Source organism: Watersipora subatra, chromosome 10 (genome assembly GCF_963576615.1).
Source record: "Watersipora subatra chromosome 10, tzWatSuba1.1, whole genome shotgun sequence".
In the NCBI taxonomy this organism is placed as follows: Eukaryota; Metazoa; Bryozoa; class Gymnolaemata; order Cheilostomatida; family Watersiporidae; genus Watersipora; species Watersipora subatra.
Genome location: NC_088717.1, coordinates 36,113,492 through 36,228,422, shown reverse-complemented (window position 1 = coordinate 36,228,422; position 114,931 = coordinate 36,113,492). Strand labels below are relative to the sequence as shown.

Sequence of the window (114,931 nt, the reverse complement as noted above, 5' to 3'; positions counted from 1 at the left end):
ATGAATGCCACAAGAGCAGGGTGGACATTGTACATACTGAGACACTCAAGTATCCAACTATGGCGAATTGAGTCATAGGCCTTTTTGTAGTCAATCCAAGCCATGGCAAGATTGGTATGCCTTCTCCTGCTGTCTTGACAGACCGTCCGATACACCAGTAACTGATGTTTGGCTCCTTGGGTGTTGCACCCAATTCCTTTTTGAACATTGGTCATATAGTGACTCATGTGCTCTTCCAGTTTGTCTGCAACTATTCCTGAGAGCAGTTTCCAGGTGGTGGGCAAGCACGTTATTGGTCGATAGCTTTTGGGAATCGGCCCCTGCTTTGGATCTTTTATCAGAAGTACAGTTCGTCCTTTGGTCAGCCATTCCGGATGGTTGCCTTCTTCTATTAGGCATTCCATTTGCTTAGCCATTCTAGTGTAAAGGATTGAATCATGTCATGGCCAGGTGCTGCCCAGTTCTTCATACGCTGCACTCTGCACTTGATGTCCACTTCGCTGATGGTGAGTCCTTGCTGAGCCACAGTGTTTTAGTGGCTCTCTTTAAGCCTTTTTAGCCAATTTGCAGTGGTGTTATGAGTAGTCTCTTTCTCCCAGATGTCCTTCCAGAACTTTGAGGTGCTGGATCGGGGAGGATCTGACATTGGCCTCCGCAGTTCACCTTTGAGCTGAGAATACACTTTAGATGGATTATTGATGAACAGTTGGTTCATTCTCTTGTTATCCTGCTCTTTGGTGTACCGCTTCAGTCATGCCGAGATTGCTGCTGTTTGGCAGATTCTAGAGCTTCTATTGTGGCTTCGGCTCTAAAGTAGATTAAGGCATTAGTCTCACTGATCGATTTAGTTGAGATCGACTTCAGTGCCAAGTTAATGTCTTCTAACGTCTTCGAGTATGGTCTTGCTAACTCTCCGTAGTGGTACCCTGCTTCCATAATCATTAGCAGCTGGCATATCGTTGATGATATTTTCCGCAAGCTCTTTCACCCTTGGGTCAAAGTCAAAGTGCATGTCTTCTTCAACTTGTGAGTCAACACAAGATTGTGTATGTGTGACGGTGTGTGTTGATATGCACTCCTTGTTGGTCGAGGTTACTTGGGTGTACTGTTCCTTAATTTCATCTACCTCAAGTTCTGATATGAGGTGCCGCTTGATTATGTTACTTCTCTGAGCTACAAGTTGCTTAGCGGTTAGTAGCAATTCAGGGCGCATGTTTATCCACAGTTGACGCATCCTTCCCATATAGCCCCAATTTTGAGGTTCACTCATAAAGTAGCACTGCATGAGGTCCGTGTTATCAGTCCGAGTCCATTTCATCCGTTTTGAACGAGTAGCCCATTTTTCACTGCCTGGTCCTGATTCAGCTACAAGCAGCGCGGACCTTGTTTGACCAGGCGGCGTCCGAGCCGGCATGGCTTTGGTTATTGCACTCATCATAGAGGTTGTAGACATTATACAAGCAAGGGTCTTGTCTAAGGACCACCAGAAGGGTGCAGTTGTTGGGGTTTGAACCTAGGACCTAATGATCACTGTCCCGATACCTTACCAACTGCGCTATCTGTCCTTATATATATATATATATACATATATATACATATACATATACATATACATGTATATACAGTATATATATACATGTATATATATACAGACATTTATATACATGTTATATATATATATATAAATATATATATAGGAAACCTAATGGCCAATACAGAGTCGCTAATCATGGCAGCCCAGGAGCAAGTGCTCCCAACAAGGCAACTCCAAACGAAAATCTATCACACTAGAGACGATCCTAGATGCAGACTGTGCAAAGATGCACCTGAGACCATCCAACACATCATCAGTGGATGCAAGCAGCTAGCAGGAAACGCATACACTGAGCGGCATAATCATGTCGCAGGTGTTGTGTATAGAAGTCTATGTGATGAGTATGGCCTTAATAAACCACAACACTGGTGGGAAGCTCCTGGTAGGGTCAATGAAAATGACCGCGCTAAGATCCTCTGGGACTTCTACATCCAAACTGACAAGCATGTCTTAGCAAACCAACCAGATATAGTGGTGGTAGACAAGGAAAACAAAAGGGCTACTATAATAGATATAGCAGTACCCAATGACTACAATATAGCCAGCAAAGAAAAAGAAAAGGTAGAGAAATATCTCCCTCTTGGAGAAGAGATTGAAAAATGCTGGAATGTAAGAACAACTGTAATCCCAGTAGTTATTGGGGCACTGGGCGCAATAACACCAGCGCATAAAATGTGGTGCATAACAATCAACTCAGGTGAGTTGCAGAAAAGTGCGCTATTGGGATTATATATAGTGTATATTATATTAGGTGTATATAGTTAAGGGTGTATAATGCTGTAACAAAGGCTGAGTGAGTTTTAAGAAATGAGAATTATTCCTTAAGATTTTAGTCTGTAAATAAGAGGGTATACTGAAATTCAGTACTTATCCCATGTCAAAATATAGAGTTAAAAGTATACATCTTTAGAAATTCTTTTGTAATATCTATGTGATTCAATAAACCCAATTCACTTCGATTATGTGTGAGTCACTCTAAGTGGATGAGTCTATTGTCTAGAGGATAACTCCACATTGATCAACCATGAAACTAATAATCAAAAGCAGTCGCTATAACTGCTAGAATCACAAGACATGCCCACAACTCTATTTAATAAACATACACCTGCAAACTACTTTCTGTAGTGCTTGTATCTACTTAACTGGTGAAAGATATCGTCAAGACATCAAAGATTATTTTATACTTTACCCTTCTGTGTAGTTCTGTTGCTGCTGCTGCCGATAGTCCTTCAATAAACTCTGTACACCAGTTTAGTAAAAATTCTCTTTGATTTTGTCAGTGATGAGCGTGAGTACTTAACCGAAAATGGGCTAGTCAGCGTACGCCCCCTCCATTGTGATAAGGGCAGCAAAACTTCTAGTTAGTTAATTTATTGATATATCACACTTGATTTGCTTGCAATTGTTGTAGCTGGACTAATCAATAATTTCACTCAATTCTATATCGGCTAGTGAAAGACGGCTCTGGCCTCATATAGCATTGCTTTCTTTTCTTCTAGTTTCTAAGAATCACTTGAACTTGAATGGAGTGCTCTGACTGCTATTGTTGACATTAACAATGAGCTCCTAAACAGAATAAATTAGAGTACTATGTAAAGCGAGGTGAACTTTGAAAGAAAACAACATAAGACAGTCCAGTTTGATCCAATCATCATAAGAAATTTGTTTTGCATATTTGACACGTCCATAAAATTAATCTTTTAAAATATTTTCATGTCTTATTTCCGTCTTAAGGTTTTTGAAAGGTGGTTAAACAAACTTTCTACTTGACAGAGAATTTCTATTAATGACGCTTAGATCAGCTTTTTTGATTCTTGAGGTTCTAGACAAACCAGAGTTAAGTACATGTACAAGCAAATATTATGAATGGAGCGTTTGATGTTCTGCGCTATGTGCTAGAACTAGCTTAGCATAGAATATCAGTTTTGGTGCATGTTTAACTATTACATGAACACTTTAGTACACATATAGCTATTAATTTTACTCATGCTGCCTGCTGAGTACTGTTTCAGCTAATGAAGCTTCGTCAGCGCAGTTTAGAGCCAGCAAGGGAAATAACTCCCATTGCCAATAAAAGTTGAATTCCTGCTATCAAACGATTTGGTTGTGTCATAATCTTTAAGAAGATCAATGCGTGGCACAAAAGTGCTTTAGCTATTATTTTTCTACAGTTCTGAAAAAATCTTTACCTACAAACATAGCCATGAAGGGATATACTTGCACGTCACAATAATTCCACAGACTTTTTGCATATATTGAAAGTTTGGCAATAATTGAGTGGTTTTCCTTCATGACAAAAACATTGTCTTTTTAATTTTGACAAAAGAACACCTCTGTTCACCTAAAATGCAATGTAGAAAGCGCAGGTGATTGAAATAATTTTTTACACAATTTAGCATATAAAATGTTTTAATGTAGATGAATTAGTATGGATACTAAAAGGTATAGATGTGAAATTTTTTGTGCAACGGCTATATAAAAAGTGCATAAAATACAGAAACAAAGTTATACTTAACTAGAACATGAAGAGGTATGCAGCTATATAAGATAAAGCACTTGCAATGCATACATGTAAATACAGAAAGGTGTTCATATATAAAACATGTTTTCAGCTTTAGTGTTTGTGTAATCTTAATATGAAAATGTTGCTGATAATGATGGTCGACAAGAGCATCAAAATTGCAGCTCCAAAAAAACCAAACCACGCTGTCAAAACAAAACCACGCTGTCAAAACCAAACCACGCTGTCAAAACCAAACCACGCTGTCAAAACAAAAACCACGCTGTCAAAACAAAACCACGCTGTCAAAACAAAAACCTCCTCTAAACGGCAAGTTTGCCTTAAATGTCTAATAGATCAAAAGTGAAATTTATAATTCGATTTAGTAGAATAAAAGAAACACATATATATATATATATATATATATATATATATATATATATATAGCCATTTAAAATTTTATCCATCATTCATACATACATATGCTTTTATTGTTATACGTAAAAGCTGTCCACTTTTGCAAAAGTAGCTTTCATCAGAAACTTTCAAGTAAACTTTCTAAATACCTTAGCGTAACATCAAGAACTTGCCGTAGAGTTTTGTCAGTCTGTGTTCTACAACAAAATTACCTTAACTTGTTTATCAACTAACAATGATAACAAAGTAACTGAAACTACAAAATTAGATGATGCTTTATCCAGCAGCAACTGTGTCTGTTGGTAATTTACCTAGCTTTACCTCAGTTATAAATGAATACATTAGCTAAGCAATGTTTTAGTATTTGTAACTCAGTATTCAGCAACTTTATTTTTCAGCTTAATATATTGTTGTGGAAGTCAGCGCTGACTATTCATTTGCAAGTGGGTTCGGCGTACAAGTTGTTTTACACCGAATAAGTAATAGCTTTTATGTACAACTGTATTTGTTGCAAGCAAGATGACTGGTGAATGAGGATGGCTCTTTATTTACACAAGCTCTATGAGCATGAAAAATTAGAACAACTAGATACATTCACTACAATCAAGCGTAATGCTGAAATGAGTTACAAATAATAAACACTCGAACAGTTACACTTGTAGATGTAAAAATGTAAAGATATATATGTATATACAAAGCTGCACAAAGTTAGGTTAATGTTACCACTATGCTCTTAATGCAGATTAGGAACGTAATTCTCAGTCCTTAGGTTCTGTCGTTCATAGTCTATATCACTTGCTCTGTGCTCTTTGTTCTCTCACCAGAGTATCTTCTCTTGTTGCATATCCTCACCCCTCCTGCTTAACACTGGAGCACCTTTGCTTATATAGCAAGGCTGGGTGTTAATCCATGGACTTTCTGCCGAAGCTGGCTTTTGGCCTAATCTGAGAATAGTTGAACACTTATGACAATTAGAAAAAGCTCAGCTCATTAAATCCATCACAATATAATCAATAAACCTGCACAGTAATTCCATTATATGCTAATAGGTGTCGAAGTTGAAACAAACATAAAAATCGTTTTGTAAGAAGCTAATGTTACCTCAGTATAGAGCAGACAACTCTTCGTGTAAGCTCAGTCATATCAGAGTTGTTTTCCAATGTTTGTAAAAACGTATTTATGAGGATCGCTGATCGTGCTGGAGTAAAACATAAAGAATGAAAATGGTCTCCACAATGTCCGCTAGCGTTGATGACTTTAAAAATTGAGATTGTCGTACATTCAAGGTTAAATAACGTTTTGCTCTCTGTCGAACATTTATATTCTAAGGTAATTATTTTTACAGATTTTTTTTATTTAGGTAGAACCGCTTTGCTCTTATGCTTTTGACAATTGGTATTTTTTTATTTCAAACTTGTCTCCAAAAGGAATTGTTGCGCATCCGGCACGCCTGCTTGGAAATGGTACTTCACACGCGGACTCACCTTCTCCTTATGGCATCATTTCAAAGTTGGTTAGGTAATCATTCTGCTTACAATTAAATTGCTCTTACTTTAGGCCCTTACTTCAGGCTGCTTTCGTATCTATTAGGATACGAACATTTGGATATGTACCTATTTGCATCATGGAAACTAAAACAATAATTTGAAAAAAATCTGGCAATAATTGACTGTCTATTTTAGATCACTTTGATTGTAACAGACGTTTAGTCACGTATATTTTTTGTTGATAATCTATTAGCGTAATAAGGCCACTAAAACTGTTATGCTGTTGTCATCTTGTAACATGCATCTTACATCTTCTTCATAGAACGTACTAGAGCCGGTTGCGGCAAGCGGCACGCCTCATATGTTGAGCAGTTGTTAACACTAGATAATATTGTAACTTATCGCCATATTAGCAATTAATTGTTTATTGTTGATGTGATGTACAGCTTTTAAATTCACGAACAGTCTTTGGTAAAAAGCTGTTGTGATAAACAGACGTTCTTGCATATATAGTAGGAGGATCGCCTCTTCCAGCAGCTCGTGTGACAGTCGTACTAACTCGGTCCTGCATTAATTCATCATAGGTGGTAATTAATGAGTTGTGATTCTGGTCAGAGGAGAGGAGTCGCATTAGCAGATTTTGTCTACTTGAAGTAAATTCTACTCGACAAGGATAGACATCTCCCAACTCAAGAGCGAGTTCACACAAACTTGATGAGTCAATAAACAGACTTGTGGGTGAGCCGATAAACAGACTCGAGAGTGAGCCGATAAACAGACTCGCGGGTGAGCCGATAAACAGACTCGATGGGGAGCCGATAAACAGACTCGATGGTGAGCCGATAAACAGACTCGATGGTGAGCCGATAAACAGACTCGATGGTGAGCCGATAAACAGACTCGATGGTGAGCCGATAAACAGACTCGATGGTGAGCCGATAAACAGACTCGATGGTGAGCCGATAAACAGACTCGATGGTGAGCCGATAAACAGACTCGATGGTGAGCCGATAAACAGACTCGATGGTGAGCCAATAAACAGACTCGATGGTGAGCCGATAAAGACTCGTGGGTGAGCTGATGAACAGACTCGATGGTGTCTTTTCTCAACTATTACACCCTAGCAAGCCAAGCGCAATAATTCTTGATGTTCGGTCAATAGCACTTATAGTGAATGCAGCTATGATACGCTGGCTAATATCACAATGCTAAAGTCAGAAACAGTGACAAGAATGTTATACCTATTTGCTTTTCAAACTCAAGCAGAGCTTGTTTGTAAAGAACGCAGTATCTTTATTGATGTTATATCTCTCAGTACCAAGCAGTAACACACCAACAATGATCAAACCGGCAGGTTATATAGCAATCCCAAGAAAAATCCACAATTGATTGGCTGCACAGTAATCAGGTCAACCAATTCCACAATAACATATTTCGAATACAAAAACGATAACATTTGTCACTAACTAATCACGCAATTCGAGTATTAATAATTTTTTTAGTGTTTGTATAGTAACATGCAAATCTTAGAACAATATGGTAATAAATGGTTAACATAAAAAAATTGCTAGTATCACATATACATACACTCTACATTGAACAAGTGTTAAGCGTGCGCCTTATAAATGACTATTCAAATTTGTCTGAATTGCGATGAACGTAATATAGATCCGTTGAGTTAGCAATTTGAAGCTGCCGGATTATAGGCTTAGAAAAGACGTCATCAACTCTTACGCATTCTGACGTCTACAAATACGGGTACACACTGATTGACAGCTCATTCGCTTTTACAAGCATGAAGTGGGGTCCAAGACCATTCGCCCATCGGTAGATCCTATCGGGGACGACAGTGACCCTCTCGGGCTACTGGACTCACCAGTCAAAATCGATTTTTGAGTGCCAGTAGTCTCACCAACCACCTCAGCCCTTTTCAGGGCTATCATTTCCGTTTTAAGGGTTTTGTTCTGCGGCGACAATGGTGGAAACTCGGTGTCGTACTTGTCGTCCACTTTTTTTATTACATACTGACCTTCCGTTTTTCACATAGTGTTTGCATATTTAAAGTATCTAAAGCTTTGGTGATGCTATCTCTTTCTTTCAGTTTGCATATAAAACGTAGTGCGTTGTTTTGCACCATTTCAAGTTCATGTTGTAGTAGCTTAGTAGAAGGGTCCCACACAGTAGAGGTATACTCAATATGTGGCCTGCAAAGACTAGTATATGCTAAGAGTTTGGCCTTTTCAGGAGCTTCATATAGCACACGCTTAATCATGCCGAACTGCTGTCTCGCCCTTCTGGCTTTGGAGTCTATATGTTTGTCAAACTTCAGATTAGATTATAGGATAACACCTAGGTATTTGGTTTCTTCAACTATTTCTAATTGTTCAGTGTCTAGGAAGTATTCAGCTGAGGGAGAGTTATTTTTGTCATTAAAAACCATGACAGAGCACTTAGATACATTAAATAGCATTTTCCATTTTTTAGCCCATGATTCCAGGGCATTAATGTTTACCTGAAATCGTTGTTTATCAGCATGGCAGTTTACGGGTTGGTACATTGTTGTATATCAAGGTGTCATCTGCAAATAAACTAATATTACAGTCAACTTGCTGGGCAAGTCATTAATATAAACTAAAAACAGTGTGGGACCTAGCACTGATCCCTGTGGAACTCCAGATGTCACAGCTAGTTCATCGGATTTATGTCCATCAACCACCACCCTTTGTTTTCTGGCCATTAGGAAGTCATGTATCCACATAAGAATTTTATCATCTATGTCAGATATACTGGATAACTTGTTCATCAAGTGTTGGTGAGGTACTTTGTCGAAGGCCTTTGCAAAGTCTAATACTACGGCATGAGTGGTGTCTCCCTGGTCGGTGCTGCGTGCAATATCATGATAAGTACTACACAGCTGAGTTTCACAAGAAAGGCCTTGCCTAAAACCATGTTGTCTACTGTGCAGTACTTTATCAAGTTTATCATTGAGGTGATGTAGAATAATGTGCTCCATGAGCTTACAAGGGATGCTTGTCAGTGAAATTGGCCGGTAGTTGTTTATTTGGTTGTATGCCCCACGCTTGTGGAGTGGTGCTACATGAGCTAATTTCCATTTGGTTGGTAACTTGGATGTTTTATATGATTCGTGATATGTGAGACATTTGGCAGTCATTATTGGATCAATTGTAAGGTCTTCCTTTCTCAGTCCATCTGGACCTGGTGATTTTCCATTTTTTAAGCTATATAATAATTTCAATACGCCCTCATAAGTAATGGAGATGTTATCGTTATCACATTCTGTACGTTGATTAATCGGGGTAAGTTGATCTTCAATACAAAATTGTTTATGAAAGAAACTATTGAGCAGGTTTGCACATGTAACTGGCTCTTCAGTAATGGTGTCATCATTGTCAATAAGCTTCATAGCTGGTTTGGTGGAGCTTTGCATCCATTTCAAGTGACGATAAAAAGGCTTACTATTTCCCGATTCCAGAGGTTTACATATTTTATTGTACAAGTAACTTCGTTTAATTTCTCGAAGTTTATGTTTACCAAGCCTCCGTTCTTCTTTGTAACGCTTGAGATAGAATGGTTCCACTTTCCAGCAGTTAGCTGTCTGTCGTTGTCTCACTGTATCTAGTCAGCGTGTCTTCTGAGAAACAGAAAATTGTTGGTAAGCTAGTTTTAAAAAGGTTGCGCTAGCATTACTTATCATCAAAAAATTATAGTACGACAGCTTTTAGAAGTTTCCAGTAATATTGTATTTTCTGCCTTTTTATGCATTTAAATGAGATTTCAACCATATTTGACAATCTAGCAATCGTAGGCCTACATATATATTTTTTCGAAGATTTTGGTTACTATGAATAACAACCATAGACATGTAAATTTTTGAAAATTAATTTGCAAATTGATATATTCAAGCAGAGAAGCTTTCCTAGATAACTGTAGATATTCTGTTTTTATTATTACTAACACAACGAAGACGAACACTCGAGTTGTTTTATCTGCATCGTCATCATCCTTATTTCTCCTAATGATCAATTGAAATCCTGTTAAAAAGGGTTTTTGTGTTAACATCACATATGAGCTGTTAACGGTTGGATAAGTTTTTGCTCCAGATTTTACCTGTAAAGTAATTTAATATAATGAACTATAAAAACTTATGGACTGTTTTTAGAGCATTATGATTGGTGGTATGATAAATTTGAATTCAGTTAATCATGCTTGATCAGTTAGAGTGTTCACCGTTTCAGTTGTACATTTCAATTCTGTCCTAGACACAGACTTTAAGCCAGAGAATGTATCTATAACTTAACAAAATCACAATAGGTAATACATTGGTTATTTTTAAGGTACAACAACAATAAATTGATGATGATAATATAAACGAGGACCAATAAACAAGCACTTACTTTTAGAGCTCTGGTGAATATCATGACTCTTAAAATACAAGCGATCTGGATAAAACATAACTTGCAGTTAATGGCCGAGTATGAAATCACAGCTCCAAATGTAAAGCAACAGTCAATAAAGAAAACCCAACTCTTCATTGACATCAACATGGCGTACTCAGCACACACACGCACACACACACATATAACACACACATTTAACACACGCATTTAACACACGCATTTAACACACGCATTTAACACACGCATTTAGCACACGCATTTAACACACATACATGTAGATGGCCTTGCTCATTTTTCAATATCTAAAGATTCTGAAGAATGGTTTTTCCTTTTATTTGAGACGAAAAATTAAACAACAGTTTGTATAACGCATTAATAACCGAAGGAGTGGGTTTACCAGGCACAGCTTACTAAAATGAGTGCTCAATTGAAAGATTTTTTATATATATGTGTTGATGATAACATTTAAAACATATTTTATCTTACGAAAAGAAATACTCTTAGAGCTTTTACAGTTACGATATTGTTTTTTGTAGCTTCTGTGGACAGTTTAAGGCAAGATGACTATCACAGACATAGAGAAAAACATGCTCATTGAGAGTGTTGCTACAGGAGAAGAGGGTGTCATAGCTTCTTCCGTGTTTGCTATTGAGAGTTTGCTAAAAGAAGTCATCTCTTTGATAGCCGCACATCCCGAAGTTTTAAAGGTATTATGGTCTAAAACTAATGCACAGACATGTGAATCCTTTGAAAGTCACAAACCCTCATGACTAACAGTTTAGTAGTGGTTTTTAATTTTGTAATGAATTTTGTCACAAGTGAATATTTTATCGCTATGTTAGATTACCCCGTATGAAACTACATGTACTATGTTTGCTACGCGACTATGGAAACTTAATTTATTTTTGGCTTATTTTAGCCATACTTCATCAAAATAGCTGACATTATAATAAACCTGTGTCTATGTACCTATGCGTCTATGTAAAGAGTTTATTCATGGTTGACCTTGTAACAAATGTATGCAGCAGATTTACACAGGTAACCACTTTTTGTTGACATGGAAAAAATCTACTGGATGTGTTTTTTCTTTGTGACAAGGCTGGGTGGTTGAAATGACAATATTCAGATAAATCTGTTCTTTGGACAATCAGATTTCTCATCTATATTTTAATTTGAGTTTTTAAGGGTATAGATACTTTTCCACGAGCTAGGAATTGTGATTTTCCAACTATTTTCGTCAAATCATCGCATGTATCTTGTAATTTATCAGGAACTATTTACTACATCTTTGTCAGTTCTTACGTTACTTTTGTAATATCTCTACATAAATGATGGTCTACAAACAATAATCACTTTCTGTTCTTTGTTTCTACGAAGCAAGTTGCTAGTTCTTCAAAACCACTGCACCCGTACTACATATTGCTTGTTAATGCTATGACAATGTTTATTTGTGCAACATTTTGTGTCGCAACTAGCAAACAGTTGATGGCCATTTGGGTGCGGAGACAGCCTAACTGCTGTAACTGCATTGACACTTATTCTCAGTACAACAGACTATTTATGTTTATTAGAAGATAGGCGGACCAATAAAAGCGGTTGAGAATGACAGCGAGTCAAATGTGTTCAATGTGGCTGTGTCTGTGGAAACTTCTGGAACCTTGGATAATCACGATCTCTCTGTGAATGATTCGCTTGATACATATGCTGATGCCACTCGAGAGGAGGATTCTCCGACGGTAGAAGATGCTGAGGAGTCATTGTCTACATACACCAAACAGGAGTTGTGTCCCTCTGATGGCCAAAATCAACCTGGTCAAGGAACTCACCAGGTAGGCGTATCTTTCTGTGAGCGTTAATGGCGTGACATTTATGTTTATTTTATTGATCGAAGTGAGCCATAATAGGTTAAGGCTAGGCTGATTCTTGCTGATGATCCTCCTATTAACAAAAGCTATGATAGGCTTGAAACCTGACATTCGGCCATTGGCTTTAACAACGTATAGCGGAGATGGGTAAGTGCTGTTGTGGAAAATCTATCAGAGATAGGATAAGCGCTGTTATGTAACATATAACACGTAACTGAGGCAGGTTGCTGTAGTCAGATTAAAAGATTCCTTGAGCAATTGTTGCAGTCTGTGAACCTTCCCATATGTAGCTCTGTTGTTAATTATTATTTTCATATCATCTCTTTCTTGGTTTTTATTGTGGTAATTTTGAACTGGTCAGACATCGCACACTCTCATCGTCTTGCACGAGTTTGAGATTTTTAAGAATTATTTACTTCCTCTCCATTTTAAACAGCTGCTTCATGCAGCTGCTATTTTATACTATTTTTATTTTATTTTTATTTTATACTATTTTATGCTATTTTATTTTATATTCTCTTTTATTCCTCGGGAAATGGAAGCCAAACAAAAGATTTTTATCCATCATAAACTGAGCTGTGAAGATCTTCACGTGAAGCAAATTTCCCAAGCAAATCAGACATAATCGAACCTGGTAACGTTAGAGTCCAACTGTAAACAGCAAATCATACAGAGGAAGAGCGGGATGCAGCTTCTTTGTGTTTCATTTTGTGTCTACAATTTCACAATAACCAATAGGGGACCCTGAAAAACATACATTCTCTCATGGTTTTCATTGAGTAGCTGTAATTATTCTTATTCAATTTCTTTTTTACGTTAAAGTTTTGGCAAATCAGGTCAAAGATTCTCCGTTTTGTGAAATATTTTTAAATGTGTCATGTGAGTATTTTGCAAGTTTCTTTCATAAAAAAGGTTTTTAACATAGGTATATATGATTAGAAATCATAAACTAGCCCTTGCTCATTCTTATATCATTTTCCATGCCGCATAAAATAAATTTTGCCCTAATTTACAAACCATTTTGGTGACTATCATGGCAAACTATTTTATTATGGAAACAAATTAAGGCCTCGACAAGTCTAAAGACGGAGAAAACTCCAGCAATTTAGGCTCATAATTTTTGTGATTTAGCATTTGGAGAAGGGCAAAGCTATTCAGCAGGTTTATTCTATAGTGTATCATTTTGTGTAGTCTCCATCTGTAATAGCACAGATTATGTTTGTAACTTTAGGCAACTAAGAAAATGTTCATGTGAAAGTATTTAAAAATATTCTAGGTCATAGAGTGACTCAATAAGTTATAACTGTTAGTTTGATGAGTCTGAAGATCTCTGAAGGCAGAAGGTAAAAGAAGTCAACAATTTCCTTCAAGCAATGCCATTCGGGTCTTGCTTCTGCCAGGTTGTTTGACTTAAAGGAGTATATTTGGGAGACAGTTTTGTATAGTGAAGGCATTATTTGAATGCTTATTTGTATGGCTAATTCAACCACTAAGAACCAGGCTGTCGATGTATGGAGCACAGGCTTTAGTTTATACATGTATTCGTAATTTCATTTGGGAGACATTATATGACACCTGCGCAGTCTTCAGAGATCATGTGCATAAACATGGTGGATTTGCATTTGAGGTAGAGAGCACAACTCCATTTTGAGAATATAGAAAATAGAAACTGTTGATGGATAGTTCAAACAAGAATAACATTGGCGTTTGAAACCCGTCTCTCATGAGTATTTAGTAATAAAGGGGTTTTCAAATTGTTTTTGTAGACAGAGAAAATGACACTGGATGATGACTGCCTTGAATTTACTACTGTGACAACGTCAGACGGGGAGACCGTTCAGGTTCATATCAAGTCTATTGGCAACAAACTCAAAGCAGCTCCTGCCCGATCAGAGAAAACATCCACAGCTTCGGTAAACTTTGCCTTTTCATGCTTTGTAGCGCAGGCCATATGGCATTTCAACTGCTGTACAAATCCAGTCATTTAGAATCATGTCATGCAAAATTTAAATTCAGTTATTCACAAAAACCTTTCTTTCTGTATCCAACATTTTTGCTTAGAAGTTGAATGGCAATAGCAACAGCAACGTTGCTATTTACTTAGCTAAGTTGAACTATTAACTGAGAAAGATTTTTCAATTTCAAGATAATTAAATCTCAGCTTTGCGAGATTTAGGTTTGTCCACTTCATGCGTAAGCTTTGTCCAACCTCGAAACTTCTGTGTATATAATGAAGCGTTGCAGCTTCTTACCATTTTATGACAGACTGCTTTGATTTGTTAAAAAAGACCATTGCAGATGGGGATGTTAAAGCCTTGTTGAGGAGATGTTGTCGATTTTGCATATACTTAATTCGCGCATATGCATGTACATCAATTACGTACTTCCTCCTAAGAAATCAAAGTCTGAAGTTTCTGACTTGATACATTAAAAGCAGATATGTCAGACATCTTACCTTATTCTATTTACATCCTTCATATTATATTGTATTACATTGTGTAATTGTATTGTATACCACATTCAATTTATGTTGTATTTTACTGTTTCATATGACCTTTAATTGAATGTAATACTAATAATAAAATGTTTACAATGTTTTTATATTGCTTTTAAAGTAGCCCTAGAAGCTGTGTACTTATTTCTTGTTTGTAGCATCCTTTTCTTGCAATGAGATGTCTTTCTATTTACTTCCTGTTTGTAGCGCCCGTGTCCTCACTGTGAGATGTCATTCTATTTACTTTCTGTTTGTAGCGCCCGTGTCCTCATCGTGAGATGTCATTCTATGTATTTCCTGTTTGTACCACTCATGATCTCACTGTGAGATGTCATTCTATTACTTCCTGTTTGTAGTGCCCGTGTCTTCATTGTGAGATGGCATTCTGTTTACTTGCTGTTTGTAGCGCCTGTGTCCTCACTGTGAGATGTCATTATATGTACTTCCTGTTTGTAGCACCAGTGTCCTCATTGTGAGATGTCATTATATGTATTTCTTGTTTGTAGCACCCATGTCCTCACTGTGAGATGTCATTTATGAGAATGTTCGAGCTGCAGAGACACATCACCGTCCGACACACGAATGAGAAACTGTTCGAGTGTGGAGAGTGCGGGAAACGATTCGCACTCAAACTCTATCTTAAGAACCACATCAGAAGTAGACATCAGCCTGACAGTGAAAAACCCTATGGCTGTCGTCACTGTGGATACCGGGTTGGTCTTCTGTATTCCTTCATTTTCACTTGTTGATGCTCATTTTGTATATGTTAGAATATAAGTGCTTCTCATTACCGTCAACAACATTTAACACTCGCAAGGTATTGATGACACGTTCAAGATTCAGTTGTGCAATTGTTTGTTGTTCAATGTGAGAAACTTTTTTACCCAAATAGTTTTTTACATTAAGTTTTGCATTTCTCAATTCTTTTACTTTTAATCAAATAGCCTGCAGCATTTCAACGCAAATTCCTACACTACTTTCAAGACAAGCCATGAACACGTTCATTGGGGACAATCGTCTTTCATGCACGGCGAGTCTTATTCTTGAGTTTCATATCAAATCACCGTTTAAGAGGCTGGTTCTCAGGAACATTTAGGGTGTGTCTATCGTAACCGATATAAACTTTTAATTACTGATCATTGAATGTTTTACATATAATTTAGTTTTGTACATTGTTGTTTTCCCCTGTTTTTTGTTGTTTTTTACCTTTTCATTTACGGTATCTGTTTTAAAGAGCTATCAATGGTTTTTGTGGTCTATAACGAATTGAAACAATTAAAGTGTTTCCTTATAGAAAATTTGTTCCAACGCCTGGATCCAATTTCGGAACATGAACGTTTTACTGCTCGTGCTATATTTTGGGAGTTTAAACAAATCCTTGTTCTTTGTCTCTTCTATCTAGATTGCTATTTTACACTGAATCCAGCAATTATGCTTTTTGCACATAGAAGTTAATTGAAGTCTTCTATTTTGCTGTTCATGTATTCTATCGCTAACATAACATATCATTTTTGCTCTTTCAAAGTGCTTCTTACTTTGGTTATTATGTTCTATGATATCAAGGATTGCAATGTCTGTCATTTTAATGGGAATTTTTTGAAAATAACAAAGTATTTAATCTTCTGCGGGGTAAGTTAATCTTCAAAGTTCTCTCTCCTTTTGGGGAATTAATTTTAAAAGATTGGTCATTATGTTTGCACTCACTATTTTGGTCATAACTCAGAAACCATCATGATCTTTATAAGCTATACATAAAATGATCTGTAACAAAGTCTCAAGGTAAGGGCATCAATAGTGACTTGATTACATCAATGTAGATAAACTTTTTGTAGAAAAAAGTTTTTCAAAAAAATTGCCAATGCTTTGCGTTCACCATTTTTGTCATAACTCAATAGCCATCTATTTAATGTTTATGAATTAGTAATAAAATTATAGCAAAAAGTTATTTACCGAATGATATTAATAATGATTAGATTACATTTAAATATTGCATTTTTAGATTACATTAGATGTTTATTTTGTACTAGATAACATTCTCAATATGTTTTTTTTATGTTGAATCCATTTACATACTTTTAAAGCCTTGTGTATTACTAGGGGTAAATAGGTAAGTTAATGTGGCACCTCTTGACGATCTTCTATTGAGCTCAATTCTGTAACTATTGGCTTATTTTGTGTTTGTCATATTTTGCTCTGCCACTGACCTATTTCAATGCCATGCTTTCAGTGCATCCTGCAAAGTATGCTAAACAGACACATGGAGCGACACATAAATGATAAAAATTTCAAGTGCGAAGTCTGTGGCCAGTATTTTCATACAGTGAAACACTTGGAGCTTCACATGTACAAGCATCAAGGTGAGCAGACAATTTCTACTTTTGCGGTATCTGTGTAGTTGGACAGACAACTTCTGCTTTGGCATTGTCTATCTTATCAGACAGACAACTTAGGCTTTTATCATATTTCTTTAGGCAGGTGGATAGACAACTACTAGTTTGACAATGTCTATTCGAGGAAGCATCCAATTTTACTTTAATAGTACCTAGCGAGATGAGCAAACAATTTCCATTTTCACATGATTGGGAGACGACTTTTACGTTGATAGTCTTTTCAGTGTTCAAACCATCAACAACCCTCTTGAAGTATAATGTACACCAACAAGTAATAAGTATATATATATATATATATATATATATATATATATATATATGTAATATATATATATGCAGCACACTCTCAGGATACGATGTTGATCAGCTTCAGGGTTGGCTTCGTATGGTGAAAAAATTGTATGTAGGAGTATAGAAACCATAGTAATTACATAATGCAAACTTCCCCCGGCGAAAATCAGCAAAGTTTCATATATTTACTGTACATATTAAAAATTAGTAACAAAATAGTATGTTAACTTTAGTAACAATAGTTACCTACAGTAACTTTATTTTATTTAATGAATTTATTGGTTATGATATGCATTAAAAACTAACGTTGCATTGTGCTATGAACAATACTACATACCGCAGAAAGTTCTTACCTTCAAAACAGACGTATGTATAATAAGAACTTTGAATTCATTTAAAATAAGTTTAGCTTACTAAACACAGACATAGAGCTAAGTTTTAGTATGTATTTTCATCTATTTTACTAAATTTCAACTTTTTACCAGTAAAATTTTATCACTTATCAGCTTGTCTTCACTTTCACTATAACTTTTAGTGAACTTTTTTAAAACATTTTTCAACCCAATTCGGCACTAAAACCGGAACGACGCTGCTTTCGTAATAAATCGATTTTTGTTACCCGGTTAAGAGAAGCTGTCTGACCACTAGATCTTCTGTGTAAAGGGATTGCAAATCCAACATTGTTACTGGTCTTAAAGGGAAAATATTACTGTTTTACGCCTGAAAATTGCTAAACTGAGAGAACTTGGTGATAATAGCAATTCTTTTAGGCGTTCGGAAAATATTTTCAGCGAACATTATTTTGGTGTCTTTATTATTTTGACCTACGTGATAAGCGCATCGACTGCCAAATTTGAACTCTGGCGAAAATTTTGTTGAATTCGTATGGTGAAATAAGCTTCGAGTGGTGAGGTGAAATAAAAGGTCATCATGTTCCACTTCTTAAGGTGAAAAAATCGTATATCAGGGTAATCGTATCATGTGGGTGCCCTGTACTTGTAGCTATTAAGCCTACTGTTCTGTTGCACATAACTAACTCAAAATTACTACGCGTATTTAGTTTAGGTCCAAATATTATTAGAGATAAAATTCTTTTTGGCATAGCTGCCTTTATACAGGGGTACATGCTTAGTTTTTTTTTATTAAATCATGAGCATCCATGATCCTTAGGCAAGGCTTATGAGTACCTGTGATCCTTAGGTAAGGCTTATGAGTACCTGTGATCCTTAGGTAAGGCTTATGAGTACCTGTGATCCGTAGGTAAGGCTTATAAGTACATGTGATCCTTAGGTAAGGTTTATGAGTACATGTGATCCTTAGGTAAGGCTTATGAGTACCTGTGATCCTTAGGTAAGGCTTATGAGTACCTGTGATCCTTGGGTAAGGCTTACGAGTACCTGTGGTCCTTAGACAAGACTTACGAGTACCTGTGATCCTTAGACAAAGCTAAACTAGAAATATTTTGCTTCTAATGATTCATAGGTGGTTTAGGCTTAACTTTGCCTTTACTGTGATGATTTTCGCTTGCTCATCAGCATTGTCGTGTTTGTGTTTGTAGAGAAAAACTTGGAGTGCGTCTACTGCAACTACAAAACTGCCAATCCCTATAAGCTAAGCAGTCACACCAAAATTCATACTAGTAATGAAGTATTTAACTGTGACCAGTGCTCATTCAAGGTGAGTGCGATTCACACTAGTAATGAAGTATTTAACTGTGACCAGTGCTCATTCAAGGTGAGTGTGATTCACACTAGTAATGAAGTATTTAACTGTGACCAGTGATCATTCAAGGTGAGTGTGATTCACACTAGTAATCAAGTATTTAACTGTGATCAGTGATCATTCAAGGTGAGTGTGATTCACACTAGTAATCAAGTATTTAACTGTGACCAGTGCTCATTCAAGGTGAGTGCGATTCACACTAGTCATGAAGTATTTAACTGTGACCAGTGCTTATTCAAGGTGAGTGTGATTCACACTAGTAATCAAGTATTTAACTGTGATCAGTGCTCATTCAAAGCGAGTGTGATTCACACTAGTAATGAAGTATTTAACTGTGACCAGTGCTCATTCAAGGTGAGTGTAATTCACACTAGTAATGAAGTATTTAACTGTGACCAGTGCTCATTCAAGGTGAGTGCGATTCACACTAGTAATGAAGTATTTAACTGTGACCAGTGCTTATTCAAGGTGAGTGTGATTCACACTAGTAATCAAGTATTTAACTGTGATCAGTGCCCATTCAAGGTGAGTGTGATTCACACTAGTAATTAAGTATTTAACTGTGACCAGTGCTCATTCAAGGTGAGTGCGATTCACACTAGTAATCAAGTATTTAACTGTGACCAGTGCTCATTCAAGGTGAGTGTGCTGGTTGTTTCTCACATGTCTTTTAGTTCAGTCCATGTTAACTTCCATGTTTTTCGCTGTTTATTAATACTGAAGCCATGGCCCGAGGTAATTTGTGGAGTTGTTTCTCCTCCGATCTTATGCCAGAGTAATTTCAGCTGTGTAGTTTCACTTAGTTTTTTACACTTCCAAATATATCATATACTTAATAAATATCATATATATAATAAATTGCATACAGAGTACCATCGCAATGAAACAGTCTTCCAATAGACTTACGCAAAACCTCTGCATTCACTAGTTTTAGAGTTAATGTTTAAAGCCATTTATTAAGCCTAGATTAATTTAGACTAGACTTTCATTTATTTTTTTAACTTAATAATTATTATAATTGTATCTTCATTTTTCTTACTGTTATATTTCTACTAATTGATGAAATAAAATACACACATACACACACTTCCAGCTGCGTAGTTTCACTTTGTTTGTTTTGCACTTTGGCCTACGGCTTACGCAGGATTATGAGATTTTAATTGCTCTGAGCATAACACAATTTTAGTGAAATTTCACTTGATGAGGTTTGAAACCTGGAAGCAGTTGAGAACTTATGCATGTTGTCTTATCTCTACATGTAGGAATACTAGACAGCATTCATTGAGCAATTCAGTGTTGATTGTTCCGTTTCTTTCCGTTATCGAACTGAAAGCTAAAGGGTTTGAATCATGTTAAAAGCAATATTTTTTCCTCAGCCCGTAAGCGTGACTTCACACGAACAATGAACTTGGCTGTAATTATAGTAAAGATTTGTTAGTTAAATGAGTGTATTGAGGTTGTAATGCGGTTCGGATCTCAACACAAGCAATTATTGTTTACCTATTGTAGGCTTTCGAAAATTGACATCTTGTGTATAATTTTAAATTATTTATGAAATAACCATTTTGAAAAGTAAAAATGGACGTAATGGCTATATTCTGAAAAGGCCCAAATACATAATAATAAATGCATTTTTTATAAACTGAAATCAAATTTTGTTGTATTTTGCCGTTAGATACTCATAACTAAAGGACAATATAATTAGGGCATGTCAATGAATGGAACAGATATCTGATATCAGAGTTTTGTTGCAACTTTGGTCGCTCGCTGTAGTAATCTGGATAAAGACATCCATAAAGTATCTACTTTCAGATGTAGATGTCTGACTTGTAAGTGCTCTGCGAGTATTCCGTGTGCCGGTGAATATTAATGACACTATTTAGGACATTGAACATGCGAATCATCATTACCGCTCAAGAGGTTTTCTGCAGACAAAGGTGAAGACAGAGTTAAATAAGCACAAGCTAAACAGCCACTGTGAGATGGAGTACACCTGCGACACCTGCCAGCTTAGCTTCAAGCGCATCACAAATCTCAAGAGACACATGTATGTGCATCAGAATAAGAATCTCGTCTGCAACTATGAAGGTTGCAATTGGAGGTGAGTGTTTTTATATAAATTCGGAAGACAGTGATACCACTCAATTGGTGATTATCACTGATTACGGAAAACAGTGATATTCCTTGGTTTCAATCGGGCTTGGACCTCCGTCCATATACGAGCGCAAAATTAGAACCCGTTGAGATGTTCTTCTGCGGGAAGTTTCGTATTCGGAACTTTTGAGTGTGCGGAACAATTCAGTTGTTTTGAACACTTCCTATAATGGTTTGATGGAGGTCGCTGCTGTTGAACACTTCCTATAATGGTTTGATGGAGGTCGCTGCTGTTGAACACTTCCTATAATGGTTTGATGGAGGTCGCTGCTGTTGAACACTTCCTATAATGGTTTGATGGAGGTCGCTGCTGTTGAACACTTCCTATAATGGTTTGATGGAGGTCGCTGCTGTTGAACACTTCCTATAATGGTTTGATGGAGGTCGCTGCTGTTGAACACTTCCTATAATGGTTTGATAGAGGTCGCTGCTGTTGAACACTTCCTATAATGGTTTGATGGAGGTCGCTGCTCGCTTTTTGGAGCATTTTCTTACCCTTCTAAGTTTTGTTTATACTTGGGAATTACTTGATGTGGTAGAGAAAGGCTCTGTACCAACAGAGATGGGATATACCAATTTTAATATGCTCATAAGCTGATCAATTTCAGCAGAAGTAGATTTCTATGTTGACAAAAACATTTTCCAATCAATATCGTCTTCAAGTTATTTTAAGGAGGTCGAAAATTTTTGATTTGTTGAAAATTTAATGCCGACAAAACTGTTTTTTTTACAATTATGAATTTTTTTGGCCAACCGTTTCACCTGAGTTTACTGTTCTTGCCTATTAATATAAAACTCGACTCTTCTCTCGCAATAAAGTGTCTCATGGACAGCTCTACGATGATCACAGCTGCTTCGTTTTATGAAACAAGAATCAGGATTTTGGAGTTTAAGTGACTTTACCGTTACTTGTAATCACTTTCTTCTGAAATAGATAATTGTTTGCCTCAGGACAGCCGACCCTTATGAACACAAACGGCATGAAAGGGAGCACATAGAAGGGAAGAAACATGTGTGTGACATCTGTGGCTTCAAATTTCATCGTTCATTTGATCTGAAAAAACACAGAAAAGTTCATCTCAAGGTGAGTTAAAATATCCATGAATGTTTGTTAGTAAGAGGTTTCCGAAATATTTAGTAAATAGGTGAGTCAGCTGCTCACAGAGCTCAAATTTAGTTTTAACATTCTTGGTCTGTTGTATTTTTTAAAAAGTTGATACTGTTACTGAAGTTATACTGGCTCTACGGTTACTATTTTGTCTCTAAGGTTACTTTATTGTCTCTAAAGTTACTATATTGTCTCTAAGGTTACTATATGGTCTCTAAGTCTACTATATTGTCTCTAAGGTTACTATATGGTCTCTAAGGCTACTATATTGTCTCTAAGGTTACTATATTGTCTCTAAAGTTACTATATTGTCCCTAAGGTTACTGTATTGTCTCTAAGGTTATTATATTGTCTCTCAGGTTACTATATTGTCTCTAAGGTTACTATATTGTCTCTAAGGTTACTATATTGTCTCTAAGCTTACTATATTGTCTCTAAGGTTACTTTATTGTCTCTAAGGCTACTATATTGTCTCTAAGGTTACTATATTGCCTCTAATGTTACTATATTGTCTCTCAGGTTACTATATTGTCTCTCAGGTTACTATATTGTCTCTAAGGTTACTTTATTGTCTCTAAGGCTACTATATTGTCTCTAAGCTTACTATATTGTCTCTAAGGTTACTACATGGTCTCTCAGGTTACTATATTGTCTCTCAGGTTACTATATTGTCTCTAAGGTTACTACATGGTCTCTCAGGTTACTACATGGTCTCTCAGGTTACTATAATTTTTGTCTCTAAGGTTACTATATTGTCTCTAAGGCTACTATATTGTCTCTAAGCTTACTATATTGTCTGTAAGGTTACTACATGGTCTCTCAGGTTACTATATTGTCTCTCAGGTTACTATATTGTCTCTAAGGTTACTACATTGTCTCTCAGGTTACTATATTGTCTCTCAGGTTACTATATTGTCTCTAAGGTTACTATATTGTCTCTAAGGTTACTATATTGTCTCTAAGCTTACTATATTGTCTCTAAGGTTACTTTATTGTCTCTAAGGCTACTATATTGTCTCTAAGGTTACTATATTGCCTCTAATGTTACTATATTGTCTCTCAGGTTACTATATTGTCTCTCAGGTTACTATATTGTCTCTAAGGTTACTTTATTGTCTCTAAGGCTACTATATTGTCTCTAAGCTTACTATATTGTCTCTAAGGTTACTACATGGTCTCTCAGGTTACTATATTGTCTCTCAGGTTACTATATTGTCTCTAAGGTTACTACATGGTCTCTCAGGTTACTACATGGTCTCTCAGGTTACTATAATTTTTGTCTCTAAGGTTACTATATTGTCTCTAAGGCTACTATATTGTCTCTAAGATCATAATGTTATGAAGGCTACTATACTATTGCTAAGGGTACTGCACTGCCTCAAAGGTTACGGATACTGTCGTTAAGGTAACTTTACTTTCTCTCAGATTATGTACTGTCACTGTAAGGTTTGGCATCTTATTATTATCAGACCATGATAGGCCTTGTCAAAGGTACTTGGTGTCGCTCACCTTCTTTCACTTACTTGATTATTCAGTTATTCTCTTGTGAAATATGGCACTGAAACTCATGAAGAGACATATGAAGGCTCTGGTTGGATCATTAAGTTTCTAGTGCAGTAGCTAGGGCTATTTGTGTGACTCTGAACATATTGTGATAGCCTTGTTCGCTTCTCGCAGGTGCATCAATGCTCTCGGTGTGCCTCGAAGTTTGCTGATGCTCACCAACTGGCTTGTCACAAGAGGAGGCGGCACCTAAAGAGCTCCCAATCTAAGGAAGATGCCGTGTATGCTGACCAAACAGAGCAGGTGATGGAGGAGGGCGAGTACTTGGAAAGTGAGTTGGTAGAAAATGATTTAGTAGAAGGTGGTTTGGTAGAAGACATAACCGAGCAAGAAGAGGTACCGATAGAGAGCACCGTGACAGAAGGTAAATATGTTTTACTCTCATCAAACTTGGTTTGTTGGTGATGAACTATTCTGGACTATAATAACTCACTGGGCTATACTCCGAATATCAAACAGTACTACATCTATACTCGGTTGTCTTCCTTACAAGTGTGATCAATTTTGAATGCTGGCATGCAGGAGTCATCCCATCACTCATTGTGTGCACGTTTAGTTGAAAGATAAATATAGTCAGTAACGATGGGTGTCAGGTTTTATACGAGTGAGCAAGTAAATTACGCAATTACAGCTGAACGTACACAAATTTTTAGTAGATTTTATCAAATAATACAGGTATTTGTCTACCATTTGCAATTGCTTTTAATGTTTGAGACGATCCAACTGCCAAGATGTTTCAAGATAAAATCCCATAGATATATAAACCTAGATTGGCCAATAATAGCTATTCCTACGGGTTGCCTTGTCAGACTTAAATAGCACGACGCAACGTCATTGTATTGTACCTCACGCTTGACTGCACTGCTGGTAACAATGAAGCTTATGAGGAGAATTTGACAAAATTACATTTATTTTCACATAAAAACCTTCTTGGATACATAATCCAGTAAACTAAAGCAATTATGTGATAATATCTGATAACCACCTTAGATTAAAACTATAAAAGGTATGAATTGTTGCACAAAAATCATGAGCCATCAGGGCTTTATTTGCCACCCTCTCCTATCCCCATTCTCTCTTTTCCCCTTCTCCAAAGAAGAAGTGAGAAGGGGAAAAGAGAGAAGGGAGAAAGGAAATGGGGGGGGGGCAAATAGCCCACCCACTCAAAGAGCCAGACCCTGGCTAGGTAAATAGACTAATATCATGCTGAACTAAACATGACTAAATATGAAGAGTATGCAAGTATGTCTTAAGTCAAAAATGAGACAGAATGATTATTTTACAGCTGGCTATGTAGCTGGCTAGGTCACCAAAGCTGAAATGTAATGATTGTATCACTAGCATCGTAGATGTTACCAACTATGATGTCAACCAAGCAACAAATTCCCTAATCACAGTTAAGAATCGTGGTGGCTTGACTTTGTCTTCGCCTGTGGTGATTGAGGTTTGCAACCACAGTGAGAAACCGACGAGAGTGTTGCTTAGTAGTGCTGGATTGGTAAAAAACCTTCCCAGGCTAGCACTAAGTGCTACCATGGAGAAGTTGCTGAGGTTCAACATCATGCTATTGTTTAAAGGTTGACTTGTAATAAAATTCAAATTACAGTTATTTGGTATCAAAAGATTCACCATGTCTTACTCTGTTGTGTTGTAGGTGCCAAATATGTGGAAATGTGATTACAATCTCTTAAAAGTTAAAAAACGAACAGTTAATCGCAGCCACACGAGACCGCCATAGTTTGGATTCGCTTTCCCAAACGGCTCAGATAGGACGTAGTTGTTACAAAATGGTTTCTGTTTACACTTTCATGCAACCTCATTCGTCAAAATATTTTTATAAATATACTTCACGCATTCAATAAAACCATGTCTATTGTTCTTACGCGTCTGTTTTATCGTCATTGTAATGCTGTCACTTTTAGCACTGATATCTTATAACTTACCGTAAAAAATCGTTAAACTTTTTAACCTTAGCTCGAAGGAGTACATATCATTGTCTGATAATCATGATGAGCCTGTTGGTCACCTGTGATAATCGAAAAATGCTGCAAAAATTATTTTGGAAATATTGGGTCACGCGATCAGATGACGACTTGACGATTTTATAATGCCGAAACAAAACTGTAAAGTAGCGAGCATCTATATTTGATACAGGGTATTCGGTAAAACCCGAAGTGTTTGTCATAAACTAGTGCTACGATAAGTTTTATATTTAGCTTTTTATTGGCTTTTCAATTCACGTGAGAACATCACGTGACAAGATGATAACCAAACTGTAATGACTACGTCATCGAAATAAAGAGATTCCAATCTACGGCGGCTTTTCGTTTTTGAGCTTTTAAATGTTTGTAATCATCTTTCCACGTATTTGGCACTTACAACACAACAGAGTAAAACATGGTGAATATTTCGATACCAAATAACTGTAATGGGAATTTTGTTGCAAGTGAACCTTTAAGCTACAAAGAACGATCCACCTCAATACTATTGAGGCATTTACAACGAGGGCATCCTGAGGAATTTAAAAGCGCGTCTAAGAACCTTCAATCCAGCAAATTTATTTTATTTTTAGTTTCTTTCACTAATACCAGAAGTTTTAGGGAAGTGATGGATTTTTGTTTTCCACTATGCTGGGTTATCTATTTCTATATTTGTAAAGTATTTCTTAACTAATCTCTTGTTGATTATAATTGCAGTTGAAAATAAAATTTGTAATAAAAACACTAGTAAAAAATTGAATAGCATTGATCCACCAATGTCTAGCCATAAGTTGTAGATTGCATCTATAAACCAAGCCGCAAAATATAATGATTGGTGTGATAAGGGTTTCTTCTATCTCAGTTTATTGATGTAACAACATTAGGCTGTAATAGAACTATCTCTTAACCTTAAATGAATAAAAAATCGTGCTGACCCAGTCCGACCCGATCTTGGCCCTCATTGATGACCCCGAGTCTGGTCCGACCCTGCATTCCTTGGTCTTGTTCCAGCTCTAGCTAAGAAAGCCATTGGTTCCATTTCCCTGATCAGATCAAAACTTCACAGGCTCATCATATTTTGTCATGTTTAGTTCAACATGATATTAGTCTATTCACCTAGCCAGGGTCTGGATCTTTGAGTGGGTGAGCTATTTGCCCCCCCTCTCTTTTCTCCCTTCTCTCTTTTCCCCTTCTCACTTCTTCTTTGGAGAAGGGGAAAAGAGAGAATGGGGATAGGAGAGGGTGGCAAATAAAGCCCTGATGGCTCATGACTTGTTCGCAACAATTCATAACTTTTATAGTTTTAATCTAAGGTGGTTATCATATATTATCACAGAATTGCTTTAGTTTACTGGATTATGTATCCAAAAAGGTTTTTATGTGTAAAATAAATGTAATTTTGTCAAATTCTCCTCATAAGTTTCATTGTTACCAGCAGTGCAGTCAAGCGTGAGGTACAATACAATGACGTTGCGTCATGCTATTTAAGGCTGACATGCTTTTTCCCTATTGGCCAATCTAGGTATATATATCTATGTAAAATCCATAAAACTTGATCGCGACTGAATGCTAAAAAGAAAAATACGTGTGAAATGATGTCCCTAGTTGCTATAGTTGATATCGACTATTGCATTCAAGTTGCAGCGTAACGTGTCTCTATTCTGTCTCTTTACAACTATAGGCGTCATAGTCACACTTTCGCTTGGTCTGAGCATTTTAATCTTGATCAAGTTTTGTCAATTTTAATCTTGAAACATCCTGGCAATCAGATGACATCAAACATAAAAAACCATCACAAATAATGAAAAAATACCGATACATTCGAATGAAATTTTTTAAAGATTTTTGTGTAAAATTCATCGTTTTGTTTAAGTTCATTATGTCTGTATGTTATATTTGTGTGTTGGTTACAACCAAACTTATATTGGTGGCACTCAATAGTATTCACCAGGCTAACAATCGCATTCACGATGGTTTACCAAGTTTTATTTATTGTGTTTACTAGTCTACGAGTCTAACTTGTATTAATGATTGATGCGCAGAAAAGAATGCACATGTTATTGTACTTCACACCACTGAGTAATAGCAACTTATCAAAGTCATTTATCATGAAGGCTGGTTGGAGAATATACAGAAATGACCTAACAATGGGAGTATGTTATGTATAAATTTGATCTGACGATAAAAATTAAGATTTCAGTTCATAAGCTCCATTCTTGATTTAATATGTTGTAGCTGCATTAGTCGATGTCTAATTAGACCTTTTTAGCAAGCCTTGCATAGTTGTATATGCCAGTATTCAAACTGCCTCATATCTAGTGCTTCGAATTGCAGTATCTGGATCCCAACTATTTTAGAAACAAAAACCTGCAATTTTTGGTTAAAGGATTTTAATTTACCTATTCAGTGTAGAATTATAACAATCTTACTCACTTATTAAAAACTGAACCGTGCAGAATAGACTTGAAGGTTTACATGATTTAGTGGAACAATGACTACTAATTTCTATGGCAGTACCATTGGGCACTGATACGCTGGAGCAAGCAACCACACATACTATCATACTCAATGAGCATGGCCAGCAGATTGTTCTAGAACCAGGAGTAACAATCGGAGGTGATGCAGATTTCATAGGTTAGTTAATACACAACTTTTTATTTCACTGATTAGCAAACGGTACCAAAGGAACTGTTTTCAGCTAGGTTTTCTTTCTGTCGCTAAACAATTGTTTTGTTAGATGACGAAATTTCATTAAATGTACCGGTATGCAGCTTGAAAAAATCTTTTACATGGAGCAGAATTAACTATAATTTTCATGTCACAAGTTCATTGAATTGTGTGCTTGTTATAGTGTCCAGTTCAGATCAGCAGCTGCTTGAGATGGCATCAGTGATAATAGCCCAGGAAGAAAGTGCGCATGCCGAGTCCACTAGCTAATATTATTAGCGTACATGTATATATAGCAGTTGCTATTTCTTTTCCACTACTAAGAGCATATTTGCTACTGTTGTATCGTGCTTCATTCTTAATGCAGATACTTTCCCAAACCATCTATTTCTTCTCCAGACCTTTTATTTATTGTGTATATATTGTTTCAAACAAGATATGCTTTGCCTTTTGCGTTAGCTTCAGATATATTGTTCACATTTTACTTGATCTAATATGTGATACCAGACCAAATATAAGATTTACTATTCTATTCTGCATAGTTCAAAATTTTCACATTTTGCAATGTTTAACGGTTACAGTTCATTGCTCTGGGTAAAAGAGCTTGGAGGGAGTCCTAAATTGATATGTAAAATCTCAAGATGACATTCAAAATGTGTACCTGGTTGCTTGTTACACCAATGTATTTTAAAAAATATTTTAAATAACACCATTAACAAAATAAATGAATATCAATTGTGTTACCGACTGCGCCGACAGATAGGGTGCCAATAGACAAGGTGCATTGCAGAGTAGACCGTAAGTCCCAAGATAGATACTAGATGTGGGGTATTATCTAACATTTTATGTACAACATATTTCCTAATTGTGTCTGTTGGTGACTGGAGAGAAATGAGAAAATGTGAGGAGTTATAGAAGCTAGTTGAAATGAAACTTGAAGCTGCCTCCACTGCCGCCTTCAAAAGGATTAAAACCATGGAAAAAGGGATGTTGATGACTGCCTTGCTTTTGCTGTTCAGGATCCATCGGGTCTTCCCCTTTATCAAACTTCTCCCTCATCTCTACAATTGTAGAATTGATAAGAAAATCAAAGCTTGGAACTAATTAGACAAAGGGAACCTAACAGGTGTACACATGGGTGAGCTGAGTGCAAGAAAAGGAACAACAAGCTAATGCTATGAGTACGTTAGCTAGTCAGTAATATTGTTGTTATGGTAAAACTAGGTTGGCCAATAATTTTGTGCATTTTTTGAATATCAATGAACCAGTAACTAGCTAAAACAATCAGCCAAACTTCATATAACTTATGGCCACTTTTCGGACTATAATTCTATTAAAATAGCTAATCAGAAGAGACTAACACCAAACTAGCTTCATTTCATTTAATTGACAACAGTAATGAATTTTACATGGGAACACGTTTCTTAGTAGCAATCTTATCATAGAATGCCATGTAAAAGGTGTCAGAGTTCACTAGATTTCTGATATTTCTGAAATTGCAACTTGTAAAATTGTTTTTGGATTCCAGAAAACACCAGTTTGAAAATCTATAATCTCTTAGCACTGCCAAACTTAAAAATTCAAGACAATTTTCGCTAGAGAAACCGACTAAGGAGCTAGGCCATGCTTGCTAATGATTTTATCTGCCAAAACTGACAACAGAAAGCTGGATACCAACAGCACCATGTGTTTCACATTGGCCTGAACAAACACACATGACAGAGATAAACAATGACCGCTTGAGACAAGCTGTAATTAAAGTACCTGCATCCAAAGCTATCCAAATGTCACCCAAGCAATAGATCTAAAAATATGTGGCCCACCTGGATCTGTAAGAACTTCTTTGGCAGCAGCGATATCCATAAATTTCTTCTCAGCCTCCTTTTTCTCTTCTTCAGTCTCAAACCTATCTGGATGCCACATCATGGCCAATTTTCGGTATGCCTTCATTATTTGTTTTTTCTGTGCAAACCTGTAAATGTTGAAGTCAGGAACTGAAGGAACTCATATATGAACTGTCTTTTAATAGGCCCAAAATTTGAAAACTTCTGTAGCATAGATTTTGTCGCAGAGAGAAATATGCTCAGATTCGTTTGACAAAGGTTTTAATTGTTACTGTAGCAGTGAATATTCAAAGACGCCTGGGTAATCGTTAAAAAGATAGACTGCAAATATTGTTCTAGTGATCCACAAATGTACCTTTGTATGATTTTCTACTGCAATGCAAACAGATAATAATCAGCTAACCACCACTCGCTAAGTTTCTTTCTTATTTATGCAACTTAAATCTTTGCTGTTGCAACATTCAATCCTAAGAATATCCTTAGGATTGAATATCCTATGTATTTAGTTGTACTACTAAATCCATAGAATGTATATATCCTATGTATTTGTTGTACTACTAAATCCATAGAATGTATATGGATTTATGGCCTGTGTGGGCCAATGTGCTAACAAGCCACACCAAAACCTCGTTATATATTTGTGGCATATAAAAAAGTACAGTGGACCCCCCCCCCCCCCCCGCCATTTGACATTAATTCACTCCGGTGTTGGCATTATAAGGCAAAAGTGTAGAGAGGGGTATAGAAACCCATAGTAATTACCTAATTACCTAAACAACATCAACATTTTTCTATGTACTGTACATATTGAAAATTTGTAACAAAATATGTTAACCTCAGTAACTATAGTTACAGTAACTTAATTGTATTTGGTGGTTACGGCCCGCTTTAATTATGATTCTTAATTTAATGTCGTTATCAATCTTAGGGCACGAAGCTAACGAATTACAGTTATACATGTACAGTCAAACATGGATAACTCGCCCACGGATAGCTCGAACACATGGTTAACTCGAACGGTTCGTTGGTCCGTTCCCACGTAATGATAAATTGCTATAGATAACTCGAACTAAACACTGTTAACTCGAACAGTTTTTTCCACCGGCTACCGAAACGGTTGTTATCGCTTTAGAAAATCACTTTATTCCAAGCCATAGAGGTAAACCTCAACTTTTCGTAATTCATAAGCGTCGTTATTACCATCATCGGCAAAATATTTTCGTCAACGACTTTTCTAAAGGTTTGGAGAAATTTGATTTATACCAAACATCCGCTTAGCGATCGCCCTTCGGAAGCAAGGTAAAGTGAGGTAATCTTTGCATAAACTTTAAGAAAAATCGGCAAAATTGATCGTGGGTAAAACGCTCAAAAGAAAAATATGTCTTTTCTTTTGAGCATTTCAACAACGATCAAGTTTTGTCAATGTCAATCTAAAAAACATCCTGGCAATAACATCACCTCAAACAACAAACCAATCTCAAGTGATAGAAAAATATCTATACTTTTTGATAAAAACGTTTTAACCTTTACATTGGAAGCATTTAATTTGAAGCAAGCCATTTGTGCTTTTGATTTATATTATAGTTTGTATATGTACATGTATCTACTAATAAATAAGTAAATACATGGACTTGTGACAGTGCTCTGATAACTTGAACGCTCTGATAATTCGAACACTTTCGCTCGGTCCCGTGAAGTTCGAGTTATCCATGTTTGACTGTAGTTATATACGTATAATGAATTAAAGTTTAAAGTAAATATAGTAAATGCTAAATAGCACAATAAGTTTTCACTTCGCTTACTTTTCACTAATTTTTGTTTCATTTAAACAATATCATGCATTTATGAAAAATGAACAATGCTGAGCCAAGAGGGAGTGGGCATCACATCTCTGTCTGGCGTTGTGGGAGGGATTTCAGAAAATAGCATATCAACATCTTCAGTATTCTGATGCATTCAGCACACCAACCGCAAAATTTGAATTACGAAAACATTTTTGTTGATGTCATATGGCGAAAAAATGCCGTAACAAGAGACGGAAAAACAAACGTGTTCCACATCATAAGATGACAAAACATAAAACAAGGAGGTCATAATTCGAGGGTGCACTGTACCTCAAATCTTGAGATTCTATACAAAACCAAATCTACCAGTCTACACATAATGAACATTCGATAGCGCTGACATCCCAAGCATCCTTAAATTAAAAGTAGATCAGCATACCTTGGTACTCCTAAGATCTTATAGTAGTCTCTCTTTTTAGACTGTTTTAGAAGCTTCTGCGCTGTTTCAAGACCTTCTTTGGCTCTGTGATGTCCTTCAGACACACCCAGCGCTTTCTGATAATAGTCGATTGCTGCAATAGAATTGTCAAGTTACCTTCCCAAAACTTAGTAAAATAAATAACTCTTCAAGATATTCATAACCAAGTCTGACAAGGGTTTGAGCCGTACACCACTTCTTAATGCCTTTTTCACACAAAAGTTTACAGAATCCTGACGTAGTTTTGTTTATGGACTGAGAACAGAAACTATTGACAATGGAAAGTTCTTCACCAGCAAACATCTGCCAGTGTTCTGTCTGACAAACCGACTTAGACAAGCCTATGCTATGGGTATAGGTGGCAGCCTACTCCATGGATATTGGTGAAAAGCTGTAAAGCAATATCACTCACACTACCTTTTACAACCATTACATTCGTCATAGTCCATAGGTTGGGAGCCGGTTAGTGTAAAAAAGACCCTTCCATTAAAATATTGAGTTCAGTTAATTGTGTTGTTTAAACTGAAAACAATGGTCCAAACTTGCTTGTTCCACTTCTGAACGGTAAGAATAAGAATAATGTTACAGAAAGATCATGCAGCCTTCAGTCGTGTAGCAGTTGAGAAACAAGCTATTACAACAATGCTTGTTTCTAAGTTTCTAGTGTTTAATTTTAGAAGCTCTTAAGTGAATAACTTGCCTCTTGGTTGTTCCAACCGTTGCCAAATTTATGCTGAGCACACTGAATTATCAATGTATTGTGAAAGTCAATTTATGAAAAAGGTTAACATTTTAAACGTGGAAACAATATTGGTTTACTAAAATATCACATGACTATAAAGCTACCATATTAAACTTATGTGTGAGAGAGAGAGAGTATTAGTTTGAAATGCAATGGAATTACCAGTTGTAACAATAAACCATTGCCTCACTTAAAGTAAACATCATCTTTACGTATTAACACAATCTGTCAACTATATTACAAAAAAACTCATAACATTTCAAAAAGGGTGCAAATACATGTATTTTAGCACACGAATCGGGTGTAAGCAGCCAGCTGATACAGTAACTATTTTTCACTGGCCGATTTCCAAAATGTGGTACAATAGATCTTTAACTAGGTCAAGCTTTCTGTGCTTCAACAAAACCTTTCTGTATGTCAACAAAACACCCATGCTGACAGATCGAGCATATAGCCCCAAACCAACACAGAATTTCTCATTTAATTGTACATCTGACGAAAACACAACTTCATCTAAAGCCAATTCGTATTTTGCCAAAATGACAAACCTTTCTCATAATCCTGCTCATTGATATATAACTCTGCAAGATCACAGAAAGCATCAACACTATTAGGGTTCATCTTCAATACTTCATCACAAGCTCTCAGTGCGTCTTCCTTTTGACCTGCCTGCAACATCATTGATAACTTCTTACCACAGATCTGTCACTCTACCTAGAGAGTAATCACATAGAGCAATCAATTCAATTAAGCCATAGAACAATCATTTTAGCTAGAGTGAGTTATCCATATTATATTTTAAAATTATGGATCTCATCTAAATTACCAGACTTGCACTTATATTTTAACTGGTGATGTTTGCTTTGCCTGCCAGCAAAGCATTTATTATATCTCTACTGGAGCTACGGTTCTCCTAGTTCAAGCTTTTCTCTAATGAAACAAAACCACAAATGAAAGCACATACGAACGTGCCAAGTACTAATGCTGCTATGCTACTTATGGTTGTGTGTTCGAAAACACTTCTTCAGTTTATAATAGGGCGCATGTTCATCTTTCATATTTGTCTTTTTAGATACCAATAAAGACACCCTTTGGTGTTCATCAACGAGATGCCTTTAACAATCCCCATTCTGTGTTGCTTAACCAGTCTTTAGCAGACAAATATATCTCATGGTGCTTCATGTAGGATTTCAAATGTTCAGTTACTATAAAATATAGGAATTGTACTTACCTGCACCTGGCAGTGGCATATATGACCCTTGGCCGTATATACATAGTGATAGACGCGACCCTCGGTCTTGAGCATATTATGAGCCTTGGCTATACAATCATCCCACTCGTGGTTGTTCTTCAGTTCCTGGGCCTGCTCCATCTGCTTTACGAGCTTCTTCACCTTCTTGTAGTGAGGAAAACATTGCTTATGGTCTGGGTCTAGCTTCAGACACTCTCGTATCTCCCTAGACAGTGCAAACCTTCTTGTCAACCTCCACGACAATTTGCCTAGCCATATCTTACTTAGATAATCAGGGAAAACACGGCAATGTGATCTTTCAAAGTGAGTTTATGTGATCAGAAGGTGCAATCGATCCTAAATTGACATTTAATTTTTTTAGGTATTTTTGTCTCCTTTCCGAATAAACTATTACTCAACAGTAGGTTTTTTCTTTCTTCAACTAAATAAACTAAACAATGACAAAATAAACTACAGCCAAAAGAGTTCGATAACATTTTATACTACAACCTATTACATATTACTTCTAAATCCTACTACCATGAAACCTGAACTTGAAAGCCACCTTTATTTGAAAACCATCATTATTCTGAAAGCCACCCTTTTTTTGAGGGCCGTCTTTATTTGACCGCCACCTCTATTTGACATTCTTGATCTTTACGAAGCCATAATAGCAAGTGATCATTAGATAAGCGTCCACAAAATCGTACTAATTTTGACAAGGTGTTTCAATAATGCAACACCAAACGTTATTTGAAGGTTATCTCTAATCAAGCTCCACTATAGGGAAAGGGCTGAAAATTGAAGCGTTCAAATAAAGGTTTTACAGTATTTATGTGGTAGTTTGAAATAATAATAATAATATTATCTAACACCTATGTACTATAGTGACATTAAAAACTTCCATAGACAATAAATCAGTGTTGCTCTATAATAATTTCATTCATCAAACACCCCTCTAAGGCAAGCACCTGCTGCCATGTGCCACAAATGCTGCTAATACAACAACAGAACATAACAAAGGTGGCTTTACAAACCTCAGAGAATCATCAGCCTCTCCAAGCTGGTAGTGCAGGTCGCTGATCCTATAGAATGCCGCTGTATTGTCGCCAACTAGTTTGGTTGTTGCTTTTATATCACCTATAGCTTTAAAATATTCTTGCATACTGATGTAGCAATCGGCTCGTTTTTCTCGCAATGATGTGTCCCACGGACAGCTCTACAATGTATGGTACCAGCTGCTTTCATTCTTTAAAAAGGGAAATGGCGTTTGGAGCTCACTCAATACCAACTACCAGCAAAACAAATCAGGAAAATATATAACGTAAAAACAACCTTAGCCTTAGCTTAAGCTAGAATTGATCCTCGAAAGGGCAAATAGTTCCACACACCTCTATTACTTTTGATAGTTCTTGTTCGGCAGCAGCAAAATCATTATGGTCCTGAAGATACTGAGCTCTATCTATCATAGCCCGCAGTTGTGGGAGCTCCTCTATTCGCTGGCTAGCCTCAGCATTGTTGTCATCCTTTGATAACTGTGAACCAATGGAGTTGTTGAAGTAAAGGTGGCAATGATGAACTTCTAATGAATTGCTACATTAATGTGATGCAAGTTTTGGTGTTAAAGGTTGACTTACAACAAAATTCACATTACAGTTATTTGGTATCAAAAAGATTCACCATGTCTTACTTTGCTGTGTTGTAGGTGCAAAATATGTGGAAATGTGATTACAAGCTCTTAAAAGCTAAAAAACGAAAAGCCGCCGTAGATTGGAATCTGTTTATTTTTCTGACGTAGTCATTAAATTTGGTTATTGTTTTGTCACGTGATGTTCTCACGTGAATTGAAAAGACCAATAAAAGGCTCAATATAAAACTTATCGTAGCATTAGTTTATGACAAACACTTCGGGTTTTACCGAAGACCCCGTATCAAATATAGGTGCTCGCTACATTACAGTTTTGTTTCGACTTAGTCTAATCGTCTAGTCATAATCTGATCATGTGACCCAATACTTCGCAAATAATCTCTGCAGCGATTTTCAATTATCACAAGTGACCAACAGGCTCATCATGATCCTCAGACAATGATATGTACTCCTTCGAGCTAAGATTAAAAAATTAAACGAATTTTTATGGCAAGTTATAAGATATCAGTGCTAAAAGTGACAGCGTTACAATGACGATGAAATAGACGCGTAAGAACAATAGACATGGTTTTATTGAATGCTTGAAGAATATTTGTGAAAATATTTCGACGAATGAGGTTGTTTGAAAGTGTAAACAGAAGCCATCTCCTACAACTACATCACATTTGAGCGGTTTTGGAAAAAAAATCCAAACAACGGCGGTCTCGTGCGGCTGCGTTTAACTGTTCATTTTTTTAGCTTTTAAGAGCTTGTAGTCACATTTCCACATATTTTGCACCTACAACACAACAGAGTAAGACATGGTGAATCTTTTGATACCAAATAACTGTAATATGAATTTTGTTGCAAGTCAACCTTTAAAAGCACTTTGGAAATACAAGTTTACACAATGCAGCAGTCCCACAACAAGAGTTAAAAAATTGAGAAATAATGGTTTCTGGTACAGAATAAGAAAATGATAACTTACAACAGTTCGATATTCATGTTCTGCTTTATCGATATAGCCTTGCTTTAATAGAATGTTTCCTTTCTGAATCCTGGCCTATAATGAGATGAGTGCACCAATCGTTACTTTCCAACAGTGTCAAACTGGCACGAGTTGGTTTGTTTTAACAAGGAACAACATCAGATGCTATAAAAGCATGAGAAAGCAGTCTGTTGAAACATGGCTGAGAGAACAACACCAGGTAATTTTATTTATTCGTAAGCTTTTTCTGACAGCTATCCAATCCTGCATGAAAACATGCTACCCCTAAATACTTACTGCATGAAAGTTTGGTTTTATATCCAACACTTTTTCCAGATCGGGAAGAGCAGATTTGGACTTTCCAATGGCTAGATAAACAGTTGCTCTCTTAAAATAGGTTAAATAATTGCTAGGGTCCAGATCAACAGCTGCATGATAGTGACTCAGGGCATCCGAAAGCTGCCCAGCTGCCAAAAACTTCTTTCCCATCTCTAAATGGCTATCAATGTCTTGTTGCGTGGTACCCGCTACAACTCCTGCAAAGAGCGCAGTACAGCTTTATCCCATGTGCACTTGACAATTTCAATACACGATCAGTTACTCTTTCAATCTTTGTTATGATTGATATAGGTGTTTACATATTGCTTTGGCTCTAATTAAGTCCCTCAATGCTTTTTGGATATATTTTTATGCAACTCAAAAACTACCACATATATATTATCGGTTAATTAGGTGCCAATTGTAATACAAGCAATCTGCCTATAGGCATTATATATGATGGATCATCTCCTCTGCCAGCAACACGAATTTTGTGGTTAAAGTGTACAACATGAAATGTACAACGAAAATAATCTGTTCCAGGAACGTTTACGTTATAGGGAGTTCACGTTATATGAACAGCAAAATACATGAAAATTGCCTAATCCACTCTAAGTTCTTTCGAAAATTATCTCTTTGGTCTTACAAAAAGGAAAACTAGACTTCACTTCTAAAATTTACTTTTAATCAACAGATGCATTTACCACTCTAATTTTTAAATGAAGGCATTTTGTTTATTCTTGTGTACTGTGTTTTTCTGTGAACTGTGTTTATTTCTATGTAATTCATACCGTACTGGCTGCTGTGCCTACTACAGATCTATATTGATTGCAAGTCTTGTTGACCATGCAAATTTGAACATCTTTCTTCACGGATGAAAAGGCATTTTTCTTCTGGTATGGCTTCACGCATAGCACTTACTGTAGCGTTGAATGTGAAGCCATGAAAGATTGGCATGTGTAATAAGTATGTGCCCAGTTTATTCCGTAGTACAGCCCGCTGGACAGCGTAGTGTATTAATTAGAAAAATGTCTGTCTGCAGAACTGGGGGTTCCGAATTGAGATTCAGTATGCAGCAGATTTTTAAATCATAAAACCTCATCGCTATAACTCAACAGACGGACAGAGACTGTACCATGACTGTAGTATTATTAGTTCAAATCAACAACTTTCCCTTTTCCCTTTCACTCGTTTTATGGTTCATGATTGTGATAACTTTACAATAAGTTAAGGGGATCTTCAAAATCCATTTACAATGATTTGTTTATTTTTTTAGGCAACAATGCCTATTTTTTAAAATAGGATAACAAATATTTTATACTTCTACAATGAAGTATAACAATAGATTTTTACTATAAGAGTGGTGTCTACTTGTTTGTCGGCTATCCGTTTCCAGGGATTAAAGCTATGATAAAAGATAACTTTCAATGATACTCTAACTCGTGACAATCAGATTGGCAGACCGATGCTGTAACGCCTGCACCAATCGATCGCCTTTGAATTTCTAAACCATTGCGTAGCTACTTCTAAGTTTTGTCAACACACCTGAAAATCTAGCATGGCGAACTAGAGTGTCACGAAACTTCCCTGTACAATAGAGATAACGCTATACACATGTCATATTTTCTGTTTCAAGTGCGGCAAGAGAAAAAGTAATACTTTAAGACTAACTACAAGATTCTCATTATTTGAATCAAACTTGACAACTTGCACCGATTTGACACTATGTTAGATAGAATTTTTATGTGGTACGAAGCAAAAACTTCATTTTTACATAACTTCTTTTCTTTACATTATATGGAATTTACTTTATAGTGAGGTGTATGTTATAAGGGTGTCTACTGTATTACAACACACAACACTGACTATCAACACTTGAGCCCAATTTTTCTATGTACAGTAATTTCCTACTTGTGTCGGTTGCAAAAAGCAAGAGAAATAAATGGTTTCACGTAAAGCGTAACTACAGCATTACACACAGACTATTTTTGACATGCAGGGCAACCTTGCTGTAGTCGTCTCTCGAATCTAGGATAAATAAGCATCTTCATTACGTAAAAGGTAGAATTAAAGCACTTTGTAGAAGTCGGGACTCAGTCAATTTCAGATTCGGTCAGGATTCAGATACAGAAATCAGATGCTGAACCATTTTTTCCTTTCATACAAGCATTCTAATTTTGCTATCTATCATTTAAGCGAGGGTGGAAAGGCAGGAATATTAAAATGATTGCTGAATAACTCTAGTTTCATTGGCTATTCAGCCAATCTGTCTTCTTAGATACATGTAGATACAGAGACAACTGAATTCATTAAGGCCACTTTGTTGTGCTCCAGTGTTGCCACATATTATCCTACCTAAACGCCAGCACTAATCAACGATGTTTTAATCTGTTTCTACCTCATCTATTTAAAATTCTTCAAATGTACAAAAGCCAATCATAATGAAAATTTAAGAGCATAAAACAGCATTTCATATCCATATTGCTCAAATTTATTGCTGACTGATCACATACATAAAGAATCACAATGTGAAAACTAAAGATACAAAGGTGAAGCGCCTTTGCCAATGATACTCTAATGTACTCTCTAGGAAATTACATGGGACAATAAGTTGAGATTTTGGTAACTGGACGGTTAGGAGACAGTCGAGAAGGCTACAAATACAAGGGTGACAAAGCGAACACAAAGGCGACAATTCCAGACTAAAAGGCGACATACTAATTTGCTTTTTTTATTTAAGGTAAGTACTGAGAATATGAGATTGTTTGTCATATGTAGTACTTCCATATTAAAACACATGGCATCGAGTCCAGACAATTCCAGACTAAAAGGCGACATACTGGTTTGCTTCTTTTATTTAAGGTAAGTACTGAGAATGAGATTTTGTGTCATATGTAGTGTTTCCATATTAAAACACATTGCATCGAGAGTTTTATTGTGTACTACTAATTTTTTTTATTAATCAAACTGAATAGTAGCGCAAATTTTGAAACCCCAATGCTGGCATTTTCCAAACGCGCTAGCTCAAATATTCAGCAAAATGTTAGTTTGCTTAAAAAACCGCGTTTGGCTTGTTAATTTGCAATTATAAAACATGTTTCTGTATCAACATGTTGAATACGTTTCAATAAGTCACTTTTTAGTTAAATTGTGGACAAGCTTGTTTCGAACTATTGTAATTTCAGAGTTATCTCATCTTGAGAAAATTTGTTTTTGTTTCAGACATCAAAATTCACAGTACTCTGCGAGAGATGTAAGATTTCTGTGTTAGGTGAAAATACAATCTCCCATTACTGTGATACACAATTTACTTATAGCAAAGATGATTTCACTATCTTTGTTTTTTTCCATTATGCTGAAAATCTAATGTCATTATCACACAGACTCAATAGCCTCAAGTGCAATTTACATTCCTCCACAGCTTGCCATAAAAAACTAAACAGCATCACAGAAAGCTTGTAGAGAAACGACTCGTTCAAAACGATAGAGATTAACCTGTCCTAATGCCACGTTACCCTTTGTCACTTAAAATATTTAACCAAATCACCATTGACACATATACGATGGGGCAGATAACATAATTTATAGTGAGAGACAAAGAGGTATGATCGCCAACTCAACGATCTTTGTGATAAATAATCAGCAGCAGATGTGAGTTAATGCTGCCATGTGCTATGTCATTTACACTCTTTTCTTCAATTTAACATGCAATTTGAATCTTTTATATAAGTTTATGAATATTATAACAAATGATAGACTTTTTATAGAAGAATGAAAGAAAGCACATGGACATTCATAGGCTTGAACTCTAATGACTGCTTTATTTTACAATGGTGAAGGGAAGTTCTTGTTATTATGTTAGTGTATGACTACAAGTGTATGTACATTCCAGTACCTGCGCGTGGCTGTGTGTACTTAACTGTTGTAATTCAGATGATATCTGCATGTAAGTTTTGGGATTAGTCCCAAGTAATGTCCAGTTACCAATTTAAGACAAAGCAAGACCTATGTTTTGAATTAAGCTGCCCTTAGATTGACATGCGGACTGAAGAGGACCATTTTATTGGCTTGAGGTTCATTCCTCAACCTGATGAGGTTATTACCTTTAGAGCAGGTAAGTATGCATATGCTGATGTATTGATATTATTTAGTAATAGAAAGCATTCAAATAACTATAAAACCATTGCAATACATATATAACTTAAAAGCAGACAACATTGGGTCACATCAAACCCAGTCTATAAATGAGTATGAACTGATCTGTAAATCTATGTGTCGCCTTTCCGTCTAGAATTGCAGCCTTTCAGTCTAGAATTATGGCCTTTCAGTCTGGAGTTATCGCTTTTCTGTTCGTTGTGTCACCGTTCCGTCTTAAGTTTGTCACATTTTGAGATGAAGGTGTCGCCTAAGCGTCTGTCACCATATCGACTGCTACCTAGCCATCCATAAACCCGAAATGCTAGGCAAATCTTGCATCATGGAGAATGTGGTTCAACAAAAAAAAAGAGATAACAAAAGTACCCGCCAATATTTGGTGGTTAGGCAGTTATTGTTAGTCTTCAATTAGACTTATGATTTCATTACTTATCACAAACAAAATGAAAAGTAAATTTGCATGATGAGAAAGGCTTAGGAGAAAGAGAGATGAAGAGAGGTTGGAGGCACATAGAACTTCCATCCAGTACCTAGGGTTCAACAGTGCATAGACATTGAATTAAGCTGGTGAACAAAACCCCGTGATGAGGATAATGTGCAGGTTGAAGGTGAAAAATAGTGACAGAAGACAATTGAGATTTCCAGTACAAAACCAACCAAATAAATCTGGGTCCAGTATTATGACAGTTACATCACAAGTGTCAGTCAGCCTCAGACATCTGTGTACATTTGTTCACAATCAAGTTTGCCTAGATTTGAGCAAATGAGAGCTGTCTTCACAGCAGCTGTATTCTCGGACAGTTCTAAATCTCTCAGAGAAAGCAGTAATGAGCAAGGAGAGACAAGTGGGCACGTTCCCAGTAATCACTGATTACAACCCAATGAACCCAAACAGCTTCGAATACATATATCAAATTATGAATAAAAGACCAACCTTCTGTTTTTCCACATCACCTATGACGACTTTATTGTGTGTTGATTTCTGAATAACACGTAATGGACAGTAAAGCAATGGAAGTGTCTTTACCCAGCCGAGCTGTATTTGATAAAGAATAATTCAACGATAGACATAAACAATGATGTTTCCCTTGCGTGTGGACACATCAGCTAGAGGCAGCGTAACTATGGGAGTCGGCGATAAATTCTACAAACGGGATTTTCTTTCAAAAGAAAAACTGTTTGTAATGAGTATAAGATGCTTACCTTCTAACTGAAGATAGAGTGAAATTAAGAGCAATGGAAAACTACTCTCCAAAGCGAGAGACCCGCCGTGGCCGGGCCAATACATGGCTCTAGCACACAAATAAAACCTGTTCGTAGTAACCTGGTTTGTTCTAGCTATCCTATTAGTAGGTGTGATAAAATACACCTAAGAACAATCGCACATGGAATGGTCTATGTGGTTTACTTTGATTGGTCCAAATATGCGAAGGTCGTTTGCAGAGCATCAATAGCCAAAGAACCACGCAGTCTCACCAATCGAAAACGGCAAAACAGATACGTTTATCGAAATTTAAAACGGAAACGCCGTTTGTAAGCATCTCGAAGCGTCGTGTTGCTAAGTTTTTAGCTTCCCGCGGTATCACTTTCCTTTATAATCGTTTATTTTTTTTTATTTTTGGCGAGTTACATGTATTAAATTACTCATAGGTCAATTTGGTTGACACAAGCAAACAGCTGCATAGTTTGCGTTTGTAATGAAAGCTAGATTATTAAAACGAGCAAATAACTAATATACCTGAAGTACCATAGAAAAATAAAGGGATGTTTTGAAATTTGCTTGGCACGACATGACCGCTGTTATACGTGGGCATACTGCCTAATCCTTGTAGTGATGTTGTGTTGATCTTGGTGAATGTCATTGAATAAGTTTTTTTTGTATTATCTACTGTTGCTAAAACCTCTTATTTAGTTCGGAGTGTTACATTTGTTGTGTTTAAACGCGTAGGGACCAGCGCTTAACGTAAATTGGGTAATGTTGCAAGCTTTCTTTATATAAGGCCGTGCAAGAACATGTGCCATGCTTTATTTGTGCTGTATTTTTTTTACATTTGATTTTAGGATCAGTTATGGAGGAAGCACTTCTTGCAAAGCCTTTTGCATTTAAGAGGCGCTTCGAAAGAGTTGACTGGAGAAAATTAGGTTTGTTTTGTCTAAAATCAAACCATATGAAATAAGCTAAAATGATCTTTCTTTTGCTGTTTCATATTGTCCAAAAGGTCGTGGGATGTGTCCTATATTAAAGCTATGTAATGAAAATATTATCATTTTCATTGTAGCTTCAGTCAATTTAGAACAGATAGCCCGTGATTTAGATTTCAACGCTCTACAAGAGAATCTAACAAATATTGCGTTCTGCAACATTGAAATGGAGTTGGTAAGAAGTTTGTTTGCTTTTTGTTTTGTGCTTTTTTTAATATGTTGGGTTTCACTCTAGCTATTTTTATGAGCTTGCCATAAAATTGTTACAAGAGTATCTCTAAAAACTCTTTTTAGAGCAGCTACTGACATGTTTTATTAGTTGGATAATGGAGCTGTTTGACCCGTTTGAAAAGTTTCACAAACTTGAACATAGGCCTGAATGTGTGTGAACCAGAAGTTAACATTTCAAGTATCTTTTCAAATGTTTTATTATTGTGCACAGTAAACATCTTATACAAAATTCATTGTTATTTAATAGGACCTCAGGTTGATAGATCCCAACTTTGTCAAGTTATTTAGGCTGGGACAACTGACTATAGAATATTTACTGGTAAGCATTACTTTATCCATACATTTCACCGTGAAGTGCACCAGGCAGGTATTCATACATTCAATACATCACATGTGTGGTTGTACTTGCATTGTTGTTAGCATTTGCGGATTTGTACATCATTCCTGAACCAGCAACCAACTTGTATGAACCTTTCTCATTTTTTACTGATCGAAACCCTTTTTGTTTAGAGTCTGACCACACTAACTACAAACACTTGAACTCGAATATGAACGAGTCAACAAAAATATAATTATATATAATATATACATAATTATATAACAAAAATGTAATATAATATATAGAATATTATGTAGCTGCTAATAACCTTAAGTGCACTCTGGATGATTTCGCTGTATTTATTTTAACTACAATTTGTAATTTTTGAATTTTTTTTGATATATATAAAAAGAAAGAATGAAAATGTAGGTTGGATATTTATATTAAAATCTATTTTTGTTATTTCAATATATTCTGCAACTATAAATTGGTTTTAGGTATGTGCAGATGATTATTTATAGAGTCAAAACCAACCATAGCAATAGTTTTTTGTTTATGTGGTCAAACTTCGTAAATAACAAAATATTGTTACCTCTTGAAATCATTGTGTCCTTTTGCAAATTTACAAAAGTTTGAATGATGTGATGGTAATATATGCTTTTTGTGGTCACATGTTCAGGACTAAATGGTATTAATATTAACACCTAATGCACTTGTTTCTACCAGCAATTTTCAATAGGCTATTTATTTGGTCTATGATTTGACACGGAGATTAATGTGGAGCTGTATATTTTAATACATTGTTAATGCTCGTTTTGCTGAATTGCCTCATTTCCAACATTAAATGAATAAAATATACACTGTGAAAATGATGAGGATAACTTCTTATACCGCAAAAGAAGCCACACATTGAAAAGCTATTACTAGCATATTTACTGCTGTCATTGTAGTATTCGCAGGAATATCTCTCAGAGACTATCGTGACTCTTGAAGGAAGAGTTAAAAACCAGCTCAAGGTACTTACTCTGTTTCAGCAATGTTGTCACTTGACACCCGAAGTCACTTGACACTTGTAGTCTCATTTCTACCTGCTGCTTCTGCGCAGTGTAGTCTCATTTCTACCTGCTGCTTCTGCGCAGTGTAGTCTCATTTCTACCTGCCGCTTCTGCGCAGTGTAGTCTCATTTCTACCTGCCGCTTCTGCGCAGTGTAGTCTCATTTCTACCTGCTGCTTCTGCGCAGTATAGTCTCATTTCTACCTGCTGCTTCTGCGCAGTGTAGTCTCATTTCTACCTGCTGCTTCTGCGCAGTGTAGTCTCATTTCTACCTGCTGCTTCTGCGCAGTGTAGTCTCATTTCTACCTGCAGCTTCTGCGCAGTGTAGTCTCATTTCTACCTGCTGCTTCTGCGCAGTGTAATCTCATTACTACCTGCTGCTTGTGCACGGTGTAGTCTCATTACTACCTGCTGCTTCTGCGCAGTGTAGTCTCACTTCTACCTGCTGCTTCTGCGCAGTGTAGTCTCATTTCTACCTGCTGCTTCTGCGCAGTGTGGTTTCATTTCTACCTGCTGTTTCTGCGCAGTATAGTCTCATTTCTACCTGCTGCTTCTGCGCAGTGTAATCTCATTTCTACCTGCTGCTTCTGCGCAGTGTAGTCTCATTTCTACCTGCAGCTTCTGTGCAGTGTAGTCTCATTTCTACCTGCAGCTTCTGCGCAGTGTAGTCTCATTTCTACCTGCTGCTTCTGCGCAGTGTAGTCTCACTTCTACCTGCTGCTTCTGCGCAGTGTAGTCTCATTTCTACCTGCTGCTTCTGTGCAGTGTGGTCTCATTTCTACCTGCTGCTTCTGCGCAGTGTAGTCTCATTTCTACCTGCTGCTTCTGCAGGTCATTTATTTCAAACATGACAAATTGAAAATTTGTTTAGACTTTACGGGCTTCAAGGTAAAGCTTTAAACATGTACTTCTTTGATTTCATGATATCGACCACAATTTGTCTTTTGAATAGTTTCTGCTGAACCTGTTCTTATGTTGTTTATCAGTTACATACAGTAGGATAGAATAAATAGCCGAGTAGAATGGTTAGTGGCATTCTAAGATGTTCTCATTATTTCATAAGCAGTTGATTTATTAGTGGTGAGTTAATCTTATATTTGTTGCCTATAAATAAATTTTGTTGGTTTGCATCAACCACGTAAATGTTAGAGTGAGAAATTCTATGAAAGCTGTATATATGTTATTACTACTAGAGTCCAGCTGTCATCTACCTAATTCTGTGAGAATTATATCAAATAATCTTATAATTATTATCAGCTAATGTTACTTATTGTATTATATAAGTATATATTGTATATAATAATCCGATTGTTACGTGTTGGAACAGGTTAATGTTACTCATCATTAACCTATTCCAATACTCTAGTTATTTATCGTACTCTACATTTTTCAGATCGAAGAGTGCTGTTATTAGTAGGCTTGATTACTTATCCATTATGTAATATGTATATAAGATATATATTTTATATAATATATATCTTATATATATAATTATGCCTTATATATTACAGATAAGGCATAGATAATTCCAAACGACTAGTGGAAAGCTAGATACTGTTTGAATAGATTGGGGAGCGTGTAAAATTCACCAAACATGGCCAATGATCACAGCAGTATTTTTAAATTATCATATTTTTATATTCCTTATTTTATATAAAAAGTATATCGTCTTAATATCCTGGAATTTAGTATCAATTGAAAAACTGTATAAATATAGTCAATTTTTCAAGCTTATCATCTGTCTCCAAAGTTGTGGTTATCGGCCAGCATTCTGATCTTATATTTAGCAATATTATTAGTGTGAGAGCACTATTTTGTTTAGCATTTAAATTGAGTTGTCTTAAATATTTTATATTTACTTTATTATAGCCAGGTGTAAGATTGCTAACACTATCTCATTTGCTGGTGAATGGAACTTTTTAGTTATATTTCCTGATTGGTTAAGGTGTCTTTTGCTGATTCGCTGCTTATTTAGAATGAAGAGAATTTAATGGAAAAGCTAAGAGTGTTAGAGAAGAATCTAGAAAGGATGAAAAAGGAAGGACATAAGAGGAAGAGACTCCTTATTGATCAGCAGCACCTGATTGAGTCCGGTGCTGAGAATTTTCATAAGGTGACCTTACCTACTGACTTTATTTTTGGGCTAAATTACCAGCCTAATTTGATGACCCAAAGACCACTCCATTTGCTAATTCAACTTGATGACCTAGTTTTGTGAATTAAATGTGTGGTCATATTCGGCAGCATAACCTAACATTTTGATATGCCAGCCAAACTTGTTGACCTAATTTGGGAACTTCACTTCATGACTTACTTTTACAACTTTACTTCATGAATAAATTTTACAACCTTATTTTGTCACATTTGGCAAGGCCAGTTAAAAGCTTCACTTGGTGACCTACTTTGGCTGCCTCATTTTGCCACCATATTTGACAAGCTAACATAGTGGCTTACTTTGACAACCTCACATTGTTGCTGAAATTGTACGATCTCACTTTGACATAGGCCTGCAGTGTACCACATCTAGTGCTCCTGCATTTTTGTGTAAGTCAGTAGACAGACATGTTGGTTGTGTTTCATGGCATAATAGAGCAGTCTGTCAGCAATCGATTACATCAATAAACTAACTCAGCTCTATGTATCTCTTTGTAGTGCCTTCTCTGTCCTAAGGCTTTTATGAATGCCACCTTTCTCCAAAACCATTGTCTGCGCCGCCATGGCCAAAGTTTTCAGGAGATAAAGATAGCCCAGGATGGTGAAAAGGAGAACGAGATTCCATCTAAGATATCCGAGCAGCTCGAAGAAATAAAAGATCGACTTATATTCACCGAGTCTCAGTTGGCTGAAGAGAGAAAGTCTCTTAAAGAAATTGGCTCCAGGGTAAGTGCCGATTGATCTCGACCTTGAGGTCGGTTGTAAAGAGTAAACTTTCCGGGTCATGCATAGATTTTGTGACCTTTGTTAAAGCTGGCAAGGATTTTAATATGGCTTGGTATGATCCATTTCAAATCTGAGATCATCTGGTCTAGCTTTCTAAGTTCGCAAACTGTTTTCTCAAGGTCAACGATAGGTTCAACTTATGATTTGGCACATTAGAGACGATAAGACAATTTCAAGCGTTTAGACAATTTATCAAATATTGTTGCTTTGTTCGACTTTCTGGAACCATCAGGAACATTTTTAATCTACTGCGGCGGAAAAACTGAGCCGATCGCGGCAGAAGGGCGACCGGAGTGGAAAAAGGGCAGAGCTAAAAAGTTTCTATCTATTATATAAAGATGCTCGCTCTGCAGTTACACACAGTATCGACTAGTAAGCTTTTATGCTACTCATTTTTGTAGCCTATTTATAAATACGTATATAAGTTCACTGTGATTCACTGGCTATCTGTTTGCTTGTGTGCATTCGGGTAGAGTTGGGGATAAAAAGAATAATAGCCCAATCGGGACCGGACCAAGCCGTAGACTTGCAGAATTTTAGGTGTTCTTTTCACTGTATTAATAAATTCTACTTGCGGCTGTTAGTCTGTGTAAACACAAATGTGGCTCCTCATCTTATGGCCGATTTCATCTTAACTTCACGTGTATACTCTCCGTCTTCTGTCAGGTTGCTAAAAGTGTATGGTCTTAAACCTTCATTTGGTTTTTGAAGACCATCTTCCTAAACGTGCCCCCATGGGTGTTAAATTGAAATTAAAGAAATTTAGGCATCGCCAGGCTTGCTGCTAACCTGAGAGAAAACTGGAAGGCAGTCAATTAGTGCAGCAAATAGAGTGTCGCTCTATCAATCTGATTGTCATGAGTTTGAGACCCTTACAAAGCAATCTTTTATGAAGCACTTTAATTACCGATTGTATTATTCCTTCACCACGAGTGTTTCAAGCAAAACTTTGAAATGATCAGAGCTTTATGAGTAGAAGTAATCGACTGCCTTTACTACTGATCTTTACTAGAGTGGTGTTCTGTGAGGTTTCAAATGTCTGTGCTTAAAAATTAAATGTCTGTACTAGATAATGCAGGATGCTGACACTTGTGAGCCAATGTTTTGATGAGTTAATATTATAAATCATTACCAATTAATTAGACTATGTTACTGTCAGCGGTATGAGGCGGCGCTATAAGTTCTCAACATTTTTACACAATTTCACAACACTGATCGCAGGCTATTTCATTTAGTTGATTCTGGTTCTTCGAAAGCACAAGTATTTTACGAGAATTTTAATGATGCAATTTTAACACTAAAGTTGTCAAAATAATATTATAAATATTTTACGCTGTTTTTGTTGAAGCTTCAATCTACGGTATATCAAAACATTTTTGTTGTAGATTCTCTTGCATAACATAATAAGCAAGCGTTAGTTTAGATACAGTTCAATTGAAGATCAAAATAATTTCTTATTCACTTTTTATTTTAGCAGCCGTCTAGTTCAAAATCCGATTTTTAAGTCCATGTTTTAGAAAAATCGCATCAACTTAAAACAAAGCGTGTTAGAAGTTTATGATTTTGGGTGCAAAGTGGTTGTTATACAAACATCTGTCAAACAGTGCAATGGGGTTGTCCACGAACCATTTCAGTGAAACTGACCATGAGAAGGCTCAACAAGGTTACCTATGGAAACTTTATCTGTAGGGCTATATGCCGGAAGATGGAACGTGTACGTGTTGTTGCCTGGTTGACCATGATAAACAAAAAAATGAAATATTTTTAATGAAGATCGGTAAGCCAAAATAAATATCATTTCTCGGTAAACAAAAATGTTATGTAAAGTAATATTTTCAATGTTTCATAGTATATATGGAATATGAGTTGCTGTAGCCATGCTTGTACTATACGATGGGTATATAATCGTTAGCTTTGCGAGAAAATATTAGTAAATTATCTGTGCTCTTCTTGAACATTCGTTGCCAGAATTTGTGTTGGCTCTGCTATAACATGTGCAAGATATGATAGTCTTCAAAAGCCGGGTAGGGAAGCTGTGTACATGCGCTGTATGCGCTGCTGTCATACAAAAGGTATGTTGTGTCTGCTACTGTCATACAGGATTTGTACTGTGTACGGTACCGAAGTGGTGTGGGTGAAGTGTACAATGTGTGTAGTTGGGGCGTCAGCCACTAAACTAGTTTCCCATCTGCACTTCGGCGTAGATAAGGAGGGTGGCTAGCAACCCTGCAGAACTAAAAACAAAATTTGACAAAGGGCAAATGAGCTCCTCTGCGAGCCAACGGTCAGCTAGCTAGAGATGGTGTCTCAATAGAAACCCCTAACAGAAGGCGATGGCGAACTACTGTTAAAAAACCTGCCAAAACAGTTATGGTTTAGAAAGTGGGGGAGAACCATGATCGCCGATGTCCTCGCAGAACATGATACTTAGAAAGAGTTGCTACTGTCATATAAAAACATACCGCATTTGTTACTGTCATATAAAAAGCATACCGCATTTGTTAGTGTCATAAAAAGCATACTGCATTTGTTACTGTCATATAAAAAGCGTACCACATTTGTTACTGTCATATAAAAAGCATACCACATTTGTTACTGTCATATTAAAAGCATACCGCATTTGTTATTGTCATATAAAAAGCATACTGCATTTGTTATTGTCATATAAAAGGCATACCACATTTGTACATTAGTTACTGTCATATAAAAAGCATACCGCATTTGTTACTGTCATATAAAAAGCATACTGCATTTGTTATTGTCATATAAAAAGCATACTGCATTTGTTACTGTCATATAAAAAGCATACTGCATGTGTTACTGTCATAAAAAGCATACTGTTTGTCTTACTTTTATAGGGAAACCTTATTGTTTCTGTTATCATCGTAAATGTAGCCGATTTCGTGTGTTACCACTGACAGTTTTATTACTATATGGAGGATAAATTGTGTGTTAACATCATCCAGGAGACATCATTGCTTGCTGAAAGAGATGCTGAACATGTGAAGCGATTGGAAGAGTGGCAGGCTATGCGTGAGACTGAGCACAAACAGGAAATAGACAGAATACAGAATATGTTGATGACAGAGCTAAGAGAGATGCAGGAAAAGCAATCAGCTACCCAGGTATGTTTTCACAAGGCATGAATAGATTATTCTTGTTTGTAGGGTTTAATTTTTAGAAATCAGGATCAAGAACTTACTGTTCAATACGTTGAAATAAATTCTTCATGACAGAGTATGAAATTTCTTGGAATTTACTTAGCGTGAGTTTGCTTACAGATTATCTTGTATTTGGTTTCTCATAGTTTTATTATAAATTTGAAGCATTTGAAACGCTGTCTTAAAAAGGCTAATTTGTCAAGGTCATTGGCTTAACATTAGAATTGATCAAATTTGTCATTCATTTTATTTTGGTTTACTTATTTTTGCATTTACTATCGGAAATCGCTCATAATTTTTGAAACCGTTATAATTTTGTTTAGCCTTTATATTGAAATATTCACTGAATTGTGTATCATAACCTAAAGTACAGCTGTATGGTTATGCTAAACTCTTTACCACCTTTCTTCTCTTTCCCCTAGATCAGAGATACCTGGTCAGTTATTCGAATAGAGCAATGGCAATAGGCAGCCTTCAGATTATTGTACTTTATAATGTATGACAAGCATTCTAAACTATTTTAAGTCTAATATCAACATGATGACAAACTTGGAGCCATGTTAAAACTGAATATATCATACATCTGCGGGCTCTGTTATTATCTTTGATCGGGTTTCACCGCATTGAAAACATGTGCAGTTACAAAAGAATTTATCAGTTATCACTGGGAAAACTTCATTGGTATTCTAGTATATTATAAAACACAGATATTGTAATATTGCGCTAAAGTAATAGTATAGGTTTTAATAAAATTGTTTTATATAAGGTTGCTCGCTACGAGAGTCCAACTCATGCGCTTCAGTGTGATAGACCAACACTCTTCCACTTGCGTCACTTGATAGCCTTATGCAATGGGCCACTAAACCTTAGTGTTATCAGAGTGATGTTCTGTGACGTTACGAATTCGCATAACAGAAGCGTTAGAAGAGCAGACTCGCTACAGCGTATTCAATGTGCAAAAGTAGGACAACTTCTAACAATTTCAGGCTCAAGCGACATTCTTGGAACTTTTATTTTCTGCATAAACGTGCCACAATCTATCTGATTAGAAACTCAAGTCTTGGTTCACAAGCGTTAGAACGATTGTCCTTATTAAACACATTCATGGATTTTTGTCGTAAATAATTTGCTTTGAAAATGAAAAAAATCTTAATGATAGCGTTTTATAAATTTGTCTTTGGATGAGTAAGGGAGATGAAGTCTAGTAATCCACATATGTACGAAATACATGCTTTACATGGCTTTCGTGTAAGTGACAGCAAATCATAGATATAATAAACCCTATATTATATCTATGGTTTATTATATCTATGGTTAAAATTAATATGTAAGTGATGTGTAATTTATAAAACCTGTGGGACATATATATTTATATATAAGTTTCAGAATTTATTTGCCTGACATATAAATTTGAAGAGTTATATGGCTTATTTATGTAAGATATCTATGTTCGATGAGCGATATGACACTTACTCTTCGCTAACAGAGAGCCCTAGAAGCTGCACAGCAAGGGCTGATGGTGGGTGCGAGACCGTCAAACCTTGGCTCATCAATCAGAGATGATATTGACGTGGAGAGAGAGTTGTTGGCAAGAGAAAGAGAGCAGTTGATGAACTTGAAGGAAGAGATAAAGTTACAGAAGGATGATATGCAGGTATTAATAGAAATTTATAAAATGGCTGGTCATCCGATCAGTGACAGCGTGACAATCATACCACCAATCAACAGTCATAGAACATCAACTAGCTTTGCTGAGTTGGTTCATATCAAATGTAGTATAGTAGTCTGTCGGCTTCTCTAGCAAATAGTCAAATCACTAACAATGAAGTAACCAACCTGTGGAAGTTTATCAGTTTTAACCAATCAGCAGTTGTTATGGTTTTAGGTTAGCCATCGCTATTAGTTTGACATATTTGACTAGGAACGAGTGGAGCAAGAAGTGAGGGTGAGGGAAAGTAAGATGAGACAGGACCACAGTAAAGAAAAGCAAAAGTTCCAGCAAGTTCTTCAGGAAAAAGTAGAAGAGATTAGTTCGTTGCAGAAGCAAAAATCGAAACAGGAACTGAAGATTAGTAGCAGGATGAAAAAGGTGAGTGGAGGAGTACTTCAGAGGTTTCCTGTTTTTACAAAAGAAAATGCGCCCCCACCATATCTATACGCCCCCACCATATCTATACACCCCCACGATATCTATACGCCCCCACCATATCTATACGCCCCCACCATATCTATACGCCTCCACCATATCTATACGCCCCCACCATGTCTATACGCCCCCACCATATCTATACGCCCCCACCATATCTATACGCCCTCACCATATCTATACACCCTCACCATATCTATACGCCCCCACCATATCTATACACCCCCATCATATCTATACGCCCCCACCATACCATTCTATAATTTGATAAATTTTTAAACTTATTGTTAACATTCTACTGGTTTACGTGAGTTTTTGATTTTGTGTTATCATCCCAAGTGGTTGCTAGCTATGCTACGCTATGCTATGCTATGCATGATACGGCGTTGAATATGCACAGCTTTTGTATGCTTGCAGCAACCACCCGCTCGCCCTGTCTCACCAGATCTTAGCAGCAAGCAGCGGACCTCTACCCCCATCTCTAACTCTCCCATTGCCAACGGCCACACATCTCCATTGGAGTCAAGCCAGAAGACAAAAAAGACACTGACTTTTGCTGATGAGACCAATCTAAGGTACTCTGAATGTACTCTGTGCACGTGAAATGTTCTGTTGCTCTGTTTTGTTACTCATGTAAAAACTGTCATGATTTAAAACCAAACATGGACAGCAGTTATGTGAGTGTTTTCTGGCAATAGCACTTAACAAGTACACAATATCAGAAATGTCATCTAGGGTACCAAAAGTTTGTTTGAGACATGCTCAAGTTTATAAAAATATATATTTTAAGACGTGTTCACAGTGCAACAAATTTGGTCATTTCTGAAGAGAAAAATTCAATTTTTTTAAATTTTTTTAATTTTCTTGCTTTTAATAGTGAAGTTTTAGAAAACCATCAACATCCAGGAATTGGTACTGATCAATCAGAGCAGCAGAAGGACGAGCCAATCAGTGCACTACGTAGATATTCGCGAGTGTATTACTTCCATTTATTATCATCATGCAGAAGTGGTTGTTATTATTAATAATTGCTTGTTCTTATTTGCATCGATTATGATCAATGCCCTGTTAGGTGGCCACAAGTCACTGCCAGTCATTCAATAGTTTCAAATGGTCCTGATTGATTATCCTTCAGAAATTACGGAAATTACAAAACACCCAGCTCATTCGTTCTACCAGTTAGTTTCAGTTCATCAGTCAAGACTGGCTTGTGTGTTAATGTGACATTAGAGCTGGGAAACAAACTCAATTCTTTACGATCAGCTTGTAGACTTGTTATTCATTGTATTTTCACAGCTCTGAGCTGCAGGTGCCAGGTGCTAATGGTGATACAATATCAATAGAATCTGATGAGGAGACAACCCTTGCCACTGCTACAAACCAGTCAATGAGGTATGTGAAAGTAATGAAGGTCTGGCAACTTTTTTATTACTTTATAAATTTATGAAAAGGCTTGATTATAGCTTAAATTAAATTACTTTTCTACTTTCCAGTCTAGAACATCAGTGATTAGTGTGTTTGAGAACTATTTAGTGAGTGGTGGCTTTTATCAAATTATAGCAATAATCTTTACTATAATAATAGCCACGTCTGTCGCCTGTCCGGAGCCACACTTAGAGGTTAGAAAAAGAAAAATGCATCACGCGGGAGTCAGACTCGGATATTTGGTTTACAGCCAGGTATTCTACCAACTACATTAATCAACTACTATGCTGCGTCACAGATTAGTTGTGCAGTTATTTATTACATCTGGTAATCTCTCACGGTACACCAGGCTGCCAGGGTACTAGTTACCTATAAAACCAGCTCAATTCGACAGATATAGTGGACGTACTGTTTCATCCCCCACATTCCCAGTTCGTCATCATTTTCAACTTCTATTTAGGTAAAGTGTTTTTCAACCCTTATGCTATAGTGGCATTCTATTAGAGGTGGCTTTCAAATAGAGGTTTTACGGTGATTTACCTAAACAAAAGTTGACGATGATGACAATGTGGGGGCATGAAACAGTATGTCCACTATGTCTGTTGGATTGAACTGCTAAAATTTTCTAAAATAACAGTATTTATAGGTAACTAGTACCCTGGCAGCCTGGTGTACCGCGAGAGATCATCATGTGTGTATGTACATGTATATATATGGACAATTATTCTGTGATGCTGCAGGTGTTCGAATGGTTTAGAAATAGTGTGATCGGCTTTGAATCCATGGACCTAAATATTCAGGTGCAATTTTTGTGATGTGCAATCTTTTTTTCTAACGCTGTTAACGTTGCTTCGAACAGACGGAAAGACAGACAAACACGGCTTTTATTATAGTAAAGATTATAATTTAAGACTATAGTATAGACTATAGTAAAGACTATAGTAAAGATTATAGTAAAGATTGCAGTAAAGATTATAGTAAAGATTACAGTAAAGATTGTAGTAAAGATTATAGTAAAGACTATAGTAAAGATTGTAGTAGATTATAGTAAAAATTATAGTAAATATTATAGTAAAGATTCTAGCAAAGATTATAGTAAAGACTATAGTAAAGGTTATAGTAAAGATTATAGTAAAGATCATAGTAAATATTATAGTAAAGATTATAGTAAATATTATAGTAAAGATTATAGTAAAGATTCTAGCAAAGATTATAGTAAATATTGTAGTAAAGATTATAGTAAATATTATAGTAAAGATTATAGTAAGGATTATAGTAAAGATTATAGTAAAGATTCTAGCAAAGATTATAGTAAATATTATAGTAAAGATTATAGTAAAGATTATAGTAAAGATTATAGTAAAGATTCTAGCAAAGATTATAGTAAATATTATAGTAAAGATTATAGTAAAGATTATAGTAAAGATTATAGTAAAGATTCTAGCAAAGATTATAGTAAAGATTATAGTAAAGATTATAGTAAAGATTATAGTAAAGATTATAGTAAAGACTATAGTAAAGATTATAGTAAATATTATAGTAAAGATTCTAGCAAAGATTATAGTAAAGATTATAGTAAAGATTATAGTAAAGATTATAGTAAAGATTATAGTAAAGACTATAGTAAAGATTATAGTAAATATTATAGTAAAGATTCTAGCAAAGATTATAGTAAAGATTATAGTAAAGATTATAGTAAAGATTACAGTAAAGATTATAGTAAAGATTATAGTAAAGACTATAGTAAAGATTGTAGCAGAGATTCGCGACATGTCAGTTAGTATGTGATATAATCACGACATTGCTCTGGTGTAGTCCGCAAGGAACGCTGGATCTCACTGGAAACAGCAAACAACTTCGTGATGTTATGTTAGAGAACCCACAGCTTCTAAAGGATATGAAAGTGCAGCTTCAACAGAAGTTTAATGATGAACTAATGAGATGGGATGTGCTGCCGGTAATCTCTTTGATAATTTAGTGCAATAGCAAGCTCTGTGTGTGGTCTTTCTAATTTGACCTCATATGTAGCTTAGTATTTGTGTCGCATATTTGCACACTTTTAAGAAACGGTTGACACAAGCTCTCCTACGGTGTGTAGCTAACTTTATGCTCTCGTTGTTGGTTCGAGTTACACAGCTAGAAATGAAAATTTTCTAGGAAATATTTAGACACTCAGAATGGTCACTGCCCAACTGCAGAATGACCGCTGCTTCTCTCTTCATGTGCAACAGTCTGCCAAATCAGTATTCTAATCAATGAACAAAGAATATTTCTTGATGATTCGCAATTCTTAGAAAGAAATTATTTTCCATGTCGGAAGTTCACTAGATTTAAACAGAGCAGCGGTGGCCAAGTGGTCTAGAACCCCTGTTCTGACTCAATTTCCTAAAAGGCTACTGGAGGTGACAGAAATGACATCTAATCTTAAATTGCTCTCTGAAACTGGGCATGTCTCCAATTGTCGAGGTTCCTTTGTCATTGAAGTCAGATAAGTCTGGCATAGACCATAGAGACATTGTTTGTGTAACAATACTCTTAAAAACACACTGCCTCCGCTTGCAGTTAAGCTAAGCAGACATTATACTCCACCTTTGAGAGATTACTCACACAGATTATAAATAATGTTCTGTCTAAAAGGTATTATTAATGTATTATCCAGTTATTAGAATGTAAAATATTTTGATTGGTAAAATCCTTTTGCAGAGAGGTGATAATCTACCATATCTCAAATTATTCTTGGTGCCTTCTTTGTATTTGCCTTCTTTATTCATTTCATGACCCAAACTTTCAGGCTTACGTAAAATTTTGAAATGGATGCTTTTGTCTTATTATTTCATTTTAACTTTGATGTACGAAATTAATCTATTTCCATGTTTGCTTTGTATGGCGAAGTCTGTGTGTAAACATTTTTCGGAAATTATATTGTATTTGGTAAATTTGTATCTTAGCCTAAAATGATACGATACATTTTTAAGTAATTACACATAACATTAAAACCAAATTAAAAATATTAAAACTAAAATTGAAAACTTAAATTGCATGTAAAAACTAAATTAGTTGGTTAATTGTCAGTAAAAAATGTTTTTCACTTTAGTGGTTTTTGAACAGAAGTGGAGGCTTGGTAATGTTTAGGATACTAATAGAAATACTCAGCCTAGCTCACTCTATTTCACACTAGATATTCTGTAGATTATCCTAACTTTTGCATTTCTATTTTCTATACTTTTAATGTTAAATACCTGCTAACCTCTTGACTTTTATTTGTAAAACTATAATTTTGCTCGAGATCTTGTACCTTGTATATTAGAAATTTGTATTTTAAACAACTTGTCTTGCGAATTTCAAGTCAGAGGCCAAAAAATTAGTTTGCGGAATTGATTGCAAGTGACTGTATCTATGAATTTTGTTAGAATTTGATTTTTCAGTACACTTGTATTAGGATTTGTCTGCTCATGTAGGATAGTGAAGGAATGTCTTCATCTAAGCTCACCATCAAACAGAATCACTTAGCACAGGAGAGGAGCAAGTTGGAGAGGAAGTACAAGACTTTTAAAGAGACCAGAGATGCTCTCACGAAGGAAGTTGACAGTTTAGCTAAAAGGAAGGCTGCTGCCTCTTCACATCCATCCACTGTCAGTAAAGGTAACTGCCATATCTGAACTGACAGTTTGGATATATTGGAGTTGTAGAAGGTGAACTTCAAGCAAAGATTTTATCGAAAACTTTTCTTGTGAATGTTCCACCTCGTCGTGTTGAAATAGCCTACTTGCAGTCAGGTTTTGTTTGTACGTTGGAATATGCAACGATATCTAACAGTAGCCTGGTAGTTTAGCGCGTTGTGAGAGATCGTAAGGTATGCCAATAAAGCACAGAGAATAACGATGGGCACAATTATTCGTCCACTTCTAATATGGCCGACTGGTGTTGATGTTACTGTGTTGGGCTAGTAAGCCAAAGGCTGTGAGTTCGAATCGTGCATGAGACGATCTTTGTACCTCCAGTTGAGGTTTTGGACAGACGAGCACGGCTCTTATTATAGTAAAGATTTACAAGCTTTGAAAAAGATTTTCGATGAGCAGTTTTAACTAAACTGGATGATTCTATCGCAACTTTAAATGTGTCTTTGAAACATGCTTATGTGAAACCATTGGTCATAAACGCGTTATTAAGTAGAATTTTATACATATATTTATTAATTCTAGAGCTATTTAAAGTGATAATTTTCGTATATGACTAAAGTGTACACGCATGTTTGGTCACAACTTGAAAATTTCTACTGTCTCAACTAGTCGTTTGATGAGGCCTACATATACTTTTATTTCTCATTCTTAACCAATTGTTTCACATGAACATAACATGAACTTCAAATTTATCTTAAATGAATTTAACTCACTTTCAACAAACAGGTGTGCATCGTGGTAAAACTTGTCTTTTTGATGGCTTTAACTTCTGTCTGAGTTGGTTCCTAAATGTTCACCAGGAGGATACTCCCCAAAGAGTGGTCTAAAGTTGACGGGCACTCTGAGCTCACTCACCGGTACGATGGAAAGTAGCACCTGGGGAACTACTAGCAGCAAGTGGTCTTCTTCTGACAGACGAGAGCAGGTGCCAGACCTTTCTACTGATGGTATGTCACAGCTACTTGTGTTCACTTTACATTGATGTCTGAATAAGGCGCTCTTTTACTATGCTATATTAATCGGCATTGAATGAGAGCCTCTGTTAGCTTTTTAGAATAGGAGAAAGCTTATTTCAAATCAATAGGCCCTACAGTCATACCTCGACATACTAATGCCGCAACATACAAAACAATCAAAATATGAGCAAGATTTTGAGCAAGTTACTACCTGAAGATATAAGAAAACTGAGAGATGAGCTGGTTCTCTACGCGGCCATGTATGCGAGTGATCGCTTTTGGGGACAGCATCGCTCAGTTTTTTATTGAATCAGTTTGAAAAAAGTTTTAAAAAGGCTGGCTAAAAGTTATACTGAAAGCGACACAAAAAGCATAAGCCAGAATATGATGATGGAAAAATTAACATAAAGATAAAATTAGTTGCCAATGAGTTTAGTAAAAGTTAAACATAGCTTTAAGCGTGTGTTTAGTAAGTTAAATTCATTTAAGTTAAATACATAGTTTATGTTACGTAGCGTCATAAAAGTTTTGTGTATCGTACGCGATGCTGTCATGTCTCTCTCATGCCGTCATTAGCAACTATGTCTGTCTCGAAGATGAGAACTCCATACAGTACGATAAATAACACAGTCATACCTCGTCATACGAACTTAATGCATTCTGGGACGGAGCTTGTATGTCAGATTACTCATATCTCGAGGCACTATTTTCCGTACAAATTAAATAGGTATAAATTGAAGTGTTACCGTACTATGAAAAACCACCAAAAATGCGTTATTATGGTGAAAAAATGCGTTTTAATTGTTGTAATTCAGGACCTACACTAACAAAGTAACAAATACCTATTTAGTTATTATGATCTGCAATAAAATGTAACATTTTATGTACAGTATTGCATGGAGTTCTTACTTTCGAGACAGAGGTAGGGGCTAACGGCAGTGTGAGTCTTAACAGCGATGTATTCAGTGCACTAAACTTGTGATGCTTCATAACAGGAACTTGATGCTAGGTTTTAATATTTTACTAAACTTACTTTAATTTCTTCATCATATTTTTTAGTATTTGTTTTCGCGTTCACTATAACTTTTAGCCAACCTTTTAAACACCTTTTTTAAACTGATTCGAGGAGAAAGACTAAGTGATGCCGTTCTCAAAAGCAGCCTCTCACATACTTTGCCATTTCTTGACCATCGAAAATCGGCTCGTATGCTCATATCTCAACAGTTTCTCACATCTCAAGGAAAAACTTGCTCAAAATTTGGCTAGTATCTCAGTTTTCACTTATGTTGTGGAACTCGTATGTCGAGGTGTGACCATTATTATATGGTACAGGTTGACTCGGGCTGGTTGGGTACAGCGAAGTCTGTTGGTTTCAGCAGAACACAAGTGAGTTGATTTCAGCTTTTTTTTGTTGAGTTCAGCAGTTTGTGCTATAGGAAGCATTGGGTCGAGCAGTTTGTACTATAGGAAGTGTTGGGTCCAGCAGTTTGTACTATAGGAAGTTTTGGGTCCAGCAGTTTATACTATAGGAAGGGTTGGGTCCAGCAGTTTGTACTATAAGAAGGGTTGGATCCAGCAGTTGGTACGATAGAAAGCATTGGGTTCAGCAGTTTGTACTATAGAAACCGTTGGGTCCAGCAGTTTGTACTATAGGAAGTGTTGGGTTCAGCAGTTTGTACTATAGGAAGCATTGGATCGAGCAGTTTGTACTATAGGAAGTGTTGGATCCAGCAGTTGGTACGATAGAAAGCATTGGGTTCAGCAGTTTATACTATAGGAAGGGTTGGGTCCACCAGTTTGTACTATAAGAAGGGTTGGATCCTGCAGTTGGTACGATAGAAAGCATTGGGTTCAGCAGTTTGTACTATGGAAACCGTTGGGTCCAGCAGTTTGTACTATAGGAAGTGTTGGGTTCAGCAGTTTGTACTATAGGAAGTGTTGGGTTCAGCAATTTGTACTACAGGAAGGTTTGGGTTCAGCAGTTTGTACTATGGAAACCGTTGGGTCCAGCAGTTTGTACTATAGGAAGTGTTGGGTTCAGCAGTTTGTACTATAGGAAGTGTTGGGTTCAGCAATTTGTACTACAGGAAGGTTTGGGTTCAGCAGTTTGTACTATAGGAAGGGTTGGGTTCAGCAGTTTGTACTATAGGAAGGGTTGGGTCCAGCAATTTGTACTATAGGAAGGTTTGGGTTCAGCAGTTTGTACTATAGGAAGGGTTGGGTCCAGCAATTTGTACTACAGGAAGGTTTGGGTTCAGCAGTTTGTACTATAGGAAGTGTTGGGTTCAGCAGTTTGTACTATAGGAAGTGTTGGGTTCAGCAATTTGTACTACAGGAAGGTTTGGGTTCAGCAGTTTGTACTATAGGAAGGGTTGGGTTCAGCAGTTTGTACTATAGGAAGGGTTGGGTCCAGCAATTTGTACTATAGGAAGGTTTGGGTTCAGCAGTTTGTACTATAGGAAGTGTTGGGTTCAGCAGTTTGTACTATAGGAAGGGTTGGGTTCAGCAGTTTGTACTATAGGAAGGGTTGGGTTCAGCAGTTTGTACTATAGGAAGGGTTGGGTTCAGCAGTTTGTACTATAGGAAGGGTTGGGTCCAGCACCTCAAGTAAAATATTCAAGATCAATTTTTTCACATGCCCCACCACATCTCTCGATACTACCTTAGTTAATAATATATAGGTGTATTGTCCTAGAAATACTTTTGATTGGTTGGAACATTTAGTATTTTGTATTAGCGTGTTGTAAACAAGAGCACATGGCTGGTTGCGGTTGTAAATGCTTTTCAAGTGGTCAAACATGCGTGTGTGTTTCAGACGGTTACAAAAGGACTAAAGGTTATTAAATAAAACAGATTAAGCTGCAATACATTTTATTAACAAATTGTTTCTCAATAATATTGTTGAGTTGGACCCTTGATTGAGAGTTTTCTCAAAGCATATGTGTCGATGTTGTGAGTTCAGTGAGCTTGGCAAAGTTTTATCTCGACAGCGAATGATCTTATATCAGCATTTTATCATGCTACAGAAAGTAGTGAGAGTGATGAGGAGTCAACAACTCCAAATAAATCATCTGCTCTCACAGCTAAGGATTTATCTGCTCGTGCTGTGAATAGAGCTCCACCAGCAGTCCAACCAAGAGATTTGTCTCAATCGGACCAGACTAGAGTGAGTTCTGGTTGGACAACTGTGGAGCATGACGGTAAATTCTAACCCTCTCATTGCTAGAACTTTGAGTTTGGAATCTTTCAATCCGTCAATAGCTTAGTTTGCAGTTGAGGAAACCAGGTGATACAAGAACTTTACTCTGTCTTTATCATGTAACCTTTCATGTTTACTGTCAATAGTAAAAACAGGTGATGGTGGCTTTACTCCTCAAACTGGAGCAAGAAAGCAGGCTATCCAAATGCCAGTGGCTGATGCTGAAGACAGTGATTGGGATGAGGATGAGTTGAGTGAGGTAGCAGAGATTGGGGAGGGAAGCAAAACACCCCAACTGCGGAGTGGAACTAAGGCTGGTGGTATGATCAGGAATATAGCGGCAAGCATCGAGAGCCAACTTCTGGTACTTATGATTGTCTGCATCTTTGACGCATCTTAGAAACCTTTAACATAAATATATACTGAAATGTTGATCATTGGCATAAAACTCGCTCAAAATAAGTTGTAACATTTAAAAAAATTGTAGAATATTTCTGATGAATAAAAAGGAACAGAATTCACCTTTCGATATTTTTTAGTTTGTTTTACTATTAATAGTTGTTTTTGTAGTAATACCATAAAAAGCAACACACAAGAAATTCATGTGTTACTGAACAGTGCTTTAGAAAAATTAACCAGCAGTTTTGAGGGTGGGTATTGTATATGTTTCAAACAACTACATGTACCGTAAAACCTCTATTTGAACGTCATGGCGCTTCATTTTCAACCTTTACTTTATAGTGACGGTCAATAGGAGGTGGCGTTTAAATAGAGGCTGGTGTTGTATTTTTCAAATGGCTCGTCAGAAATTTAGAAAGATAGATTTAGCCTTTTTACTGGTGTAGCGAATTTCGCCTATATTTTGTCCTCTTTTTTTGGTGGAGCAATATTAAACCTTTTGGATGCAATAAATCTGACTTACCTCCAACTTGTCTGATATCTCTATGCTGATAAATAAATGTTAGTTAATACTTAATGTTCTCAATGTATGATAAATACGCATTGAGAAACTGATAAATATGGTATTTCTACCAGTTGATATCTATTGCTTGCAATTAACCTACAAAAGCTTTCAACTTTTATTTCATTCTAAATTTGAAGACATACTTTTATTTTATATTTATATTTACCAATGCTGCATGAAAGCTCATTGCACTCATTTATATCTTTGCTACAGTTTGCAGCCAAAACTAGCTTTTTTGTGATCAGATTACCGCAATGTTGCTATCAAATAATTGCTATAAATCTGCAAATTTATAAGTCATATAATGATAATCTATTAAATGCTACAAAGATATATCATGAACAAGTGGCTCATAAATGAACCATACTTATATTACTTGCAGAAACAAAAATTAACGTTTTTAAAGCAAAAAATACTTGCATCGTTTGCTCAGATAGCTGCGTTCTGATTGCTGCTCTCGATGGAATGAACATCTTCCGGTTGTCCAACACCTTCCACAATGTCTTTTGACCTCAACTCGTCTCTTGCACCGCATGAATAGTCGATATTAGCGTCCAAACAATTTTATGGCAGAACAAAACCTTTAAGCCTTAACAAAACCTATTGCCCAAAAGTTTTACTTTTTTATTATCCGGCGTTGCACAGGTAATAAAAAGGTTTTTGGACAGAAAAGTGATTTGCATTTAACATATAGCAACATTTGCCATTCTGACTTTCAAACTACATATATATGAGAAAAGTGTTGTGTGTAGTTGAAATAAATTATGAGAGAAAATAAAAGCACCTGTAAAGTTTTCAAACTGTATCAAACTGTAACTTTCAAATTTCATATCACAAGCAAAAGGATTTGTGCAGGTCAAATAAATTTAAAAACATAAAACAACTATAAAATGGTTTAGTTGTAAATGTGAAATAAGGTCGGTTTGCTACGATTACAATAAAAGATGATTCGGTAATGATATAATTAGTACGAACTGAGAAAACAAAATAAAAATCTTGAATACGTTGAATTAATAATAACAATTCTCGCATAGAAGTGGGTGCGTATTAAAAAGGTTACTGTTCCACCAGAAGCTATCCCATCAAAACTTTGAATACGACGAAACTTGTACCCCTTGATACTAGTAAAAATGAAACTTGTACCCCTTGATACTAGTAAAAATGTAAAAATGAGATTTGTTCTGTCTTTGTCTGACCGAACGGAGAGAGAATGTTGAGGCTCTTCCTACGGAGATAATACAATTGCCCGTGTGAGAAGAATTGGCCTTCACCACGATATAGCAATTGAACTATACAAAAAACCTAAAATGAAAGTTCAAGAAAATTTACCATAACGGATAATGCTGAACTCGCCATGGCGAGCAACATATATATTTTAATAGCGTATATAATCAGTGCACAAATTCCCAAATTGTAAGTTCGAGATATGTTATTGTTGATATCATTGGGTGGAACAAGTTAGCCCTAAGGAAAAAAGCCGAAGAAGCATCATGTTGCATGTACTTAGGTCCGAAATATTTCCTAACGGGGCACCGTAACGCGTAGGTGCAATGCTAAAATAATTAGCGTGTGCATACCCTATACGGTATATGATAACTCCTGTGATCAATACGCTTTATGTGGCTCAGTGATAGAGCGCATGGTTTTGAAACTTGCGGTTTCAATCTCCGTGAGTTCAAATATATCAAAATAAAAAAATTTTTTATTAAAAAATAATTTCAAGATTTTAATAGCTATAGCTGGACAATCACAATGACAGATACACACACACACACAGACAAACTTTGAGAAATATGTATATATTTTATAACTTTAAAATAATGTGTGACATAACCAGTCGTATTTGTAGGGAAGGAAGGGTAAAGCACCAGTCGGGGGTATTAACACGTTGGAGTTGCCTGCTGACAACAGAAATACCACTGGAAGTCCCTCTACCCCAGAAATTCCTAAGGTGTTAGGAGGATTTTCACTATTTTATAGCAGTAGATCAGGGGAGGCTATTTATGTTTTCAAAATGTCTCCACACAAACTTTGAGATACACAATTAACACATTCGAATAATTACTTCTTGTATCAAAACCGTCGTGTTGGAACAAGTAATGCTGTTATATGAAGGCATTTTCTTCAGTTTAATCTGTTTTCAAGTGAAAACTGATCATTGCTTTGAGTAATTATGCATAGCGCTAAACTAACCAATCAAGTAAAATGACAAAGGATCAATACCTAAATTATAGGTAAAAACCAAATTAATAAAACAATAATCAGCAAAAAGGTCTTGGTTTATTTTAGAAACATGCGAACAGAAATGTATGTTCAGCAGGTTGTACGTTTTGTCCACTAGTATTCTCTTGTATTGTGAGTCAGAGTTTGACTGTAGTATGAATTATCTGGTACTGTAAATCAGGGATTGACTGGAACATAAACTCTCTTGTATTGTGAATCTGGGTTTGACTGCAGTATGATCTCTCTTGCAATTGTGAATCAGGGTTTGACTGTAGTATGAACTCTCTTGTATCAGTAATTATTGGTCAACAAGGTATTTTCAAAGATGTACCAGCTTTAAACTTTCTTCCATAGATTGAGCAGAGTGATGACGACTTTTCTATTTCTTCTGTGGAAGCTCAGTTGATGCCGACTGGCAGCAACACGTACAGCTCTAGACAGTGGGGTCAAGGTTCGGCTGCCAATACACTGCAGTCTACTGCTAAACAAGGTGGATTAGTCATTAATCTTAGCCCTTTCCTTCTGGCTATGTTAATTTAAACCACATTGATATTTACTCACAACAGAATCGTATAGATAAATTGATAATGGTTTGATGCAGGGAGAGGACCTGAGAGGGCAAACAGTATCACTTCAGATAATGCATCTCTCACTTCTGTTACTGGTATGTAATTCATTTCTTACCTCAGTTACTGATATGTAACTCATTCTTTACCTCTGTTACTGGTATGTAATTCATTTCTTATCTCTGTTACTGATAGGTAATTCATTTCTTATCTCTGTTACTGGTATGTAATTCATTCCTTATCTCTGTTACTGATAGGTAATTCATTCCTTACCTCTGTTACTGGTATGTAATTCATTCCTTACCTCTGTTACTGATATGCAATTCATTCCTTATTTCTGTTACTGATAGGTAATTCATTCCTTATCTCTGTTACTGGTATGTAATTCATTCCTTATCTCTGTTACTGGTATGTAATTCATTCCTTACCTCTGTTACTGATATGCAATTCATTCCTTATCTCTGTTACTGATAAGTAATTCATTCCTTATCTCTGTTACTGGTATGTAATTCATTCTTTATCTCTGTTACTGGTATGTAATTCATTTCTTATCTCTGTTGCTGATAGGTAATTCATTTCTTATCTCTGTTACTGGTATGTAATTCATTCCTTATCTCTGTTACTGATAGGTAATTCATTCCTTACCTCTGTTACTGGTGTGTAATTCATTCCTTACCTCTGTTACTGATATGTAATTCATTCTTTACCTCTGTTACTGATATGTAATTCATTCCTTATCTCTGTTACTGGTATGTAATTCATTCCTTACTTCTGTTACTGATATGTAATTCATTCCTTACCTCTGTTACTGATAGGTAATTCATTCCTTATCTCTGTTACTGATATGCAATTTATTCCTTATCTCTGTTACTGATATGCAATTCATTCCTTATCTCTGTTACTGATAGGTAATTCATTCCTTACCTCTGTTACTGGTGTGTAATTCATTCCTTACCTCTGTTACTGGTATGTAATTCATTCCTTATCTCCATTACTGATATGCAATTCATTCCTTATTTCTGTTACTGGTATGTAATTCATTCTTTACCTCTGTTACTGGTATGTAATTTATTCCTTATCTCCATTACTGATATGTAATTCATTCTTTACCTTTGATACTGACATGTAATTCATTCCTTATCTCTGTTACTGATAGGTAATTCATTCCTTACCTCTGTTACTGGTATGTAATTCATTCCTTATCTCTGTTACTGGTATGTAATTCATTCTTTATCTCTGTTACTGGTATGTAATTCATTCCTTACCTCTGTTACTGATATGCAATTAATTCCTTATTTCTGTTACTGATATGTAATTCATTCTTTACCTTTGATACTGACATGTAATTCATTCCTTATTTCTGTTACTGATAGGTAATTCATTCCTTATCTCTGTTACTGGTATGTAATTCATTCCTTATCTCCATTACTGATATGTAATTCATTCTTTACCTTTGATACTGACATGTAATTCATTCCTTACCTTTGATACTGACATGTAATTCATTCCTTATCTCTGTTACTGATAGGTAATTCATTCCTTACCTCTGTTACTGGTATGTAATTCATTCCTTATCTCTGTTACTGGTATGTAATTCATTCTTTATCTCTGTTACTGGTATGTAATTCATTCCTTATCTCTGTTACTGATAGGTAATACATTCCTTACCTCTGTTACTGGTATGTAATTCATTCCTTATCTCTGTTACTGATATGCAATTCTTTCCTTATTTCTGTTACTGATAGGTAATTCATTCCTTATCTCTGTTACTGGTATGTAATTCATTCCTTACCTCTGTTACTGGTATGTAATTCATTCCTTATTTCTGTTACTGGTATGTAATTCATTCCTTACCTCTGTTACTGATATGCAATTAATTCCTTATTTCTGTTACTGATATGTAATTCATTCTTTACCTTTGATACTGACATGTAATTCATTCCTTACCTCTGTTACTGATATGTAATTCATTCTTTACCTCTGTTACTGATATGTAATTCATTCCTTATCTCTGTTACTGGTATGTAATTCATTCCTTACCTCTGTTACTGATATGCAATTAATTCCTTATTTCTGTTACTGATATGTAATTCATTCTTTACCTTTGATACTGACATGTAATTCATTCCTTACCTCTGTTACTAATATGTAATTCATTCCTTACCTCTGTTACTGATATGCAGTTTATCTCCTACCTCTGTTACTTGTATGTAATTCACTCCTTACCTCTGTCACTAGTATGTAATTCCTTTCCTGCCTGTATTCCTGATGTGTAATTTCTTTTCTGCCTCTGTTACTTGTATGTGTTGCATCTTTCATCTTTTATTAATATATACTGCACATTTCACCTATTTTGCGGGCATGAGATGTGTGCTCGATTGTTGAGATTAAAATAATCATTCTGCTTTTTTCTTAGACTCCTAAATGAGAAGTTTTACAAAATTCTAACTTATGATGAATAATTAGCTTCCGTTTCTCTCCAATTAGCAAAGTTGACCTAATTAGACGGTGCTGACCACAAAGTCACTCACTATTTGGCTCCCAAATATTCTTTCATTCTTTCTCTCCCAAATATTCCTCCATTATTTTTATTAGTTATCCTACTGATAGAGATGGCTTCCTACAGTTCTATGCTATACTTGAGCACTTATAATTAGCACTAAGTGATCACGGATCAACAAAATTTGTGTGAAATGACACACTAGTTGCTACCATTGCTATAGTTAATATCGGTTATAGTGTTCAAGCTGAAGCGGTATCTGTTTCTATGCTGTCGATCACTTTGCAACTATAGATGTCATAATCACTCTTTTGCTTGATCTGAGCATTTAAACCCTGATGAAGTTTTGAATATTTTAATCTTGAAACATCCTGGCAGTCACATCACCTCTAACATCAACAACAATTGCTAATATCGAAAAATTCTGATATTTTTGATAAAATCTACTAAAATTTTGCACGAGTTTGTCTTTAGGTCTTGTTTCCTTGCTCTTGTTACCAGCTTGTTAGTTCTGTTTAGGCTCACACAGCGAGGTCAGTAAATTTACAGGGGTTATTATAGCAGTTTATTATAGCAATATTATCCCAGTTCTTTTGTGTTAAACCTTTTGAATACTGAATAAAGTGAAGATATTTTGTAAATTCGCGTTATTGCAGTTACTGCTAATGTTATTACAGGTACTGCTTGCGTTGTTGCAGGTACTTCTCAGGTTATTGTAGGTACTGCTCATGTTATTGCAGGTGCTGCTCATGTTATTGCAGGTACTGCTCATGTTATTGCAGGTGCTGCTCATGTTATTGCAGGTACTGCTTGTGTTATTGCAGGTACTGCTCATGCTATTGCAGGTACTGCTCAGGTTATTGCAGATGCTGCTCATGTTATTGCAGGTACTGCTCATGTTATTGCAGGTACTGCTTGTGTTGTTGCAGGTACTTCTCAAGTTATTGCAGGTGCTGCTTGTGTTGTTGCAGGTACTTCTCAAGTTATTGCAGGTGCTGCTTGTGTTGTTGCAGGTACTGCTCAGAGAGGGGACAGCGGGACAGACTGGTCAGCAGACAGCGATTTAGAAAACCTCTGACAGCGATAGCAGCTATTAACATCAGATATGTTTTAGCTCAGCAAGTTATGAACTAATAGACATCTAGTCTGCTGTTGGGTCATACTCGATTCTATAGTGGGCCTTCTCTAGTTGTCTGTAGATGTTTATTGTCTGACAAGGTGGTATAACTCCAAGTCGATATGGTCTTCCTGAATTCCAACTAATTATTGTCATAGAAGAGTGGTGTTTTAGATAGATTGTAGATCAACTAGCTTGGACTTCAGTCAATGCCATTTAATTTTGTGGTTTATTCAATTAATAATGTCGGTGCATATCAGCTGAAGCAGTGATATCTTGTATGTAGTCATCAATTTCCTTTGAGAATGAAGTTGCTTTGATAGAGCTCAAGAAAGGGTTATATAATGTAATACAGGCTGGAGCCTCTTTACTAACAGGTCTAAAATCATAGATTCTTATTTTATTATCATAGCTGTGTTCAGGGCAGCAGCAGTCATCCAGACTAGACTTTAAAACTAGGCTTGTCAGGCTATAGCAATAAAAACAGAAACATGATGTTCATTTATGACAGAAAACAGTCGTTAATATCGTGTTATGGTGCTCTAGGTAAACTAAAAATGTTCTAAAAGATCATATCTCAATATTTTGTTGTAACATGCTGCACCACGGTATTGCATAGTTGGCTGCAATAATCTGCAACCAGAAGGTATTGCTATTTAACTTAGTTTATGCGTTATTACAGAGGTTGGCTTACATAGTTGAATTAGGTAAATACTGTTTTTGGAAAAATAGTTTGTTACCCACAAATCAACAATGATAACTTTTGATGAATTTCTACAGTGGCCGCCATTTTTAAGTGAATTTTCTAGTACAAAAGATGCCGGCTGAATGTATTAGTATTAGAAGCATAGTGTAGTCTCTGTAGTCTCTCTACAGCACATGTTATGGTGGTCTCCCTACAGCACATGTTATGGTATAGTCTCTCTACAGCACATGTTATGGTATAGTCTCTCTACAGCACATGTTATGGTGTAGTCTCCCTACATCACATGTTATGGTGTAGTCTCTCTACAGTACATGTTATGGTGTAGTCTCTCTACAGCACATGTTATGGTATAGTCTCTCTACAGAACATGTTATGGTGTAGTCTCTCTACAGTACATGTTATGGTGTAGTCTCCCTACATCACATGTTATGGTGTAGTCTCTCTACAGTACATGTTACGGTGTAGTCTCTCTACAACATATGTTATGGTGTAGTCTCTCTACAGCACATGTTATGGTATAGTCTCTCTACAGAACATGTTATGGTGTAGTCTCTCTACAGTACATGTTATGGTGTAGTCTCCCTACATCACATGTTATGGTGTAGTCTCTCTACAGTACATGTTACGGTGTAGTCTCTCTACAGTACATGTTACGGTGTAGTCTCTCTACAACATATGCTATGGCGTAGTCTCTCTACAGTACATGTTACGGTGTAGTCTTTCTACAGCACATGTTATGGTGTAGTCTCTCTACAGCACATGTTATGGTGTAGTCTCTACAGCACATGTTATGGTATAGTCTCTCTACAGCACATGTTATGGTGTAGTCTCCCTACATCACATGTTATAGTGTAGTATCTCTACAGCACATGTTATGGTAGTCTCCCTACAGCACATGTTATGGTGTAGTCTCCCTACAGCACATGTTATGGTATAGTCTCTCTACAGCACATGTTATGGTGTAGTCTCTACAGCACATGTTATGGTATAGTCTCTCTACAGCACATGTTATGGTGTAGTCTCTCTACAGCACATGTTATGGTGTAGTTATGGCACCTTACAGTGCCTCGCGTTGCGTGTTCGCAACTCGAGTTGATCAACTCGAGTTTCAAACTCGGCACAGTATAATTCTAATGATTCGCTATTAGCTCTAGTTTTACAGTACATACAGTTTAATTTCTATTAGCTAACGGGTGCCTATTGATGTACCATTGTTAATATAACTAAATCTACGGTTATGCTACCGTAATACCGATATATTGCACCTTACTTTTGAAAAGTCGCGTTGCGTGTTCACAACTCGAGTCGTGCAACTCGAGTTGTACAACGCGAGTTGTGAACGCGCAACGCGAGGCACTGTAAGGCGCCATAGTGTAGTCTCTCTACAGCACATATTATGGTGTAGTCTCTACAGTACATGTTATGGTGTAGTCTCTACAGCACATGTTATGGTGTAGTCTCTCTACAGCACATGTTATGGTGTAGTCTCTCTACAGCACATGTTATGGTGTAGTCTCTCTACAGCACATGCTATGGCAAAAAGTATGAACAAGTTTCTGAGATTTGAACTTGCTTTAAAATATTAAGATGGAACACTGCACTGTGGTAAAAGTAGATGTGTTTTTCTGAAATGGTAGTACTGAAGATGTAATGTCCTTGACTTCCAGTAAATTTAAGGTGAAGGTAACACTTAGCTTAGTAACGTTTGGCATTGGAATCCAGCCTTCCACTCACTATCTTGTTACTGTGTGTTTGTTATTATAGCATTATAGCTCAGTGACTAACAGCGTTAAATTCACAGCGTTTATTTTTAAATTGTCTAATATGACTAAGTAGTCTAAGCAATAAAATATGTATTATTTCACATATGGTCAAATCTTGACTACCCTACAATATTGGAAACTTGACTCGGCTTGACATACAGTCATCACAAAATTAGACAACATATTGGCTATTGTCAAAACCTAAGAAACCCTATAACAGGCAAGTTAATGATATTCATATCTGGGTTGGAGTGACAACAGAAATTGCAATTAAATTAGGCTGTAAATAATTGATAGTCTCAAATTACATTAATAATTAAATTAAAAAATTTATAACAGAACAATTAATATTATTCACATGCATTACAATGCTCTCTATCATACCTAGCTTCTGTGTAGAAGTGTGTCTTATTTTTCTGTGAGTTAGATGTTCGAGGTCTTGTAGAGACATGCAGTCTGCACAAATCACAGACATCACCAGCACACGAATAATATAGTATTTATTTATATCCCTTCTTTTTGCTCAAGTAGATTAGGCTCGGACAATTATTGTGTATCTCAGGTGTGCTTGTTCCTCTATATTCTGTTTCCATACGCTGTTGAACATTTCGAACAGCATCATTGAACTCATAACCTTTTTTCAATTCTTCAACTGACCAAGGTATGAACACATTTCTCCAGGCGACCTGTCCTTTTGAACACGCCATTACCTTTATAAAGTTCTGCGATTTAGCAGATGGCGTGATGTCACGTTTCGGGTTTGCTGGTTTCGAGTTTTCAGGCTTTTGGCTGTTCTGTGTTTTCCAAGGAAGTTTTGTCAGATCTGGCCATCTTTTTCCAATTGACTACAATCAGGTAGCAAAAGTCTAAGATGAGTTTTGCCAGATTCCTAACAGAAAATCAAATGCCACCTTTATAACTAAGTGAACTAAAGATGTAATATAAAGTCGTTGGACCAATAGCATGTTTCAACAGATGATTCAATGGGAAGTATGACTAAAATAGGTCAATAACTGGGACGATCGCAAATAAACAAAAGAAACAAAACTGAATAGTTATTTAGAGTGAGGGAAAGTAAGTTAAGATCTAATTGAACATGTTGCTTTAATTATCCATTATTTATCAACAATTATTATTAAAGTATTATTATAATTAATTTATTGTTTCAATCTATTATTTGTTTTATTATAATGAAGCAGCAGTGATGAAATAGACACCATATAGTAAAAAAAAACTGTTCAGTTGCTCTATAGACAAATTTGCAACTTGTTAACGACATAACCGTTTTTAACAATATTTAGAAGTCTTAGTACAGACATGCACCCACACATGACTAATGACATGACTTGACATGTTTCACACTTGGCGAATGAGAAACAACTATGCAATGGGGTATAAAAAGTTATTGGCACTCTGCCTGATACTTAATGCTAATGACACTCTGCCTGAATTTTCATGACTTCCCATGTTTTTCCATTTGTTGTCTTATTTTCCATTTCAACTCATGATGGTATGAAAAGATGTTTTAAAAATTAAAAAACAACAGCCAGATTTTATTAGGATTAGCCTTTGAGAACACCTTTAGAGTTTGCCTCATGTAATTCTCATTTGGTTGAACTTAAAATTGCTTCTTTGTTGACACAGAGTGTTGTTGTCATTATTTTTGTCATCCGTAGTCAGTCTACTGTTGGGAACTAGAAACTTGGGTCATCAGGACCTGACATTCTTGTTTTTCTAGACTACTTTGACAGAAACAACTAGTGTCTTGCCATCACTCTTTATAAATAAACATTAGTTACCTTTATGATGTCGCCTACCGATGTTGAGGCTTCTGACCTTTGAGGCTCATCAGTTCGGCATGCCTGCACTGTCAGTATCTAAAATAGTCATAAAAAATTGATTAGATTGGATAAGGAGGTTATGATCTATCTACCTTCTCAAGAAAAAAGTAAAATTAAAAGAAATCATAATTCATGTATAATTTCATATTTTATTTGCAGGTTCGTAAATAGGGACAACCTTGAAACTCTCTCAATATGAGGTTCCTTCAGGAGCTGCAGTAAAAAGTTTCAGTTTTAGTTTAGTTTTTAAGGAACAATAAAATTTGAAAAGAGTTAATCGTTAACATATTGTTTTTATCTGTATTGAAAGGCTATGAACAGGAACAACATTGAAGTTCTTTAAAAAAGAAATTCCTTTCAAAGAATGCATTAAATAGTTTAAATATTAATTGCCGAACAAATGGCTGTCTACAAGTTTCTTCTTTCTAAATCATTTTAAAACGTAAAATTTTGCAAGAAGGTTTTGATAGTGCTAACTTGTTTATCCATGTGTTCTTGAAGCTAAACCCTATACTGCCCTTTATCCTTCTTAGTCATTTTGTGCTGCGTGTTTTAACTATACGTACCTTTGGTATCACACCTGGGATGCCAGCACTTTTGATGCAGTCCTCAATTTCTGTTAGAGCTAGTGGGCAATGATCAACGTCGTAAACACAGCCTTCAGACCCATGCGCCATTATAAACACCATCACTATAGAAGATTCATCTTTCACTTCTGGGGGAAAGTTTGCTAATCTAGAAAGAAGACCTTCTCTTGTCCAGTCTTTCATCGGTTCTAGCAAATTAAAACCTTCCTGTTTCAGGAAAGTTAATAGGCATTCTGCTTCACGCTCGGCGGCATTGTTTTTGTTTGTTGGTATTCTTATATTTTTCAGCTGTTCATCATCAATATCTGTTGGATGTTGCTTCATATCAACTTCTGAAGGATCGTTATTTCGGGTACGATCAACCCACGCAACAAAAGCGTATTTTTTTGCGCCATTTTCAACATTTGGTATGACACAAAGTCCTGTTATAGTATTTAAAAGTACTATAATTGGTTGTGACAAAGGATTGCTTGACAGTTCTTTTAACAGAGCAGTGGCTCTTTTTTCAGAAATACTATCTTTATAAGAAAGGTTCAACCGACAACCTCCATTCGCAAGAACTTTTAGGAGACGACTACTGTCAGGACTTGTTGCCAATTTAGTCAGCAAACATGCACCGCCATCCTTCTTTTTTAGCAGAGCATTTGCTAAAAAATATCTGTTAGCTTGTTCAGCCAAAATCTTCCCAAGAAAATATTCACAAATTTCCAAACTTGATAGACTTAACCAAGTCTGGTCTTTATCCTTTAACTTCTGATCTGCTAGTCTTGCATCTTCACTTAGTTTCAAAAATACTTCAATCAGATCAGAAAGCATAACAGGCAATTTTTTAATACAAAACTTATTTTCATCTAAAACATATTGCTCATACAATTTTGCAAATAATTTTTTTATAGTTAAAATAAAATTTTGCCCATCTATAAGGTTGGGCACATGGCTTAGAACTTTCTCTTTCAAGCCATACTTATTAAAAAGTTTTTGCATTGTTTGCCAGAGGTTATCACGAAGCATCTGATGTTCATCATTTTGTGTTTTACCTTCTTCAGCGGAAATCTGTTGAAAGTGCTCAGATTCGTCGTCGACATGACGCATATATTCATTGAAAAAGTGGTGACTATACAAGTTTTGAAATAATTTTTGTTTATCTTCAATAAAATCATTTAATTGATCGAACGGATGGTCCTTAATTGTTCCTTTCCAGCCATACTCACCGAAAAGTTCTTGCATCGCTCCAGACATTATGAAGAAGCATCTGATACTCGTATTCTTGTGCTTCATCTTCTTCAGCGGAAATCTGCTGAAAGTGCTTAAATTCGCCGACACGACGCATATATTCATGGAAAAAGTGGTGACTATACAAGTTTTGAAATAATTTTTGGTAAAAAAATCTTCAGTAAAATCATTTAATCGATTGAACGGATGGTCCTTAATTGTTCCTTTCCAGCCATACTCATCGAAAAGTTCTTGCATCGCTCTCCAGACATTATGAATAAGCATCTGATACTCGTATTCTTGTGCTTTACCTTGTTCAGCGGAAATCTGCTGAAAGATCTCAGATTCGTCGACATGACGCATATATTTATTCAAAAAGTGGGGACTATACAAGTTTTGAAATAATTTTTGTTTATCTTCAATAAAATCATTTAATTGATCGAACGGATGGTCCTTAATTGTTCCTTTCCAGCCATACTCACCGACAAGTTCTTGCATCGCTCCAGACATTATGAAGAAGCATCTGATACTCGTATTCTTGTGCTTCATCTTCTTCAGCGGAAATCTGCTGAAAGTGCTTAAATTCGCCGACACGACGCATATATTCATGGAAAAAGTGGTGACTATACAAGTTTTGAAATAATTTTTGGTAAAAAAATCTTCAGTAAAATCATTTAACCGATTGAACGGATGGTCTTTAATTGTTCCTTTCCAGCCATACTCACCGAAAAGTTCTTGCATCGCTCTCCAGACATTATGAAGAAGCATCTGATACTCGTATTCTTGTGCTTCATCTTCTTCAGCGGAAATCTGCTGAAAGTGCTTAAATTCGCCGACACGACGCATATATTCATGGAAAAAGTGGGGACTATACAAGTTTTGAAATAATTTTTGTTTATCTTCAGTAAAATCATTTAATCGATTGAACGGATGGTCCTTAATTGTTCCTTTCCAGCCATACTCATCGAAAAGTTCTTGCATCGCTCTCCAGACATTATGAAGAAGCATCTGATACTCGTATTCTTGTGCTTTACCTTGTTCAGCGGAAATCTGCTGAAAGATCTCAGATTCGTCGACATGACGCATATATTCATCATAAAAGGGTTGCATACACAAGTTTTGAAATGGTTTTTGTATATCTTCAATAGAATCATTTAATTGGTCAAACGGATAGTCCTTAATTGTTCCATTCATCGCTGGCCAGAGTTTACGATGAAGCTTCTGATAATCATAATCTTGTGCTTCATCATCTTCCTCCGATTCTTCTTGTTGAGATTGTTCATCAACGGAGGGACATTCTGTCAAATTTGTCTGACTTTCCTGCTCTTCCTCAGACATTTCTAGGGACTTTTTTGAAGTATCCATAAGTCTTCATAAAATTAATCTGTAAAAATAAACGTTATGGCAGGTTTTATCATCTCTATGATAGTGTTAGTTACAAACTGCTGAGACTGTCTGATTCTAGTTTTTCATACAGATGAGAACTAACAAAAATATTGTTGAATCTATTAGAGTTGCTATTAAACTTTCAGGTGAATATATCATTTTAAGATCACATTGAAATTGTTAATTATATTATCCTATAAGTAGTAACACATCAGGTACTTTGGCATCTTGAATATGAGTCCACAGGTATTAAATTTTAAGTTTACTTGATGTTTAGCAGCATTGCTGATGAAAAATATTGTGCTTGAACAAACATTGAATTACCTAACTGTTCAAGTCTATGAAAGCTTGCTAGATTTGTCCAGCCACACATGTACAGTTGTCATAGCAACAACAAAACAATAAGCTTGCGTCACTTCAGTCTGATCATTGAGGGTCATAACTATAAAGTCCAATGACTAGTTACGATAGTGACATTGGTTAGTTACATTTGTGTTTATTTTAATTTTTAAATTTAGACAATTTATTTAAATAAAATATGACTCAGACAAAACCGAACAAGAAACTTGAAAGGTATTTTAACATTTTAGACCAGAGTGGGGTGAGAATGTGGGATGTAGAATGTAGGATAAGGAGGGCAAATGTAGCAAGTTTTCATCAGCTTGGACAGTTAGCTAATTCAATGTTTGTATTAAGCACAATGTCTTTCACCAGCAATGCTGCTAAACATGAAGTAAACATCAAGATTTTAGTAATTGTTAACTTGCACAAAATTTTAGTAAATTATATCAGAAAGTATACATGTAGGTATTTTTCTATCATTTGCGGTTGTTTTTGATGTTTGGGGTGATCTTACTGCTAAGATGTTTCAAGATTAATATCGATAAAACTTGATCGAGGTTAAAAAATCAGCAAAAGTGTGATTATGACATCATTAGTTTTTAAGAGACCAACAGAATGGAAAGGCATAACGTTGCAATTTTAGCCGATTTAAACTATGGCAACGATAACAACTAAATTTTTCACACATGTTTTTCCTCTGAACGTTTTTTGTTATGTTTTTTGAGCAATAAAGTTTTGTAGATTTTAATCTTGAAACATCTTGACATTTTGAAAAAATATGGAAACTATTGGCATTTTTTATCAATTATGATTGTTTTTGGCGTTTGATGTTATCTACATGTAACTGCCAAGATAGTTTATAATTAAAACCGCCAATACTTTATCCCAGGTAAAACACGTAAAAGAAAAATAAGTGCGAAATGACCTCACTAGTTTCTATTGTTGCTATTGTTGATATAGGCTATTGTGTTCAAACTGAAATTGGCTACAGCTAACTATATGGTACGCGGGCTTCTGAGACAAACTTGCTACAGGAGCCTGCATGTCAAAAATGATTTTGTGAAAAAGGACTTATCAGATCAGATGGTGAAAGTGAAAACACCGGAGGCAAGCTATGATGTTCCATTTAAAATCAGTTCTGTAATTAAGCTTTCTGTGAAACATTGTGAAGTTAAATGTCACAAACTAATAAGAAATAGTTCATTTAATTCGATTTATTCCTTGTTATAAAAGTTAGTACAGAATATAAATTTAAACTCAAATGAGTTTAAAATAACCAGTTGATAAACTTGATGTTTTGGTTAAAATGCTGAGAAAAAAGTGTCAAAATGACCTCACTAGTTGCTATCATCGCTATAGTTGGTATCGGCTATTAAGTTCAAATTGCCGTGTTGTGTGTTTCTATTCTCCCAGTCTCTCTACAACTATAGACGTTTTAATCGCATTTTTGCTTAATCTAAACGTTTTAACTGTAATCAAGTTTTGTCGATTTTAATCTTGAAACATCTTGGCAGTCAAATCACTTCAAACATCAAAAACAATCACAACTAGTAGAAAAATATTTTTTCAATTTTCATGTGAAACAGTCATATATCACACAATTTTTAGTGTATTTAGTAATAAAAATGGCCACTAACAATAGTTACAGATAGTATAACAGAGTACTAATAACTAGCAAGTAAAAGAACAGCTTATAAAGATAGTAAAGTCTTAAGTTAATAAACAACCAACGTACCGGCGCCTGTTGATGGGCGAAGTGAACAACTTAGAACCTTTATGTTTGTGTTACGGTGTTATGCGTATCCTAGCGACCGAGGGGTTGCAACGAATGATGTAATGAAGAATGTGATGCAAATGTTATGGGGCGAGGAGCGTACGAATCAAGTTGGAGACGGAACTGTAGCCACTAAGCATATTTACACTCTCTTACACTTTTTGTTCCAACATAAATTAATCCACTCAGCTTTCAAGTCACTGACAATAAAGAGTATATTTAATGAATGCAACTTTTACAAAACAAACAAAACTTTTTTGAATACGCGCAAACTGATGTTATTGTCTAAAGCTACCTCAGTACTCCAGCTATTATTTGAAATTGTCAAAAGGCCAACGAATTAGATTGCTAGCCTCTCGATACTCTGTTGAGTTGATAAAAACTAGTTCTTACATGCCGTATATTGATTGTTAGATTTCAGCAAGGTTTTTGGCAGGATGTTGCACCATGTAGCTATTGAGAAATTGCTCTCGCTTGGTACCAAACAATTTGTGGTGGGGATTGTAAAAATTTTCTTCACAGACCGTTCGCGATGAGTAAAATATGGAGTCTCTGCGGTAAGATAACCCTAATAACATTTTTTGTCTATTACTAACGCACCAATTTTATTGTTCTTTGTTAATTAAAACATTGTTGTGTTCGGGTCTAAGGCGCCACGAGAGTTGTTTCGGCGTGTTGTGTGTTCGGCCTACTGTGCTGGTGGTTTGGCAGTAGAATTGGACTGTCTTCGATGACCGGCCCTGTGTCTCGACACGTTTTCACTTCTGGTAATTATCCTCCATCCAAGCTTGACATAATGATTTTTAAATTCCAACGAGTAACACACAGCTGATGATTAATACACAATTTTTCCGAACAGAACATTTTAACATTTATCGGTTTTGTTTGACTACTGAATTAGCTCTGAATTACTTTGAATTAGCTCTGTGAGTGTTTTTAAAGACGGCAAAAGATTTGTGTCGATAATTTTCTATCTTTTATAATATCGTTATTTTTGTGTTGCCGTGGAAGAACTTGTTGTAAATATGTTGTTCAATTGTAGATTTCACGGTTTCGGTGTTGACTGATTAAAACAGCAATGAGTCATCTCCGAATCAGTGAATCAATTTCAGCTTAATACACTTGCAAGCTATGAACCTAGCGTAAACCGCTATAGTGAAATCTATTCTGGAAGAGAAAAATAGCCAACGAACATTAAAGAAATGCTGGGCGGACTTGAAGGTGTCCTGTATTTACCGAACGTGTGTAAAAAAGTGCCACAGCTATTGAGCCGACGTACTGGCTATATTGAATTATTTAAAGGACATTGATTGATACAGGATTACTGAGCCGTCGTACAGACCTACGCTATTGAGATACCATACAGCATCGCAACACCATTGAGTCAACGAATATACGTTCAGTAATTACCGAAACGGCGAACAGGCTAAATAGAACCATATATTGGCCGGCTAAGAATGACTAACTCTATTGAGATATAGAAATATTAGAATATTCAAAGCTATAAACATTTGGATAGCTTTATTAGAGACTTACTGAATAATTTAAGATCGTTTAAAATTAAAAATCTATTAAAAACTGTTACTCTGTTATGAAACTGTCATATGAATTTTTCTTTGAGTATTTTGCAATCTTTTGAATTACTTGTAAACTGCCCTGCTTAGATGGTGGGTAATTTTGGTTGGTAATTGATCGGCACACGGTTTGGTCACCGCGGTTGGTGTCTTCTCCGAAGTGTCTGTCAATTTGGTCGGTCCTCGCTCGTACGTTATAATCTATTTTGGCGCTTTCGGACCAGTCAGCAACTAGTATTATTTTGTTGACTTCACAGACCTAAACTAGACGTATTGAAATTTCTTGCAGATCACATTTTTGCTACTTCAATTGTATTAAAGCTTTTTTGTGTAAAAGTATAAAATTTAATTTTTGTATTGATAGTTACTTGACTGTGGTATTTACTTGTTAAGCAATCCATTTCAGCTTTTTTACCCTTTTGACTTTCTATAATTGACATAAATTTTCAAATAGCCTCAGAGTTATCAAAGGCTTTTGTTACTACTTGATTGTATTAACTAGCTGTATTGTAGCATATACTTGGTTATCGCATTGACATGGTACTTACTCCGATTTTCTATAATTATTAACGAACTCAGGGTATTATCATTATTACTCTTTTGAACATCATAATGAATTCAGAACAGGATGTCAATTTAAAACAGCACACGTCACAAACAGGTAGTAGCCACAGAGTGAATAGCCCACCTACATTTAGAACATCAGATGGTATCAAAAAGTCTACATTACTCAAGGATATTCCAAAATGGATAAATGCTGAATTAGAGAAAATAGGGGATTTTCTGACGAATACGAATACTGAAGTAGAAATGCAAGATTTTTCTTCTGCTATCGAGAAAATGTTTGAGGAAATACAAGAGAAATGGGTCAAATTGTGTGAATTGACTGATGATAAGGAAAGGTTAGCCACACTACAAAACATGTTTGAATATTATGGGTCAACCGTTGATGATAGCAAGAGAACGTTAGCAGAGAGAATAGAAGAGGTAAGCAGGGTCGACTCAGTAGAATATGACAGTGATATAGATAGAGAGCTGGAAGAGGCAGCTGCAAAGTTTCAGCAGCTAATGACTAGAAAGAAGGCAAAAAATGCTCGGAGCTCTTTTACAAACAACAAGAAAAATCGCTTTCCAAAAACCGAGACAGGGTCTGCAGCTGCAGACGCTGAGACAAGAATTAACAACTCCAGCTCAGGTAAAATACAAGCCCTCACCAAAGCATTGATCCCGACGATGAAGTCCACAAAGCGCTCAATCCTCGAACCCAGTGTTTTTAAGGGTGATCTTACTATGTTCAAGGAATGGGAAATAGACTTTGACGCCTACATCGAATCAGAAGGCTTAACAGGACTGCAACCGCTAAGACACCTCAAGAGGTTTATTTCTGACAAAGCATTCGATGCAGTCAGTGGGTATTTTCTTACCAACACAATGGATGCTTATGAAGATGCAAGGAAAAATTTGAGAGAAAGATTTGGTAAACAGTATGATGCAGCCCTCGGATTAAGAAAAAAGCTTGAGGAATTTCAAAAGATTGGCACAAGAGATGCTGACTATGAGAAAATATGCAAATCTTCTGAGTTACATCAAATCTGCGATGCGAGGTTGTGATGAGTTGCACCTATGGAACAACAGAAACCAAAATGAGGTTCTTGCTAGGAAATTACCGGAATGGATGTTGAGAGCCTGGGGCAAAAAGGTGAGAGTGTGTGTAAAAGAATATAGCAGTTACCCTACTTTTAATGAATTTGCCGAATTCATCAAAAAACAAAGAAGAAGAACGAAAGATCAGCGAACAGGGAGCAAGTCAAAACTACTAACATAAGCCAGATTTTACTACAAAAGAAAGGAGCTATGCTCCAGTCAATCCAATGAAGTTACGAAGTCATTCAACAGGAACCTTTCAAATTAGTGAATGTCTTTACTGTAAGAAAACCTATTCAACCAACGAATGTTGGGCACTTGCTAAGTTGCCAAGAGAACCAAAGAATTTATTTTTTCAGGAGAATGGTCTCTGCTTTGGCTGTACTAAAAGAGGGCACCTATCGAGACAGCACCCAAACAGAGCGATCTGCTCCAAGACAGGATGTGGAAAAAGACACCCAACAGTCACACACATCGACTTTTCGACAACATCTAACCATTGGAGAAACTGAGGACAAGCTGCGATTCCAAAGCCACCAAGTGAAAGAAGCTCAACCACATCAATGCCCGGCACTAATATTCAGCTGAACAAAGAACCAAGTGCAGAGCTTAAATTGATATCTTCAAAGAAAACTGGTACAACGGGTAACTCTCTCAGCATGATCTTGCCAGTGCATATAACTACTGACAAATCACCTGCAAAAACACTACTTGTATACGCGCTCTTTGATTCAGGTTCAGACTACTCCTACAGCAATACAGACTTGGCAACATATCTCCAGCCAGACCACACAAGAGAACTAGTCACAGTAGAAACTCTTACAGGAGAATCAACAGAATGGGTCATTTTATATCAATATATTAGAATATAAGGATACGAACAAGCAGACTTCACTTACCTGGATGCCTATGGTTGGAAGGATATTGTATGCAAATGCGACCACATTCCTTGCAGCAATAATGTGGCAAAACTCTCTCATCTCAAAGAGTTTGCAAGCAAATTGCCACCTTTGATGGACATTACCCATTGGGTTGCTAATAGGGACTAATTGTCCCGAGGCTTTTGCCCCTTTAGAAGCACTAAGTCAAGCCAAAGGCTTGCCGTATGCCAGTAAATCTATGTTAGGGTGAACCGTTTTTGGAGCAGACAACAGATGATGGGAAGATAGAAGGCTCATTACACACCGTACGTGCATCAAACTCGACAATCATGTCCCTATTTCTCAAAAAGACATAAAATGTCTCAATATTATGGAACAGACAACTGAAGTGCGACAATCAGGGTCTTATCAGAAGGCTTTGTCATTTAGACAGCGACCAGACGTACCTGTCACAAAACGTGGCATATTGTCGGTAGTCGGTCAACTCTTTGATTCAATTGGTCTCTTAAGACCTTTTACACATCAGGGAAAAAATATATTTCAGAATATTAATAAGACCAGAGTTAAATGGGATGACGCCCATAATGAGAAAATGAAACAAATGAGCAGAAGAGACTCAACTATCGTGCTTGGCATTATCTGCAATGAGATAAAAAATTTAGCACATTTGTGGCAAACAGAGTTTATGGGCTTAATCAAGCATGTAACCCTGAACAATGGCATCATGTACCTAAGGCAGAGAATCCCTCCGGCATAGCTTTGCGAAGGATGAATACCAAAAAATTAGAACGCACTATGGTTTTTAGGGCCTCAGTTTTTACAATCGCAGCCAGAACTTCAACATAGATTACAGTTGGATATGTCAACACAAAGAGAAGTGGTGGAGGATGATCCAGAAGTTAAGAAAGTCAAAGTTGTCAGAGCGACTGAGATTTCAACACTCATGGATATGTACAACAAATTGAAGAAGTACGGCACGCTTAAGGGACTGCTAAGAGCATTTGCTTATTTACTCCAGATAGCAAAAAACAAGTCCTTAAAGAGGCCTCTCATGCAACCATCACTTGAGGATAATGAAGGGGCAAAAAGACTGGTATTAAAAACTACGCAAGCAAAATACTTCCAAGATGAAGTCAGAGTTTTGAGAAAGGTTGAAAAAATGATAAAAACAAGCTCATTGCTTTGACTAAGTTCTAACCTAGATCAACCTGGCTTGATAAGGGTTGGTGGGAGAGCAAGAAACGTGTCATCTCTTACCCAGCTAGAAAAATATCTAATATTATTAACAAAACAAAAAAAAATTCTTGAGTCTAATTACTAACAGGATGCAGCAGAAATATAAAATTTATTTGATTTTATATTTGGTGGGAATGGGTAGGTCTTGTTTCCTGGCTGTGTTACCAGCTTGTTAGTTTTGTTTGGACTCACACACAGCGAGGTCAGTAAATTTACAGGGGTTATTATAGCAGTTTATTATAGCAATATTATCCCAGTTCTTTTGTGTTAAACCTTTTGAATACTGAATAAAGTGAAGATATTTTGTAAATTCGTGTTATTGCAGTTACTGCTCATGTTATTACAGGTACTGCTTGCGTTATTGCAGGTATTGCTTTTGTTATTGCAGGTACTGCTAGCATTATTGCAGGTGCTGCTCAAGTTATTGCAGGTACTGCTCATGTTATTGCAGGTGCTGCTTGTGTTGTTGCAGGTACTTCTCAAGTTATTGCAAGTGCTGCTTGTGTTGTTGCAGGTACTGCTCAGAGAGGGGACAGCGGGACAGACTGGTCAGCAGACAGCGATTTAGAAAACTTCTGACAGCGATAGCAGCTATTAACACCACACATGTTTTAGCTCAGCAAGTTATGAACTAATAGACATCTAGTCTGCTGTTGGGTCATACTCGATTCTATAGTGGGCCTTCTCTAGTTGTCTGTAGATGTTTATTGTCTAACAAGGTAGTATAACTCCAAGTCGATATGGTCTTCCTGAATTCTAACTAATTATTGTCATAGAAGAGTGGTGTTTTTAGATAGATAGTAGATCAACTAGTTTGGACTTCAGTCAATGCCATTTAATTTTGTGGTTTATTCAATTAATAAAGTCGGTGCATATCAGCTGAAGCAGTGATATCTTGTATGTAGTCATCATTTTCCTTTGAGAATGAAGTTGCTTTGATAGAGCTCAAGAAAGGGTTATATAATGTAATACAGGCTGAAGCCTCTTTACTAACAGGTCTAAAATCATAGATTCTTATTTTATTATCATAGCTGTGTTCAGGGCAGCAGCAGTCGTCCAGACTAGACTTTAAAACTAGGCTTGTCAGGCTATAGCAATAAAAACAGAAACATGATGTTCATTTATGACAGAAAACAGTCGTTAATATCGTGTTATGGTGCTCTAGGTAAACTAAAAATGTTCTAAAAGATCATATCTCAATATTTTGTTGTAACATGCTGCACCACGGTATTGCATAGTTGGCTGCAATAATCTGCAACCAGGAAGTATTGCTATTTAATTTAGTTTATGCGTTATTACAGAGGTTGGCTTACATAGATGAACTAAGTGAATACTGTTTTTGGAAAAATACTTTGTTAGCCACAAATCAACAATGATAACTTTTGATGAATTTCTACAGTGGCCGCCATTTTTAAGTGAATTTTCTAGTACAAAAGATGCCGGCTGAATGTATTAGTATTAGAAGTATAGTGTAGTCTCTCTACAGCTCATGTTATGGTGGTCTCCCTACAGCACATGTTATGGTATAGTCTCTCTACAGCACATGTTATGGTGTAGTCTCTCTACAGCACATGCTATGGTGTAGTCTCTCTCCAGCACATGTTATGGTGTAGTCTCCTACAGCACATGTTATGGTGTAGTCATGGTGTAGTCTCTCTACAGCACATGTTATGATGTAGTCTCTCTACAACAAATGTTATGGTGTAGTCTCTCTACAGCACATGTTATGGTGTAGTCTCTCTACAGCATATGTTATGGTGTAGTCTCTACAGCACATGTTATGGTGTAGTCTCTACAGCATATGTTACGGTGTAGTCTCTCTACAGCATATGTTATGGTGTAGTCTCTCTACAGCACATGTTATGGTGTAGTCTCTCTACAGCATATGTTATGGTGTAGTCTCTCTACAGCATATGTTATGGTGTAGTCTCTACAGCACATGTTATGGTGTAGTCTCTCTACAGCACATGTTATGGTGTTGTCTCTACAGCACATGTTATGGTGTAGTCTCTCTACAGCACATGTTATAGTGATCTCCCTACAGCACATGTTATGGTGTAGTCTCTCTACAGCATATGTTATGGTGTAGTCTCTCTACAGCATATGTTATGGTGTAGTCTCTACAGCACATTTTATGGTGTAGTCTCTCTACAGCACATGTTATGGTATAGTCTCTCTACAGCACATGTTATGGTGGTCTCCCTACAGCATATGTTATGGTGTAGTCTCTCTACAGCACATGTTATGGTGTAGTCTCTCTACAGCACATGTTATGGTGTAGTCTCTACAACACATGTTATGGTGTAGTCTCTCTACAGCACATGCTATGGTGTAGTCTCTCTCCAGCACATGTTATGGTGTAGTCTCCTACAGCACATGTTATGGTGTAGTCATGGTGTAGTCTCTCTACAGCACATGTTATGGTGTAGTCTCTCTACAGCACATGTTATGGTGTAGTCTCTCTACAGCATATGTTATGGTGTAGTCTCTCTACAGCATATGTTATGGTGTAGTCTCTACAGCACATGTTATGGTGTAGTCTCTCTACAGCACATGTTATGGTGTTGTCTCTACAGCACATGTTATGGTGTAGTCTCTCTACAGCACATGTTATAGTGATCTCCCTACAGCACATGTTATGGTGTAGTCTCTCTACAGCATATGTTATGGTGTAGTCTCTCTACAGCATATGTTATGGTGTAGTCTCTACAGCACATTTTATGGTGTAGTCTCTCTACAGCACATGTTATGGTATAGTCTCTCTACAGCACATGTTATGGTGGTCTCCCTACAGCATATGTTATGGTGTAGTCTCTCTACAGCACATGTTATGGTGTAGTCTCTCTACAGCACATGTTATGGTGTAGTCTCTACAACACATGTTATGGTGTAGTCTCTCTACAGCACATGTTATGGTGTAGTCTCTCAACAGCACATGTTATGGTGTAGTCTCTCTACAGCACATGTTATGGTGTAGTCTCTCTCCAGCACATGTTATGGTGTAGTCTCTACAGCACATGTTATGGTGTAGTCTCTCTACAGCACATGTTATGGTATAGTCTCTCTACAGCACATGTTATGGTGTAGTCTCCCTACAGCACATGTTATGGTGTAGTCTCTCTACAGCACACGTTATGGTGTTGTCTCTACAGCACATGTTATGGTGTAGTCTCCTACAGCACATGTTATGGTGTAGTCGCTCTACAGTACATTTTATGGTGTAGTCTCTCTACAGCACATTTTATGGTGTAGTCTCTCTACAGCACATGTTATGGTGTAGTCTCTACAGCACATGTTATGGTGTAGTCTCTCTACAGCATATGTTATGGTGTAGTCTTTCTACAGCATGTTATGGTGTAGTCACTCTACAGTACATTTTATGGTGTAGTCTCTCTACAGCACATTTTATGGTGTAGTCTCTCTACAGCACATGTTATGGTGTAGTCTCTACAGCACATGTTATGGTATAGTCTCTCTACAGCATATGTTATGGTGTAGTCTTTCTACAGCATGTTATGGTGTAGTCACTCTACAGTACATTTTATGGTGTAGTCTCTCTACAGCACATTTTATGGTGTAGTCTCTCTACAGCACACGTTATGGTGTTGTCTCTACAGCACATGTTATGGTGTAGTCTCCTACAGCACATGTTATGGTGTAGTCGCTCTACAGTACATTTTATGGTGTAGTCTCTCTACAGCACATTTTATGGTGTAGTCTCCTACAGCACATGTTATGGTGTAGTCTCTCTACAGCACATGTTATGGTATAGTCTCTCTACAGCACATGTTATGGTGGTCTCCCTACAGCATATGTTATGGTGTAGTCTCTCTACAGCACATGTTATGGTGTAGTCTCTCTACAGCACATGTTATGGTGTAGTCTCTACAACACATGTTATGGTGTAGTCTCTCTACAGCACATGTTATGGTGTAGTCTCTCAACAGCACATGTTATGGTGTAGTCTCTCTACAGCACATGTTATGGTGTAGTCTCTCTCCAGCACATGTTATGGTGTAGTCTCTACAGCACATGTTATGGTGTAGTCTCTCTACAGCACATGTTATGGTATAGTCTCTCTACAGCACATGTTATGGTGTAGTCTCCCTACAGCACATGTTATGGTGTAGTCTCTCTACAGCACACGTTATGATGTTGTCTCTACAGCACATGTTATGGTGTAGTCTCCTACAGCACATGTTATGGTGTAGTCGCTCTACAGTACATTTTATGGTGTAGTCTCTCTACAGCACATTTTATGGTGTAGTCTCTCTACAGCACATGTTATGGTGTAGTCTCTCTACAGCACATGTTATGGTGTAGTCTCTACAACACATGTTATGGTGTAGTCTCTCTACAGCACATGTTATGGTGTAGTCTCTCAACAGCACATGTTATGGTGTAGTCTCTCTACAGCACATGTTATGGTGTAGTCTCTCTCCAGCACATGTTATGGTGTAGTCTCTACAGCACATGTTATGGTGTAGTCTCTCTACAGCATATGTTATGGTGTAGTCTTTCTACAGCATGTTATGGTGTAGTCACTCTACAGTACATGTTATGGTGTAGTCTCTACAGAACATGTTATGGTGTAGTCTCTCTCCAGCACATGTTATGGTGTAGTCTCTACAGCACATGTTATGGTGTAGTCTCTCTACAGCACATGTTATGGTATAGTCTCTCTACAGCACATGTTATGGTGTAGTCTCCCTACAGCACATGTTATGGTGTAGTCTCTCTACAGCACACGTTATGGTGTTGTCTCTACAGCACATGTTATGGTGTAGTCTCCTACAGCACATGTTATGGTGTAGTCGCTCTACAGTACATTTTATGGTGTAGTCTCTCTACAGCACATGTTATGGTGTAGTCTCTACAGCACATGTTATGGTGTAGTCTCTCTACAGCATATGTTATGGTGTAGTCTTTCTACAGCATGTTATGGTGTAGTCACTCTACAGTACATGTTATGGTGTAGTCTCTACAGAACATGTTATGGTGTAGTCTCTCTACAGCACATGTTATGGCAAAAAGTAAGAACAAGCTTTTCAGATTTGAACTCGCTTTAAACTATTCAAATGGAAATGTACTGCGGAAAAAGTAATCGTGTTTCACTGAAATGTTAGTACAGAAGATGCAATGACCTTGTCTTCCAGTAAATGTAAGGCAAAGGTAACACTTAGCTTAGTACCTTTTTGGCATTGTAGACCAGCCTTCCTTTCACTATCTTGTTATTGTGGGTTTGTTATTATAGCTCAGTGGCTAACAGAGTTAGATGAACCGTGTTTATCAATATATTCTGTAATATGACCAAGTTGACTCAACAGTAAAATATGTATTGCTTCACACATAGCCAAATCGTGACTACCCTACATTAATGAAAACTTGGCTCACCCGACACAAACATCACAAAATTAGACAACATATTGGCTATTGTCAATCTAGGAATTCTTATAACAGGCAAGTTAATGATATGCATACCGAGATTGGGGTGAAGACAGAAATTTCAGTTACATTAGGCTTATAAATAATTGATAGTTTGAAATTACATTAAAAATAAAAATTAAATTAAAAAACTTTATAATAGGCAAATCAATAATATTCATATGGATTATAATGCTCTATACCATACTTAGCCCCTGGGTAGATGTGTGTCTTATTTAGCTACATGTCATTTGAGTTAGATGTTCGAGGTCTTGTGAAGAATCTGAATCTATTGAATGAATCTGAACGAATCACAGACATCACCTGCACACGGATATAATAGTAGTTATTGATGCCCCTTTTCTTTGCTCAAGTAGATTAGGCTGTCACAATCATTGCATATCTCGGGTGTGCTTGTTTCTCCAGATTTTCTTTTCATACGTTGTTTTACCTTGCGAACAGCATCATTGATCTCGTTACCTTTTCCTAATTCTTCCAGCAACAAAGGCATGAACACATTTCTCAATGCTTTTTGTCCTTTTGAACATGCCATTATCGTTATAAAGTTTGGATATTCGGCGGATTCCGCAACCTCACATTTTGGGTTTTCAATTTTGAAGTTCTCAAGTTTTAAGTTTTCAGGTTTCGAGTTTACAGGTATGGGGACTCCGAGATTTTGCAGAAGTTCTTTCCCGATTTCAACTGCTTTCTGAAATGTGCAAAATCTAGCAAATTACTGCTCTCAAATGACAAAGGTTATGGTAAAAATTTGTCATATGACTAATAAATCTGTCATAAATCACAATTCTTATTAAATCTCTGGGTGGCCAAAACAGGATTGGTGCTCTTCAAGCACTATAAAAAAGTTTTGATCCCTGGTTTTTCATCTAATCATATATCATCTACATCTACACTAGCAAATGCTTCTATATGAGAGGTTTGAAGTATGTAGTGTATATAGATTCTCCATAGTGTAAGTTGAGCTATATATAAGTTGAACTTGTCACACGCACGCACACACACGCGCGCACACACATACACACATGCGCGCTCACACACACACACTCATACACACGCGCGCTCACACACACACACCCACACGCACGCACACACCCACACGCACACACACACCCACACACACATCCACACACCCACAAACACCCCCACACACCCCACCCACACACACACATATAATAACTAATATATAACTAACTAATATATATATATCTAAATAATACATTATGTATGTATGTATGTATGTGTGTGCGTGTGTATGTATGTGTGTGTGCGTGTATGTACGTATGTATGTACGTACATACATATGTATGTACATACATACGCACATACATGCGTACGTACATACATATGTATGTACGTATGCATGTATGTACGTATGTATGTGCATACGTGCCTTCATACATACGTACACACGCACGCATGTACGTATGCATGTACGCATGCATGCACGCATGTATATACGTATGTATGTGCGTATGTTTGTGCGTATGTATGCGCGTATGTATGTGCGTATGTATGTGCGTATGTATGTACGTGCATGCGTGTGTGTTAATCTTGAGAGACAAGATAACAATTTTGAAGTCAAATCAGAGACTACTGCTTTCGGTACAGTCAACATCTTAGCATACAAGTATACAAGTGTCCATATATAATGCAAAAGCCAAGGAACATTTAGGTGTAAACCCAATTTAATTTTCAACATTCAGTTTTTGGAAACAAAAGAAAATACGAGTTATGAAGATGAAGGTGAAAGAATAAAAGAAAAAGTTAAAAAATATTAACTTAGCCAAAAAAATTATAAACCAAGTTAGTTGGAACTTTTTTTATTCCAAGATGTAGCAGCGTCTGGTGTCGCCATCACTGCCACTACCATCTACACTTACCTTCTACACTTACCTCCCACAATTACTTCCTACGCTTACCTCCTACACTTACTTCCTACAATTACCTCCTACACTTACCTCCCACGCTTACCTCCTGCACTTACCTCTTGTATTTACCTCCTATACTTACCTCCTACATTTACCTCCTACACTTATCTCCTACAATTACATCCTACACTTACCTCCTACATTTACCTCTTAAACTTACCTCCTAGACTTACCTCCTACACTTACCTCCTACATTTACCTCTTACACTTACCTTTTACATTTACCTCCTATATTTACCCCCCTACACTTACCTCCTATACTTACCTCCTACACTTACTTTCCACACTTACCTCCTACACTTACCTCCTACACTTACCTCTTACACTTCCTTTAGCCTGTCACTGAAGTGAGGTTACAATATCACTATTTTTATTAAACAATATTTCTAAATTAATTTATTCCTACATCTTTTTGTCATTTTCTCTATAACGTATTACTTTATATTAAGCATATAATAAACATAAGTATAAGTTTATTATCAGCAATAATTATCAAATAGTTATATGAAATGAATAAATAAGACTAGAGTTAACTCTTAGATAAATATATGATCAAATATGGGATAGTTTTAACATACAAAACCATTTTCATAACAAATAAAAATTTTAAGTAGAATTTTTACAGTTATCCGACCTCTACAACATGAGCTTACAATCCCTACATCTTAAAATTACAACAGATGTGCTTGTTCATATAAAAACTGACGTAGCCCAACAACTAGATAGCAATACCATTAATGGAGTTGAAGTATTATTTCTGAACTTCTAATGAAACCAGGTGTACTTGCTGAAAAACTAAGTTCAACGTCAGTCAATCCATGTTTAAGGAAAGTCATCATTAGTTTCTTATCTAAACATACACAATGCGTGACCTATAACAGAAACAAATCTATGACAGCATCTACCTTTATTGGTATACCTCAGGGTACTGTATTCAGGCCTATTTGTGGAATAAGACTGATAAACTACTTAAATTTGCTGATGACACTACACCTTATCAACCAGTTGAAAACAGTAATGAGCTAATAACCAGTAAATCAGAGAGAGAACATATAATTTCATTATGATATCATCTCCAGGTACAACAACAAACACCTGCACCTCAACACAACACTTTTTCTTCCCCCCCCAGATTAACATGTCGCTGCATCTATAATAAATCTCAGTTTTTGTGTGATTCTGTGTGTCCAGCTAAAGGAATTTAAATCTTGAAATGAAGAATCCGTATCACCTATGATTTGATCTCGGAACTTTATGTTCCCCAGTGAATACACTAAGCCATTGAACTACGCAAGATTGCTGCATCTATTGGGTGATATGAGTCGATATGTGTGTGAAAATACGCTTAGCAACCTGCGTTACGCAACGTGATTCAAACTTGCTATCACAACTTTTATTAGTAAGTTTAGCAATACGGATACTAGCTTACACAAATTAGCCATTGGCAATGTGCCAGACTAATGGCAAGTGACAGGCAACTATTTTATTACCTGTCACTTTCCATAAGCTGATTTTATTTACATTTTACTAGTCAACCAATAAAACTCAAAAACACTCATATATATATCAAACTCAATCTGCAAAGCTTCTTGGACTGAACATGGATAATCATTTGCACTTCAATGGAAGTGCTGATTCAGTCATAGATGAACCTAAGTTCATGGATTACTTATGCTGTCACATCATAAAATGCCAAGTATCTTGTAAGAGTTTATCAAGGACCCGTTATTCCAACACCATCTTATGCAGCTCCAGCTGGATATAGTTGTTTCAAAACAACCAAAAGACCTATTGAAGAGGCATCAACGCCTCTGCCTCCATATCATATACCAATGAATAGAATCATATACTGAGCGGTTGTATATGGCAAACATTACATAGCTGAACACTATTTAGAGTCATTGTGTGCAAAGTATGTGCTCAATGTCAAACACACCTCAAAACATCCTTTAAGCTGACATACTCTACTCAGCAGTCCTCCAGGCATCACTGTATAAAATTAACTGTACTTATACATGTAATTGTCATGCCTCATGATCTCTCAAGCTATCATGATTTTCAAGAGCGCTAGATTATTAGCATGCTTAAATAAGTGTCATTATTTCATCATATCGCAAATAGGATGTATGGCGTAGTGAATCGTGCGCCTGATTGTTGCACTGGGGTTTGCAAGTTGAATATCATTGCGAAGTGGTATTTTCATTCCAAAAACTTTATCGTTATTACTGTACATATGGACAACAGACCAACAAATGACAAACAGACATTTAGATTTATATATATAGATTAAATTGTATAAATTATCATTATAATTAACTTGTCTTAATCTGTTATTGTTTTGTTATTATGAATCAGCAGTGGTGAAATTACCACCATACAAAAACCTGAATAGTTGCTAGATAGGCAAATTGATAACCTTTTCACAACATAACTGAGTTTAACAATACTTAGAAGTTTGGGTACAGACACGCGGTCACACAAGCACTCACACTGGGTGAATGAGAAAAACTGTCAACGGTCACAAAGAGTTGTTTGCTCTCTGCCTGATATCTATTCAATTAATAAAGAAAATTATTAACAATTTGAAAAAAAAAACATTTTCCAATTTTTTCCCATTTTGCTTCTTATATGTCTTTTCTTAATGTTATTCATAGTGAGATAAAATACACACACAAATTAGTAATTGTTTAGGAAATTCTTGAAAAAAACAACTAAGCTTTTTACTAATACGTTGGATGGCTTTTGAGAACACTGGCAGAGTTTGCCTCGTGTAATTATCAAAAAGTAACTTTGGTCGAACTAAAAATTGCTTCTTGGCTGACACAGTAGTATTATTACCCTTAATTTTGTCATCTGCTGGCAGAAACCGAAAACTTGGGTCACTGAGACTTAAAATTCTTGATTTTCTTTAGCCCTTTGACAGAAACCATATGTATCACGCCCTCACTCTTTATGAATAAACATTAGTTACCTTAATGGGACTGTCTAGCCCTGTTGAGGCTTCTGATCTTGGAGCCTCGTCAGTTCGGCATGCCTGCACTATCAGCAGCTAAAATTATCATAAAAGATTGGTTATAACAAATAATGAGCTTATGAGCTTCTCAAGAAACAAACAGAATAAGAAAAAATCATTATTTATGTATTGTTTTATCTTTTATTGAAAGGTCATAAACAGCAACAACCCTGAAACTCTCTCATTATGAAGCTCCTTCAGGAAATGAAGCAACTTCATGGAATGTACTAAAAAGCTCAATACATGTATCAGCTTAGCTTTTTAAAGACCAAACAGGGTTAATAATTAGTGCATTGTTTTTATCTTTTATTGACAGGCTATAAACAAGAACAACATTGAAGTTCTGTCAAAAAGATATTCTTTCAAGGAATTTACTAAACAGTTCAGAGATTAATTGTAATCAAAATGGCTGTCTAGCAGACTTTTCTTGCCAATTCACTTTGAAACATGAAAATTTTAATGTTGTAATCACATATTCAAAAAGCGGTAAATTTTATAAGAACATTTTAATATTGATAACTTGTTCACTCCTGCACTCTAGAAGCTAAACCCTATACTGCCCTTTATCCTTTGTAGTCAATTCGTGCTGCGTGTGACTAAACGTACCTTTGGGATCTCACTTGGGATACCAGCACTTTTGATGCAGTCTTTTATTTCTTTTAAAGCTACTTTAGTTTCATTAACGTCGTAAACATAACCTTCACAGCCGTGCGCCATTATAAACACCACCACTACAGAACATATATCTTTCAAGTTCGAGAGAAAGTTGTGTAAGTCTAAAAGAAGCATTTCTTTTGTCCAGTCTTTTGTCACACCCGGAAGATAAATAGCTTTCTTTAGCCACTTTTGTACGCAGTCGGCCTCCTGTTCGGCATCAGTTTTTTTCTCCGGCAATTTTCGTATTTTCGTATTCTCCGATTTTTCATCATCGATATCTGTCGGATGTTGTGCCATGTCAAATAAACAATCATCCTTTCGGGTACGAGCAATCCATGCAACATAAGCACATTTTCTCCCTTTCAAGCTAGCATCTGGTATAATCCAAATTCCTGTTATAGCATATATATCTACTATATATGATTGTGACAAAGGCAAGCTTGAAAGCTCATAGTGCAGAATTTCTTCTTGTTTGCGGGAAATACTCTGCCTGAACCTTTTTTCTGCAAGGTATTGTAGAAGGACATCGTCGGAATGTTTTACAAATTTTTCCAACAAGTGTTCACCTTCTCTTTTTGTTATAAGAATGTTGCAACAATTTTCATCATCCAGAAACGTATCAATAAACTCAATGCAAATTTCCAGGCTCTTTTCAATTATCAAAGAATCTTTTAGCACTCTAGCTTCGTTGCGTAGCGACCAGAATATCCCCAGCAAATCAGAAAGCAAAGCATAGGTAATTGTAGAGACACATTGTTTCTGTTCATCCGACTGTGGACTATCTGTTGAAGTACATTTTTGTACTTTCAACTTGCGATATAATGTATCGACAGATAGAATAAATTTCTTTACATCAAAATCTTTGTTTAACTTTGGCACATAGTCTTCAACTGATTCTTGTGAGTCACACTCCTTCAAAAGTTTTTGCATGTTTTGCCTGAAGTTGACAAAAAAATTTGGATCCTCCTTATTATTGCCTTGTGCTTCTTCATTTTCCTGCGACAATGCTTGTTGAGCTTTTTCATCAATGGACAGACATTCTGTCAACTTTGTGTCACTTTTCTGCTCTTCCTCAGACACTTCTATTGGCTTCTTTGGAGTAGCCATAACTCTTCATAGAAATAGTCTGTAAAAACGAACAACATGGCGGATTTTATAATCTCTATGATAGTGTTAGTTACAAACTGATAAATCACATTGTGCGTGATACAAACATTGAATTATCCTATCTAATTGTCTAAGCTTATGAAAACTTGCTATATTTGTCCAGCTGTTGTATACAAGTATTAACCAAAGCAGATAATGTAGAAACACCTAAACTGCTTTTTTGTCATAAACAGCACAAAACATTTCAAGATTTTTTGTCCTGTTTTGTCCGAGTCACTTTTTATGTAAAGAAAGAGTCAAAATTTTAAAAATTATAATACATGTAAACACAAATGTAACTAGCCGTTGTCACTATCCAACCAATCAATGAATTTTATAGTTATGACTCTCAATGATCCAGACAGAAGTGACTCAAGCTTATTGTTTTGCTGTTGCCAAGACAACTGTACATGTGTGGCTAGACAAACCTAGCAGGTTTTCATAGGCTTGGAAAGTTAAGTTATTAAATGTTTGTATTAAGCACAATGCTTTCCACCAGCAATGCTGCTAAACACCAAGTGAACTTAGATTTTAATACTTTTAAAATCTGAAATACGTTACTTTTTGAGCGACAAAGTTTTGTAGATTTTAATCTTGAAATGTTCTGACATTTTGAAAAAATACTGAAAGTATAGATATTTTTTATCAGTTGTGATTAGGTAGTACTGTTTTGATAGGCAGTACTGAATATAAATTTAAATTCAAATCGTTATGGTAAATGATTACTTGACAAAACTTCCTACAACTTTTACAGAATACAAAAAAGCCCAATGTGAGTTTAAACTTTAAACCTTGGGTAGAGTGTTTGCATACTCTGGCTTTGTTTGTCTTGACATTTCTTTTGAATTTATATCATGATAAGCGTCAGAATGGGCGAGTAGGAGACCAAAATAAAATCTGAGATCTGAGTTGACTCCGAAGCTGTGACTAGATACGAGACTACAAAAACTTCTAAGGGTCTCATTATCGAGGATACCATGTGCCAATTTACACAAAATTTTAATAGATTTTATCAAAACTTATCAGCATTTTTTTATTCTTTGCGATTGTTTTTGATGTTTGAAAATTTGACTGCCAAGATGTTTAAGATTAAAATTGACAAAACTAGATTGAGGTAAAAATTCTAAGAAAAAAAGTGTCAAAATGAATCACTAGTTGCTATCATCGCTATAGCTGATATCGGCTATTGTGTTTAAGCTGCAGTGTCATGCGTTTCTATTCTCTCAGTCTCTATTCAGTTATAGATGTTTCCATCACATTTTATCGCATAACTGAGATAAAATCTTGTCGATTTCAATCTAGAAACATCATGGCAGTTAGATCACGTCAAATGTAAAGAAACAATTTCAAATGATAGAAAAACATCGATACTCTCTGATAATATCTACTAATATTTTGGGTAAGTTCATCTTTAATTAAATGCTCTTCTAAAACAGTCTTTGCGAAGGACATGACTTGAGGAGCTTACATGAAATCTAAACATATTTTGTCATTTTGGATTTGTCAGCATTTTTATAATTTGTGATTATTTTTGATGTTTGAAGATCTGACTGCCAGGAGGTTTCAAGATTAAAACTGACACAACTTGATCGTTGGTTTAAAATACTCAGAAAAAAACGTACCAAAATGAAATGACTAGTTGCTATCGTTGCTATAGTTGATATCGGCTATTGCGATCAAAGGTCAGCATCACACGTCTCTATTCTGTGTCTTTTTGCAACTATAGACATAATCGCACTTTCGCTTGACTTAAACATTTTAGCCTCGATCAAGTTTTGTTGATTTTAATCTTGAAACTCCCTGGCAGTCAGATCACATCAAAACAATTACAAATTATAAAAAATTCCGACACTTTCTGACAAATTCTACTAAAATTCTGTGCAAGTTCATTTTAAATACGTGCTTTCCTAAAACACTCTTTAAACAGTTAGAATAGAATTAAGAGTTTAGTTTGTGAAAGGATCAAAGATGATCTGTTACCTCCCCCTCACTAAAACCATCTAGTTTAAAAACCACTTTTCCATAATCAGATAGTCTATATCACACAGTCACCTAAATGTGTTGAAGAACAATGAAAATTCGTTGCGAAAGTCACTTTTCAAGGTTGATCAATTTTCATGCAACAGACTCATGTGTGTCACACAATATTTACTGTATTTAGTAATAAAAATGGCTACTAACAACTGTTACAGTTACAGATAGTATAACAGAGTACTAATTACTAGTAAGTAAAAGAACAGCTTATAAAGTTAGTAAAGTCTAAAGTTAAGAATAACCAACAGACCTGCTCTTGTTAGGTTGGGATGTCAGCAACTTAGAATCTTTATGTTTGTGTTACGGTGCTCTGTGTGTGTTCTACATGTAGCTATCAAATGACGCCAAGGAATGATGTAGGGAAGGATGTGACGCAAATGTTATAGGGTGAGGGGCGCACGAATCGAATTGGAGCTGTAGTCATTAAGAATATTTACACACTCTTACATTTTGTGCTGACATATATTAATCCACTCAGCTTTCAAGTCACTGACAATGAAGAGTATATTTAATAAATGCACTTTTTGTCAAAACAAACAGAACTTTTTGAATGCGCGCAAATTGATGTTATTGTCTAAAGCTACCTCAGCACTCTGGCTATTATTCTAAATTGTCAAAAGACTGACAAATTGCATGGCTGGCCGCTTCATGTTCTATTGAATCAATAGGAGCTAGTTCTTACATATAATTGTGTATTGCACTGTCTCTCGAGTTGATAAGGCCAGAAGTGGGAGGCATGCTGATAAAGCTGAAAAATGAAGACGGAAAATTTCAATTTTTTTAAAAGTTTCAACCTACTAGAAGGGAGAAAGGAAATAATAAATAGTTAACAGAGATTATGGGCTTTTATTAAGATAGGTTGTAAAAACTCAGCTAAATGCAAGAGGAGTTGGTTCAGCAATCATATCATAATAAATATTGTTTGTATCAATAAGAAGATTACTGATTGCTGGTGACCAATAACAGTTGTTTGTTGACATTAACTTTGATAAAATTTGAACTTGTCTCCCTTGTTATGGTACTTACGCTATAATCTGCTATGAATTAATTGTATAAAGTAATACTTTATTTTTAGTTAAATGAATTATGCATATTTATTACAGCATACACTTTAGTTTATTAACGTGAGTTGTGTGTTATGCTAATATATTATATGACACTTGACTAGTGAGCTTATGAGCCTCTATACTGGGAAAGCCCAGAGCATTGGAAATATCCTCCAAACTCAAACTTAATTTGTTTACCAATACTTATGCATACAGCTTGTTTTGTTCTCTTCATAAACACTCTCTAGCCATCACACACCTCTAAAGAAAGCTGACACCATACACCTCTAAGGAAAGCTGACACCATACACCTCTAAGGTAAGCTGACACCATATACCTCTAAGGAAAGTTGACACCACACACCTCTAAGGAAAGCGGACACCATACACCTCTAAGGTAAGCTGACACCATATACCTCTAAGGAAAGTTGACACCACACACCTCTAAGGAAAGCGGACACCATACACCTCTAAGGAAAGCTGACACCATACACCTCTAAGGAAAGCTGACACTATACACCTCTAAAAAAAGCTGACACCATACACCTCTAAGGAAAGCTGACACCATACACCTCCAAGGAAAGCTGACACCATATACCTCTAAAGAAAGCTGACACCATACACCTCTAAGGAAAGCTGACACCATACACCTCTAAGGAAAGCTGACACCATACACCTCCAACAAAAGCTGGCACTGTTTGTGTTTTACTGATTCATCATATATTTCATATGCTCATCTCATCATCCGTCAATAGCTCAGTTTGCAGGTTAGGAAACCAGGTGATACAAGAACTGAACTCTGTGTTTACCCTGTAACCTTTCATGTCTACTGTGAATGGTAAAAATAGGTGATGGTGGCTTTACTCTTCTAACTGGAGCAAGAAAGCAGGCTATTCAAATGCCAGTGGCTGATGCTGAGGACAGTGATTGGGATGAGGATGAGTTGAGTGAGGTAGCAGAGATTGGGGAGGGAAGCAAAACACCCCAACTGCGGAGTGGAACTAAGGCTAGTGATATGTTCGGAATATAGTGGCAAGCATCAAGACCCAACTCCTTGTATTTATGATTGTCTGATTCTTCAACACAAACAACACTTCTCTCATAAATATATTGAAATGTTGATTATTTGTATAAAACTCACTCAAAAACTCTTATAATACATAATATATAAAAAAGTAGAATATTTTTGATGATTAAAACGTCACGGAATTTATCTGTTGAGAATTTTTGTTTGCTTTACTATTAATAGTTATTCTCACAATAATACCATAAAATGAAACATAAAACAGAAAATTTATGCATTACTACTTATTATAACACAATTAATCATCTCACTGCGATCAAAAAATACTCAAATAAAAATCTCCCATAATTAATAACTAAAATACAATGTTTAACCAGAAATTTACCAACATCTTTGAGTTTTATTAATTTTTAATTGCTTCAAAAATTCTCAGAAGTTCGTAATTATTACAGAGATGATAAAACTTGTCATGTTGTTGATTTTGAGAGACTATTTCTATGAAGAGTTATGGATACTCCCAAGACTTCAACAAATGTATTAATAAGAAGGGTGTAAAACCTCTGACATTATGTTACTGTTTGTAAATGGAGGATTTGGCAAAAATTCTACTAAATGGTGATTATCTTTAAATGATCCCTACTTTGCTACTCCCAAGACTTCAACAAATATTTATAAGGAAAAACAAAAACAATGAGAGGGTTCCTCTAGCCATGCTTATAATAGGTGCTGATAGCGGGTCTGATACAGTTACTGGAGAGGTCATCAAATCAACAACAAACTTATACGTTTAATGAACTTCTACAGCATGAACCAAGTATTAATGGGAAGAGTTTGAAACCTCTGAGGTGATGTTACTGTCTGTATATGGAGGACTAGGCAAAGATTCTACTAAACGATGATTATTGTCAGATGATGTAATTTGCTGACTCTTGTCATGGCAGCAATCTGTAAGAATACATGATCCTACTTGATCTACAGTGTTGACTATAGGAATATGAATACCGGCATCCCCATTATCAGTCATATTTGACTACATGTTGGTTGACTCCGTCATAGCAACACTGTCTGTTTTAACTAAGGTTACTGTCCCAACAGTGGAAAGGAGTGGAGTCTTAATGCTGCAAGAGGGTCTCGATGCGACCACTTTTCTGGCTCTCAACTTTGATTTCAAACTTTTTTGAGGTCTGACCAATGAAGCCATGTTGGTATCTACAGCAGCAGATGACTCTGTGACAGTTTGAATGTCTGGCTGATCTTGAGATGTCACACCTCCTTTCTGGTCAAGGAGAGAATTAGAGTGAGACTTTTGTTTCTTACGTCTCATAGCAGTTCTTGACTTGGAAAAGCATTTTGACATTTTAGTGATGTTGTTAGCTAAAACATGATTGGCTGAAAAATTTTTCCAGGTAGAAGAAAATTCTATGAATCTAGGATAAACAGAATGTTATTGCATTAATAGTTTTTTTTTACAAAACTCAGTTGCAAGGAGCATGCTTAAAAATCTGCAGTCTGTGGCATATCAGCAATGATCATAACCTAATTTACTGTTTACCTTGTCAAAATTTATATGAAATATAGTAAATACATAGCGAGAACATGGTTCATTATGATAATAAACAATACAACTAGTTTTTTTTGATAATCCAACATTTTTTCTTTTGCAAAAGAACACAACTCCTATATAGTTCTAAATTCAAGTTGGTCTGTCCATGTACTTGTCCAGCTATAGATATTTTATTATCTTGGAATAAAGAACGCATAAAGCAGGAGATTTGATCTCCGAACCTCCCTTTTGCCAGTCTGACGCTTTACTAACTAAGCCACGGAGCTTGATTGGTTAACTAAGCGATACATGTCGATATATGGGAGCAAATAGGCTATGGCTTTCGTTCGGTAATGACACAAATTCATGGCGTCGGACCGAAAGCTCTTATTAGTAAGCTTACTCAAATTTTCCATTAGCAATGTGCCAAGCTAATAACAAGTGGCAGGCAATTCTCATTACCTCTCATTGTTTATAAGCAAATTTTTAAAATGCAACGCCTAGTAGCACAGCTCGTGTAATCATAAAAGTTGTTAGGCTTGAAAAGGGCTATGAATTAAGGTGCTAATAAGACAAACAAGAAATATGTAGTAACACAGCATAGAGTGACGCAGAATGTATTTACTTCTACTCCCCCTTTCCTAATTCTCAATTACGTATGTTCTGTTGTAATGATATTAGTACAAGTGCGAGTTATCCTCTCATGTTTATGTTTTCATTAAGAGTAGACAACTCTTGCATTTAACGAGCACATTATATTCATGTCTGGTGATGACCATGCGTTTTCGGTTAAATACAAAATTAAAGAAAAACGATCTTATATCGCTCTCGTTATAATCCAAGCCATCCTCTCCATCTGTGTAATACAACATGGTGGCAGCGGTCTAAACTTGTTCCTGGGTGTCATGCAAGGTGTTTCGCCTCCACACGGCTTAGATCTGAGGGCTGATGATCTCTCTGGAGAGTGGAGAAAATGGTCCAGATCATTTGAAGATTATTTGCTGGCCATAGATTTGGTGGCAACAAGCAAGGCTGCAGAAAAAAGGAAGCTTGCCTTGTTCAGACATGTAGGAGGTGAAGATGTAAGGGAAGTATATTCCCAGCTGGAATTTACAACTGACCCTGATGAAAATGGTCTGATTCATGAGATAGAAGAAGGAACAGAGGGGAGGAAGTTAAATGACGTGTTAAAGAAATTTCAAGATTATTGCAACCCAAGGTCCGGAACTATAGTGAATAGATTTCAATTCCACGGCTGCACTCAGTCAGGTGAGTCATGTGATGTATATCTTATGAGGCTGAAGAGGCTAGCTGAAGGGTGTCAGTTTGAAACACAGAGAGATTTACTCATCAGAGATAAACTACTCTTTGGAATGGATGATGTGAAGCTTCGTGATAAGCTAATGAGAGAGCCTGATGAGAAGCTCACTTTAGAGTACGTTGTCAAGGCAATTCGAGTGCAAGAAATGGCAGTCAAGTTCAAAAATGTGACTGCCACCCCACTGCAAGAAAAGCAGGAAATCAAGGATGGAAATATTGAGGTAGTAAGGAGTGAAAGGAAAAGCTGGAAAACCAAACCAGCAATAAAAACAGTTGGTGGAGGCCTTTGTGGCAGATGTGGAAGGAATCATAGCAAGCAAGTAAGGTGCCCCGCTATGGGTCAAAAATGCAGAAACTGTGATAAATTTAACCACTTTGCCAGACAGTGCAGAGGAAAAGCAGAAATAAATGCTCTAAAAGAAGATGAAACTGAGGTTCAGGAGGAGGTTTATTTAGGGGAAATAAACCTAGTGGAATCCATCAACACAGGAGCATGGCATTCTACAGTCAAAGTAGACACAAGCTTGAAGAAGGGGCAAACAGCCAGCTTTAAATTGGACACTGGGGCTGCACTAAGTGTTTGTGGACCAAATCACTTCAAAGGGAGATTGGAGCCTTCAACTAAAAGATTATACGGGGCAGGTAAAACACAGTTAAATTGCTTAGGGGTTATAAGATGCCGCATCCAAGCTGGTAAATTTGCCACAAAAGAAGATATATATGTAGTTGAGAATCAACAGACACCATTGCTGAGCAGAAAAGCCTGTGAAACACTACAGTTAATATCAGTGGATGTTGACAGATGTGAAGTGAGTGATGTGAATGTGGACCAACAGCTGTTCAAGGGTCTAGGAAAAGTGAAGAGTGAACATTCCATCACACTAAAGGAGGATCCCATACCTTTTGCCATACACGTCCCTAGACCAATAGCATTCCCGCTAAAGAAACAAGCAGAGCAAGCTTTAGATGAGATGGTGAAGGATGGAGTCATCACGCCAATTACTGAAGCAACACCCTGGGTTGCACCAATGGTCGTTGTACCAAAAAATGGCCAAGACAAAGTTAGAATTTGTACAGACTTCACCCAACTCAACAAATATGTGATGAGGGAAATTCATCCAATGGCCACTGTAGAGAGCAGTCTTGCTAGTCTGAGAAACGGTGTAAAGTTTTCAAAAATTGATGCTAACAGTGGATTTTTTCAGATACCACTCAGTCAAGAGTAAAAAAAGTTGACTACTTTTTTGACTCATAAGGGAAGATACATGTATGAAAGACTTCCCCAAGGCCTTTGTAGTGCCCCGGAAATATTTTCAGCAGAAATGAATAGAATGCTGAATGGGATTGAAGGAGTGATAGTTCATATGGACGATGTGTGTGTATTTGGAGAAACGGAAGAGAAACATGACAAAAGTTTGGAGCTGGTCCTGGCCGCAATCAAGACGGCGGGTATGACACTGAACAAGTCAAAATGTACGTTTGGTCAAAAAAGTGTGGAGTTTCTTGGGTATATCATCTCCAAGGAGGGTATAAGCGCTGGACCGTGAATACAAGGAATACAAGACTTTCCCACACCCACTTCCGTGACAGCTGTAAGAAGTTTCCTTGGTCTTGCAAATCAATATGCATGCTTCTCAGAGAAGCTGGCTGAGAAGAGTGCCCCTCTGAGGGCTTTGCTGAAGACAGGTATTGAATGGCACTGGGGTTATGCGCAGGAGTGTGCATTTCAAGAAGTCAAAGAGCTGTTCAGCAAACCAAGCATCCTTGCTCCATACAGTACAGAAAAGCCCACATTTGTGACCACAGACGCCAGCAATCAAGGACTAGGAGCTACTCTGAGTCAACTTCAAGGTGACGGCACTCGTAAGCTAGTGGCGGCTGCTAGTAGATCCCTTAGTGAAACAGAGCAACGTTATGCAGCAATAGAAAAGGAGGCGCTAGGAGTGTGCTGGGCAATGGAGAAATTTTCTCATTATGTCTTAGGAATGAAAGATGTAACGATTGAAACAGATCACAAAGCCCTCATTCCCTTGTTCGGTAATCAGTTTCTAGATAAGCTGCCTCCCAGAATTCAAGGCTTCAAATTGCGACTACAGAGATTCTACTATGATATCAAATATGTGAGTGGAACTGACAACAAGGCAGCGGATGCACTATCACGATATAACACTAGGGAACCAGAACAGAGTGATATAGTACGAGTAGAAGTGATTGAGAGCTACGTACGAGAGAGTGTGCATTGGAATGGAAGCTGCGACAGATTGGAGAAATTCAAAATGGAACAAAGGGAAGATGAAACTTTGAGACAGGTTATTCATTATGTTGAACAGGGTTGGCCAGTTTACCTTTCATCCATGGACACAATCCTGAGGCCGTACTTTGAAAGGCGAGGACAACTTACTATGAACAAGGGACTGCTGATGCTAGGCATGAGATTGGTGGTTCCCCTATCCCAGAGAAGTCAGGTTCTTGAAGATATACACAAGGGACATTTAGGCATTACTAAATGCCAAGCAAGGGCTAGAAACAGTTTGTGGTGGCCGTCTATGGCAAAGGCAATAGAGGTACAGATAGCTAATTGTGAAGTGTGTAAAAGAGAATTGAATATAACATACGAACCCCTGAGACCTTCCGCTACCCCTGATCGCCCTTGGCAAATGTTAGGCACTGACTTGTTTCAACTAGAGAGAAACAACTACCTGATAGTGACAGATTATTATTCAAGATACCCTGAGATAGCTTTACTAGGTAGAGATACCACATCAAAGAATGTCATATCCCACATGAAAAGTATGTTTTCCCGGCACGGTATTCCAGATTGTTTAGTGTCTGACAACGGACCGCAGTATTCATCTGAGGACTTTCAGATATTTGCAAAAGCATATGGATTCACCCATGTCACAAGTAGCCCGAAGTATGCTCGCGGCAATGGTGCAGCTGAGAGAGCGGTTGCAACAGTAAAATCCTTGCTCAGCAAGGAGAAAGATCCATACATAGCTCTCCTTGCCTACAGAGCATCACCACAGTTAGGAGTATACTCTCCTGCTGAATTGCTTATGGGACGGATGCTGAAGACAACTTTGTCAGTACATCCTGATAGTCTAATGCCAAAGCTACCCGATCATGAGAAGTTTAAAGCCAAGAATGAGCTTTACAAAGAGAGAATGAAGATGAACCACGATATCAATCCTAAGGTAAAAGATCTTCCAGCAGTGTGTGGTGGAGATCGTGTTATGGTGAGAGATAGTAGCCAGGAGGGCACAGTACTCAGAGCTAACCAAGATGGCGATCGAAAGGTTATCATAGAGGGAGATAATGGTCAGCACTTGGTACGGAACAGGTCAGCAGTAATCTCAGTTAATGACTCTAATGTAAATGCGGAAAGACGCAGAGTTAATGTCAGATCAGCTATGACGGCAACCCCGAGGATGAGTATGCGGCTCAGGCAACAGCCAGATAAATATGAGGCATAAGCTTAAGAGTATGGTAACTACCATACTGCGACATGCTGCTACATCATATCGCTGAGCAACAAACTATGAACTCTAGACAATCACTATTGCATATTATTACGTACCTTATCTTGACAAATATTCTTGTTGTTTACTTGCGTTGCATTTACCCATACAAATTTACGATAGCTTATGTGGTTGTCACAGGTTTTATGTGCCGATTTATCTTAGTAGATCATTATATAGATATGCCAGCTTTTGAGCTTGTGAAGGGATGTTGTAATGATATTAGTACAAGTGCGAGTTGTCCTCTCATGTTTATGTTTTCATTAAGAGTAGACAACTCTTGCATTTAACGAGCACATTATATTCATGTCTGGGGATGACCATGCGTTTTCGGTTAAATACAAAATTAAAGAAAAACGATCTTATATCGCTCTCGTTATAATCCAAGCCATCCTCTCCATCTGTGTAATACAACATGTTCTTGGTCCACCAAGCAACCAAAATAGGATAATAAAGCCTTTTGCAGACTTAGGAGTTGTCTTTTTATATTACTAATGCTTATTGAGCTATTACTATAGTTATTATACATGACTTTTTAGGGATGCAGTTGGTTTCGCCATATATTCAAACACATTATTTTTAAAGATACAGGTTGCTTATTTATCCATTAACTAGTTGATCTATAGGAATGACAAATGCTAATATATTGGTATAAGTATAGGAGATAAACACATGGCCATACAGAACTCTGCACTGCCAACGGTTAACAGCCACAGCGTCAGCAGTAGCCAATAATAATACAGTGTTTAGGACTAGCATTACAGAGTTGTATGAGTAACAACAGTATCACACATTGCAAGAATATGCTATGCTTCTCAATTTTCAAAGATGCATTACAATGTAATTCTTTATCAAGCAATGCTGCAAGAAAACAAGTGATGTTATGAGCTGTGAAAATAGCGTGCATCTTTCTGAATATAAATAAACGGCAACTAATAGCAGAGATCAAGTTCAAACATATCTAGTCAAGGAGTGAGGACAACTCCAGCGTATCAGCACAAGGAGTAAACAATAACACAGTGCACAATACTGACTGTGAAATGTCTATTGCATGAGGAGACAACTCATCCTTGAGACAATGTAAGTCCTGTGCATATACAGCAGTGAGCCATAGTCACATCCTGGGAACTGAGGCTAGAGAGGTTAATTTGCTTGTGAGACTTTAGAAACTACAAGTACATACAAACCACAGAGTATAAATAAGAACAAACATGGAAGATGACTACTATGTATGACTTACTGAAGAGATCCTACAAACTGTAAGACACAAACTTAAGATATATCAATAAACTTATAAACTGCTACCTGAAGGCTGACATACATCTGCTTCGAGGTGACATGCTTCAAAAGTATTAAACCAGCACTAGTTGACATGAATAGTTACAGTTTAAAATACAATACTTAAAATAACTAACTATTTATAATAAAAGATATTTATAAAAAGTTACAGAACAGGCAACAGAAGTTAAATCTCCTGGTTCAAAACATTTTATAATTCAGAACATTTTAAAATAATCAGTAGATCAAGTAAATAGCAAATATAAATATTGTTGTTATGTAAAGCTGCGTAAGCCAATTAATAAAACAGTTAGCTAAAACTATAGGCAAGGAGAAATGTTTTCATAGCATGACATATTTTATCTCTGATGTTTCGTAGACCGTCAAGAGAACCAAAATCCTCTGACTGACACAACTTGGAATGATTAGCTATCAAACCTACTTTCCTAAATCAGGCATTGTTACAGGATTTAAGTCTATTCTGAGCTGCTGTCTATCGATACGAGCTGTATTATATCACGACTGCAAAGTTTACTTCTGCTCTATTTTTAACTTCGGGGTTATAAAGTTTGCACGAATATTATAAAAACAAAATATGCAAAATAGTCCAGCTGCAATCACCTGCAATGCAGCTTCACACTCCGTCTGTTACCTTAATCTCTTCCGCCGTAATTCCAAATAGAAGCGTATCCATTGGATTATGGCATATTAATTTAAAACATTGGAGTTATCTTCACATTTACATTAGGTTAGGAATGTAAGTCACATAGACTGAAGATTGATCATGCAGAGACTTCTCTTTATAAAAAGTACCTTCAATTATTACATGAGTAAGTGGGTGACAACAAGACATAGCGTGCTTAATTCAAAAGTGACAATCCAGGAAAGGCCAACCTCAAGTGACAAATATAAATTCCATCTACATATAGAAATCTCAGTGTTGGTTTGTCTGTGGTTCGTCTGTCCAGTTATAGTGATAAAGTTTTAGGAATAAAGACCTGCTACACACTGAATTTGAATGCAGCAACCTCCAGATCTACAGACTGGCGAGCTAACTAAATACACTACACGGTCCTTGCCATACTATGACATAATAGGGCACATACTTATGCAGCGCTTGTAAAAATACTAATGGTAAACTTGAGGTTACGCGTAACGTCATTACGTCAAGCTGGCTTCACGACTATTATTATAGCAAAGGTTTAGACTACTAGCTTACCAGGAAAGTAACTCAAATTTACTAGCGTACCGGGTGAATTGCTCAAAGTCGCTGGGTAACTATTTTATTACCTGCGCAACGCCGGGCATCCATCAAGAGTTTGAATGAATATGAAAATAACAAAAGTTACTCCTTTGCAAGGATTTTAAAATTTTCAGGTCGTAAGTCTTTCAACGAAATGCAACTGCAACCAAAACAGTCTGCAAACCATTCGCATGGAGCATCACTTAAAGGGTGACTTGTGACAAAATTCACATTACAGCTGTTTGGTATCGAAAGGTTCACCATGTCTTACTTTGCTGTGCCGTGGGTGCAAAATATGTGAAAAAGGGATTACAAGCTTTTAAAAACTCAAAACGAACAGGTAATCGCAGCCATCACGAAAACGCCGTAGGTTGGTATCCTTTTATTTCGATGACGTACTCAACTTGACGTGGTTATTGTTTTGACACATGATATTGTTATATCTCGTTTTGTCAGTTTCTGCTTGCCGAAAAGGAGTTGTCTCCTCATTGCTGGAAAATTCGACCTTTACATTATCTAAGTCGGAACTGCGTAGGAAATTGCATTATGGTTTGGATCCGCCATCTTGTAGTCCACGTTGGCATTCGCTATAGTGTATTAGGCACGATTAGTACGACCAATAATATTGCGTAGCTGGCCCACGTCACATTGGTATAGCGTGAGTTATTTCTCTTAATAGGGGCAGTACTGATAACCTCCTTCCGTCACAGTTCTTGCACTCGTTGGTCTTCAGATGCAACATCTAACCAGGAGATTTAAACTATCCTTCTTTTTTTTGGGATGAACTCTCGACCGGTGAAGGCCACTTCCACGAGACGGTGATCGCCCTATACTTTTACTATCCAAATCCGTGCCTGGTCACGGCAGGCTGCGTACATCCAAGAAGGAGTGACCAGTCTGCAGTGGACGATCACTAATAAAAAGGTAAATTACTGTTCTAACATATTTTCGTAATTAAAGCCATATTTCTATTGAATCACGCGTCCCACAATGTAATAGCTATAAGGTTCACACCGGAATATTATTAAGCTCTGCTTAATAATACTATGTAATAATAATAACAGCCAACGGCTATCTCTCTCTCTCTCTCTCGCATGCTCAGCGAGCTGTTGAATATTGTGATATGAAGAGAATTTAAACACCGATTAATTTCAGTTATGGGTAACTGAATAATACCGAATTCTATCATATCAATATGAAAGGCTAATAAAAGGCAAATGTAAAATGTCTCATAGCAATAGTTTATGACAAACACTTCATGTTCTATCGGAAAGCCCTTATTCAATACAGATGCTCGCAACTTTACAGTTTCGTTTTAGCTTGGTCTAATCATCTAGTCGTAATCTGATCATGCGACCCATACTTCTTGCCAAACGGCGCAAACAATTTCTGCAACATTTTTCGACTATCACAGATGACCAACAGGCTTCTCATGTTTATCAGAGGATGATATGCACGCCTTCGGGCTAAAGTTGAAAAATCAAACTAATTTTTAGGCTAGGTTTTGAGATGTCAGTGCTCAAAGTGACAGCATTACGATGATGATAAAATAGACGCGTAAGAACAATAGACATGGTTTTATCGAATGCGTGAAGTATATGTCAAAATATTTCGACAAATGAGGTGGCATAAAAGTAACTGTTCGCTTTTTAGCTTTTAAGAGCTTGTAATCACATTTCCACATATTTCGCACCTACAACACAGCAGAGTAAGACATGATAAACCTTTTGATACCAAATAACTGTAATGAGAATTTTGTTGCAAGCCACCCTTCAAGTACAAAATATGGGTCGCGGTCACAGAAACCATGGTTAAGTCGCAAATCACGAAGTTGAGTTATTCGACTTTAAAGTTGCACTAACTGAATTTATAATTTTGGTAAAGATTTTTGTAACACGTGCTTCTGGACTAATCAAAGAGTGATCTTTCTGAATCTGAAGTCAGTCTTGAAACCTCGAAAAAAAAACCTTAAAACCGTTGCTATGCTAAACAGGAAGTACTGAAAAATGGTGTCCGAAAAACGTAATCGTTTCTTTTTTGCCGATTTGAAGGATAATTCTGACATTTTGGACACTTATAATGAGTACTTTGGTATTCCAACTGATGTCAAAAGCAGTGTAAGTAAAGGGAATGACCATGATATACTCCTAACAATTCTTATAAGATTTTTACAATATTTAATTATAAGAATAATTATTCGATTTTATAAGATTTGATTACAAGAAAAATTATTCGAATTTGCAAAATCAAAGTATAGAGTGACCAATGATGTGCAATATGTTACTGTTACTATTTTTTTAAACATTTTGTTGATCATACTACGGTTGTGCTCAATATCGCGGCACTGCCAAGCCGTTTTTAATATCTGCAAAATTAGGTAATACATTTTCTTATAGATATACAGCCATTTCTATGACAACCAGCCAAAATCTGTTTAGATTTTTAAATTCAACATAATGTTTTTGATATAAAGACAGAAATCTAGATAAATATCACAACCTCTTAATATTGGTTGCTATGACGTTTTGAAATGTAAACAAAACTGTGCATCGGATTTCGTTTCTAAGACTTTAAAACCAGTTTTCTCGGAACTATGTTTTCGCACTGATGGTAAACATGCATTCAGTTTATTGACCATAAATCTGCTGTAATTAAGCTAGAATCAAAATATTTTTTGCAAAATAACTGTGAGAATTTTCTCTTTCTGTTAATGCAGATAACTCTAAATCTTATAATCCCGACTTAACCATGGTTTCTGTGATCATGACACATATAAGCTTTCAAAAGTTATTAGAACAAGAAAGTGGAAAATGGAAAGACAACTCACAGTTTGAATCTCTGGATATACTATAGAGAGCAGGATTTTATGAGCACTGATAGAGAGGTAACCATTAGTTTTAATAGATATATCAGAGAATAGAAGGTTGTTCACAAAACCACTTTCATTCGTGACAGTTGTGTCTGTAGGCTAAAATACAAAGATCAGAGATAAGCCACATGTAGTTAGGAGAAAAGATAGTAGATATGGTAGTTAGGAGACAAGATAGTAGATATGGTAGTCAGGAGAAAAGATAGTAGATATGGTAGTTAGTAGAAAAGATAGGAGATATGGTAGCTAGGAGAAAAGATAGTAGATATGGTAGTTAGGAGAAAAGATAGTAGATATGGTAGTTAGAAGAAAAGATAGTAGATATGGTAGCTAGGAGAAAAGATAGTAGATATGGTAGTTAGTAGAAAAGATAGTAGATATGGTAGTTAGGAGAAAAGATAGTAGATATGGTAGTCAGGAGAAAAGATAGTAGATATGGTAGTTAGAAGAAAAGATAGTAGATATGGTAGTTAGGATAAAAGATAGTAGATATGGTAGTTAGGAGAAAAGATAGTAGATATGGTAGTTGGGAGAAAAGATAGTAGATATGGTAGTTAGAAGAAAAGATAGTAGATATGGTAGTCAGGAGAAAAGATAGTAGATATGGTAGTTAGAAGAAAAGATAGCAGATATGGTAGTTAGAAGAAAAGATAGTAGATATGGTAGTTAGGAGAAAAGATAGTAGATATGGTAGTTGGGAGAAAAGATATAGTAGAGCAGGAACATAAACTTATCTTTCAGCCTTTTCCTTCGGAGGGTGGGCTACTCAAACTAAGATGTTTTATAGTCAGAAATTTATGCTGAATTCAATTATAATGTTTCTACACCTATGTGTTTGCACATTTTTGAGCTAGAGAGCACTTTCGAAATGGGAGGGGGCAACTCCAAGTTTGGTTGGAAAACCTTACATATCAGACAAAGAAAACTATTTTATAATCTCAAAAATTAATAAATGCTTTTATTTGAGATTAAGTGAGTCAATTCTCAGCATTCCTTAACCCATGCCAAGGATGCAGCTTGTTTCACTGTCTTGATTAGTCTGTGAATGAAACCCTAGTCAGAGTGACTAAACTTCAATATGGGACAGCCAAACAGTATTCAAACAGATGGTTGATATTAGAAGAAGAGAGCATTCAATGTGAAATTGCTCAAAAAGTGCTATGCATTGAGAAGTTCGATGAGAGTTCAGACTTGTTGTCATTATGCCTGTTATAAAAAATATTGTAACAAATTCATTATGGAAAGAGCTGAGAAAAGACACGAGAAGAGACAGAAAGAATGTGATACAGCAGAAGAGGTGAGATTAGATATTTATAACTTTACAAATTCATGATGATTTCTCCATGATGATGGTACTTTGGTGGGCGAAAAAGAAAATATTTTCATTTTTGTCTGCACATTTTGTGAGCAGCAAAACTAACTC

At 36.4% G+C, this 114,931-nt stretch overlaps 4 protein-coding genes across 7 annotated transcripts; 2 read left to right on the top strand and 2 right to left on the bottom strand.

The window, feature by feature from the left end:
• Positions 1 to 5,748: 5,748 nt before the first annotated feature.
• LOC137405587 (zinc finger protein 3 homolog) lies at positions 5,749 to 29,169 on the top strand. Of its 2 annotated transcripts, none has more exons than XM_068091891.1 (12): positions 5,749 to 5,840; positions 10,953 to 11,123; positions 11,988 to 12,245; positions 14,048 to 14,194; positions 15,282 to 15,488; positions 17,003 to 17,132; positions 19,015 to 19,133; positions 21,110 to 21,279; positions 22,284 to 22,416; positions 24,118 to 24,367; positions 28,497 to 28,616; positions 28,834 to 29,169. In XM_068091891.1, exons 2-12 carry the CDS (start codon positions 10,977 to 10,979, stop codon positions 28,917 to 28,919), a joined length of 1,767 nt encoding a protein of 588 aa, XP_067947992.1. In that variant the 5' UTR covers positions 5,749 to 5,840; positions 10,953 to 10,976; the 3' UTR covers positions 28,920 to 29,169. The 2 variants fall into 2 exon arrangements, with proteins under 2 accessions (XP_067947992.1, XP_067947993.1); XM_068091892.1 differs by lacking the exon at positions 5,749 to 5,840 and adding an exon at positions 5,951 to 6,029.
• Positions 29,170 to 29,314: 145 nt separating this feature from the next.
• LOC137405588 (dnaJ homolog subfamily C member 3-like) lies at positions 29,315 to 43,152 on the bottom strand. The gene is made up of 10 exons (XM_068091894.1): positions 43,020 to 43,152; positions 37,641 to 37,879; positions 37,344 to 37,418; positions 36,120 to 36,263; positions 35,766 to 35,947; positions 34,729 to 34,954; positions 34,046 to 34,166; positions 32,717 to 32,849; positions 30,473 to 30,621; positions 29,315 to 29,710 (listed from the first exon to the last, which is right to left on the bottom strand). Exons 1-10 carry the CDS (start codon positions 43,102 to 43,104, stop codon positions 29,568 to 29,570), a joined length of 1,497 nt encoding a protein of 498 aa, XP_067947995.1. The 5' UTR covers positions 43,105 to 43,152; the 3' UTR covers positions 29,315 to 29,567.
• Positions 43,153 to 43,882: 730 nt separating this feature from the next.
• On the top strand, positions 43,883 to 70,863 carry LOC137406304 (cilium assembly protein DZIP1L-like). 3 transcript variants are annotated; one of them, XM_068092859.1, is made up of 20 exons: positions 43,883 to 43,958; positions 44,096 to 44,193; positions 44,497 to 44,568; positions 45,519 to 45,584; positions 47,598 to 47,735; positions 48,275 to 48,502; positions 51,529 to 51,687; positions 53,210 to 53,377; positions 53,645 to 53,812; positions 54,287 to 54,444; positions 55,166 to 55,261; positions 57,110 to 57,251; positions 58,753 to 58,936; positions 59,775 to 59,921; positions 62,957 to 63,130; positions 63,285 to 63,493; positions 65,943 to 66,044; positions 66,671 to 66,806; positions 66,918 to 66,980; positions 70,396 to 70,863. In XM_068092859.1, exons 1-20 carry the CDS (start codon positions 43,886 to 43,888, stop codon positions 70,458 to 70,460), a joined length of 2,646 nt encoding a protein of 881 aa, XP_067948960.1. In that variant the 5' UTR covers positions 43,883 to 43,885; the 3' UTR covers positions 70,461 to 70,863. The 3 variants fall into 3 exon arrangements, with proteins under 3 accessions (XP_067948960.1, XP_067948959.1, XP_067948961.1); XM_068092858.1 differs by having other exon boundaries at positions 63,276 to 63,493; XM_068092860.1 differs by lacking the exon at positions 65,943 to 66,044 and having other exon boundaries at positions 63,276 to 63,493.
• Positions 70,864 to 90,908: 20,045 nt separating this feature from the next.
• LOC137406599 (uncharacterized) lies at positions 90,909 to 96,586 on the bottom strand. The gene is made up of 3 exons (XM_068093193.1): positions 96,438 to 96,586; positions 95,790 to 95,867; positions 90,909 to 91,578 (listed from the first exon to the last, which is right to left on the bottom strand). The coding sequence occupies exons 1-3, from the start codon at positions 96,546 to 96,548 to the stop codon at positions 91,216 to 91,218; spliced, it is 552 nt and encodes a 183-aa protein (XP_067949294.1). The 5' UTR covers positions 96,549 to 96,586; the 3' UTR covers positions 90,909 to 91,215.
• Between the last annotated feature and the right edge of the window lie 18,345 nt (positions 96,587 to 114,931).

Coding starts and splice junctions, on each gene's coding strand:
- LOC137406599 (XM_068093193.1), bottom strand. CDS start 96,548: ATGGCGCACGGCTGTGAAGGTTATGTTTACGACGTTAATGAAACTAAA. Junction 95,868..96,437: donor TCCCAAGTGAGATCCCAAAG/GTACGTTTAGTC, acceptor TGATAATTTTAG/CTGCTGATAGTGCAGGCATG. Junction 91,579..95,789: donor GGCTAGACAGTCCCATTAAG/GTAACTAATGTT, acceptor TGCACATTTCAG/AAAGCAGTTGAAATCGGGAA.
- LOC137406304 (XM_068092858.1), top strand. CDS start 43,886: ATGGAGGAAGCACTTCTTGCAAAGCCTTTTGCATTTAAGAGGCGCTTC. Junction 45,585..47,597: donor GAGTTAAAAACCAGCTCAAG/GTACTTACTCTG, acceptor CTGCTTATTTAG/AATGAAGAGAATTTAATGGA. Junction 63,494..65,942: donor GCATCGAGAGCCAACTTCTG/GTACTTATGATT, acceptor TCGTATTTGTAG/GGAAGGAAGGGTAAAGCACC.
- LOC137405588 (XM_068091894.1), bottom strand. CDS start 43,104: ATGTATTGGCCCGGCCACGGCGGGTCTCTCGCTTTGGAGAGTAGTTTT. Junction 36,264..37,343: donor AACATGAATATCGAACTGTT/GTAAGTTATCAT, acceptor ATTGGTTCACAG/TTATCAAAGGATGACAACAA. Junction 29,711..30,472: donor AGAAGTTCTTACAGATCCAG/GTGGGCCACATA, acceptor CTACAATTGTAG/AGATGAGGGAGAAGTTTGAT.
- LOC137405587 (XM_068091891.1), top strand. CDS start 10,977: ATGACTATCACAGACATAGAGAAAAACATGCTCATTGAGAGTGTTGCT. Junction 12,246..14,047: donor CTGGTCAAGGAACTCACCAG/GTAGGCGTATCT, acceptor TTGTTTTTGTAG/ACAGAGAAAATGACACTGGA. Junction 22,417..24,117: donor ACAGAAAAGTTCATCTCAAG/GTGAGTTAAAAT, acceptor CGCTTCTCGCAG/GTGCATCAATGCTCTCGGTG.